General features: G+C 43.9%; 1 protein-coding gene across 2 annotated transcripts; it reads left to right on the top strand.

The window, feature by feature from the left end:
* The first annotated feature begins 8,103 nt into the window (after window positions 1-8,103).
* On the top strand, window positions 8,104-117,910 carry mfsd3 (major facilitator superfamily domain containing 3). Of its 2 annotated transcripts, none has more exons than XM_033017555.1 (6): window positions 8,104-8,219; window positions 12,852-13,575; window positions 55,565-55,712; window positions 75,165-75,268; window positions 90,999-91,108; window positions 115,488-116,862. In XM_033017555.1, exons 2-6 carry the CDS (start codon window positions 12,906-12,908, stop codon window positions 115,674-115,676), a joined length of 1,221 nt encoding a protein of 406 aa, XP_032873446.1. In that variant the 5' UTR covers window positions 8,104-8,219; window positions 12,852-12,905; the 3' UTR covers window positions 115,677-116,862. The 2 variants fall into 2 exon arrangements, with proteins under 2 accessions (XP_032873446.1, XP_032873447.1); XM_033017556.1 differs by lacking the exon at window positions 8,104-8,219 and adding an exon at window positions 8,238-8,640 and having other exon boundaries at window positions 115,488-117,910.
* Window positions 117,911-144,179: the final 26,269 nt, after the last annotated feature.

Consider the following 144,179-nt stretch of genomic DNA (forward strand, 5'->3'; position numbering starts at 1 on the left):
TGTCCTACGCTAGACCAAGAAGTATGCCCGATCGTGAGATTGAGTTTTACAGGTGTGGCAACAAGGGTCACATAGGGAAAGATGCATGTTGTCCAGCAAAAGGAAATGTGGAAATAAAGATAATTTTGCAAAGAAATGTAAAAGTAAGGCCAGGGACAAGACAAGTGATTACAACAAGAAAGGGAAGTCCAGTGAAAAGAAAGACAGACCTTGGCAGAAAAAGAAGGGTCATGTCCATCACATAGAAGGTGATTTCGGAAGTAATGAAGACAGTGATGAAGCTGGTGAGCATGCTGTTAAAAGGAATTATCAGTTCGCATTGAATGAGAGCCATCACGAGAAAGTTGCAGTGACCATCGGAGGTGTTACAGTGCCAGTGATTGTAGATTCTGGTAGCAACAGCAATGTAATTGACAGATCACTTTGGGAATGCTTGAAACAGCAGAAAATCAAGTGCATGTCAAGGATGTGTAGTAGGAAGTTGGAAATAGAGAAACTGAAGCAGAATTCGTGGTGATAGAGGAGAAGGGAGAACCTTTGCTGAGTAGAAATACAGCTCGAGAGCTCGGAGTGCTTCACATCAGAGTGCATGTTAATTCAGTGCAGTCGTATGATGACATGAGGCAGGCATTTCATTCAGTATTCCAAAGGATTGGAAAATTGAAAGGCCGGCAAGTGAAGTTAGCCATTGATAAAAATGTCAAACTGATAGCTCAACCGGTGCGGAGAACGCCATTTGGACTTCTTGGAAAAGTAGAAGCTAAAATCAAGGAGTTGATTGATCAGGACATTATTGAACCAGTTGAACGTTCGACACCATGGGTGAGTCTAGTTGTGATTGTGCCGAAACCCAAAGATGACATTAGGCTGTGCGTTGACATGAGGAGAGCCAATGAGGCAATAATCAGAGAAAGACACCTTCTCTGCTCACCACCTGCGTTGCAGCATGCTGCCTCTGGAACTCTGGAACTCTGGTCACCACCTCGGAAATGTCGTCTGGCCCGTCTGAATCAGTAGCTCTTGGTGGATTTTGGGCTACCTCGTTTTGTGTGTCCCTGGACATGTACTTTTTGACGCTCAATACACGTCTCTTGTAGATAACACCTTCTGGAGCCTTGACTGTCACCATGCTTCCACTCCTCGATACAACATTGTATGGTTGGCCATGGGAAGGAGTGTTTATCTTACCGCCATCATCTCGCCTCACTAGCACATCATCCCCAGGAATTATTTCAGAGTGCCTGGCTCCTCGTTTCAAGTCGGCATACCATTTTGCCGCCCCTTTCTTTTCGGCCTCACAGACTCTCAGCTCCTGGTCTTCCATGATCGCTCACACTTCTGGTATTTTAGTGCAAATTTTCTTTCCAAACAAAGCTTCTGTAAGTAAAATGTAAATGTCAAGAAGTACATGTCCAGGGACACACAAAACGAGGTAGCCCAAAATCCACCAAGAGCTACTGATGGGCCAGACGACATTTCCGAGATGACGACCAGTGGTTCAGAGGCAGCACGCTGCAACGCAGGTGGTGAGCAGAGAAGGTGACTGGGTGACAACACTTTGGCAGATTCAACAGGCTCTGATGCTTCTGTGCCAACTGGTAGACAAAAACAAGAAAGGGGAGCCCCCAAGCGATACGACGATTTTGTGTTATAGATTATGATACTGTTTAGTATGGTACTGTTTATTATGATACTGTCTATTATGATACCGTTTATTATAATACTGTTATTATGAGCAAGGAGTTTATTAAGGTTACAAGAGTGTAAAAAGTTGCATTTGTTTGGAAGTTGTAATGGATCTTTCGTGAGTTATTGGAACACAAATATGTTTTATAACCATATAACCATACAACAATTACAGCACGGAAACAGGCCATCTCGGCCCTACAAGTCCGTGCCGAACAACTTTTTTCCCTTAGTCCCACCTGCCTGCACTCATACCATAACCCTCCATTCCCTTCTCATCCATATGCCTATCCAATTTATTTTTAAATGACACCAATGAACCTGCCTCCACCACTTCCACTGGAAGCTCATTCCACACCGCTACCACTCTCTGAGTAAAGAGGTTCCCCCTCATGTTACCTCTAAACTTCTGTCCCTTAATTCTGAGGTCATGTCCTCTTGTTTGAATCTTCCCTATTCTCAAAGGGAAAAGCTGATCCACATCAATTCTGTCGATCCCTCTCATCATTTTAAAGACCTCTATCAAGTCCCCCCTTAACTTTCTGCGCTCCAGAGAATAAAGACCTAACTTATTCAACCTTTCTCTGTAACTTAGTTGTTGAAACCCAGGCAACATTCTAGTAAATCTCCTCTGTACTCTCTCTATTTTGTTGACATCCTTCCTATAATTGGGCGACCAAAATTGTACACCATACTCCAGATTTGGTCTCACCAATGCCTTGTACAATTTTAACATTACATCCCAGCTTCTATACTCAATGCTCTGATTTATAAAGGCTAGCATACCAAAAGCTTTCTTTACCACCCTATCTATATGAGATTCCACCTTCAAGGAACTATGCACGGTTATTCCCAGATCCCTCTGTTCAACTGTATTCTTCAATTCCCTACCATTTACCATGTACGTCCTATTTTGATTTGTCCTGCCAAGGTGTAGCACCTCACATTTATCAGCATTAAACTCCATCTGCCATCTTTCAGCCCATTCTTCCAAATGGCCTAAATCACTCTGTAGACTTTGGAAATCCTCTTCATTATCCACAACACCCCCTATCTTGGTATCATCTGCATACTTACTAATCCAATTTACCACACCTTCATCCAGATCATTGATGTACATGACAAACGACAAAGGACCCAACACCGATCCCTGAGGCACCCCACTAGTCACCTGCCTCCAACCCGACAAACAACCATCCACCATTACCCTCTGGCTTCTCCCATTCAGCCACTGTTGAATCCATCTTGCTACTCCTGCATTTATACCCAACAGTTGAACCTTCTTAACCAACCTTCCATGAGGAACCTTGTCAAAGGCCTTACTAAAGTCCATATAGACAACATCCACTGCTTTACCCTCGTCAATTTCCCTAGTAACCTCTTCAAAAAATTCAAGAAGATTAGTCAAACATGACCTTCCAGGCACAAATCCATGCTGACCATTCCTAATCAGACCCTGTTTATCCAGATGCTTATATATATTATCTCTAAGTATCTTTTCCATTAATTTGCCCACCACTGAAGTCAAACTAACAGGCCTATAATTGCTAGGTTTATTCTTAGAACCCTTTTTAAACAATGGAACAACATGCGCAGTACGCCAATCCTCGGGGACTATTCCCGTTTCTAATGACATTTGAAATATTTCTGTCATAGCCCCGGCTATTTCTACACTAACTTCCCTCAATGTCGTAGGGAATATCCTGTCAGGCCTTGGGACTTATCCACTTTTATATTTTTCAAAAGTGTCAGTACTTCTTTTACTTTGAAACTCATAGTATCCATAGCTACTCTATTAGTTTCCCTTACCTCACATAATTCAATATCCTTCTCCTTGGTGAATACCGAAGAAAATAAATTGTTCAATATCTCCCCCATCTCTTTTGGCTCTGCAGATAGCTATCCACTCTGTCTCTCCAATGGACCAATTTTATCCCTCGTTATCCTTTTGCTATTAATATAGCTGTAGAAACCCTTTGGATTTACTTTCACCTTACTTGCCAAAGCAACCTAATGTCTTCTTTTAGCTTTTCTAATTTATTTCTTAAGATTCTTTTTACATTCCTTATACTCCTCAAGCACCTCATTTATTTCATGCTGCCTATAATTATTGTAGATCTCCCTCTTTTTCCGAACAAATGTCCAATTTCCCTTGAAAACCAGGGCTCTTTCCAATTTTTACTGTTTCCTTTCAACCGAACAGGAACATAAAGATTCTGTACTCTTAAAATTTCCCCTTTAAATGTCCTCCATTTCTCTTCTACATCCTTCCCATAAAACAAAATGTCCCAGTTCACTCCTTTTAAATCATTTCGCATCTCATCAAAGTTAGCCTTTCTCCAATCAAAAATCTCAACCCTAGGTCCAGTTCTGACCCTCTCCATAATTATATTGAAACTAATGGTATTGTGATCACTGGATCCGAAGTGCTCCCCAACGCATACCTCCGCCACCTGTCCCGTCTCATTTCCTAACAGGAGGTCCAACACTGCCCCTCCTCTAGTAGGTACCTCTATGTATTGCTGCAAAAAACTATCCTGCACACATTTTACAAACTCCAAACCATCCAGCCCATTTACCGAATGTGTTTCCCAGTCTATGCGTGGAAAGTTGAAATCTCCCACAATCACTACTTCGTGCTTACTACTAATATCTGCTATCTCCTTACATATTTGCTCTTCCAATTCTCGATCCCCATTTGGCGGTCTATAATACACCCCTATAAGTGTTGCTATCCCTTTCCCACTTCTCAGTTCCACCCAAATAGCCTCCCTAGATGAGCCCTCCAATCTATCCTGCCAAAGCACTGCTGTAATATCTTCCCTGACTAGTAATGCAACACCTCCACCTCTTGCCCCTCCAATTCTATCACACCTGAAGCAACGAAATCCTGGAATATTTAGTTTCCAATCACAGCCCTCCTGCAACCATGTTTCACTGATCGCAACAACATCATACTTCCAGGTGTCTATCCAGACTCTAAGCTCATCCACCTTTCTTACAATGCTCCTAGCATTAAAATATGCACATTTAAGAAACCCCCCGCCTCTTATTCTCTGTTTATTTCCTTTTTTTTCTTTCTCCTCTTGTGCCCGAGTGCTTCCCTTTTCTGCTTCCTGCCTCCCATTCTGTCTACTAGCTTTCTCTATTTGAGTCCCTCGCCCCAACCATTCTAGTTTAAAGTCTCCCCAGTAGCCTTCGCAAATTTCCCCGCCAGGATATTGGTCCCCCTCGGGTTCAAGTGCAACCCATCCTTTCTGTACAGGTCCCACCTTCCCCAAAAGAAGTCCCAATGATCCAGAAACTTGAATCCCTGCCCTCTGCACCAGTCTTTCAGCCACGCATTTATCCTCCACCTCGCTCCATTCCTACTCTCACTGTCGCGTGGCACAGGCAGTAATCCTGAGATTGTTACCTTTTTGGTCCTTTTCCTTAACTCTCCTCCCAACTCCCTAAATCCTCCCTTCAGGACCTCTTCCCTTTTTTTACCTATGTCATTGGTACCTATATTTACCACGACCTCAGGCTCCTCTCCCTCTGATTTCAGGATATCTTGGACGCGTTGAGACACGTCCGAGACCTTGGCACCAGGGAGGCAAACCACCATCCTGGTCTCCCGACTGCGTCCACAGAATCGCCTATCCGACCCCCTAACAATAGAGTCCCCAATTACTATTGCCCCCTTCTTTTTGTCCCTACCTTCAGGAGTAACAGGGCCGGTCTCTGTGCTGGAGGCCCGTCCGCTCTCGCTACCCCCGGGCAGGCTGTCGCCCCCATCCGTACTCAAACAGGAGTACTTATTTGCAAGGTGTATCGACATTGGAGTACTCACTCGGCCCTGCCTCTGCCCCTTGCCCTTCCTTAGCGTGACCCACATGTCTCTCTCCCGTGGTTTTGGAGTGACCACCTCCCTATAACTCCCCTCTATGGCCTCCTCACTCTCCCTGACCAGACAGAGGTCATCGAGCTGCTGCTCCAGGATCCTAATACGGTCCCTTAGGAGCCCCATCTCGCTGCACCTGGTGCAGATGTGGATGTCTGGAGGGCCATCCGACACCATGACCTCCCACATCTGACATCCCGAACAGTACACTGCTCTGACTGTCATTCTCCCGCCTTACCCTGGATCCGATACAAGTATAATACAATAGAAACTGCTGGGAGAAATCAGCAGGTATCTGACTCACAACAGCTGCTCCCTCTTGACCTATAAACTGTACCTTTATTATATAAACAAAAAGCACTGTACCCTTGGCTCACTGTACCTTTACTAAAGCACTGTACCTTTAGTCCATTGTACCCTTGGCTCACTGTACCTTTACTAAAGCACTGTACCTTTAACCAGAAAGCAGAAATGCTAACCTGAGGTTGCACCCAATCAGCTGCTTCCGCTAGTCTGCTTCCACCAATCAGCGGCTTCCACCAGAACCCTCCCTATGAAGTGTGGAACGTTACAGATTTCTGTAAAAGCCCTGACCCTCCTCCACTCGCTCCAACGGTTCCCGGGCCTCTGTAAAAGCAATCCCCGCGCCCGATTTAAGTACTCACCGCCCTGACCCTCCTCCACTCGCTCCAACGGTTCCCAGGCCTCTGTAAAAGCAAGCCCCGCGCTCGATTTATATACTCACTGCCCTGACCCTCCTCAACTCGCCCCAACGGTTCCCGGGCCTCTGTAAAAACAAGCCCCGCGCTCGATTTATATACTCACCGCCCTGACCCTCCTCAACTCGCTCCAACGGTTCCCGGGCCTCTGTAAAAGCAAGCCCCGCGCTCGATTTATATACTCACCGCCCTGACCCTCCTCCACTCGCTCCAACGGTTCCCGGGCCTCTGTAAAAACAAGCCCCGCGCTCGATTTATATACTCACCGCCCTGACCCTCCTCCACTCGCTCCAACGATCCCGGGCCTCTGTAAGAGTTTTGTAAGAATTTAATTGGAAAGTATATTAGAAAGAACACATATTAATTTAAAGTTAAATTCAGGTAAAGGAGGGATTTCATGATGATGATATGCAAATACCATGACCTTGGTATCAGCTGACCAGTATAAACATGGAGATCAAGGAATGTAACCTATAAATATTGTGTCAGTATCATTATTATTCCACATCTGAGGCCAAGATGTGACAGAGGAGGCCCAAGACAGAAAGGTCAGATTCAGAATGGGAGGGGGAGTTGAAGTGCTGATCCACGGGGGGATCAGTTTGGTGAGTGCGAACTGAGCGGAGGTGTTGGGCGAAGCGATTGCCGAGCCTGTGCTTGGTCTCGCTGATGTACAGAAGTTGACAAATGGAACAGTGGATACAATATATGAGGTTGGAGGAGGTGCAAGTGAACCTCTGCCCCACCTGGAAAGACTGCTTGGGTCCTTGGATGGAGTTGAGGGGGGAGGTAAAGCGACAAGTGTAGCATTTCCTGCGGTTGCAAAGGAAAGTGCAAGGGCTGCAGTGCGAACTCCATCATCAAGTTCGCTGATGACACCACTGTTGTGGGACATATCACTGATGGGGATGAGTCCGAGTATAGAAGAGAGATCGAGCAACTGTCCATATGGTGCCAGCACAATAACCTGGCCCTCAAAACTAGCAAAACCAAGGAACTGATTGTGGACTTTGGAAGGAGTAGGATGGGGACCCACAGTCCCGTTTATATCAATGGTTGAAAGGGTCAAGAGCTTCAAATTCCTGGGCATGCACATCTCTGAAGATCTTTCCTGGTCCGAGAACACTAACGCAATTATCAAGAAAGCACATCAGCGCCTCTACTTCCTGAGAAGATTATGGAGAGTCGGTTTGTCAAGGAGGACTCTCTCTAACATCTACAGATGCACAGTAGAGAGCATGCTGACCGGTTGCATCGTGGCTTGGTTCGGCAACTTGAGCGCCCTGGAGAGGAAAAGATTACAAAAAGTAGTAAACACTGCCGAGTCCATCATCGGCTCTGACCTTCCTTCCATCGAGGGGATTTATCGCAGTCGCTGCCTCAAAAAGGCTGGCAGTATCATCAAAGACCCACACCATCCTGGCCACACACTCATCTCCCTGCTACCTTCAGGTAGAAGGTACAGGAGCCTGAAGATTGGAACGACCAGGTTCAGGAATAGCTACTTCCCCACAGCCATCAGGCTATTAAACCTGGCTCGGACAAACTCTGAACATTAATAACCCATTATCTGTCATTTTGCACTTTATCAGTTTATTTATTCATGTGTGTATATATTTATATAATGGTATATGGACACACTGATCTGTTTTGTAGTAAGCCTATTTTCAGTTCTGTGTGCTGAAGCAAAGCAAGAATTTCATTGTCCTATCAGGGACACATGACAATAAACTCATTTGAACTTGAAGTTGAAGTACCCGGGGAGGGGGTGGTTCGGGTGGGAACGGACGAATTGGCCAACATCCCCCCATGATGTTGTGCCAATAGTGACCTCAAGGGGGCTGAACTGGTAAATGGATGAAAACAATTCGCTTTCAAAGAGCAAAGGATCAAAGAGATCGGTGGCCAGGATGGGTTAAAAACTGCGACAGGTGTGAACCGAATAAAAACCACTTTCATGCTCGTAACTCTGATGTAAAAGTGTAAGGTGCATTCAGCCCACAGAAGCTTTCACTTTGCAGCCGACGGATGCCGGCCCTATTATGTTGTTACTCAAGGGCTGACTCATAAACGCACGTTGACTGTGAGGGAGGGGGTGAGGCGGTGGCGACCAAAGCTACTAGAGGAAGTATCCTTGGTGGCGACGGCTCCCATGCGGTTGGCTGCAGCCAGCACTTGCTACACGGACCCTCTCTACCTCCCTCCCTCATTCATTGTCCCGGGACGTTCCGCCGCTCGCGACTCCCAGGCCGCGTTCCAGCCACTTCCAGGAGCCGCCGGCTCCCTGCATCTTAGCTGCTCCAGCATGCTGCAATAAAAGCTGAATTCAGCCTGCTCCAGGCACCCGAATAAGTTAGTATAACCACATTGTCTCCGCGTTGCGGTCCCAGAAAACATTTTGTCAGGGCGAATTTGTCCTTTGCGGATGGACCACGTAATGAGCGTCTGCAAGGGTTCATTGGCGCTTCTTAAAAGGGCAATGGCCTAGGAATTCCTTACGCGCTTTAGAAATAGGTGCTATGCCACGTTAGTGCACGGTTCTCGGCTGCAGTATTCAGCAATGCCTGAAAGCGTCCACGTTTTGGACGGGGGAGAAAACGGGAACATCTGAGGGAGGAGACTCAAGTGGTCGTAGGCACTAATCTCACAGTTCTCAACCCAAAGGTCAATACTACACCTGCATTTTTGGAAAGGGCCTGCTACAAACGTCTTTTCCTCCCTGGTTCTGTTAAAAGGATTAAGATGGGAGAATGTTTAACATGCGATTAGTATCATAATAATATCAGCAACAAAGGGAAGGGAAGAGGTGACGAGGAGTAAACACTGAACAGGATGCACATAAGACAGGCCACAAGGCTCCCACGAATCATGATAGCTGTTAACCAACACTGAAGGAAGCTTTAACCCTCAACTTTAAATCCACGTCAATGCAAATGGACAGTATTGTTCTCAGGCTTTAGATAAGCAAATCTTTTTTTTTGTAAAAAAAAGACATAGTTTTGATGTGTTGAATGTGGCTGGTGGACTGAAAGTTGAAGACCAGAGAAACTATCCTTATTCTGTCCAAGGAGTGCAGAAAGGGGGAGTGAGAACAGAACTACCGGACACAGCGGATAAATGGATGAGGGACCAAGCTATAAAGAGGGAGGGGGAAACACATTTACTAAATAAATGGTTTTTGTACTTTTGACTTTCTCATTGCACATGCCCAATGGCCTCTGAGCATACGTGCTGGGGTGACCAGAGTTTTGGAGGGTCACTACTGGTAATTTAGTTTAAATGTTGGTTGGGAAAGATTTTGGTGTCTATTGTCTTTCGGAATCTATTAACATCTCATCCCTCCTTCTCTGCTCAATGCCTCTATATGGCATTACTCAACTGTTGCCATATTATTTACTTGCTATATTTTGCCATTCATAAATTCCAGCATGCCCTGTTCTTACAAACAGCATTATGCCAACAAGAACACCCCCCCTGTTTTTTTCTGAACTTTGCAGGAACCATTGTTCATCAAGTCAATGCAATCTCTTAGAGCAATCTTCATCAATCTAATTTATCCACATATTACTCTAACCTATTCTCTCACTCATGCCCATTAACCAATGCTCCTACCACCAATCTCCAAGCAGTTGTAATTTGCAACGCCAATTAAACTGCCAGCAAGTTCTTGGGATGAGGGAGAACATGGGAGAGCCTGAGGGAAACTGATGTAGTCGCAGGAGAATATGCACATATTGCGAGAGAGGTCAGCCTTGAATCTTAGTCGCTTGAGTTGTTATGGGCCTTGTCCCACTTAGGCGACTGCAGGAGACCATGCAGTTGCCATATGGTCGCCACATGTTCGCGGGTGGTTGCCGGGGAGTCGCCTTCATGGTCGTGAGGAGTTCACACATTCTGGGAACTAGTCGCGGCTTCATTATAGTCGCCGCGAATTTTTCAACATGTTGAAAAATTAGCGGCGACTAGAATGAAGCCGCTGTGGAGAGTAGCGAGAATGCTCGTGCCATAGGTGGGTCGCCAGGAGGTCGATGGTTCTCGTAGGTTGTAGCCGGTGCTGACCTGTGAATTTCATTGGCTCGTAGGGAAAGAAAAACGTAAGCAGTAGTTATCAGAACCAAGGATAACCGACCGGTAATGTTAATGTCCACCGAGTTTCACAGCCGTGTATCTCTGGCTTCTTAAAAGTCAGAAGGAGTCTGCACTCCTACTCCCTCCTTCTCCCCCTTCTGCCCCCTCCCCCCCCCCTCTTTTAAAGGACTTACCGTACACTGTGCTTTAGCAGTCTTAATTACAGCACCAACCTTCCTGTTCATCGCAGTGTGTGTCTGGATCACCTTGGCTTTGCACAATGGGAATTTCACTTGGCACTCCCCCGCTTGCCCTGTCCCCCGCCTGCATAACGAGCTGGTGAAGGAAGCGATGTGTGTGTGTTCCACTCTGACAGTCTCCATTCCAGTTGCCGGTTTTTCAGGCGACTGCCGGCAACTTGACAGCCGGCAGTCGCCTGAAAAATCGCCTAAGTGGGACAGGCCCATTAGGGTGTAGCATATTTGCTGCACCACCAAGTCTCTCTCTGTCAATGATCTTGACTTTGTGGAATTACATTACTCTCCCAAACATGTTATAAGGTCTTGCCCTAAACATCACTATTTCTCCGCAGGCTCTACCACATTCCAACTCTTAAATCCCCAAGTTTGGTCTCTTTTGCAAAATTTACTCCCTTTACTATTGCTGGGTGAATTTTCAGTTACATGATAATTGGAACACTAAATCCTTTTTCCTGCTTAAAATATTTCTCATCAATTAAATCATCATAAATACTGTGTTTAAGAAGGAACTGCAGATGCTGGAAAATCGAAGGTGAGACCAAGCGTAGGCGTGGCGCCCGAACACCTCCGCTCGGTCCGCATTAACCAACCTGACCTCTCGGTGGCTCAGCACTTCAACTCCCCCTCCCATTCCGTATCCGACCTCTCTGTCCTGGGTCTCCTTCATGGCCAGAACGAGCACCACTGGAAATTGGAGGAACAGCACCTCATATTCCGCTTGGGGAGTCTGCATCCTGGTGGCATGAACATTGAATTCTCCCAATTTTGTTAGCCCTTGCTGTTTCCTCCCCTTCCTATCTCTCCCTCAGCCCTCGGGCTCCTCCTCCTATTTTTTCTTCTCCCTGCCCCACCCCCCATCAGTCTGAAGAAGAGTTTCGGCCCGAAACGTTGCCTATTTCCTTCGCTCCATAGATGCTGCTGCACCCGCTGAGTTTCTCCAGCATTTTTGTGTACCATCAGAAATACTTTCTGAATAACCATAATAGGGAGGGAAAGCAGAAATAAATTAATTTGTCGGTGTATTTGCCTGATGGAATTGTTATTTAGAATGCCATATCTCTGATTTATAAATGTAACCTGTTTTAATGCAACTCAAAATGATAAATGGGCATGTGTTTGTACACTTAAAAGATTTGAATACATTTCACATTTTTATCTGGTAGCAAATCTAAATTGAAAGCTTTTCCAAATATTACATTTTACTCCAAGCATTTATGCTATTTTAATTGATACTTGGGAAAGAATAAAATGATGAACATTCAGTAATTTAATGACTTTTGTTTCAAAGTACTTCACAGCCAAATAATTAAGTTTGAACTGCAGTAACTCTTACACTCTTCTACAAGCAGAAATTGAGATAAAGGACCAGTTCACCTAGTTTGCTGTTGGCTAATTTAGATTACAATGTTAAAAGAGTGTTCATTTGGATTTTTGAATATTTGTTCAAAGGTACAAAAAATGTAATCTATGTGAATAGTGGCATTGACTGGAGTTGTAACGTAATTAAAGGGCCTGTCCCACCAGCATGCGATTGCATGCGTCTAGCGCGACCAAACAGAAGCGGAGTTCGCGCTAAGTTCATGGTAAGTACGTGCAAAGTTTGCGCGTGACGTAATTTACGTCAAACTCACCAATCAGCTGGGCAGGAGGCGGGCCGATTGAATTTGGACGTCGCACGGCATCGGGCGGTGACGTCATCACGCAACGGTACGCCGGGCGGTGACGTCACCGCGCAACGCCACGCACTAGGCGTACGCCGTCAAGACGCTGCGTACGACGTTGAGACGCTGCATACGCCCTCAATGCACCTGCGGGCCGACAGGCCGTTGGCACGCGAAGATTTCGGACAGTGCGGGATTTTCGGAGCCCCGCGCGATGTCGGGACCAGCCTCGCACAACTCCATACGCCTCCACCGATCGAAGTGGGACCGGCCCCGCGTGGCCGTACGCCTCAAGCGAGCACGTTTGGTCGTGCTGGACGCATGCAATCGCATGCTGGTGGGACAGGCCCTTAACTCTTTCACAACTCCAGGTTCAATGAAGTTGATCTTTTGGTGTTGATTAGATTAAGTGTCTGGTTTAGTAATCAAATTATACTCAATATTTTTTTGTTAACAACCATTGACTACTAAAATTGATGTTAAATTACATTTGTATGAAGATACTGATGGTTTACAGTATAATGTCTAAAATATTTGTGCAATTCTTAACGAATCGTATTTTTTGTTGTTGCAGATATTGAATTCATCACAAGAAAGATTAGTTTACCTTTGATGACATCCGTTTGAAATGGCGCCCTTCAAAATGAAACTATTTGGCTTACTGTACTTTGTACAGGGAATGCCCTATGGACTACAATCCAATTTGTTACCAATTTATCTGAGGACATTTGGACTTTCATTTACCAAAATCAGCTTGACCAAATTGTTATTTTTTCCCTGGTCACTTAAGATACTCTGGGCTCCATTTGTGGATCAATATGGAACTAAATGGAAATGGCTGCTGTGTAGCATGTTTGGATTATTTTTATGTTGTCTAGTAATGTCCAGACTGATTCCGGAAAGGGATTTCCCGGCAATGGCTTTCATTTTGTTGCTGATGAATTTCTTTGCTTCAATTCAAGACATTGCTGTGGATGGCATTGCAGTTCGTTTACTTAGAAGTGAGGACATTGGTTATGGCAATACCATCCAGGTTGTTGCCTATAAGATGGGCTCTCTTATTGCAGGAGCCGGGCTATTAACTGTGATGGACTATATTGGCTGGAATATGCTATTCATAATATTCTGTGTCGTCTATGCTGCTGCTATGTTTTTTTCGTATTTCATACCTGAAGAGGAAGATACCTCTGAAACAAAAAACAGTATTCCTGTGCTAAATCCCAGCAAAATATTAGGAGAGATCCTTAAAGTGCCTGGAACAGTTTGGAATCTGATTTACGTCATGATCTACAAATTGGGTAAGTGCATCCAGCATAATACTATAATATACGATAATGACGTTCAAATGACATTTGGACAGATACATGGACAGGAATGGTTTAGAGGGATATGGGCCGAACACGGACAGATGGGACTGGTGTAGAGTAGTCTCTACACTACAAAATGCTGGAGGAACTTAGCGGGCCAGGCAGCATCTCAGGATAGAAGGAATGGGTGATGTTTTGGATTGAGACCCTTCTTCAGACTGAGAGTTAGGGGAGAGGGAGACACAAAGATATGGAAATGTAGATGGGTCAGCTTGGTCGGCATGGGTAAGTTGGGCCGAAGGGCCTATTTGTTTCCATGCTGTATGACTCCAAGACTATAATTATCAATAAATAATGATTTTCCAATTCTTCTAAAATTCCTTGCCTAGAAATCCATCTTTACAGTTGTACAGTCATGTCAGCACACTGCTTTCAAAATTCACTGCAATGACTTCAAATAATTTTGAAATCAGGGAACAATGCACTGATGTAGCATTATTGTTTAAATTAAAACACAAAATGCTGGGATCACCCATCAGTTTGACAGCATCTGTGGAATATAGATAGAGTTCCACCAGGTATAGTTTATACCACTAGGGGCGCCGCACAATTGGCAGCCCCCCTAACAATGTCTGTTTTTTCGTCTTTTTTTAATTTTTAGTGTGTGTTAAAAGTTTATGTAAATGTTCTCCGGTTTGTTTTATGTGGGGGGAGGGGGAGGGGGTCGGGGGAATCTTTTTTTCAGTTTCTTATCTTGCCGGAGATGCGATTAATTTTCGTATCGCATTCGCCGGTCGCTCTGTGGCCTACCATCGATGGAGCAGGAGGCCTCCTCGGATTGACTTGAGCCGATTGAACATTGGAGCCGATCCCTTGCCTGAGATCGTTCCAACCGCAGCCTGCGGACTTTACCATCGTGAGCTCACAGTCTCGGGAGAGAGACTAGTCGGGAGCTCCAACGTCGCGGAAGGTTCGACCAACCCTGACGCGGGGTCCGATCACCGGCGCAGGGGAACTGACATCCCCCCAATGCAGGAGCTGATCGCCCCGATGCGGAGGGTCCAAACATCGCTGGCTACGGGAGTTAAGATCGTCCCGTCAACGGAAGGCTTGAGGCACCCGACCACGGGAGAGCAAAGAAGGGAAGAGATTTGAAATTTTTTTCACCTTCCATCACAATGAGGAATGTGGAGGAGTCACTGTGGTGGATGTTTATGTTTAAATGTGTTTTGTGTGTTCCGTTGCTTTTTATATGTATGACTGACTTGGCAAATGAAGTTCCTCGTATGTTGCAAAACATACTTGGCTAATAAAGTATTATTGTGATTGTGTGGTTGTGATTGTGAGTTTCAGATAGAAGATCCGTCATCATTTCTGATGTGGGTCCTTGAACCTGAAATGTTCTCTTGGATGCTGCCTGACCTGCTGATGATGGCCAGTATTTTACGTTTTAGTTTTAAAGTTCTAAGTAGTTGTAGTTTCAATTGCAATGCAGCTTATTTTACGCATACGATAAAAGATAATGTTTTGAGCTGCCAGTTTTGAATCCTAAAGTAGGTTTCCATCAAAAAAATAAATTAGATTTTTCTTACTGTAGGTGTTGATTGACGCTGCATATTTCCAGTATTTTCTTCTTTTAATAATGCTTATAATGTCAAAATGTGAAAAATGGTTGTAGAGAGGCAGTATTATTGAGCTCAATGTAGCACCTAATACAACTGAATACTTGTGTTGGTGATACTTTGAACACCGTGATGCCTATCGACTGTTTGATCAAAATTAAAAAAACATTTCTCACTGAAAGTTAGAATAAGATTTCTATAAACTTCAAAAGAAGAGACAAAGTGCTGGAGTAACTCATTGGATCGGGCAGCATCCCTGTAGAACATGGATAGGTGATGTTTCAGACTAGAAACATAATTTCTGCATTAAAATGGAGAAACAAGGAAACCATGCTGGTTTCGAAAAAAAAGGTATTATTCCAGCACTTTGTGTCTATTTCTGCATTAGCCTACTCAAGACTTGTAAGTATTTGGTTTGTTTCAATGTGATTTCATATTTTCTCATGATATAGAAGGAGGCCCATGGCCATTTGGCCCATGGTCTATCAGGTCTCTGTTGGCTTTCATCAGTCCCATTATTTCCCTGTAACATATCCTCTTTCACATCTCCATCAACTCCCTGTGGCTCCCCAATCCCCACGCACATTTAGACTAGGGGTACTTTAGAGTAGTCAGGTAATTTACCTAAACATCTTTGGGAAATGAGAGCATTCAGGAGAAACCCCACAGTCATAGGAAAAGCAATCAAATTCCATATTTGCAGCACCGGACATTAGGACTGAACCTTGATCTGCTCGATGATCAGCTATATATCTGTGCTGTCCTCGTTCTTCTAAATTCAAGTATAGGCCCATTTCCATGATTATTATTTCTGTAATCTAAATCTGTTTAATCTTTCCTTCTAGGACAACCAACCCATCTCTGGAATCAATTTGGCAAATCTTTCTGGCACTTCCTCTCCTTCAAGCATATCTTTCCTTAGGCGGAACATTAAGTCTTCAGCAGTTGTTGCCTCAACCTCACTAACAATCTATGATGCATCCTAGATGGAGTTTTTGTTTTAAATATATCTGATTTTCTAGTAACTAATTCCAATCAATTTTTAGTGTAGATATATTTGAAATAAAAACAGGTAAATATTATGATTTTAAAATGGAAAATTAATTAGACAAAATGCTGTTATTATCTCTACCTTTGAGGACAGTTCACCACTTATTATACATAGTCTTGTGTTTTTATGTGCATCTAGTAAATAAAAAATCTTAAACTGGCATACTTAATGTTTAACACAGGTCTACCTAAACATAATTCTAGACGAAGTGCAGAGAGATTAATGGATCAATATTTCTGCATTCTGAATATTCCCACTCTCAGATACATCCTCTGTCACAGTTCATTGCTCACTTATTCATGAATTGAGCAATACATGTCAGCATGTGCACAGAGATCTCATTGTGGCCTCTTTTGCTTTGTTGCCTTCGGCAGTTTATATTTCCTGCTATATCCTGCATAATGCATAATATCCTGTTTCCTGCTATATTCTGAAAGGATGGAATTTAAAATGTGACAAAGTACCAAACAGTGAATTCAGGCAGAACTGCAAAGGTCATGGGTGTTATTCTATGTGTAACACTTATGCAAAATGTGTAACTTTGTACAGAAGGAACTTGAAAGTAGATGTCATTATTGAATTTGAAATCTTCACTGAAAAAATACTTTTGCAAGCTAGATATTAATTTTATTTGCGATTCAACGTTAATATAATTGTGATTAACAATGGTAAGATATTTTACAGTTCAAGTGATAACTATATTTTAAGCGTATTTAAAAAAAATAATATCTGGGATTCCAATAACATTTCAAGCAGTAAAGCACATGAAGATGGCAAAGGGACTTGTATCAACCATATTTTAAACATAGAAACATAGAAAATAGGTACAGAATCAGCCCATTCGGCCCTTCGATCCAGCACCACTATTCAATATGATCATGGCTGATCATCCAAAATCAGTCCCCCGTTCCTGGTTTCTTCCCATATTCCTTGATTCCATTAGCCCTACGAGCTACGTATGCCTAACTCTCTCTTGAATACATATTTTATATGGACATGTTAGCAAAGACATGCAGATCAAAGGATTAGTCAAAGGGAGATGTTTTAAAAGACATCTTATCAAGGAAAGTGAGGAGACCTGATGAAGAGCAACGAGGCGCATGGCACTTGAAGGCATTGGCACTAAAGTGATGAAATTAGTGGGAGCGAAGGGCAGGTGGTAGTGGTGACCAGAAGTAAAATACCAAAGGAGTGCAAAGATCTAACAGGATTTCCAGGGCTCGAATAAATGGCAAAAATAAGGTTTGCAGGATAGAGAGATTTAACAACAATGTTAGAAGTTTGAAAAACAAAGTGGACAGGGAGCCAACATTGGCTTGGCGGTTGAATGGAACTGGTCTGAGATAATTTTCACAGCAATCAGCCAAATAAACTGCAAACTAAGTTTGTTAAAGGATAAACGGTGTGTTTAGAGTTTAGGGATACAGCGTGGAAACAGGCTCTCCCAGACCCACCGAGCCCACACCGACCACCCACACACCTGTTCCATGTCCTACACACTGGGGCTATTTACAAATTAACCTGCAAATGTACATGTCTTTAAAATGTGGGAGTAAACTGAAACACCTGGAGAAAACCTTGTGGTCATAGGGAGAATGTACAAACTCGACACAGACAGCACTTGTAATCAGGATGGAACCCGGGTCTCCGGCACGGTGAGGCAGTAACTATCCTGCTGCACTACTGTTCCGCCCCATTGCATTGTGGAGCAGGCTCCAATGGGAGAGCAGATTTATAGTTTTGTTTCCTGTGACTGTGTGTCTGCTCCTCCAATCAAGAGCTTTAAAATCTAAAAGGTCTAAGTGCAACAATTTTCTTTCCAAACTTCATTTTACCATTAAACAGAGACAAAATGCAGTGGGACGGGCAGCATCTCTGGATAGAAGGAATTGGTGACGTTTCGGGTCGGGTCGGGTACCGCAAGGCTCAGTTCTGGGACCCCAGCTATTTACGATATATATTAATGATTTGGACGAGGGAATTGAATGCAACATCTCCAAGTTTGCGGATGACACGAAGCTGGGGGGCAGTGTTAGCTGTGAGGAGGATGCTAGGAGGCTGCAAGGTGACTTGGATAGGCTGGGTGAGTGGGCAAATCCATGGCAGATGCAGTATAATGTGGATAAATGTGAGGTTATCCACTTTGGTGGCAAAAACAGGAAAGTAGATTATTATCTGAATGGTGGCCGATTAGGAAAGGGGGAGATGCAACGAGACCTGGGTGTCATGGTACACCAGTCATTAAAAGTAGGCATGCAGGTGCAGCAGGCAGTGAAGAAGGCGAATGGTATGTTAGCATTCATAGCAAAAGGATTTGAGTATAGGAGCAGGGAGGTTCTACTGCAGTTGTACAGGGTCTTGGTGAGACCACACCTGGAGTATTGCGTACAGTTTTAGTCTCCTAATCTGAGGAAAGACATTCTTGCCATAGAGGGAGTACAGAGAAGGTTCACCAGACTGATTCCTGGGATGTCAGGACTTTCATATGAAGAAAGACTGGATAGACTCGGTTTGTACTCGCTAGAATTTAGAAGATTGAGGGGGGATCTTATAGAAACTTACAAAATTCTTAAGGGGTTGGACAGGCTAGATGCAGGAGGATTGTTCCCAATGTTGGGGAAGTCCAGAACAAGGGGTCACAGTTTAAGGATAAAGGGGAAATCTTTTAGGACCGAGATGAGGAAAACTTTTTTCACACAGAGAGTGGTGAATCTCTGGAATTCTCTCCCGCAGAAGGTAGTTGAGGCCAGATCATTGGCTATATTTAAGAGGGAGTTAGATGTGGCCCTTGTGGCTAAAGGGATCAGGGGGTATGGAGAGAAGGCAGGTACAGGATACTGAGTTGGATGATCAGCCATGATCATATTGAATGGCGGTGCAGGCTCGAAGGGCTGAATGGCCTACTCCTGCACCTATTTTCTATGTTTCTATGTTTCTTCAGACTGAGAGTCAGGGGAGAGAGAGACACAGAGATAAGGAAGTGTAAGGCGTTTCATTTTGCCAGTAACTGGTTGGGATGCACCCTCTGGTGGATTACATGAGAAGCACATCAGATTCAGATTCAGATTCAAACTTTATTGTCATTGTGCAGTGTACAGTACAGGGACAACAAAATGCAGTTAACAGGTAGGTGAATTGTCGCTAGTTCGCGAATTCTGAGAAGCACATGTAGAAAGGTGAAATTTGGCATTAATAACAATGGTCACAGATGCTAATTCCATATTATTTCAGGTTTACAGTTCCCGTTTCAGTCATCATGGATGGATTTAAATCAAAAAGTCATCTGTTGTCTTGTGACTTATTAAGACTTACCATTGCCAACACCTGCTTGAGTCCAGGCTCTGTAACAACATCTTTATTATTCTGAGGATGTTAAATGATGTGAGTCTTAAACTGTCATGAATGTGCTATTCTCAAACCTGTCAGGTTGATGCACTCTAAAGAGGCGAGCAGCTGTCACAGTACACACTGAACTGGTCACCGATCCGAGAAAGTATGCAATTTCTTTCATTACTGATTCCTATGGCCCCTGGGAAAAAAGCATTTGTGATAAGCATTGTGCAGAAATCCAATGAATGTTTGCTTTCAAGGGCGTGCACTTGGAAAATGTTAAAGACCTTGAGTTCTAAACCATCTGTAAAACAAGCCTTGCATGCTAAATACACTAGGGAAAATTGAGCCTGGTGGCAGATCAGGGCCACATGGATCAGGTTGTTACACTAGCATTGATTGCAGTTGTCTGAGGGTTTAGATCTTGGGATCATAGTCATGTTGTGAGCAGATGTTGTTTTGGGTAGGGTGGGGGCAGGGAGATGGCTAGGGTGCTCAAGGGAGAATCACTTTGCAGGCCTTACTGAAATAGACCTACCTGAAGCAATTCCCTGTACTCAAACTCAATTGGCTGAAGCCTAACCAGGTAGGTCCACAATAAATTATTGAAAATGGCCCTGTTGTGTGTTGAAAAAGGCTTATTTCTCTCTGAGTCTCCTATGTTCAGCTCTGTGGTCATAGAGTAATACAGCATAGAAATGGGTTCTTCAGGCCACTTCATCCATGCTGACCAAGATGCCTCATCTAAGCTAGTCCTATTTGCACACACTTTGCTCTTATCCCACTAAACCTTATTCAAGTACCTGACCAAATGTATTTTACATTTTGTTATTGTACTTACCTCGATTACTTCCTCTGTCAGATCATTCCATGTACCCACAACCTTCTCCGTGAAAAAAGTTGCCTATTAAATCTTTCCCCTCTCACCTTTTAAACTTATGCCCTTGAGTTCTTGATTCTCCCATCCTGGGAAAGGGAAATGAGAGATATAGACAGCGATATAGTGATACAGAATAAATGAATGAAAGGTATGCAAAACAGTAACGATGATCAAAGAAACAGTTCATTGTTAGCTGTGGACTAGGTGAAAATGAGATATACAGACAATGAAACTCACCAGGACAACAGTGAAACTAGTACAATGATCTGGGTGGGGAAGGGACCTAGAGAGATGGGATGCAAGTTAGAGAAATCAATATTCATACCGCTGGGTTGTAAGCTGCCCAAGTGAAATATGAGGTGCTGTTCCTCCAATTTACATTTGACCTCTGACAATGGAGGAGGCCCAGGACAGAAAGGTCAGTATGGGAATGGGAAGGTGAGTTAACGTGTTCGGCAACTGGGAGATCATGTAGGACCAGGCGGATTGTGTGAAAGCGTTCAGCGTAATGATCACCCAGTCTACGTTTGGTCTTGTCAATGTATAAGAGTGCACCTCTCAAGACAAGTCAAGTCAAGTCAAGAGAGTTTATTGTCATGTGCCCCAGATAGGACAATGAAATTCTTGCTTGCTGCAGCACAACAGAATATTGTAAGCATAAATACAGAACAGATCAGTGTGCCTATATAGCATAGACCATATATACACACACAATAAATAAACAGATACAGTGCAATAGGCTGTTATAGTTCAGAGTTTCTTTGATGGCGAGTTTAATAGCCTGATGGCTGTGGGGAAGAACCTGTTCCTGAACCTGGATGTACCAGATTTCAGGTTCCTGTACCTTCTACCTGATGGCAGTGGAGAGATGACTGTGTGGCCAGGATGGTGTGGGTCCTTGATGATGTTGGCAGCCTTTTTGAGGCAGCGACTGCGATAGATCCCTTCGATGGTAGGCGGTCAGAGCCGATGATGGACTGGGCAGTGGTCATATCTTTCTGCAGTTTTTTCGCTCCAGGCCGCTCAAGTTGCCGAACCAAGCCACGAAGCCAAGCAACCAGTCAGTATGCTCTCTACTGTGCACCTGTAGAAGTTCGAAATAATCCTCTTTGACATACCGACTCTCCGTAATCTTCTCGGGAAGTAGAGCCGCTGATGTGCTTTCTTGATAATTGCATCAGTGTGCTGGGACCAGGAAAGATCTTAAGAAATATGCACGCACAGGAATTTGAAGTTCTTGACCCTTTCCACCATCGTTGATATAAACGGGATTGTGGGTCCCCATCCTACCCCTTCCAAAGTCCACAGTCGGTTCCTTGGTTTTGCTGGTGTTGAGAGCCAGGTTATTGTGCTGGCACCATTTGGGAAATTGGTCGATCTCACTTCTATACTCTGACTCGTCCCACAACAGTGGTGTCGTTGGCGAACTTGATGATGGAGTTTGTACTATGTTCGGCTACGCAGTCATGAGTATAGAGTGAGTACAGCAGGGGGCTGAGCACACAGCCTTGAGACCAGAGCTCCCATGCTGATTGTTATCGAGGATGACACATTTTCACCAATACGGACAGACTGGTCTGTGGATGAGGAAGTCGAGGATCCAATTGTGGAGGGATGCACAAAGACCCAGATCTGAGAGCTTGATAACCAGCTTGGAGGGGATGATGGTGTTAAACGGCGAGCTGTAGTCAATGAATAACAGCCTGACATATGAGTTTCTGTTGTTCACCTGGTCAACATTATTCAGCACCTCCTCGGCTGCAATATAGACTGTCCTCACGATATCTCCATTAACATTCTCTGGAACAACGGATACAGTAGATGAGGTTGAAGGAGGTGCAAGTGAACATCTGCCTGACCTGAAAGGACTGTCGGCTTTTGTAGTAAATGCCTACTATGTTCTGTGTGCTGAAGCAAAGCAAGAATGTCATTGTCCTATCAGGGACACATGACAATAAACTCACTTGACTTGACTTGACTTGACTTGGGTCCCTGGACAGAGTTGAGGGAGGAGGAAACTTATACATCAGCAAGACCAACCGTAGACTGGGTGATCGTTTTGCTGAACGTATGTTTATGACCCTGCCCTCATCATGCTTCTTAGTTTCTTCTCCATAGTCCCCAGATTTTTCTTTGCAGCCTTTCTTAAATAGAGGCACAACATTAGCCATCCTCCAGTTTTTTTGGCACCTGCACGTGTCTAACGATGAATAATGAATCTCAGCTGGGGCTCCTTAATTCTTCTTTACCTTCTCACCAGTGTCCTTGGATATGGTGAGAATAAGGAGTAAGCCATTTAGAACGGAGACGAGGAAACACTTTTTCTCACAGAGAGTGGTGAGTCTGTGGAATTCTCTGCCTCAGAGGGCGATGGAGGCAGGTTCTCTGGATGCTTTCAAGCAGGGGCGGAAAACCCGGGGGGGCCAGAGGGGACACGTCCCCCCCATGTTTTGAGAGGTGGGCGACATCCCCGCCAGGTTAACCTGCCTGGGCTTGCGGGAAATATGGCCAGCGCGGAGAAGCCGCGCTGGTATCCCGTCAGTCCAGACAGGGCTGTTGGTTAACCCGGTGAGACAGGCAGTTGAGCTGCATTTCGCGCTGGATTGAGCCTCCGAAGCCTCGCGCGCGTGTGTGAGTGTGCGCATGCGCGCGCGGCCGCCAAAAAATTGTGTCCCCCGTCCCCTCCATGTTTTGAAAGTGAGTTCCGTTCTTGCTTTCAAGAAAGAGCTAGATAGGGCTCTTAAAAATAGAGGAGTCAGGGGATATGGGGGGAAGGCAGGAACGGGGTACTGATTGGGGATGAACAGCCATGATCACATTGAATGGCGGTGCTGGCTCGAAGGGCCAAATGGCCTGCTCCTGCACCTATTGTCTATTGTCTATTGTCTATTGGTCTGGAAGACTTATCCCCCTTCATATGTCATTGGATATTCAGCACCTCCTCGACTGCAATATAGACTGTCCTCACGATATCTCCATTAACATCCTCAGGTTCCCTAGTCTTCATGTCTTTCTCTGCAGTGAATACAGAAGCAATATTCTGTTCATGCATGTATGACTACTTTGGTTTCTGAGGGGCCGTATTCGCTCTCTAGTTACGTGCCACTTCCAATCATAAGCTCTGGTGAACAATTAAATAGCTCATGGGAGTAGCAGATCCTGGACAATTCCTGCTCAGGCCAGCTTGTGAACGCTATTGACAAGACTGAAGCATTCACAATAGCATTCATAATCATGTACAGCTAGAATGATGTTAACTCCATTTAAGAAGCATCTGGATGAGAATTTGAATTGCGAAGGCACGGAAGGCTGTGCACCAGATGCTGGTAAATGGATTACATAGATACTTGATGGCTGACATAACTGATGGGTTGAAGGGCTTGCACTATAACGCTCTGACTCCAACAGTACGAGGAATATGTTGTATATCAACTTATTTCTGAAATGTGCACCATTATAAAAAACAGTTTTATTCAATCCAGGTTTTCCCAAGAAGAGACAGAAAGAACTACATCAAGTCAACTTTATTTGTCACATATACATACAAGATATACAGTGAAATGAAAGTGGCAATGCTTGCGGGATTGTGCAAAACAACAGAACAGAACAGCAAAGAACCAGTATTTACATTTAAAAAAAAGACGCAACAATATTTACACCCTGGTGAGATCAGAGTTTACAGTCCTGATGACCTGTGGGAAGAAACTCCGTCTCAGCCTCTCAGTTTTTGCTGCATGACAGCAGAGATGCTTGCCTGACTGCAGTAGTCATACATGCATGAATGTTGCTGGGGTGGTAGGGGCCCTTCATGATCCTGCAGGATCTGGATCTGCACCTCCTGGTGTATAGGTCCTGCAGGGGGGGGAGAGCCTAGTTCCCGTGGTGCGTTCTGCCGAACGCACTACTCTCTGCAGAGCCTTGTGCAGAGCTGTTGCCAAACCAGATAGAGATGTTTCCAGTCAGGATGCTTTCTACAGCACCAGAGTAGAAGGATTGAAGGATCCTCAGAGAGACTCTGAATTTCCTCATCTGCCTGAGGTGGTAAAGGAGTTGCATTGCCTTACTCACCAGTGTGGCAGTGTGTGTTGTCCATGTCAGATCCTCCGTGATGTGGACTCCCAGGTATTTAAAGCTGCTCACCCTATCCACAATAGTCCCATTAATCCCCAGTGGCGTGTACGTCCTTGGTTGCATACAACAAAGGCTAAGTGACCAGATAATATCCTGGTTATAATATTGAAAATCTATGCTGCAGAAGAAGCTGTGCCTCTAACCCGGTTGTTCTAGTACAATTACAGTACTGCCATCTGCCCAGCAATATAGAACATTGTTCAGATATGCCCTGTCTGTAAAAACTAGCAGACACAGGTTTAAGATAAGGGGCAGGAGTTCAGAGAGAAGAAGATTAGAGGGTGGTTAGAATTTGGATCACGCTGTCTGAGAGTTTGATGGAGGCAAATCCTTTCACAACATTTAAGAACATTTCGGCATCTCTGGAGAGAAGGAATGGGTGACGTTTCAGATCGAGACCCGAAAGATCACCCATTCATTCTCTCCAGAGATGCTGCCTGTCCCGCTGAGATACTCCTGCATTTTGTGTCTATCTTCGAGGTATAACCAGCATCTGCAATCCCTTCCTTCACATTTAAGAACATTTGCCATTCTCCGACGCAAGAATTGTCAAGACATGGAAGGTTATAGACCAACTGCTGGTAAATAGGATTGGTATTGATGGGTGCTTAATATATTAGATCAAAGGACCTGTTTTTGTGCTGTATGACTCTATCTCTATAATGTTCCTTTATTGTTTCACTTTTCCCTCTTGATTTGGATTTGCTTAAAAGTTGGTGCATTTCTAACATATCTGACGCAAGGTCATTAGGCTGAAACATTAAGTTTGTCCCTCTATAGGTGCCTGACCTGTGGTGTGTTTTTATTGCTTTCTTTTCATTTTCTACTATGCTGAAATTTTGGAACTAAAAATGATTTCATGGTCGGTGGGGGCGCTGCAAGCCAGCAGCCCTGCCAGCAGCATGTTAGTTTTTTCTACTTTAAATTTTTTTTTTAGTGTGTCCTAATGTTTGTTTTGGTGCCTCTCTGTGTGTCCTGCGTGGGGGGTGGTGTGGGGGGGTAAGGGGGAAACTGCTTCGGTCGCCTCCTCCACGAAGAGGCGCTCTTACCCATGTCTACTCCCCCGTGGCCAAACATCGAAGATCGGCGCGGCCTTTACCCGGAGGCGTGCCCGGGGCTTCAGCGGCGGGCGCAGCGCGGACTCTCGTCACGGAGCAGGCAAGCCCTAGCCGGGGCTCGCCGGAGGGGAGTGCTCCATTCGCTGGCCCACGGCAGCCTGAAGCCGCGGTCTGTGGAGCTCCAACTGGCGCGGTGTCCTGGGCCTGGGATCCCTCGTTGGGGACCCCGGAGGAGAAGAGCTCCGACCGCCAGCCTGCAGCCAACTTCTACCGTGGGCGTGGCAGGGACTTACCATCAGGAGTGGGTCCCTCACCGGGGACCACTGGAGAAGAGCTCTGACTGCCGACCCCCGCGGTCTCCAGTGGGGAAGCACCGATTCTGGACTTACCTGGACTTTACCTTGTCTACTCATCTGGACGCCCACAGCGGCGGCTGCGGAGGGTTGAGGTCCCGACCACGGGGGAAAATGGAGGAGGACTGGCCAAATGTTGTGCCTTCCACCTCAGTGATAATTGCTGTGGTGGATGTTTGTGTTACATTTATATTGTGATTTTGTGTGCTCTTTGTTCATTGTACCGCTGCTGGCAAATTTGTACAATACAAATAAAACTGATATTGATATTGATTGATATTGATATATAGGAATAATATTGCACTTGGGTTCAGCAGTGTATCATTACAAAACCTACAGATTTCTAACCCACGCAATTAATTTTCAGATCATTATTACGATTTCTGTAATTTGATGTGTCTTATTTTGGTTAAAAACAAGCCATATTTTCTGAAGCTGTTCATCTTCTTTGAGTTGTTTATTGCTTTATTGTAAGTTGGATTCAAGTTTATAATTCCTCACCATTCCCCTGAGGAGAATAACTCCATAGGCCGCGTTAATTTTTAAGATGGGAAGTTATTGTAAAGCCTAGCATACATCTGAATGAAAAGAACTGACTATATTTCAAGAGACAAGAGTGTTCAAAAGTCATATGTACAGACAACTTCTTGTGGGACCCTGCTGAGTATCTTATAAGCATTTTTACCCATCTAATTACAGTGATTACACTAGAAAACTAATTAACTTGCTGTGAATTATTTCAAGGATAGGCAAGTGGGCTGCAGAATGGTTAGTGGCGTTTAAGTAGATAGGTGTGAAATGTTGCATTTTGAAAAGTGAAACTTTCACAGTGAATGGCAGGGCCCTGGGGATTGTTGTAGCTCAGGGGGATCTGGTAGTGAAGATACATAATTCCCTTTAACTGGTGTCACAGGTAGACAGGGTGGTCAAAAAGGGTGGCCTTCATTGAGTATAGAAGTCGGGATGTTATGTTACAGTGTACAAGATGTTGGTGAGCCCGCATTTGGGAGTATTGTGTTCAGTTTTGAACATCCTGCTTTTGGAAGTTGGAAAGAGTGCAGAGAGGATTTACGTGGATGTTGCAAGGACTCGAGGGTCTGAGCTATTGGGGGAGGTTGGGCAGGCTCGGATTTTATTCCTTGCAGTGCAGATGACTGAGGGGGTGATCTTATAGAGGTGTATAAAATCATGTGGGGAATAGAAAAGTCTTTTACCCAAAGTCAGATAAACAAGAACCAGAGGAGATAGATTTAAGGTGAGAGGGGAAGTACTTAATAGGAAAGTGAGGGGCAACATTTTCACACAGAGGGCAGACGTCCCCCAGGAGGCCGCGGAGAAGCCAGGCGGCGAAGCCTGACTGGGCCAGTGGAGCCATGGCGGCCGACGGAGCCTCATGGTGACGGTGGAGCCTCGGCAGCAGCGGTGGAGCCTTGGAGGTCGGTGCAGTCTTGCGACGACAGTGGAGCCTCACGGCAGTGGAACCTCGAGGGGCGACCTGTGGTATGCGGTGCGGCAGTTGATGAGGGCACGGGGGAACCGCTGTGAGGGAGCGAGGTGTAAGAACAAAGGAGGACCCAGCGTAGGGGGACTGCGGTGGGAACGGGGGGGAGGGACAGGGGGTGTGGAGAACAATGGAGGAGCCGGTTGGGGTACTTTGTAACTTTGTCAGTGCCGTTTATGGGTTGACTATTTGTATACCTTGGGTATGCAAGCAAATAATTTCACTGTAGGTACACAAAATTGCTGGGGAAACTCAGCGGGTGCAGCAGCATCTATGGAGCGAAGGAAATAGGCGACGTTTCGGGCCGAAACCCTTCTTCAGACTGATGGGGGGTGGGGGGGGGGAAAAGAAAGAAGGAAAAGGGGAGGAGGAGGAGGAGCCCGAGGGCGGGCGGATGGGAGGGTGGGAGGAGACAGCTAGAGGGTTAAGGAAGGGGAGGAGACAGCAAGGGCTAGCCAAATTGGGAGAATTCAATGTTAATGCCATAAGGACGCAAGGTCCCCAGACGGAATATGAGGTGCTGTTCCTCCAATTTCCGCTGTTGCTCACTCTGGCAATGGAGGAGACCCAGGACAGAGAGGTCGGATTGGGAATGGGAGGGGGAGTTGGGAATGGGAGGGGGAGTTGAAGTGCTAAAGTAATAATTTCACTGTGCCTTGTCACATGTGACAATAAAGTATTCCATTTCATTCGTATACCCGTTGAGTTGGGAGAGGAAGTAGTTGAATCAAGTACTGTAACAAAATTCAAAACACATTTGGACAGGTACATGGATAGGGAAGATTTAGAGCAATATGGGCCAAACATGTTTAACTGGGACTAGCGTAGATGGGAAATCTTGTTTGGCATGGGCAAGGTGGGCAAAGAGCCTCTGTGCTCGATGACTGTATAAATCTAATGTGAAAGGCACAAAAGCTCTTATATCTAATGGTAACATTTTTATTCTAATATTAGTTTGAATAGTTTTTCATTCTTCTGCACCAGCATCTCTTGATGAGCTCTTAACATTCATAGATAAAAAAAAACAAGCATGGTTTCAGAGCTGTATCAGGATGGTCTTCTCTTAGGTGTTATTGATAACTCTGCTATACTTGCAGATAGCTGCAAATGATTTTAAATTGGATATCATGTGATTGTAAGAGATTGAGTTCCATAATTAGATTGTTCATCACTCTGTGAACACGCTTTGGACGTGTAAAAAAAATGTAACGGTTTTGGATGATCCTTTACAATCAGGAGAGTTGCACATCATACCCTGTATGTCTAACCATTCGGCATTCTCTTACGGATTACACTGTAATGGTGTCCGATGGCCCGCTGTTTGTATTCATTTCTTCCCAGAAACAGTGTAGGAAGGAACTGCAGATGCTGGTTTAAATCGAACCGCTTTTCAAACAAGACCTTTTAACAAGTCTGAAGAAGGGTCTCGACCCGAAACGTCAACCATTCCTTCTCTCCAGCTGCCTGTCCCGCTGAGTTACTCCAGCATTTTGTGTCTATCTTCCCAGGATCCTGTATGCATGGAGGCAAGTTTTACATTATAGTATCAAAAACACATCTCGACTGTTTTGAATAGTAACATAATTTATTTCTAATTCTTACCTATTTAATTGTGTAGTAGGTTCATTGCTTCTTCCATGCAATGTGCAGCTTTATATTTGTTACAGTTAGAAATATAGGTTGAATTTTTGGTGCATAAAGTTGTTAAGAACATAGAACATAAAAAAGTATAGCACAGGAACATGTTCTTCAGACCACAATGTCTGATCCAAACATAATGCCAAGATAAACTAATCTCATCTGCCTGCACATGATCCATGTATCTCCATATCCTGCATATCCCTGTGCCTATTTAAAAACCTCTTTAATGCCACTATCATATCTGCCTCCACCATCACCCTTGTCAACAACAAGGCTACAACAAATTTACCATATTAAGTACAGCCATCAGCTGTTATGATATGAAGGAATAGAAAATAAATATAACTGGAAAAACACAACAAAAACATCATGAATTACTCCAGTCAGGAGCCTTGATTTCAGCTGAAGATACAGGAACTAGATTAATCGGGACAAAAGGGTAAACTGTTGTAAGAACTCTCTGCTTATGATCCAGACTGAATCAATAGCTAGCTTCTAAAATCTATTGATATGGCACAGTTAAAATAATAGAACATGACAACTTCAATTAAAGGTCATTTAATTAACTCTTTACATGGTGTCAGATTATCGGGTCTACCCCGTGTCTGTTTACCGCGATTTATTTCATTTAACAGTTTTTATTTGCTTTTTTTTTTGTGACCTGCCATCTAACAGAATCCTTGAGAGAACAAGATTTTTTGCCCTGAGTGCAACTGGCCGATGAGCCTGTGGAACGATTCATCAGTGACCTGAGACACAACAGCTCTTGATGCAGATTTGGTGAGCTGACAAATGAGCTAGTTCGCGATAAAATTGTGGGAGGAATGAGCGACCGAAAGCTGCGAGCTGAACTGCTACGGAATGCAGAATTGACTTTAGAGCAGGCTATTCATGCTTGTCGGATGGCTGAGACTGTGGCACCACTGGCTGATTTTGATAGCGTGAATGCTAATCAGCAGTTAAATGTGAATTTGGATAGTTACTCTCCGCAAAGATGTCTCAATGTGTCCAGCAAAGTCCAGAACATGCCTAACACGAGGTGCACAAACGAACTATTTCCACCCCTGGGGGCGCCAATTTTGCGTGGCCCATGGGAAAGTATGTCATAATTGCAAAAAACTCAACCACTTTGCAAATTGTTGTCAATCTAGCAGGAGTACAGCTCCAAGGACGAAGCTGCACCTGATTCAACAAGACCCGTCGGATTCAGATTCCCATGAACAAGATGAATCTTCCCACGGGAACGACTCTGATAACACAGACACTGAGTCTACCGTACTCTCCCTAAACCTGCGTACCCCAGGCAAAGTTACTGATCCTGCTGTGACCATGATAATCAATAACAAACTGCTGATCGCCAAAGTTGATACCGACGCCCGCGTGAAAGTCATGTCACTCAAAGTGTTCAACAAGATAAGAACCACTGAGCTCATGAAAAAAGACTCCTCCACTTTCTTCACCCACTGGTCAAAGTCGATTTCAAATGTGCCACCAATGAACAGACCAAGGACTTGCTATTTTACATCGTTCAGTCAAGTTCTGAAACCCTGCTAGGCATCGATGCGTGCCATGACCTGGGTTTGGTCTATTTCGGGCGTGCTGTTCACAAACTGTTTGACAGAGGGACCAACCAGACAGATGCAATCTAACTACAAAGATTTGTTTGACAACCAACTCAGCAAACTACCTACAATATACAAGATCATTGTCGACCATACAGTCGCCCCAATCGTATGTGCCCCTCACCGCGTTCCGCATGGCATGCGTGAGCAAATACACGATTAACTAAAACGTATGGTCTCCATTGGAGTCCTCGCCGAAGTCAGCGAACCCTCTGATTGGGTTTCCACCATGGTTGTCACCACAAAGAAAGACAAGAAGGAGTTACACATCTGCATCAATCCTAAGGATTTGAATACAGCAATCAAACGGCAACACTACCCCATGAGGACCATCGAAGAAGTCGCAGCACAAATCGGTAACGCAACGGTCTTCTCAGTCTTGGATGCCAAAAACTAATTGTGGCAAATCCCGTTAGACCGTGCCTCATCGGCATTAACAACATTCGCCACCCCGTTCGGATGTTACCGATTCCTAAGAATGCCCTTTGGCATCAACTCTGCCAGCGAAGTTTTCCAGCGTGCAATGGAACAACTGTTTGCAGAATTCCCCTGTGCCATCATAGTTGACGACATCCTAGTTTATGGCCGCGATGCCACCGAGCACGATGCAAACCTACGTAAAGTACTGGACCGTGCCAGAGACATTAATTTAAAACTGAACCCACTGAAGTGCAAGTTCAGGGTTCCCGAGGTCACTTACGTAGGACATGTGTTCACTAACAATGGGCTGAAACCAGATCCGCTGAAGACTGCAGCAATCAACGAGCTGCCGGTACCAACTGACGTCACAAGCCTGCAACGATTTCTAGGCATGGTCAACTACCTGGGAATGTTTATCCCCAATTTCAGCGAATTGTCAGCACCCCTGCGTCAACTAACCCACAAGGACAACACCTGGTCCTGGTACCCAAACCACCAGCGAGCTTTCGAGACTTTAAAACTACAGCTCGCTAGTGCACACACTCTGTTCTACCTTAATCTCAACCTGCCAGTTACAATCACCTGCGACACATCCCAGTATGGACTAGGCGCTGCATGTTGCAGACCTCTTTTAACGGCGATGTCATGCCAGTATCCTACGCTTCAAGAACACTAACGGATACCGAACAGCGCTGTGCCCAGATAGAAAAAGAACTGCTTGCCGTGGTTTTTGCCTGTTCCAAACTTAAAGACTTCATTTTCGGAAAAACCTTCACGGTAGAAACTGATCACCAACCGTTGGCCACAATCCTGAGCGAGCCTATCCACGCTGCCCCGGCAAGACTTCAATGCTTGATGATGCAGCTACAACGGTTCGACTTCCGCATTGTCTACAAAAAAGGTAGACATGCACATCGCAGACACTCTATCTCAAGCACCACGTGCCACCAGCGAACAACATCCTTACGAACGTGAGGAATTCTCCGTTCTGAAGGTTTCCCTCATTCCAACTGACCGCCTGCATCGCCTCGCCAAACACACTGCCATGGATAAGACCTCCCAGCTGCTAACCTCGATCATTAAAGGCGGCTGGCCAAACAAATAATCCAATACCCCCGCTGAACTGAGACCCTACTTTCTGGTACGCGATGAACTTGTGCTACAGGACGGAGTGATCATAAAGGGTCACAAGACGGTCATCCCCCCTTCTTTGCATAATGAGTACTATGAGGAGATACACGGTGGCCACCCAGGCGTTGAGGCCACCGTACAACGAGCTAAAGAAATGATCTACTGGCCCGGAATGACCAAGTACATTCGGGGAAAAACAGAATCTTGTGCGATCTGTAACAGGCAAGCGCCACACCAGCAAAAACAACCGCTGCTGTCCCAACCTGCTCCCTCCCCACCATGGTCGTCTGTGGCTGCCGATATCCTCGACTGACACGGGAAGCACTATCTCGTGTTAGTGGACTCGTACTCGAGTTGGTTCGAAATTGATTTTCTACCAACCATCTCTTCAGAAATAGTTGTCCAGAAACTCCGGCAGCACTTCTCCGTACATGGCATTCCAGCCCATCTTCAGACTGACAACAGGACTCAATTCACCAGCCAGAAATTCAAAGACTTTGCCAAGCGCTGGAACTTTAAACATGTCACCAGCTGCCCAGAGTACCCACAGTCCAACGGACTTGCCGAACGCGCTGTTCGCAGCGCTAAACAACTTATGGAACGCTCCTTCCTAGCAAAATCTGACGTCTACCTAGACCTGTTGAACATGAGGAATATTGCCAGAGACAGTGCTTTAGGCTCTCCAGCCCAACGACTGATGTTCCGGCGAACAAGACCTCCTCTGCCTGTGACACAGAATCACTTAAAGCCTAAAGTTTTTTGCCCCACTGTAGTTCAAACGCGCGTACAATCCAATCGAGATGCGCAAAAACGTTCCAGCCGTTCCAGTGTCTGCAGCTGCTACCCCGCACCACTCCCTGCGTCAATCTGCACCCCCTTACCCCTTTGTAACCGGTTCCCCGGTACCCCCGCAACTGTCTTCCCCTACGGTGTCTCTCCAGAGCCCTATTGGCTCGCCCAAACGTGCCCTAAACTTTTCGGAGGAAAAGGTTGATGAGGCAGTTCCCTACCATACGAGGACCGGGCGGGTTAGTAAGCCGCCTGTTAGATACGGCGACTACATTTAACCTCATTATTATTAGATGTGGCATTTGCATTTAACAATTTATTTACTCATCGTAGCGATAATGCTGTATCTACTTTTCATTTATAGAAGAAGAGATGTAGATTGGCTATAGCATGTTAGCCAATTAGAATGCTTGGTAATTATAACCCCACCTAATTATAACATTCATAATGTAAGATCCTACCCACTGTCTATCAGTCAGAGTAGCAGTGTGAACATGTGATGACCTGCTGTGTAGTTGATGACCTGAACAATAAAGATGCTTGTGTTTCAACCCATGTGAGTTTGAGCTCTTTACCTTACATTGCCGGAGATGCGATTGATTTTTGGGTTGCATCTCTGGGATCTCTGCGGCCTACCATCGATGGAGTTGCAGGCCTCTATAGTGGCAGATTATTATATCGTTCAAGGAATTGCTCCCTCTAGCCAAAAGGAGAAAACATAAGGTGAGGAGAGTGTGTCGTTTTAAGCATGTGAGCTCTCCACGAGACATTCAAAGCCTCGCGAAAGATAAATCGTCATAACACAGTCTCTTGATTAATAGTTTCTTTATTGTCGAAGAAAAACAGTAAGATATTCATCCAACCTTCTTGATAAGTACATTTTAACCTTAGTCAAATTCCAGCGTCGCTTTGAAACGTTACAAAACTCCGTATGTCTCCGCATGGCTCCGCATGGTTGAAATATATTCCTTCTCACCATGCTACCTCCAAACTCAACTAAAAAACTAACAGCTTCTGCGCAAGAATCCCAGCAGCAAACACGCCTCCGACTACGTAATAAATCCCACCCACATAATTACAGGCAGACAAAATGTGAAGGCAAATGCCATAATATATGACACACAAAATGAAGCCAAATGGCCACTACATACCGACCCCTAATTGTTCTGATTATATAACGAGGCAATTACTAATAAACATCAAAAAAAGTAGCTATGACGCCTTAACATATATGAGAAACAAAAAATAGCATGCATTATATATCCACATTCAGACTTCTTCAGCGATTCTTCCATCTTCACCTTCGCCTTCTGGAAGCAAGCATCTCGATTATTGGTCTTATTAAAACATTGTTTTTAGTTTGAAGTCGTACCGTGTGCACCAAACACTTGAACTTGCCGAACGTTGGCGCATCTTCGAGGTGGAATTCGGAATTTTTATAGATGCTGCCCATCCGGGGGCTGCTCCCCACACCGTTGCATCAATTCTCCTCAACGTAGCAGGAACAGAGGCTGCCCTGCGGGCACAGGATTTCTACTACGCCCCAGAACATACCGATGTGGTAACACAGGTTGTGACCCCGGCAGAGTTCATCAGAGGTGGAATCCTGCCTCTTCCGAAAGTTCCAAGACCTGTGCCAACCGCACTAACGTTATCATGGAGCACCACAAGTTATTTTCCCGTAGCCAACAAGAGGGCGAATCCTACATTGGCGCCCTGAAGAGCATTGCTTGCGAGATGCCACTTCCAAGACCACGACGTACTTATCCGGGGCAGACTCGTATATGGCATCCTGAATGACAAGGTGAGAAATGAACTACTCCAGGATGAGGAGCTTACACTAGATATGGTTGAACGTGCTTGCCGGGTTGCAGCGTACACTGACACCCATACCAAAGCCCTGGGACTGGGACCCCACTCTGCCTACGATGTCCATGCCTTCTATAGGTCTCCGCGACAAATATTAACAACTGCTCGACAACCACCTGCAGCCCCAGGGAGGATAACCGACCCACTGGTCCATAACTGGTAATTGTGGCGGCTCACACCCGTAATTTTGTGAGCAATGCCTCACTTACGGCAAAACCTGCAACTACTGTAAAAATAAAAAAACACTTTCTGGTGCTGCCGCGCTCGTGGCAACAGGGCCCAGCCACAACAATTTTCCTATGCGCTCGAGCCCACACTTTCCCACGAGGCACTGACTGAAACAGCAGTTCTAGCAGAACCACGACCGCAGCACCTGCAAGAAGACAGCCAAAACATACATTCCTGTATATATATACATATATATACATATACAGGGCTCGAAATTCACGGTTGCCCGGGTGCCAATGACCACTCAAACTGCCGCCGGGCAACCTAAACGGCGAGGCAACTTGGTTTATACCGAAGATAGACACACAAAAACTGGAGTAACTCCGCGGGTCCGGCAGCATCTCTGGAGAAAAGGTACGTGACGTTTTGTGTCGGCGACGATTGTGGGAAAGATGCTAACTGTGGCGTGACGGAGGGTCGGAGATAAAGACGGGCAGCAGCGGCGACGGCGACGGCTCCATCTCCTCCTCCTCCCGCACCCCGCCCCGCCCGGCGTGTTAGCGGCAGCTGCTGCCACTCCGCAATGGCTCTTTCAAAACAGGCCCTTGGAGGAGGGAGGTGTCGGTCAGAGGCGGAAGTAGAGTAGGGATAGGGAGGGGTGTTTGGAGGAGGGAGACGAACCAAAACACTGTCGGCAGCCCTGCACCGCAGCCAGGATCGATCCCGGTCTCCGGCGCTGCAATCGCTGCAATCGCTGGACCATCCCCGTCCCCGCCCGAGAACCACCCCACGCCCGGGGATGGCCAGAGGCGTCGGGAGTCAGACGGGCGCGGTGCCCCCAGGCCCACAGCCAGCGCAAAACCCAGCTCAGCTCTGCCTGTCCCGCCAGGTTAACCAGCAGCCATGTCTGGATTGAGACGGGGCTGTAGGCGAGACAGGCAGTTGAGCGCTGGATTGAGTTGAAATTACCGTTCACAGATGCCTCCGAAGCCTCGCGCGTGTGTGTAAGAGTCTCCCCCTCCCCCTCTCCCTCCCCCTCCCCCTCCCCCTCCCCCTCCCCCTCCCCCCTCCCCCTCTCCCTCCCCCTCTCCCTCCCTCTCCCTCCCCCCCCCTCCCTCTCCCCCCCCCCCTCCCTCCCCCCCCACCCCCCTCTCCCTCTCCCCCCCTCTCCCTCTCCCCCCCCCCCTTTGGCCATCTCTTGTTAGTTAGTGTAATGTTTAACCTGTCAGATGGGTATAGTGAGTTTTGTCAGCTATTATCATAAAATGGCTTTAGAAAATTCCTTGCAGCATGTATATTTTGTTGTGGATCAATTATGTGGGAAGCGAGAGTGTTTCTGTACCAATAGAAATAACGACCCATGCTATTGCCATGTCATGATAATGTTCGGTCCTTCACAGAAAACATGCGTGTAGTGTGCATGGTTAAGCATATATGTTATCAAGGTCCAGGATTTATTGACACATGTTGATCATACGCTGAATAATCCAACCACATTTTTGCTTGGAAGTGGAAAGAAATAATAAAAATTGCATTAATTGCAATGTGTAAAAAGAGTTGAGATACCGTATTATAATTTTGCTGCATGTCATTGTGGTATATATCATGTCTTGATTGGTGAATATGTTAGTTTGTGACTTTATTTGAAGCAGAAATAATATGTGAATGCATAATTCGACTGGTGACTGCGCACTTCGTCCGAGCACGCGTCATGCAAGCCATCTTAAATGACCACCTATAATGTCATTTGGCAACCTAAAAAGCTGCCAAGGTTGCCCGGCTGGCAACAGGGAAAAAAAGTTAAGCGAGAGCCCTGATATATACATATCTATCTATATTACTAAAACTCTGTTCTTGACCGGTTTTGGCGATCTGTGCTGCGATTTCCGAGAGAATGCCGCCACCTACGGCCGTCATTTTTGGCCACCTCGCTCAGAGCCCCCCTCCGCCGTATGTGTGCCGAGGATTTTTCCCGTCGATTAAATATGACAGAGATATTAATGATTTTACAAAATTCCCCATTCTCTCTGCTGCCCCTGCTGGCAGCAGGGGGGAGGGACTATAAAACCAGGAAGTGGTGTGCCTCATTCAGTCTCTTCAAGATGGAGGAAGGCAGAGGGTCACGTTTCTCTGAGCTGTGAATAAAACTGAACAAATGTCCACACAACTATGAGTAAGTACCCTTAATGTGGTTTGAAAATGAAAATATGGTTAAAGTAAAAAAGCACTGCCTGCAAATGGTTGTTTGGGTTGAAATAAAAAGGCACTCTCTCTCCCCCCTCCTCTCCTCTCCCCCCCTCCTCTCTTCTCCCCCCCTCCTCTCTTCTCCCCCCCTCCTCTCTTCTCCCCCCCCTCCTCTCCCCCCTCTCCTCCCCCTCCCCTCACCTCACCCCCCTCTCAGCACACCCCCTCACTCCCCCTCTCCCTCCCTCCCTCTCTTCTCCCTCCCTCTCTTCTCCCCCTTTCCTCTTCCCCCCTCTCCTCTCCCCCCCTCTCTTCTCCCCCTCTCTTCTCCCCCCTCTCTGCTCCCCCCTCTCTCCTCTCCCCTCTCCTCTAACCCCCACTCTCCTCTCCCCCTATCCTCTCCCCCCTCCCCCCTCTCCCCTCTCCTCTCCCCCCTCTCCTCTCCCCCTCTCCTCTCTCCCCCCCTCTCCTCTCTCCCCCTCCTCTCCCCCCACTCCCACCATCTCTCCTCCCGCTCTCTCCCCCCCTCCCTCTCTCCCCTCCCTCTCCCCCCTCTCATCTCCCCCTCTCTCTCTCCCCTCTCTCTCCCCCCTCTCCTCCCCCCCATCTCTCCTCCCCCCTCTCCACTCCCTCTCTCTCCACTCCCTCTCCACCCCTCTCCTCTCCCCCCCCTCTCCTCTATCCCCCCTCTGCCTCTCTCCCCCTCGTCCTCTCTTCCCCCCTCTCCTCTCTTCCCCCTCTCCTTCTCCCCCCTCTCCTCTCTCCCCCTCTCCTCTCTCCCCCTCCCTCTCCTCTCCCCCCTCTCCCCCTCTCTCCCCTCTTTTTCTCCCCCTCCTCCACTCCATCCCCTCCTCCACCGTCCCCCTAAACCCCCCTCCCCTCCACACACCCCGACCCTCTTCCCTCCACCCTTCCCCCTCCTTCCCCCTCCCTGCTCCCCACCTCTCCCCCTCACCCCCCTCTCAGCACCCCCTCTCTCTCCCCCTCACTCTCACCCTCTCTCTCTCCTCCCCCCTCACCCACCCACCCTTCCTCTTCTCCTCCCCACCCTCCTCTCCCTCTTGCCCCTCTCTCTGTGTTTCTGTCTCTCTCTGTCTCTGCCCCTTCTCTCTCTGCCCTCACTCTCATCCCCCCCCCCCCCCCCCCCTCCTCTAGATGTGACTGCAAGTTGGGGGCTATGCGTCAGTAGATACGGTGGTTATGGGGTAAAAGGAGAAAATTAATAATATTTCCCCCCCCTCTCCTCTCTCCCCCCCCCTCCCCTCGCCTCTCTCCCCCTCCTCTCCTCTTTCCCTCTCCTCTCCCCCCCGTCCTCCCCCCCCCCTCGTCTCCCCCCCCTCCTCTCTCTCTCCCTCTCCTCTTTCCCCCCCTCCTCTCCCCCTCTCCTCTCTCCCCCCTCCTCTCTCTCCCTCTCCTCTTTCCCCCTCTCCTCTCCCCCCTCTCCTCTCCCCCCCTCCTCTCCCCCCCTCCCCCCCCTCTCTCTCTCTCTCTCTCTCTCTCTCCCCTCTTTTTCTCCCCCTCCTCCCCTCTATCCCCTCCCCCAACATCCCACCCCTAAACCCCCCTCCCCTCCACACACCCCATACCCCCTTCCCGCCACCCTCCCTGCTCCTCACCTCACCCCCCCCTCTCAGCACAACCTCTCTCCTCCCCCTCTCCCCCTCCCCCCTCTCTCCCCCTTTCCCCCCTCTCCCCCTTTCCCCCCTCTCCCCCCTCCCCCTCTCTCCCCCCTCCCCCCTCTCTACTCCCCCTCTCCCCTCCCCCTCCTCTCCCCCCACTCCCACCATCTCTCCTCCCGCTCTCTCCTCCCCCTCTCTCCCCCCCTCCCTCTCTCCCCTCCCTCTCCCCCCCCTCTCATCTCCCCCCTCTCTCCCCCCTCATCCTCCCCCCCATCTCTCCTCCCCCCCTCTCCTCCCCACTCCCTCTCCAACCCCTCTCCTCTCCCCCCCTCTCCTCTCCCCCTCTTCTCTCTTCACCCTCTCCTCTCTCCTCTCCCCCTCTCCTCTCTCCCCTCTCCTCTCTCCCCCTCGCCTCTCACCCTCTCTCTCCTCCCCCCCTCACCCACCCACCCTTCCTCTTCTCCTCCCCACCCTCCTCTCCCTCTTGCCCCTCTCTCTGTGTTTCTGTCTCTCTCTGTCTCTGCCCCTTCTCTCTCTGCCCTCACTCTCATCCCCCCCTCCCTCCTCTAGATGTGACTGCAAGTTGGGGGCTATGCGTCAGTAGATACGGTGGTTATGGGGTAAAAGGAGCAAATTAATAATATTAATATTATATCAAGGGGGGTAATTAGCGTGAGTGCGGGGGGGGGGGGAATAGTTATTGTGTGTGACGCTGCATGCCGCCTCCCCCCCCACAACCGCACGTTGGGGGATCAGACCCAACGGGTCTGCACTTGGTCTAGTATATTACTAAATCTCTGTTCTTGACCGGTTTTGGCCTTCTGTGCTGCGATTTCCGAGAGAACGCCGCAACCTACGGCCGTCATTTTTGGCCACCTCGCTCAGAGCCCCCCTCCGCCTCATGTATGCCGAGGATTTTTCCCGTCGATGAAAAATGACAGAGATATTAATGTTTTTACAAAATTCCCCATATTCTCTCTGCTGCCCCTGCTGGAGGGAGGGGGAGGGACTATAAAACCAGGAAGTGGTGTGCCTCAATCAGTCTCTGCAAGTGGTGTGCCTCAATCAGTCTCTGCAAGTGGTGTGCCTCAATCAGAGCTCTGAATAACACTGAACAAATGTCTCCACAGCTGTGAGTACCCATAATGTGGTTTGAAAATGAAAATATGGTTAGAGGAAAAAAGCACTGCCTGCAAATGGTTGTTTGGGTTGAAGTAAAAAGGCACCCTCTCTCTCTCCCCTCCTCACTCTCCCCAGCTCTCTCTCTCCCTATCCCTCTCTCTTTCTCTCTCTCTCTCTCTCCCCCCTGTCTCTCTCCCTTTCTCTCTCTCTCTCTCCCCTCCTCTCCCTCCCCCCCTCTCCCCATCACCCCCCCCCCTCTCCTCTCCCCCCCTCTCCTCTCCCCCCTCTCCTCTCCCCCCTCTCCTCTCCCCCCTCTCCCCTCCCCCCTTCCTCCTCTCCTCTCCCCACCTCTCCTCTCCCCCCCTCTCCTCTCCCCCCCTCTCCTCCCCCCCCTCCCCTCCCCCCCTCTCCTCTCCTCTCCCCTCTCCTCTCCCCTCTCCTCTCCCCTCCCTCTCCTCCCCCCTCTCCTCCACCCCCTCCCCCTCTCCTCTCCCCCCTCTCCTCTCCCCCCTCTACTCTCCCCCTCTCCTCTCCTCTCCCCCCCTCTCCCCCTCTCTCTCTCTCACCCCTCTTTTTCTCCCTCTCCTCCCCTCCATCCCCTCCCCCACCGTCCCTCCCCTAAACCCCCTCCCCTCCACACACCCCTACCCCCTTCCCTCCACACTACCTCCCCCTCCCTGCTCCCCACCTCTCCCCCTCCCCTCACCTCACCCCCCCTCTCAGCACACCCTCTCTCTCCCCCTCCTCCCCCTCCCCCTCCTCCCCCATCTCTCCTCCCCCCTCTCTCCTCCCCCCTCTTTCCTCCCCCCTCTTTCCTCCCCCTCTCTCCTCCCCCTCTCTCCTCCCCCTCTCTCCTCCCCCTCTCTCCTCCCCCTCTCTCCTCCCCCTCTCTCCTCCCCCTCTCTCCTCCCCCTCTCTCCTCGTTCTCTGTCCTTCGTTCTCCTCAACGAATCCTGCACGCAATGAGGGACCCTGTTAAAACTGAACTTGACAGAATGGAACACTGGGCGTGATAGCCCCTGTCAACGACCCCTCCTCCTGGGTCTCCACCATGGTCACAGCAGTCAAGAAGAACAAACACAAAATAAGGATTTGCATCAACCCTAAAGATTTAAACACTGCCATCAAATGACCACACCACCCAATGCTGACGTTGAAAGAGTTTGCAGCCAGTCTGGGTAAAGCCACTGTCTTCTCTGTCCTAGATGCAAAGAACTTATTTTGGCAAATACCGCTAGACCACAAATTCACGATGCCCTTCGGACATTACCGATTCTTACGAATGTCATTTGGCATCAATTCAGCCAGTGAAGTTTTCCAACGTACTAAGGAACAACTCTTAACTGGCTATCCATGCGGCATAATCGTGGACGACATCCTGATCATCGGGCTCAAACCTGAAGCAGGTCCTGGATCGTGCCAGAGAGGTAAAGCTCAAACTCAACCCTCTCAAGTGCAGGTTTCGAGTCGACGAAGTGACTTACGTGGGCCACGTGTTCACCAACAACGGACTCAGACCAGACCCATCTAAAACCATTACCATCAACGAAATTCCAGCACCTACAGACGTGACAGCTCTACAAGCATTTCTAGGCATGGTAAACTACCTGGGAAAATTCATCCCAAACTTCAGTGAGCTGTCAGCCCCACTGCGACAAATGACCCACAAGGATACACACGGGTCCTGGCACCAGCACCAGCAGAGGGCATTTGAAACCCTCAAACAACTAATGTCTTGTGCTCCAACCGTCACATACTTCGATGTCAAGTTACCCGTCACCCTCACCCGTGATGCCTCCCAGTATGGACTGGGTGCCGCTTGCCTAGAAGACGACGGGAAGTGTCCCAGACCAGTTGCCTATGCCTCTCGCATCATGACCGACACTGAACAGCGCCACGCTCAAATCGAGAAGAAGCTACTCGCGGTAACTTTCGCCTGCAAGAAATTCAAGGACTTTATCTTTGGCAACCTGATCACGGTTGAAACCGACCACCAGTACTGGTCAGTATCCTCAGTAAATCGATCCACGCGGCACCAGCGCTTTTACAACGCATGATGATGGAGCTACAGGGGTATGACATTAGACTAACCTACAAACGCGGTAAGGACATGCACTTAGCTGACACCCTCTTACGGGCACCTCGTCCAACCTGTGAAAAACACCTGCCTGATGGTGAGTGCGAGGGGTACACGGTTATGATGGTCTCTTGCCTTCCATCCGTGGGCTTAGATATCCCAGTGGCACAAACAGCTGCAGACGAAACGCTACATTTGCTTGCCGCTGTCATCGCCGCAGCTGGCCAGACAAACAGCACCACGTGCTGCTGGCTATCCACCCATTCTACCCTGTCTGCGACGAACTGGTCATTCAAGACGGCATTATAATGAAAGGACATAAGGCAGTCATCCCGATGTCTCTTCACAGCAAGTACTTCGATATTGTCCATGGGGGCCATTCTGCTGCAGAAATAACCCTCCAACATGCAAAAGGTATGCTTTTCTGGCCTGACATGGCTGACTACATTCTCGAGAAAGTTGCTGCCTGCCCGATTTGCAATAGCCTGTCCCCGCACCAACAGAAACAACCACTTCTCCCGCACCCCACACCGGACTTACCCTGGTCCACAGTAGCAGCCGACGTCTTTGAGTGACACGACAAACAATACCTGGTTCTAGTCGATTCCTACTCAGGATGGTTCAAAATCGACCTGTTCAGTAGCCCGACCTCAGCCATGGTCATTCAAAAACTCACTCGCCACTTTTCTGTCCACAGAGCACCCCTCAAGCTACTCTCAGACAATGGAACTCAATTCTCCAGTCAGCTTTTCAAGGATTTTGTGAAACGCTGGGACTTTCACCACACCTCCAGCAGCCCCGAGTACCCACAGTCCAACGGCCTGGCCCAGCGGGTAAGAAGCGCAAAACAACAAATGGAACGCTCACACAGGGCCGGCTCCGATGTCTATCTCGAGCTACTCAACCTACGAAACATCGTCCGCGACCCTCTGCTGGGATCTTCGGCCGAACGACTCGTGTCACGGCGAACCCGCTCCACCCTGCCTATGGCCAAGCAACTACTAGAACCACAAGTTTGTGCACCGTCGGTGATCCAATCCCAGCTCCAACTTGTTTGTTGCTGATCAACTTGGAAAGCGTGAACCTTTCTTATTGCAGAGGGAAGTCAGATGTTTTACCATTTGAGTTGCTTCCTGCTCAGTAAACATGGATTTTAAGCAATCATCCACATAGAAATTATTCTTCAAAGTGGTTATTACTTCCTCTGGAAAGTGAACTTTATTGTCCTCTGCGGTCTTCTTTAAAGCAAAGTTCGCACAACTTTGGTGATGACACTGCTCCAAAGTGATGTACCTTCATCCGGTATTCACCAAGATCTTGTTGTACATCCCCTTCAGGCCACCATAAGAATCGCAGGTAGTCAATGTGTTTTTCTGATACTTTGACTTGATGAAACATCAAGTTGCATGAGCTGGCCTTTAAGAGATCTGACACTGAGCTTTATTTGTGGATTTTCTCGTTCTCCTTCGTAGCTGTTGCATAGGGGCTGAATATTGTGAAGTGCGACAGGTGACTTGGATAGTCACTGAAAGATGTACTGGATTGCTCACCACTGCAATGGTGGGAGCCATTAATTACTTCCTAATGCCAATAATTTATTGAACTTATTTCTGATTGCAGGCTCTGTTTGAAGGTGCAGTATTGCTGTAGGGCATAATAAAATGCAGGGGATAGTAATGTTGTTAAGGGGCTGGCTGGAGTAAAACCATCCAGTGCACTGGTCCAGATGAATGAAAGCTGACTGCCTCCAGGGCACTGCGCATTGATCTACAAGATGCACTATCTGTGCTTGCAGTTTAACAGTATGGTGAGGGAGTTGAATTCCTTTTGATTCAATGGGATGCCCAACTATCAGTGTAACACACATCATGGCCAAACTCTATTGCTGTCTCATTCTGTTTTGTTATATCGATAAGAAAGATGAAGCTCTTGTGCAGAGAACCTTCATAGCCTCCTGCATGTATGCTCTCCACACACCCTTTGAGTTGTAAAAGCAGCCTTGATGGGTCAACAGTAGCTACAGCCTTCTATTTATTAGTGAGCAAAGGACAACACAATCATCTCACCATTCAATCACTTTTTAGAGTGAACTTTATAGTTATATTAAAGGAAGAAGTGGGACTATCAGCATTATAAAGATCTTAGCTTTTGTTAGTTTTGCGGTAATGTAAACCAATTGCATGAAAAACAAGTACAAAGTTGACTAATTTACTGTGACAGTTGCATGAAATATTTGTTGAACAAAGTACACTATCCAAGCAAGAACAGTGTTACCAGGCCAGGTTCGACTAAGTGGCTCGTCAGTCTGAATCAGTGCATTTTTCACGATTTCTCCTTCTTAACTGCCTTGAATCTCCTCACCCAAGCCTGAATTTGAAATGGTCCTTCATTGTTTTAAGTCAGTTTTGGCAAAATAATTTATTTGCTTTGATGCTACAGTTCTGCATGTCACTATATCTGCAGCCACCTTTTAATTTATCTATAATAAGCGAGTTTGGTACATGTATACAGACCTGCGCTTCATTTGTAGTCAGGATCGAAACCTGGTCTCCGGCGCAACAAGCGCTGTTGAAATAACATACCGCCGGGTTAACCGACAGCCCTGGCCTGATGGGGCACCGGCCCAGAGCAGTGGCGGCCCCAGGCTTACAGCCAGCGCGGACCGACAGTCCGGTGAACCCGGAGGGACAGGCAAAGTTGAGCTGGAGTTAGCGCTTCTTCTCCACGCTGGCTGTAAGCCTGGGGCCGCCACTGCTCCGGGCCGGTGTCCCATCTGTCCAGAGCTGCCGGTTAACCCGGATGGACAGGCAGAGTTGAGCTGGAGTTAGCGCTTTTTCTCCGTGCTGGCTGTAAGCCTGGGGCCGCCACTGCCCCGGGCTGGTGTCCCGTCAGTCTAGGGTCACCTCGGACATCTCCGGCCACACCCGGACAGGGATGGGACACTCGGGACAGGACGGGGACAGTCCAATAGCAATACAACAGCGCTTGCATTGCCGGAGACCCGGGTTCCATCCTGACTACGGATGAAACGCATACGTCTGTGCACAAGCAGCAGCACAGCTGCCGAGAATGTCTCTCCGCCGGTCCAGTCACTCACCTTGTCTCCCCCTCTCATCTGTCGCCTCTATCTCGCTGTTACACCCTGCTCTCCTACTACCTGGAACCCCCTCAGATTAAATATATTTTTACACATAAATGATGAATAAAGATAAGAATTTATACACAGTTGATATAGCCAGCGCTTTGTTCGCTTTTTCTTTATCGCGAATGATCTTTGACAAATCCCATGATTCCTTGCGTTTTTTGGAATACCGAAATCGCTTATCAAAAAGCTACAGACTGTTAGACTATATTGAGCTTTGAAATTCCTGCATGTTTGAATAATAATCTGTTCCTAATTTATTTTGTTTTTAGTTTGCATTCCAGCTCATATTGTGAAAATCCACAATATTATTCATACAAAATAATTATCTTTAAGGCTGACTACAAAAACTTTTGTGCTGTTGCTTACCTTCTGGGTTCATGAAAAAGTTACCTTTTCTTATGTAACATATTGCATTTTGACCAACTTTCTGTAGCTCAAAAATTCTCCACTGATTTGTTTCCTCTGACTATTTTCCATCTACCATGAATGCATGATTATTTTGTGACCAAGACATCTGCTTTTTTCCAAGACTAAAATGGGGTGGCACAGTGGGGCAACGATAGAGTTGCGAGTATATAGGATGATCGCTGGTCTGCGCGGTCCCGGTGGGCTGAAGTGCCTGTTTCCACGCTGTATCTCTAAACTACAAACTAAATTAAAATGTGATTTAAAGATTTCTTATCCTTTTTGTGGCAGATTATTATATCGGTCAAAGAATTTCTTCTTCTAGCCACAATGAGAAGACAAGGGGGTAAGGAGATAGCCTCGTTTCCGCATGGGAGCTCGCCACGAGACATTCAAAGCTGTCGAAAGATAAATCTTCAAAACACAGTCTCTTGATTGGGTGCAGCAGCATCTATGGAGCGAAGGAAATAGGCAACGTTTCGGGCCGAAACCCTTCTTCATAAGAAGGTCTGAAGAAGGGTTTCGGCCCGAAACGTTGCCTATTTCCTTCGCTCCATAGATGCTGCTGCACCTGCTGAGTTTCTCCAGCATTTTTGTGTACCTTCGATTTTCCAGCATCTGCAGTTCCTTCTTAAACACAGTCTCTTGATTAATAGTTTCTTTATTGTCGTAGTAAAACAGTAAGATATTCATCCCAACTTCTTCTTGTTAAGTACATTTTAATCTTACTCGTAGACAAATCTAGCATGTGGCTCCGAAACGTTAGAAAGCTCCGAATGGTCGAAAGCTATGCCATCCCACCATGTTTCTTCCGAACTAAAACTAAAAAACTACAAGCTTCTGCGCAAGAATCCCAGCAGCAAACACTGCCTCCCACTACGTAATAAATCCCACCCATATAATTACAGGCAGACAGGTTACAATTTAAAGGCAAATGCCATAGTTAAGCCAAATGGCCACTACATCCTTTTAAAAATTAAAAAGCCTGAAACTTAAATGTTTAAAATCAAATTCCTACAATTGTAAAGCCTATTTTTTGTAAAATCTTGGCATGGCTGGCATGTGTTTAATACTTCCATAATATATTTATTTCCTCATTTCAAACATCTCCTAAATGGTTACATATGAATCCTACATAGTCTTCAATTTAAAATGAATTCCAAATTACCTACATTATACCTAATACACTATCATCAACAAAATAATTATGAAAAGTTATATTTTAAAAATATCCAGAAATGGTATGATTACGTTACAAGAGTTGGTATGATCATCACAATGTTCTCAGTACATTATGTGTTTAAAATATATATATACTTGGAAATTCTATCACTGGGCAATCGATTCTGTAATGGTATAAAGAAATTGGGGACTCCGTTCGGAGGCAGAATAATGGCTTCAGCTATTAGGAGCAATGAAGGATTAACTCAAAAATGATCTACGAGAAACGGAGGCTCTTGCAATGAGCATTGAATTGATTTTTATTTTGCAGGATTTGACATGAAGTAGTGAATCCTATAACATGCAGTACTCAATTGCAAAACCTCTCACAGAGGCTCATGTCACTAGTTGCAATTCGTGTAAACTTCGAAAGTTGCTAAGAAACTGGAAGAAATCGGGGTGTGATATCTTTCGGATGAACCAGTCATGGAGGGAAATACTGCATGCAGTACCTCGAGGATCAATCCAGGGAGACATTTTAGGGTGAATGGGTACGACAGTTACAATGAAGAAACTACCCGAGTCCAATGGCTCAAACTCAAACGTGATACAGAGCAGTTAAGTTTCTAAATGAAGACATGGATAGGCAGTGTTTAGGGTCAGAACCCTTCTTCAGACTGATGATCAGTCTGTAGAAGGGTTCTGACCCGAAATATTGCCTATCCGTGTTCTGCTGGGTTGCTGCCTGACCTGCTGAGGTACTCCAGCACCCTGTATGTTCTTTTATGAACCAGCATCTGCGGTTCCTTGTGTCTATAGAATAGTACGGGTGTCAGAGATTATGGGGAGAAGGCAGGAGAAGACGGAGGTCCGTCTGGTCCAGAGGATGCCCCTCGCTCTCAGGATGAGGAGCTGCTGCACGGTAACGATGCTGGGGTGCCTGTTGCATCTGTGGGCGAGGACGGGATGAAGGCCAGCTGTTCCGCTGGGAGCGACAAAACACATTAAATGCATGTTGTTTCATACAACACTCGCGGTTTGCGATTAGGACATTCTGCTACTGATAGATCAAGACGTTTGGTGGTGGACACACTGCTAGACCAATGTGACATTCTGTGCCTGCAAGAAACTTGGCTGGCGAAACAAGATCTGGATAAGTTGAACACTCTACACATGAAATTCCATGGGGCTGGAGAGTCCACTACCGACCTCAGTATGAGGCTGGTTCGGGGTAGGATAGCTGGTGGTGTAGCTATACTGTGGAACATCAAATATGACTCACTGGTGAAGGTGGTGCGTCTAAATGTTGACTGGGCCATAGGGCTGGAGTGTAATTATAATGAAAATAAATTTACTGTCTTAAATGTTTATACACCGTATGAATCATATGAGCATGAGGACAAGTTTCTGAACAGGTTAGCTTTTATTCAGTCCTTTATAGAGGACAACAGCTCATCTTGTGTCTACGTCATGGGTGATTTTAATGCTGACATGTCAGATAGCAAATCTTTATTTGCAGCACACCTGCAGCAGTTTTGTAATGAGTCTAAATTAATTCTATCGAGTAAAGCTCTGTTGCCTGACACAAGTTTTACCTATGTTAGTGAAGCGTGGCACACAACATCTTGGTTAGACCATATTGTGACCACAGCTGATGCTCATGCCTCACTGGAAAAGGTGGAGATTTGTTATGAACTTGCCACCTCTGATCACATACCTATTGCTGCACGGTTAAATGTTGAGAATGTCCCCCTGCTGTCCAGTAATAATAATGCTGCTTCCTCAAGTAAACTGGACTGGTCAAAACTGAGCAGAGAGGTTATGGCTGGATACTCACTGCGAACGGACAGTTTTTAAAATAATATTGCATTGCCTCAAGAGGCCCTAATGTGCTCAGATATGAATTGTAAGGACGTGCAACATGCTGAAAAACTCTGTGCCATGTATGATGTTATTGTGAAATGTCTCAATGCTTCCAGTGATCCCTTTTGTAAAAGCAAATGTAAGGTACCCAACATCAGACCTGGGTGGAATGAGTTTGTGGCTGAGCAGTACGCTGAGGCAAGAGAGGCCTTTAGACTCTGGTCAGAGGCAGGTAGGCCTAGACAGGGGGTATTGCTAGATATGAAAAAACGCACAAATGCTAGAGTTAAGTATGCACTTCGTTTTATTAAGAAAAATGAAAACACAATGAGAGCAGACTCGCTTGCCAGGAGGCTACAGAATAACAACCTTACTAACTTCTGGAAAGTGGTCAAAGTAATGAATAACAGTAAAACACCCCTACCGTCTGACATTGAAGGTGTTAGTAGCCCAGAAAAAATAGCTGAGAGTTGGCGTGAGCACTACCGTAACCTTTTTAACTGTGTTAAAAGTAACCCAGTTAGAATCAATCATGAACTTATTGATCTCTCTGTAGATATGGTAGTTAGGACAGCAGATGTCTATGATGCCATTAACATGTTGGATAACAACAAAGCCTGCGGTATGGACTGCATTACTGCAGAACATCTAAAATATGCCAGCTATAAGCTCTGCCCTTTGCTTTCCATGTGCTTTAATGGTTGTCTGGTTCATGGTGTCCTGCCAAATGCTATTATGTCTGTAATGTTAGTGCCTGTGCTTAAAGACAAGGCTGGTAAGCTCAACAGTATTGACAATTATCGACCTATTGCGTTAGCCAGTATCTTGTCTAAAGTACAGGAGAGAATACTGTTAACAAAGCTAGAAATGTATGTCCTTACTACTGACAATCAGTTTGGGTTCAAAAGAAAACATGGAACTGACCTGTGTATCTATGCTCTTAAAGAGATTGTGTTCAGGTACACAAGCCTGAATTCATCTGTATTCCTATGTTTTATTGATGCGTCCAAGGCATTTGATAGAATTAATCATGAACAATTGTTTGTAAAATTGCTAGATAGAGGTGCCCCTAAATTTTTAGTGAGAATCTTAGTGTTTTGGTATGCCCATCAAACGTTTCAGGTTAAATGGGACAATGTTGTATCTGCTCCATTCTGTGTTAGTAACGGAGTGCGGCAAGGAGGAATTTTGTCTCCTATTTTATTTAATGTTTATATGGATGAATTGTCAAATCAGTTAAATAGGTTAAAAACTGGCTGTCTTGTGGGCAACACTATTGTTAATCATCTGATGTATGCAGATGACCTGGTCCTGCTCTGTCCATATAGTGCTGGGCTGCAGCAGATGCTGAAGGTGTGCTCTCAGTATGGCCTTGATTATGACATAAAGTATAACGCTAAGAAAAGCCGCATAATGATAGTTAGAAGCGCTGAGGACAGGAAATCAACTTTTCCGACCTTTTATTTGTCAGACAGTCCTCTTGCTGTGTGTGAGGAAATTAAATACCTAGGTCATGTCATATCCGATGACTGGACGGATGACAAAGACCTCTACCGACAGCGCTGTAAAATTTATCTTCAAGCTAACATGCTTATAAGGAAGTTTTCTATGTGCTCTGACTCTGTGAAGTGTTCCCTGTTCAGAACCTACATCACACCGTTATATACTGCTCAATTGTGGTCTAATTATAAGAAAAAGAGTATGCAGAGGCTCAAGGTTGCATACAATGATGCAATGAGGTTGCTACTTCGTGTCCCTAGGTGGCATAGTGCCAGTCAATTGTTTGTGTCCACTAGAGTGCCAACCTGTGAGGCACTCTTAAGACAGCTGATGTTTAGTTTTATGTGTCGCCTGGACAAGTCAGAGAACCACATAATTGAAGCCCTAGTCAGCCCTCTGAAAAGCTGCTATAGATTCACTTCTAGGCTAAGACGGCATTGGTGCAATAGCTTGTATATCTTATAGGCTAATATGCAATTTTTAATGTATTTTTGTATCTCCTTATACTGTTTGATGTGTTATATGGACCTGTGTCTGAAATAAAGCTTTAATAATATCCGTGTTCTGCTGGGTTGCTGCCTGACCTGCTGAAGTACTCCAGCACCCTGTATGTTCTTTTATGAACCAGCATCTGCGGTTCCTTGTGTCTATAGAATAGTACGGGTGTCAGAGATTATGGGGAGAAGGCAGGAGAATGGGGTTAGGAGGGAGAGATAGATCAGCCATGATTGAATGGTGGAGTAGACTTGTGGGCCGAATGGCCTAATTCTGCTCCTATCACTTATGACATGACCTTATGACCTAAGACAGTTACTGTTAAGGCACACAGTCATGGATTAACAAGAGGAAATAGATAGATTCTGCGAATGGGGAGAACATTGTCAGTTAAAATATAATACAAAGGTATAATTATTCCCCAAGCTAAGGATGAATGCCCATTGCCTGCTGTTCTACAATCACCTGGAGGGCAAGAAGATACCTTGATGTTAGACTTTTATTGCTATCTTTCTAAATCCTCAACTAACAACCTACAGGTTAGTGTGAGTAGTTCATGCCATTTTCAAAAATATTTGTTCAGTTACTTCGACTGCTTCTACCCGAAATACATGTAATCTTTCTCAATTTTGTTTGTCCCCCAGCCAAGATCATTTACCGGTAGCTCTTTTATAGCTTCTCAATTTCTCCATGTCATCTCCAAGCTGTTCTGCTCCAGTAAGAGAGCTTCATACTCTTCCAATTCCATTCAGACTAAACTCCCAATCATCCAGCTTCAAGGCAAAGGGTGCTGGAAAATCCATGACTAATGTGGCCTCTTCAAAATGCCCTTCTGAAAATTCTAGGTTGATGTGATAACAGTTTTAATTTAGTTTTAGTTTGGAGATACAGTGCGGAAACAGGCCCTTCGGCCTGCAGACCAGCGATCACCCTGTACACCAGCACTATCCTACACACTAGGGACAATTTACAATTTTTACAAAGCCAATTAGCCTATATATCTTATGTCTTTGGAGTGTGGGAGGAAACTGGAGCACCCGGAGAAAACCCATGCTGGTCACGGGGAGAACGTACAAACTCTGTGCAGACAGCACCCATAGTCAGGATCGAACCCTGGTCTCTGGCGCTGTAAGGCAGTGACACTACCGCTGTCCCCTTGTTCAAATGTGGTAAGAAATTCTCACTCCAGCTAGTGATATTACAAAACATCGCAAAATGTGCATAAGCTGTTGTGACTGAAGGGCCGTCTCTCCTCCAATCCTCAAAGCCCTTACATTTATTTGTAAGCCTTGATGCTGTGAGCACCAAATTAAAGCTAAGCCTGGATATTCAGTGTTTGCAGCCAGCCAGACAAATTTATATTTGCCTACTGGCACATCATCCACCTGGGGAGACTGATTCGCATTGATAGCGTGGTGGAAATAGTGACAGTGATTTGCTTCGTAATGTTAAGATGCTGTGGATCCTGGGGCTCTGTGTTAACTCAAGGATGTTAAGACTAGGACTGAACACGGTGCAAAATATACCGACAATTAACTGACTTCTCACACTTACCAGTGGGGTTGTGTTTTAGAAAAACATTTCCTTCTATTGCACCAGACACATTTTTTTTAAGGGTTGCAAATACATTATTAGAAGGTTAAATCCAGTAATGCCAGGAAAGATTAAATAAAGCACAACAGGATGTTGTCAAATTCACAATCCTGAAATTCACTGAAGATCCACTAGATGAAGCTATGATGACACCGAAAAATAATCTGCCTTGGAATTAATAAAATAAAATCGAGAAATAATTTAAAGAAGTGTGACAAGCTAATCTGCGTCTGAGAATATTGTGCAACAGTAAAATACACAGAAACTGATCTTAGTCGAATGAAGTAATTTTCCATCATTAGACCATTATAAGAGTAAAGTAACAGAAGGAGATTACTGTGTCTAGGGATTACTTTCTCTTTATGTCCATCGCACATTTAATACACTGTATCATAGTTCAATGTTTTGAATTCCAACCACAGCTTCAGTGCACCAACAATCAGAATTTAGCAGTAATCCAAAAATCCACAATTACAACTACAGCAGATGGATCGCCAAAAATAGTTGCCCCCCCCCCCGCTCGTAGGTAATCTGGCTGGATTACTACATTTACAAAATTGCCTACATTTAAGAAGTGGGTTTTTACTTTATCTTCAATATAGAGCTGTGATCTATCTATCAAATAATCTTGTGCAATATGTTTACATTCACAATTATTGTTTGTGCCTTATAGATATGGTTGTGAAATTATAGTTAAAAAAAATGTCAATGACCAGCAGCTGATTCTGTTGAATGTATCAGAAAACACTGCAATGATTTTAGTGTAGCTACCATTTAACAGTACAGGTATTACACATTTGACATTTCAGTTTGGACCTTGTGGTGGTTTTGTAACTGGTGAAGCTACAGATCCTGAAAGAAACTGAGAATTCTCAATAATGAAGTAGAGTAGTAGCGTCATACAGCATGGCAACTCTGGCCCAACTCGTCCATGTTGAACAAGATACCCATCTAAGATAATTCCATTTACCTGCATTTGGACCATATCCCTCTAAACCTTGCGTATTCATGTACCAGCACAAGTGTATTTTAAGTGTTCTTATAACACCTGCCACAGCTACTCCATCTGGCAGCTCACTCCATGTACCCACCAGCCTCTGTGTGAAATAGTTGCAACTCTGGTTGCTATTAAATCTTTCCCCGTTTACCTTAATTTATACTCTAGTTCTTGATTCCCAATACTCTGGGAAAAAGACTCTAAGCACGAACCCTATCTATTCCCCTTATGATTCTGTACAGCTTTATAAGGTCGAAATGAAATATTTCCTATCCATGTTTCAAGAGCACTTTGTGTTCTACATAAGATGTTAGTATCTGCAGTTCCTTCTGTCTATATCTCTGCACTCATTCCAGTTTAGTGGCAACTTTTATATAGCAGGGTGACCAAAACTGAACACAGTACTCCAAGTGTGGCCTCAACAATGTTTGGTACAACTGTGGTACACAATTTCCTGATGAATGCCAGTGCCAAAAGTCTTCTTCACCACCCTATCTACCAAGATCTTATAGCGGAGCTATAAGATCTTTGCTATCTACTGCAATGCCACTTTCGGGGATCTGTGTTCCTGTTCTCATTGATCCCTCTCCTCTACTACACTGCCCAGGGCCTTATCATTCACATGACGGTGTTGCCCTGGTTTGGCCTACAAAAATGCAGCATTCCACACGTGCCTGAATTAAACCCTATTAGCCATTCCTTGGCCTACATGCCCAGCTGACCAAGATCCAACTGTAATTCTTGATATCCCCGTTAAACTCTATTTGTCAAGCAATTCATTCAACCAATCTTTAATCAATCAATTCTAATTCATTCAATCAATCTTTAACTCATTGTAGCATCACAATATCATCATCACAACATGCCCTTCCATCTCTTTTGTGTCATCAGCAAACTCAGTTATCTTGCATTTTGCCCTCCCCTGCCCTCCTTCCTGGAGCGTAATATAGTCAATAAACCAACTAAATTGTTCTTGTTTATTTGATAGATATTTGCATTCTCTATTTAGCAATAGGCGAATTGTCAATGATGGTGGTTATGATTATAATTTAAATTGTGAAAATATATATTATTAAACATAATAGTTTCATTTTATACTCCTTTACTGTTAGTCAGCCTGGTATATGTTCTATTGTCATCTCATTCCGTAAAAGAAAATCACATTGAAATTGAAATTGTCACATTCAGGTAGAGCTCTTTATTTGAATTATAAAGAACCGTATTTGGGGTACCTAATGCAGACACTGGGTTCCCAAAACATGACTGTGTTTCATTTCTCTGTAATGTGATCTGTCATCCTTACATGCATAATATTCACACAAAAAATATCACCGAGAAAAGAAACTGGGCACCAGTTCTGCAGGTAGACACAAAATGCTGGAATAACTCAGCGGGACAGGCAGCATCTCTGGAGAGAAGGAATGGGCGACATTTCGTGTCGAGACCCTTCTTCAGACTGAGGACCCATTCTGCAGGGACAGCATTTCCATTGCTCAGTTGTCTTTAAACATCTGTTTTTCTTTTCTGTGTGCAGCCAATTATTTTAAGTCTGAGACAAATTTGCAGTGTTATTGAATGAAGTCCAGGCTGCACTTACAGTTGATGAGATAAAGAGTGAGACAATAATCAATGAAAGGTTAACATACTTGAGCATGTAAAGTAGATACAGATCAACTAGTACATGCTGTTACTTTACAGTTTAGAGTATGAAAACAGGTTCATATTGAATTGAATTGAAATGAATTAAAACAAAACAAAGCAAAACAGGTCCTTTGGCCCACCGAGTCCATGTCGGCCATCGATCACCCGTACACACTTGTTCATTGTTATTTAATTTTCACATTCTCTCTTTACACACAAGGGGCAATTAGCAGAGGGGGATTAAAAAACCCACACATATTTGATATGTGGGAGGAAACTGGAGCACCCAAGGGAACCCCACATTGTCACAGGGGGAACATGCAAACTCTGCACAGACAGGGGTCAGGATCGAACCTGGGTCTCTGGCACTATAAGGCAGCAGGTCTACCAGCTGTGCCACTTTTGTTATCAACCCAACAGAGATAAAGGGTGACACAAAAATTTAATTTGGACATATGTGTTCACAATCTAAAAAACTGTAATGAAATTTAAGTTTCTGGATATATTCATTGTTTCTGGACATCGAATCTCAGCCACAACAGATTTACATTTATTGTTGTGAAATACTCTTTTATTATATTGGCTTATGTGTCAATTTTGTTTTGATTGCAGGAGAACAGGGTGCCGTGAGCATGTTTCCAATGTTTTTGCTGGAGCATGGTTTCTCCCCGGCGGAGCTGGGCTTCTGGAATGGCATAGTTGCGATAGGATTTTCTATTTTTGGATCATGCTTTGGCGGCATTCTAATGCCTAAATATAAGTGAGTTCAAAGATTGAATTATCTTATTCATGAATAGACGTAAGAAATAATAGATACATATTTACACCTTATTAAAGGCTTAGTATGTTTTTTTGTATAATTTGCAAATTTTTAGAAGTGCAATAAAATTGGTGTAAGATTGTTATAACCATAGATTCATAGAAAGATACAGCACAGGCACACTTTGTCTGTCTGGACCATTAAGCACCCATCTTCACACTAATCTTACGCTAATCCATTCTATGCTTCCTCCATTCTCATCAACTCCCTCACCCACCACTCTCACACCCTTCCAAATTCTTCCATTCATCTACACACTAAGAGAAACTAGCTGTGGCCAATTAACCCAGCAGCCCATATGCTTTTGGGGACGTGGGAGGAAACCCAAGAGCCACAGGGGGAGTGTGAGAGGCCAAATAGTGAAAGGACGGGATGGAGTGAAGGTGCTGAGGTTGTTTCCACTAGTGGGAGAATCTAGGACCAGATGCCATACCCTCAGAAAAAAAAGGACGTACCTTTAGAAAGAAGATGAAGAATTTCTTTAATCGGATGGTAGTGAATCTGTGGAATTCATTGCAACAGACAGCTGCGGAGGCCAAGTCAATGGATATTTTTAAGATGGCGATTGAATGATTCTTGATTAGTAAGGTTGTTAGGGGTTGTGGGGAGAAGGCAAGAAAATGGGGTTGAGAGGGAAAGATAGATCAGCCATGAATGAATGACGGGGTAGACTTGATGGGCTGAATGGCCTAATTCTGCTCCGAGAACTTATGAAACTACATACAGACAGCACAAATGGGTAGGATTGAACTTGAGTCACGGCAACTGTGAGTCAGCATCTCTGCTAATTGCCTCAACACCACCTTGAGTAATTATTTTATAGAGCATAATATCTCCTAAATATAAAAAATATATAGATATCTCTTGAGAGTCGTCACCTCAGTGAGATGAATTGCTGATCAATTTAAAGGGATGGTGGCCAGTTATAGTAGTTTGCATAGTGTGGCTGTGTGACTAGCCTTGGGATCAGTCCAACTTGTTCTTTGTAATGTCTATGTAGTTTAAAATGATTCATTTTTCTTGTAAGTACATGTGATAATGCAGATATGATGGGGCAGAGTCAAAAAGACAGAAGAGATTACATATGTTTGAATTGGGTTTGATGCATGGTCATTCACAATGGGGCATAGTATTGCGTTTTGTATTGTTGACATGTGTATGTTAGCCTGAATGTCAATCTACCATAAAATGTAATGCATTTTAAACATATTTATCCAATATATTACCAATGACAGTGAAGATTCATGTATATAACCTCAACAAAATAATCCCATGATTTTTCCAACGAGTTATAAACCTTCTAATATTTCGGTACTTTAAATCTGTGGACATCCTATAAATGAACAACAAAAATTAAGTGCCCCTCCTGTGTTAATATGATGGCGTTTATGCCATTTTTACATCTTTCATCCCTTCCGACAACAATATTAAATCCCTTATATGAATAAGAAATATGATATGGGAAGTTATAGGTGTGCAGAATAACCTTTCTTGCCTTTATCTGCTTCTAAATCATTGCATTCCCGTGAGAAGAATGTTCGATGACAGTCCGCACTGCAATGAGCCAATTTGTTGGATTGCCTTTCTTTTCTGACCCATGAGCAGCTACAGTAGCTCTTTCACAATTTATACCATTGCATCAAGAAAAATGTAAAAATTACTGAGAGACATAAACGGAACTTGGGGGCAAAATATGTTATTTCAGCTTGGCATTGAAGTTGGAAGGAAGGACAAACTTGGCAAGCGGCACTTCCCTCTAAACCCATGGGACTTGTCAAGTAACATTGAGTGTCAAACCTATGATGGGAGTGCTGTAAAAGTGGGTCAGATTGCAGAAAATGTGTCCTTTTAAGATCAATATATTGTATGGCACTTCTCATGTGCCTTTTATTAGCTATCATCTCATTTGAAGACCTGCAAAATGCAGTATCTTTCTTATATAATTCATGTTATTGTTTATACATTTTTCTAGCTGCAGAATATAATTGATAAAATCTAAATACAGTATTTTCCAGCAACATTAGATTCAGGGCGACACTTGTCACGTTGAACTTAAAGCCTTTGGTTGCATTATAATATCAGATAAAAAATACTTCCTCATATTCAGTCGTTACAAAAAAATATAAATCAAAAATGATTTTAAAATTTTTTATATGGTTGTACAATATTTTGTTCCCATAGTTTTTTTGAGGTGAGAGGGAAAGATATAATAGGATTGTAAGGGCCAACTTTTTCACACAGATGGTGATGGGTATATGGATAGCATTATTGCTTTATGTAAACTTAAGCTGTTTAATATACAATAGACAATAGACAATAGGTGCAGGAGTAAGCCTGTCGGCCCTTCAAGCCAGCACCACCATTCAATGTGATCATGGCTGATCATCCCCAATCAGTACCCCGTTCCTGCCTTCTCCCCATAATCCCCTGACTCTGCTATTTTTAAGCCCTATCTAGCTCTCTCTTGAAAGCATCCAGAGAACCTGCCTCCACCGCCCTCTGAGGCAGAGAATTCCACAGACTCACCACTCTGTTTCCTCGTCTCCGTTCTAAATGGCTTACTTCTTATTCTTAAACTGTGGCCCCTGGTTCTGGACTCCCCCAACATTGGGAACATGTTTCCAGCGTGTCCAAACCCTTAACAATCTTATGTGTTCAAGAAGGAACTGCAGATGCTGGAAAATCGAAGGTACACAAAAAAGCTGGAGAAACTCAGCGGGTGCAGCAGCATCTATGGAGCCTGAAGAAGAAGGGTTTCGGCCCGAAACATTGCCTATTTCCTTCGCTCCATAGATGCTGCTGCACCTGCTGAGTTTCACCAGCTTTTTTGTGTACCTTAAAAATCTTATATGTTTCAATGAGATTGCCTCTCATCCGTCTAAACTCCAGAGTGTACAAGCCCAGCTGCTCCATTCTCTCAGCATATGACAGTCCCGCCATCCCGGGAATTAATCTTGTAAACCTACGCTGCACTCCCTTAATAGCAAGAATGTCCTTCCTCAAATTACGGGACCAAAACTGCACACAATACTCCAGGTGTGGTCTCACTAGGGCTCTGTACAACTGCAGAAGGACCTCTTTGCTCCTATATTCGATTCCTCTTGTTATAAAGGCCAACATGCCATTCGCTTTCTTCACTGCCTGCTGTACTTGCATGCTCACTTTCATAGCCTGATGTACAAGGACCCCCAGATCCCGTTGTACTTCCCCTTTTCCCAACTTGATGCCATTTAGATAGTAATCTGCCTTCCTGTTTTGCTACTAAAGTGGATAACCTCACATTTATCCGCATTAAACTTCAACTGCCATGCATCTGCCAACTCCCCCAACCTGTCCAAGTCACCCTGCATTCTCATAGCATCCTCCTCACTGTTCACACTTCCACCCAGCTTTGTGTCATCTGCAAATTTGCTTATGTTACTTTGAATCCCTTCATCCAAATCATTGATGTATATTGTAAATAGCTGCGGTCCCAGCACTGAGCCTTGCGGTACCCCACTAGTCACTGCCTGCCATTCTGAAAGGGACCCGTTAATCCCTACTCTTTGTTTCCTGTCTGCCAACCACTTCGCTATCCATGTCAGCACTCTACCCCCAATACCATGTGCCCTAATTTTGCCCACTAATCTCCTATGTGGGACCTTTTCAAATGCTTTCTGAAAGTCCAGGTACACGACATCCTCTGGCTCTCCCTTGTCCATTTACCTAGTTACATCTTCAAAAAATTCCAGAAGATTAGTCAAGCATGATTTCCCCTTCATAAATCCATGCTGACTCGGACCGATCCTGTTACTGCTAACCAAATGTTCGGCTATCTCACCTTTTATAATTGACTCCAGCATCTTCCCCTCCACCGATGTCAGGCTAACTGGTCTATAATTCCCTGTTTTTTCTCTCCCGCCTTTCTTAAAAAGTGGGATAACATTAGCTACCCTCCAATCCACAGGAACTGATCCTGAATCTATAGAACATTGGAAAATTATCACCAATGCATCCACGATTTCTAGAGCCACTTCCTTAAGTACCCTGGGATGCAGACCATCAGGCCCTGGGGATTTATCAGCCTTCAGTCCCATCATTCTACCCAACACCCTTCCCCAACATCGGGAGCAATCTTCCTGCATCTAGCCTGTCCAACCCCTTAAGAATTTTATAAGTTTCTATAAGATCCCCTCTCAATCTCCTAAATTCTAGAGAGTATAAACCAAGTCTATCCAGTCTTTCTTCATAAGACAGTCCTGACATCCCAGGAATCAGTCTGGTGAACCTTCTCTGCACTCCCTCTATGGCAATAATGTCCTTCCTCAGATTTGGAGACCAAAACTGTACGCAATACTCCAGGTGTGGTCTCACCAAGACCCTGTACAACTGCAGTAGAACCTCCCTGCTCCTATACTCAAATCCTTTTGCTATGAAAGCTAACATACCATTCGCTTTCTTCACTGCCTGCTGCACCTGCATGCCTACTTTCAATGACTGGTGTACCATGACACCCAGGTCTCGCTGCATCTCCTCTTTTCCTAGTCGGCCACCATTTAGATAATAGTCTGCTTTCCTGTTTTTGCCACCAAAATGGATAACCTCACATTTATCCACATTATACTGCATCTGCCAAACATTTGCCCACTCACCCAGCCTATCCAAGTCACCTTGCAGTCTCCTAGCATCCTCCTCACAGCTAACACTGCCCCCCAGCTTAGTGTCATTTGCAAACTTGGAGATATTGCCTTCAATTCCCTCATCCAGATCATTAATATATATTGTAAATAGCTGGGGTCCCAGCACTGAGCCTTGCGGTACCCCACTAGTCACTGCCTGCCATTGTGAAAAGGACCCGTTTACTCCTACTCTTTGCTTCCTGTTTGCAAGCCAGTTCTCTATCCACATCAATACTGAACCCCCAATGCCGTGTGCTTTTAAGTTTGTATACTAATCTCTTATGTGGGACCTTGTCGAAAGCCTTCTGAAAGTCCAGATACACCACATCCACTGGTTCTCCCCTATCCACGCTACTAGTTACATCCTCGAAAAATTCTATAAGATTCGTCAGACATGATTTACCTTTTGTAAATCCATGCTGACTTTGTCCAATGATTTCACCACTTTCCAAATGTGCTGCTATCCCATCTTTAATAACTGACTCTAGCAGTTTCCCCACTACCGATGTTAGACTAACTGGTCTGTAATTCCCCGTTTTCTCTCTCCCTCCCTTCTTTAAAAGTGGGGTTACGTTTGCTACCCGCCAATCCTCAGGAACTACTCCAGAATCTAAAGAGTTTTGAAAGATTATTACTAATGCATCCACTATTTCTGGAGCTACTTCCTTAAGTACTCTGGGATGCAGCCTATCTGGCCCTGGGGATTTATCGGCCTTTAATCCATTCAATTTACCCAACACCACTTCCCGGCTAACCTGGATTTCACTCAATTCCTCCAACTCCTTTGACCCGCGGTCCCCTGCTATTTCCGGCAGATTATTTATGTCTTCCTTAGTGAAGACGGAACCAAAGTAGTTATTCAATTGGTCCGCCATATCCTTGTTCCCCATGATCAACTCACCTGTTTCTGACTGCAAGGGACCTACATTTGTTTTAACTAATCTCTTTCTTTTCACATATCTATAAAAACTTTTGCAGTCAGTTTTTATGTTCCCTGCCAGTTTTCTTTCATAATCTATTTTCCCTTTCCTAATTAAGCCCTTTGTCCTCCTCTGCTGGTCTCTGAATTTCTCCCAGTCCTCCGGGATGCTGCTTTTTCTGGCTAATTTGTATGCATCATCCTTCGCTTTGATACTATCCCTGATTTCCCTTGTTATCCACGGATGTACTACCTTCCCTGATTTATTCTTTTGCCACACTGGGATGAACAATTTTTGTAGTTCATCCATGCAGTCTTTAAATGTCTTCCATTACATATCCACCGTCAACCCTTTTAGAATTAATTGCCAGTCAATCTTGGCCAATTCACGTCTCATACCCTCAAAGTTACCTTTCTTTAAGTTCAGAACCATTGTTTCTGAATTAACAATGTCACTCTCCATCCTAATGAAGAACTCAACCATATTATGGTCACTCTTGCCCAAGGGGGCACGTACAACAAGACTGCTAACTAACCCTTCCTCATTACTCAATACCCAGTCTAAAATAGCCTGCTCTCTCGTTGGTTCCTCTACATGTTGATTTAGATAACTATCCCGCATACATTCCAAGAAATCCTCTTCCTCAGCACCCCTGCCAATTTGATTCACCCAATCTATATGTAGATTGAAGTCACCCATTATAACTGTTTTGCCTTTGTCGCACGCATTTCTAATTTCCTGTTTGATACCATCTCCAACTTCACTACTACTGTTAGGTGGCCTGTACACAACACCCACCAGCGTTTTCTGCCCCTTAGTGTTTCGCAGCTCTACCCATACCGATTCCACATCCTCCAAACTAATGTCCTTCCTTTCCATTGCGTTAATCTCCTCTCTAATCAGCAACGCTACCCCACCTCCTTTTCCTTTCTGTCTATCCCTCCTGAATATTGAATATCCCTGGATGTTCAGCTCCCAGCCTTGGTCACCCTGGAGCCATGTCTCCGTGATCCGAACTATATCATAGTCATTAATAGCTATCTGCACATTCAACTCATCCACCTTATTACGAATGCTCCTTGCATTGAGACACAAAGCCTTCAGGCTTGTTTTTACAACACTCTTACCCCTTATACAATTATGTTGAAAAGTGGCCCATTAAATATAGCCAATGAACTGGCCTCAACTACCTTCTGCTCCAACTCTTAAAGTTCACAAAGCACTGAAGCCCAGAGAGTGGAAGGGGCTATTTGCAACATTTGAGGTGCCTAAAAGTTTACAGCAACTTGCAACACCACATAAAGAATGTCCTTCCCAATGTGGACAGAATTCTGAGCTACAGTTTGAACTGCAGACACATTGCCTGCAAAATTTCTCTCCTCACCCTCAGCAAGCACTTTTCGGAACAACACTTGTGGGACCTTTTCTTCAACATTTTGTAAATCCCTGAAATGAGTCTCTCCAGCAGAAACTCCTTGCCTTTTTGAACTGAGGGTCACAGTTTAAGGATAAAGGGGGAATCTTTTAGGACCGAGATGAGAAAAAAAAATTTCACACAGAGAGTGGTGAATCTCTGGAATTCTCTGCCACAGAAGGTAGTTGAGGCCAGTTCATTGGCTATATTTAAGAGGGAGTTAGATGTGGCCCTTGTGGCTAAAGGGATCAGGGGGTATGGAGAGAAGGCAGGTACGGGATACTGAGTTGGATGATCAGCCATGATCATATTGAATGGCGGTGCTGGCTCGGGGCCGAATGGCCTACTCCTGCACCTATTTTCTATGTTTCTATGTACCCAACTCCATTGTTGCTTCGTTTGTTGCACAATCTTTAGCTACGGTCATTATGTCCTAACTTTATTAATGATTGACTGCACTATAGACTCATAGGCCTGGTGCCTGGTGACATGTAGCAGTCCACTGAAGTGGGCAAGAACAGATTAGAAACATGATGATTCCTGTGTATGCTATTATGCCTGGATTCTCATTTCCCTAGAGATTAAGATTGTGTTAACTCTCAACTTCCTACACAACCTATCCATCACTGCATCAGAGAGATCCGACAAGAAGTATAATCGCGAATAAACTGAAACTGCCAAGATTTGTGGCTCCCATTCAATTTAGGCAGCATTTTTTTAAATAAGCTGGACCTTATTAAAGAACAGGAGAAAATCCTTCTGCATGCTCTTGCATGTGCAGGCGATTGTGGATCACGAGAAGGATTTCCTCAAACTGAATGTAACGTTTAGAAAGTGCATATGACTTTTTCGCTCTGGAAGACTCTGAACTACCAGGACGTTCAGTGCCCAGTGCTGCCGAAGGGATGATCCTGGTGGCAGGACTGCATTCTATTGGAGCTTGCCTGCTTACACCATTGTGCTTTCAAATCACACAAGCTGAACACAGATAGCCAGCCAAACACCAAGACTCTAGTGGAAAATGTTATTGCCTCCTGAAGGTGAGATTTTGTTAGTTGCATCAGCCCAGGGGTATCTTGCAGTGCATACGTTGCAGACGCAGAGACTTCATCATCATGTTTCAAATTGTGCAATCTAGTAATCTTTAGACAGCAGCCATTGCTAGAGAAAGATCATGTAGAGGTCCCTGAGCCAGAGGTACATGCGAGGAAAGAGCAAGAGCAAAAGCAAGGCTGTTAGGGCATGGCCTGACTAATTGTGCACAACCTCCCCTCCCAGCTGACCCAAGAAAGTAGGAATTGGCCATATGGTATATAAGGGACTACTTAATAGACAATTTTCAAAATGAGCCTGCATTATAAATTTCCCCAATGCAAAAAAAAATCCTCTCCATACTGTAATACTTAATACCAGTGTAATAGGCCAGTAATTAGTTTGGAGAGTCCAGTTGACACTCAGATTCCTTCACACCCTATTATGCTGGCCTGGATAACCTGAATATAAGTCATGAACAAATGAATCCCAGATCCAATTATTTTACTGGCTCACTACAACGGCTCGACATTTTATGAGTAGTATCGCTCTATGTGGAAAAGCTCTTTTGTCTGAAAATCTGCACTCAGCAGTAGAAACAGTAGTTTTAGTTTAGAGATACAGCATGGAAGCAGGCCTTTAGGCCCACCGAGGCCATGCTGACCATCGATCACCTGTTCACACTAGTTCTATATTATCCCACTTGCTTATCCTCTCCCTACATGATAGGGGCAATTTGCAGAGGCACCAAACTGCATGTCTTTGGGATGTGGGACGAAACTGGAGCACCCGGAGGAAACCCACTTGGTCACAGGGAACATGCAAACTCCACAAAGACAGCATCCAATGTCCAAATTGAACCAACAACACTGGTGCTTTGTGCCAGCAACTCTCCCAGCTATGACATTGTGCCACAGTTTTTGGATAACCTTTACATAGCTTGTGAAATCATGACATTTATTTTTATATTGTGTGATGATTCTCACTCTTACTTTTACAGGTCATATTTGACATTCTGAGTATTTCCAGATTTTTTGGATTTTATTTTAAACATCTTGCGTAAATGATTATATAGATCCCGGTGAGACCACAATTGGATTGTTACAAGTTGCTGAGATTTTTAGATATTAAGGGAATTAAGAGATATGGGTTTGTGTTGGTAAGTGGTGCCATGGCAATTTACTTTGGGACTTGCCAAAATACCCAGAACTTGAAAATGAATTTAAAATTCTTTATTTGAAAAGTAAAGAAAACAAATCCTACAGGAGTAGAAAGAAATGTTAGAAACATAGAAAATATGTGCAGGAGGAGGCCATTTGGCCCTTCGAGCCATTCATTGGGATCATGGTGATCATCCACAAACAGTAACCCGTGCCTGTCTTCTCCCCATATCCCTTGATTCCGTTAGCCCCTAAAATCTATATCTAAAGGGCCTGTCCCACTTACGCGACCTTGGCTCGCAAATTACGCGTGGTCGCTTGAGGCGTACGGGCACCGACATCAAGCGGGGCTCCGAAATTGCAGTGGCCGAAATCTTCGCGCGCCAATGGCCTGTCAGCACACAGGCGCATTGCAGTCGTACGCAGCGTCTTGACGTCGTACGCCTAGTGCGTGGCGTTGCGTAATGACGTCACCGCCCGGCGTGCCGTTGCGTGATGACGTCACCGCCCGACGCTGTGCGACGCCCAAATTCAGTCAGCCCGCCTCCTGCCCAGCTGATTGGGAAACATGACGTAAAAGACGTCACGCGCATACTTAGCGCGTACATAGCGCGAACTTAGCGTGAACTCCGCTTCCGGTTGGTCGCGCCAAGCGCACGCAATCGCTTGCAAGTGGGACAGGCCCTTAACTCTCTTTTAAATTCATCCAGTGAATTGGCCTCTACTGCCTTTTGTGGCAGAGAATTCCACAAATTCACAACTCTCTGGGTGAAAAAGTTTTTTCTCATCTCAGTTTTAAATGGCCTCGGCTTTATTCTTAGACTGTGGCCTCTGGTTCTGGACTCCCCCAACATTGGGAGAATGTTTCCTGCACCTAGCTTGTCCAGTCCTTTTATAATCTTATATGTTTCCATAAGATATCCTCTCATCCTTCTAAATTCCAGTGAATACAAGCCCAGCCTTTCCAATCTTTCCTCATATGATAGTCCCGCCATCCTGGGCATTAACCTCGTGAACCTACGCTGCACTGCCTCAATAGGAAAGATGTCCTTCCTCAAATTAGGAGACCAAAACAGCACACATTACTCCAGATGCAGTCTCACCAGGACCCTGTGCAACTGCAGAAGGACCTCTTTACTCTGAGTGAAATCCTCTCGTTATGAAGGCCAACATGCCATTTGCTGGCTTCACTGCCTGCTGTACCTGCATGTTCACTTTTAGTGACTGGTGTACAAGGACACCCAGGTCTCGTTGCACTTCCCTTTTTACTAATCTGACACCACTGTATTGGAGCCTACCAGGGAGAAGGCAATTCTGGATTTAGTGTTATGTAATGAACTGGATTTGATAAAGGACCTAACCAGTGACCATAACATGGTCAGGTTTATCTACAATTGGAGAGGGAGAAGGGTAGATCGGGGGTCTCAGTGCTGCAGTTGAATAAAGGGGACTATGTGGCCATGAGGGTGGAGCTGGCCAAAGTTAACTGGAAAGATACACTAGCAGGGATGACAGTGGAACAAAAATGGCCGGTGTTTCTAGGAATAATACAGAAGGTGCAGGATCAGTTCATTCCTAGGAGAAAGAGAGATTCCAAGGGGAGAAAGGGACGACTGTGGTTGACAAGGAACGTTAGGGACAGTATAAAAATTAAAGCGAAGAAGTACAACGTAGCAAAGATGAGCGGGAAGCAAGAGGATTGTGTAATGTGTAAAGAACAACAGAAGATAACCAAAAAGACAATACGGGGAGAAAAGATGAGGTACGAAGGTAAGCTAGCCAAGAATGTAAAGCAGGATAGTAAAAGCTTCTTTAGGTATATGAAGAGGAAAAAATTAGTTAAGACCAAAGTTGGACCCTTGAAGACCAAAAAAGGTGAATTCATTATGGGGAACAAGGAAATGGCAGATGAGTTGAACAGGTATTTTGGATCTGTCTTCGCTAAGGAGGACACAAACAATCCTCCGGATATAGTAGTGGCCAGAGGATCTGGGGTGACAGAGGAACTGAAGGAAATCCACATTAGGCAGGAAATGGTGTTGGATAGACTGATGGGACTGAAGGCTGATAAATCCCCAGGGCCTGATGATCTGCATCCCAGGGTACTTAAGGAAGTGGCTCTAGAAATCATGGATGCATTGGTGATAATTTTCCAATGTTCTATTGACTCAGGATCAGTTCCTGTGGATTGGAGGGTAGCTAATGTTATCCCACTTTTTAAGAAAGGCGGGAGAGAGAAAACAGAATTATAGACCAGTTAGCTGGGGAAGATGCTGGAGTCAATTATAAAAGATGAGGTAGCCGAACATTTGGTTAGCAGTAACAAGATCGGTCCGAGTCAGCATGGATTTACGAAGGGGAAATCATGCTTGACTAATCTTCTGGAATTTTTTGAAGATGTTGCTGGGGAAATGACAAGGGAGAGCCAGTGGATGTAGTGTACCTGGACTTTGATAAGGTCCCACATAGGAGATTAGTGGGCAAAATTAGGGCACATGGTATTGGGGGTAGGGTGCTGACATGGATAGAGAAGTGGTTGGCAGACAGGAAACAAAGAGTAGGGATTAACGGGTCCCTTTCAGAATGACAGGCAGTGACGAGTGGGGTACCGCAAGGCTCGGTGCTGGGAAAGCAGCTATTTAAGGTTCAAAGGTTCAAAGGTTATTTATTGGTCACATACACCTAGGTGTAGTGAAATGCTTCTTGCCAATGCAGCACATAAAGAAAGAATACAGACATAACATTAATAAGAGGTTTAAACATAAAGAACATCCCCCCACAATGGCTCCCACCATGAGGGAAGGCACAAAGTCCAGTCCCCAACCCCAGTTCACCCATAGTCGGGCCAATTGAGGCCTCCACAGTTGCCTCTACGGAGGCCCGATGTTCCTGGCCGTTCTCGCCGGGTGATGTTGCTCCGGCGTCGGGAGAATCCTCGCAGCGGCTTGGGACACCTGGAACGGCCGCTTCCGTACTGGAGGCCGCGGCTTCCAAAGCCAACAAGGCCGCGCCGGATGGAGCTCCACTACTGGCGATCTCGTCGCGAGATCCCAGGCTCCCGGTGTACAGTTCGGCGCCGCCGCCCGCAGCTGGCCGCTCCTCAGACCCGCAGCTCCGCGATGTTGTCCCGGCGGTCTTCAGCTCACCGGAGCTCCAGCGCGGCGACCCAGGCAAGGCATCGCCCGCTCCGCGATAGCGCTCCAGCGCTGTGCCGCTGCCGAAGCCGGGGTTCTGGGCGGTCCCCGACAGGAAACACAGCTCCAGGCCCGCTGGTAGGCCGCGAGGACGGGTCGAAACTGCAGCCCGGAGAAAAGCTGCCTCTCCGACCAGGTAGGGACCCTGAAAGGTAGTTTCCCCCTCCCCCCCCCCCACCCCCCACATAAAAAAGCCTATGTGGATTGGAGGGTAGCTAATGTTATCTGACTTTTTAAGAACAAAAACACTTTAACTAACTAAAAATAAAAAAAAGATGAAAAGACAGACAGCTTCTGGCTGGGCAGCCGCGCACAGGTCAGCGCCCCCTGTTGTATATTTACAATATACATCAATGATTTGGATGAAGGGATTCAAAGTAACATTAGCAAATTTGCAGATGACACAAAGCTGGGTGGCAGTGTGAACTGTGAGGAGGATGCTCTGAGAGTGCAGGGTGACTTGGACAGGTTAGGGGAGTGGGCAGATGCATGGCAGATGAAGTTTAATGCGGATAAATGTGAGGTTATCCACTTTGGTAGCAAAAACAGGAAGGCAGATTACCATCTAAATGGCATCAAGTTGGGAAAAGGGGAAGTACAACGGGATCTGGGGGTCCTTGTACATCAGTCTATGAAAGTAAGCATGCAGGTACAGCAGGCAGTGAAGAAAGCAAATGGCATGTTGGCCTTTATAACAAGAGGAATCGAATATAGGAGCAAAGAGGTCCTTCTGCAGTTGTACAGAGCCCCAGTGAGACCACACCTGGAGTATTGTGTACAGTTTTGGTTCCCTAATTTGAGGAAGGATATTCTTGCTGTTGAGGGAGTGCAGCGTAGGTTTACAAGGTTAATTCCCAGGATGGCGGGACTGTCATATGCTGAGAGAATGGAGCGGCTGGGCTTGTAAACTCTGGATTTTAGAAGGGTGAGAGGGCGTCTTATTGAAACATATAAGATTATTAAGGGCTTGGACACACTAGGGGCAGGACACATGTTCCCGATGTTGGGGGAGTCCAGAACCTGAGGCCACAGTTTAAGAATAAGGGGTAAGCCATTTAGAACGGAGATTTGGAAACACTTTTTCACACAGAGAGTTGTGGAATTCTCTGCCTCAGAGGACAGTGGAGGCGGGTTCTCTGGATGCTTTCAAGAGAGAGCTAGATAGAGCTCTTAGAAATAGTGGAGTCAGCGGATATGGGGAGAAGGCAGGAGCGGGGTACTGATTGTGGATGATCAGCCATGATCACATTGAATGGCGGTGCTGGCTAGAAGGGCCGAATAGCTACTCCTGCACCTATTGTCTATTGCCTATTGTCTATTGTCACATTTGTCTTCACTAATCTTTTTCTCTTAACATACCTAAAGAAGCTTTTACTATCCTTCTTTATATTCTTGGCCAGCTTACCCTCGTAGTTCATATTCCATCACTAACTTCCCTTGTCAGCCACGGTTGCCTCTTACTCCCCTTAGAATCTTTCTTCCTCTTTGGAATGAAATGTTCCTGCATCTTCTGGATTATACCCAGAAATTCCTGCCATTGCTGTTCCATCATCATTCCTGCTAGGATCCTTTTCCAGTCGACCATGGCTATTTCCTCTCTCATGCCTTCATAGTCCCCTTTGTTCACCTGCAACACTGCCACTTCTGATTTAACCTTCTCTCTCTCAAATTGCAGATTGAAATGTGTCATATTATGATCACTACCTCCTAGCGGTTCCTTCACCTTGAGTTCCCTTTATTAAATCTGGCTCATTAGACAACACTAAATCCAGAATTGCCTTCTCTCTGGTAGGCTCCAGTACAAGCTGCTCCAAGAATCCATCTCGGAGGCACTCTACAAACTCCCTTTCTTGGGGTCCAGAACCAAATTGATTTTCCCAGTCTACCTGCATATTGAAATCTTCCATAACCACAGTGGCATTACCGTTATTACATGCCAACTTTAACTCCTGCTGCAACTTGCACCCTCTTTTCCACGCTACTGTTTGGGGGTCTGTAGATAGCTCCCATTAGTGTCTTCTTTTTTTTTTCACTTAAATTTTTATTGATTTTTAAGAGATATTTTCAAAACAGTGCAACACCATCACCATAAATAAAACAAAGTAAGAAAAACAGCAATCAAAATGAAAAAAATAAGTAGATGGGGGGAAAAAAAAAAAAAAGTAAATAAATTAAAAAAATTGGAATAAGACCGTGTGGTTTACTTACCATATAACCATATAACCATATAACAATTACAGCACGGAAACAGGCCATCTCGACCCTTCTAGTCCGTGCCGAACACATAATCTCCCCTAGTCCCATATACCTGCGCTCAGACCATAACCCTCCATTCCTTTCCCATCCATATAACTATCCAATTTATTTTTAAATGATAAAAACGAACCTGCCTCCACCACCTTCACTGGAAGCTCATTCCACACAGCTACCACTCTCTGAGTAAGGAAGTTCCCCCTCATGTTACCCCTAAACTTCAGTCCCTTAATTCTCAAGTCATGTCCCCTTGTTTGAATCTTCCCTACTCTCAGTGGGAAAAGCTTTTCCATGTCAACTCTGTCTATCCCTATCATCATTTTAAAAACCTCTATCAAGTCCCCCCTTAACCTTCTGCGCTCCAAAGAATAAAGCCAAATTAAAAAAAGAAAAACCATTACATTGATTAGTTATCTGGAGATAATTCAACATTCATACAAACATACCATCTAGTTCTATATAACGCAATCTTCCCATATCTAGCTCGGCATTTATCTAATTGGTGTCATGGCTCAAATAAACGGCCCATTTTTCCCAGATCTTCTCAAATGAATTCTCCTTGACCCTCAAGGAATATGTCAATTTCTCCATATTAAAGATGTCTCGCACAATTTCTAACCACTGTTCCTGTTTTGGACTTTTTTCATTAAGCCACTGCCTGGTAATAGCCTTCTTACTTGCTGCAAGCAAAACTTTAATCAAATATGTATCTTCTATTTTTACACTATCTTTAATACGCCCCAGATACATCACAGGGCAAGTATTTGGGATTTTATAACCCAAGATATTATTTACAGCTGCATTAACATTTTCCCAGTATGGCCTTATCTTTACACAGTTCCAGAAAATATGCGAGTGATCTGCCTCCGTACTCCCACACAGCCTCCAACAGTGTTGTTGGACAGCAAGTTGTCTGCTATTTATTTTGGGTGTTATAAAGAAACGAGATAGATTCTTCCAGTAAAATTCTCTCCATACTAGTGAGCTTGTGGATGAACATTGTGTTTCACACATTTGATACCATTCTTCTTCTGTTATTTGAATCTTTAATTCTGCTTCCCATTTTGTTTTTATGTAGAGCGTTGATTCTCCCCCGCTTTCCACCAGAGCTTGGTAGAAAGCAGAGATGACCCGAGACCCCTTCTGTTTGTATGCATCCACAATCACCTTGATCACATTATTTGAAGTTTCATCTAGTTCTGGCCTTATCTCTTTTATAAAGTAGTCTCTTAATTGCAAGTATCTAAAAAAATCTTTGTTTTCGAGACCATACTTTGACTTTAAATCTTGGAAGCTCATAAACTCGCCATTTTCTGAAACTGTATACATTGCCGTTATGCCTTTTTGTGCCCATTCTTTGAATTTTGAATCATACACCCCTGGCTTAAACTTTGAGTCATATGCGAACCACTTCAATGCGTGAACCCCTCTTTTTAATTTGTATTTTTCCACTATAACATTCCATATTTCTAACGTAAATGCTACTATTGGATCCATAGCATGTCTCAAAGCCCCTCTCAGATTTTTGTCTCCCACCAAAATCTGGGTCTGGTAACCCTGTATCTCCCTTTCCATTTCTTTCCATCGAGATTCATAATCATGTCTACACCAACAAGCCAGAGGTCTGAGTTGAGCTGCATAAAAGTATTTCTTCAGATTTGTTAAAGCTATTCCACCCTTGCTTTTCGGCAGTTGAAGTGTTGTTAGTTTTATTCTTGGTATTTTGCTATTCCAAATGAATCTAGAGATCATTTTATCCCAGGCTATGAATTTATCCCGGGGGACATTAATTGGGAGAGATTGGAATAAATATAGTAGTTTAGGTAGGATATTCATTTTTACCATTTGCATTCTGGCACTGAAGTCTGGAGGAAGGGTCGACCACCTCTCAACATCCTTTTTGATGTTTTCTTCAATTTTGTTATAATTAGCTTCAAACAAGTTGGAAAGTGTTTTGGTTATAGTTACACCAAGATACTGCATCGTTTTAGAATTCCATTTCAGATTATATGCATCTCTGATTTGTTGGGATGGAGAATAATTGAATGAAAGAATTTGTGTTTTTGTTATATTCAATTTATACCCTGAGTAGTATCCATATGTTTCAAATAGGTTCATTAGATCTGGGAGACCTATATCTGGTCGTTCAAGAAAAATAATGATATCATCAGCGAAAAGACCAATTATATGTTCTTTCCCCCCTATTTGGACCCCCTGCAGGTCTTCTCTCTGCCTTATTGCTTGTGCTAAGGGTTCGATATACAAAACGAGAGTAGGAGAAAGACAGCATCCTTGCCTTGTGCCCCTCTCTAACTGGATCCTTTTTGATATGTTTTCTATATGTTACATTAGTGTCTTCTTACCTTTCCAATTCCTCAATTCTATCCACAACGACTCTACATCGTCAGTCCCTATGTCACCCCTCGCAAGGGACTGAATTTCATCCCTCACCAACAGAGCTACCCCACCTTCTCTGCCCACCTGCCTGTCCTTTCTTTAGGACATACAACCCTGAATATTCAGTTCCCAGTCTCGATCCTCCTGCAGCCGCGTCTCTGTAATCCCCACTATGTCATATCTACCAATCTCTAACTGAGCCTCAAGCTCATCCACTTTACTTATACTTCGTGCATTCATATATAACACTTTTAATCCATTACTCACCTCACCTTTCACATTGATTCCTATTTCACTTGGCCATACTCTCCTATCCCTTCGTGAGCTGTCTGCCCTGTTAATTCTGGTGTCTTTCTTAACTTTTCCTGTACTCTCTTTCCTTTTAACTCCATCCTTGTATTTCTAATGTGTCTCCTCCCCCTACTATTTAATTTAAACCCACCCGCGTAGCAGTGGCAAACCTGCCTACCAGAATGCTGGACCCCGCCTTTTAACCCGTCCCTTTTGAACAATTCACCCTTACCCCAAAACAGATCCCAGTGGTCTAAGAATCGAAATCCTTGCCCCCTGCACCTGCTTCTAGTCTTTCAATGCTTTCTAGAAATATGTTGTAGTTATATTTTTGACCCATTTCCTTATTAGTAATTTCATCATGCATTCTTCAGAAAATGTTGGGTTATGGTTTCTTATGCTACTTAGTTGAAGTCTAGTCTGCTCACCTTGGATCAATTGTTTGAATAGATAAAGTTTCTTGTTTTTTCAAAAATTTCATTAAGCTTCATGCTTCTAAAAGCAAATTTGGACAAGGATCCAGCACAATTTGATTTGGTTCAACAATTGACTACTGATCTCCCATTTTTGCAGAATTCCTCTTGTGTAACCAAATAGTTTAGTTCATTACTTTGTACCTTCGAAGCATGGGCTGATCTTTGCATTCTGCTGAAGGCTTGTATGTTTCCCACGGTGCTTTTCTTGTTTAGAGCTAGCAGACAATATCTAGTGCAATGCTTCTGAAGAGCAAGTATAATTTTTTTTAAATTATTAACACAACTACTGGCTATTAACTGCTAGTCACTCATGCTCTTAATCTTGTTGAAAGACAGATTACCAAGAAACATATTTCTGAGGGTGTATGATAGTTTAAACTCTTTCAGAGTGTCAATTAACTGGAGTAATCCTGGATCGGCTGTGTTTCACCTTGATTTGTGGTTATTTTCCAAAGTTGAATACTAATACATTTTCTCTCTGTAAAATACTCAAACTTATCAATAGGAAGTTATGGTGGCAAAATCATTTAAAACAAAAAGTATTTAATTTTTACTGAAGGACACATATTACCTGTACTTCCAACTCCTAAATTGCTTTTACAGTTTCATTAACGTTAAACACAACATGGAATGACTCTTGCTTATTGGGTTGTTAGTGCGAATCTTGATTGTTGTGGTGCTGTGCATAGGAAGCCAGTATAATCAACATTGCTTTACTTTTGTATTCATTGGACTACCCCAATTTCAAAATAATTGCAGACAAATTAAAGTTTCCAGCTTGCTACAATAAATTCCAAGATGAATTCCAATTATTTTTGATGAATAATTTTTTTTTTCTCAATATCACTTGCACATTTTTAACTTTAGCAGCACAGTGGGCAGCTGGTGGGGCTGCTGCCTCACAATGCCAGAGACCTGGCTTCGATCCTGGCCTCAGGCGCTGTATGTGTGGAGTTTGCATGTTCTCGCTGTGATTGCACGGGTTTTCTCCGGGTGCTTAGGTTTCCTCCCACATCTCAGACATGTGGGTTGGTAGGTTAATTGGCCTCTGTAAGTTGTCTCTAGTGGTGGATGGGAAAAATGGAATGACATAGTAGTATGAAAGAGTGTTTCATGACCGGCATGGACCCAGTGGACTGAAGGGCCTATTTCCATGCTGTATCTCCAAAGTATACTAAACTAAATTAAACTAATGTGAATAAAAGAACACAACAGCTGCTATTGTTATTTATCTGTAATTTTTTTAATATGTATATATTTTTACCTTTTCTTATATATTTAAAATTGCTCTTGTGAATCGCACCGTGGGATTGACTTTTAAATTTCGTAGTACCATGTGCAATAACAATAAAGAGATTCATTCATTCATTCAACAATGATGAAACACATTAAATATATGAATAACATCATATTTGGTAATGGTAGGTTCTATTTGTCATTCCATTTCTAAGCATGTACAGACCTCATTCTATATCAACTTCAGAACATTTCAGAACACTTCAGAACATACCAATATGTCCTATTAAATTAATTTTTTATCCTTCAAAAAGTTAAAAGAAAATATGTTTATTGGAACAAACTTTCTTTTTGGTTACAGTGTGTTTTCACTTATAATTATCCTGTTTTTGCTGCGCCTTGGAAATTTGAGTTTACAGACATTACTACTGCTTCTGTTTTACTATGAATCCTTCATCCTGAAAGGTATGTTGACTAAACTTAATATTTAATATTAAATGGATGTATTCAATTTAACATGTTTGTAGTAATAGCTTAAATGCTCATATATTTAATTTTATAGGATAATGTAAATTCTGTAACTAATTAATGGAAAGGATACTTAGAGATAATATATATAAGCATCTGGATAAACAGGGTCTGATTAGGAACAGTCAACACAGATTTGTGCCTGGAAGGTCATGTTTGACTAATCTTCTTGAATTTTTTGAAGAGGTTACTCGGGAAATTGATGAGGGTAAAGCAGTGGATGTTGTCTATATGGACTTCAGTAAGGCCTTTGACAAGGTTCCTCATGGAAGGTTGGTTAAGAAGGTTCTATTGTTGGGTATTATTGGTGGAGTAGCAAGATGGATTCAACAGTGGCTGAATGGGAGATGCCAGAGGGTAATGGTGGATGGCTGTTTGTCAGGTTGGTGGCCGGTGACTAGTGGGGTGCCACAGGGATCTGTGTTGGGTCCACTGTTGTTTGTCATGTACATCAATGATCTGGATGATGGTGTGGTAAATTGGATTAGTAAGTATGCAGATGATACTAAGATAGGTGGTGTTGTGGATAATGAAGTAGATTTTCAAAGTCTACAGAGAGATTTAGGCCATTTGGAAGAGTGGGTTGAAAGATGGCAGATGGAGTTTAATGCTGATAAGTGTGAGGTGCTACATCTTGGCAGGACAAATCAAAATAGGATGTACATGGTAAATGGTAGTGAATTGAGGAATACAGTTGAACAGAGTGATCTAGGAATAACTGTGCACAGTTCCCTGAAGGTGGAATCTCATGTAGATAGGGTGGTAAAGGAAGCTTTGGTGTGCTGGCCTTTATAAATCAGAGCATTGAGTATAGAAGTTGGGATGTAATGTTGAAATTGTACAAGGCATTGGTGTGGCCAATTCTGGAGTATGGTGTACAATTTTGGTCGCCTAATTATAGGAAGGATGTCAACAAAATAGAGCGAGTACAGAGGAGATTTACTAGAATGTTGCCTGGGTTTCAGCAACTAAGTTACAGAGAAAGGTTGAACAAGTTAGGTCTTTATTCTTTGGAGCGCAGAAGGTTAAGGGGGGACATGATAGAGGTCTATAAAATGATGAGAGGGATAGACAGAGTTGACGTGGATAAGCTTTTATCGTGGACAGAAGTGGACAGACGTGGACAGAAGTTTAGGGGTAACATGAGGGGGAACTTCTTTACCCAGAGAGTGGTAGCTGTGCGGAATGAGCTTCCAGTGGAAGTGGTGGAGGCAGATTCGATTTTATCATTTAAAAATAAATTGGATAGGCATATGGACGGGAAAGGAATGGAGGGTTATGGTCTGAGTGCAGGTAGATGGGACTAGGGGAGAATAAGTGTTCGGCACGGACTAGAAGGGCCGAGTTGGCCTGTTTCCGTGCTGTAATTGTTATATGGTTATATGGTTATAATTCTTTAAATCAACCTTTTTCAACAATAAAATATGGGGTCAGGTATCATGAATAGTTCAAATAGATTTATAATTAGTTTGAAATTAGTGAAGTATTTCACAGTAATTTTATTTCTGTAGGGCTTTGTCAGAACAGATTTTAAAGCACCTGACAGACACAAATAATTACGTAGCCATTTGGATCAAACAACACTTTAAATAATATTTTTTCGGTCAATTTTGCACGGTACCATTTGAGTGATAAAATAAAATAATTACAGAGATCAGTTTTAATCTCCGAAAGAACATCATAGCGTGCATTTCATATAGAGTTGGTGTTTAACAAGTTTCTGCTCCTGAAGTAAAGCTGAGAATACCAATCAGTTGTTTTCCTGTGAAGGCCCTATAATGTCTCTCTGCGGTAATGTGTTTGGAGAGTAAATCTGACAAAGTAAGTAACTTTTTGGCCCATCTATGTTATTGCCACACTCTTGGACAGTAATTCCACATTAAATTTAAAGTGCATTAGTAAAGATAAAATGCATGATTTTGGTGCTGCTGTCCAAATGGATGATCTGCCAATCAACCACCAATCAGTTGTATCCACCAATCACTCGCCAGGCATTGTCCTGCCCCCACCTCTCTTCCAGTTTTCACAACCACTCCACCCCAACAACACAAACAACCTGAAGATGGGTCCCGAACCGAATCATAAACTCCATATTCTTCAGAGATGCTGCCTGACCTGCTGAGTTATAGAGTCATACAGTGTGGAAAGAGGCCCTTCGGCCCAACTTGCCCACATCAACCACCATGCCCCATCTAAACTAGTCCCACCTGTCTGTGCTTGGTCTATATCCTTCTTAATCTATCCTATCTGCAAAAAAGTTGCCTCTCAGGTTCCTATTAAATCTTCACCCCACACCTTAAACCTATGTCCTCTGATTCTTGATTCCCTTACTCGGGGTAAAAGACTCTGTGCATTTACCCTATCTATTCCTCTCATGATCTTATCCACATTTCTAATCCACCCTCATCCTCCTGCACTCCAAGGAATAAATGCCCCGACCCGCTTCATTGGTATTAAGTATATAGAGCATTAAGTGTACACCGGTCACTGAAAGTTGGCGTGCAGGTACAGCAGGCAGTGAAGAAAGCTAATGGAATGTTGGCCTTATAACAAGAGGATTTCAGTATATGAGTAAAGAGGTTCTTCTACAGTTGTATGGGCTCTGGTGAGACCACATCTGGAGTATTGTGTACAGTTTTGGTCTCCTAACTTGAGGAAGGACATCCTTGTGATTGAGGCAGTGCAGCGTAGGTTCACGAGATTGATCCCTGGGATGGCGGGACTGTCATATGAGGAAAGACTGAAAAGACTAGGCTTGTATTCACTGGAGTTTAGAAGGATGAGGGGGAATCTTTTAGAAACATATAAGATTATAAAAGGACTGGACAAGCTAGATGCAGGAAAAATGTTCCCAATGTTGGGCGAGTCTAGAACCAGGGGCCACAGTCTTAGAATAAAGGGGAGGTCATTTAAGACTGGGGTGATTCCCAGAGAGTTGTGAATTTATGGAATTCCCTGCCACAGAGGGCAGTGGAGGCCAAGTCACTGAATGGATTTAAGAGAGAGTTAGATAGAGCTCTTGGGGCTAGTGGAGTCAAGGGATATGGGGAGAAGGCAGGCACGGGTTATTGTTAGGGGACAATCAGCCATGATCACAATGAATGGCGGTGCTGGCTCGAAGTACCAGTAACTTCGTCTGCCCCGACTCATGGGGCTTGAATCGGCCCATTCGCAGGGCCTTTCCGCGGGATCTTCCATCGCCTGGCGGGGGGCTTCAACATCGTGAACCTCGATCGCCTCGATGCAGCAGACCGCGGGAGAAGAAGCAAAGAAGGGATAAGACTTTTTGTCTTCCATCACAATGAGTTGCCTGGAGGAGATTCACTGTGATGGATGTTTGTGTTACATTGTGTTTAATTGTGTGTTTTGTTGCTTTCTTCCAATACCTTGTCCACATGTAATGATGACTCATAAATCTCATCCAGGACACCTGCAATTTCCTCTCTAGCTTCCCACAGTGTCCTCGGCTTTTTCTGATCAGGACCGGGAGATTTGTCCACCTTCATAGGACCTTTAGCACCTCCTCGACTGTAATATTGACTGCCCTCAAGACTTCCATTGTCTGCCCCAAAGTCCCTGGTCCTCATATCTTTCTCCCAGGTAAAAACAGAGGAGAAATAATCATTGAGGATCCTGCCCATCTCCTGTGGCTCCACACAGCATTGATTCTTGAGGGGTTATATTCTCTCTCTGGTTACCCTTTTTACCCTTCACGTACTTATCTTTAATATTATCTGTCAGAGCTATCTCCTGACCCCTTTTTGCTCTCTGTATTTCCATTTTTAACATGCTCCTCAGTTCCCGAAACTTCTTCAGGGATGTACTTGATCCCAGCTGCCTATACTTGCCTCATTCTGGACTTTTCTGTTCCTGCAAATCAACTGCTCCAATCAACTTGAAGATAGACAAGAAAAGCTGGAGTAACTCAGCAGAACAGGCAGCATCGCTGGAGAGAAGGAATGGATGACGTTTCGGGTCGAGACCTTTCATCAGACTCATTCTCGACCCGAAACGTTACCCAATCCTTCTCTCCATAGATGCTGCCTGTCCCGTAGAGTTACTCCAGCTTTTTGCGTCTATCTTCTGTTTAAATCTGCATCTGCAGTTCCTTCTTACACCAATCAACTTGTAGTTGGCCTTGCCTCAATTTAGGATTTTAAATCATGGCTCTGTCCTGTCTCTATCCATAACGATCTTACACCAAATAGAACAGTCGTTGCTGGTCCCAAAATGCTCATTCGCGAACACTTCATCCACTTGCCCATCACAATTTCTTAAGACTAAATCAAGCATTGCCCTCTCCCATTTCGGGACCTGTACATATTGACTGAGAATATTTTCCTGAACACATTTGACAAATTCTGCTCCATCTAAACCTTTTGCACTATGACAGTCTCAGTCAATATTGGGAAAGTTAAAATCCCTTTCTATGACAACCTTATTAATCCTGCAGCTGCCTACAATCTCCTGGCATATTTATTCTTCTAATTCCCGTTGATTATTCGGGGGCCTGTAGTACACCCCCAACAGGATGTTCATCTTTTTCTTATTTCTCCTCTCTACCCATAAAGCCTTACTGGATGAACCCATCAGTAATGGTATCTCTGACAACTGCCTATGACATTATGACTGTGAAGCACTGTAACAGTGCTGGAAATGCTCAGCTGATCAGGCAGAGAATGAGGGAGAGAAAGGGAGGGGGAGGTTGCAGGCTAGCTGGATGGCAGAAGACAAAGAGTGGCAATAAAGAGGGCTTTTTCTGGTTGGCTGTCAGTGACTAGCAGAGTTTAGTTTACTTTCCAGATACAGTGTGGAAACAGGCCCTTCAGCCCACCGAGTCTGCACTGACCAGCAATTCTTGCACATTAACACGATCTACACGCACTAGGGACAATTTACACATACACCATGCCAATTAACTTGCAAACCTGTACGTCTTTGGAGTGTGGGAGGAAACCAAAGATCTCGGAGAAAACCCATGCGGTCACAGGGAGAACGTACAAACTCCGTACAGACAGCACCCATAGTCGGAATCGAACCCAGGTGTCCGGTGCGGCAAGTGTTGTCAGGCAGCAACTCTACCGCTGCGCCACCGTGCCACAGGGGTCGGGGCTGTTACTCTTCACGTTGTATATTAATGATTTGGACGAGGGGATTGAAGGCTCTGTGGCCAAGTTTGTAGATGATACGAAAATAGGTGGAAGGGCAGGTAGAGAAAGCAGGGACTCTGCAGAAGGACGGACACGTTGGGATAGTGGACAGTGAAGTGGCAGATGGAATATAGTGTAGCAAAGTGTGAAGTCATGCATTTTGGTTGTAGGAATGGATAGAGGCGTAGACTATTTTCTAAATGGGGAGAGAATCCAGAAATCAGAGGTGCAAAGGGACTTGGGAGTGCTGGTGCAGGATTCCCAAAAAGGTTAATCTGCAAGTCGAATCGGTAGTAAAGTAAGCAAACCCAATGCTCAGCATATTTAATTTATTTTCATAAATGCTCATTTATTTCAAGAGGGCTTGTATGCAAAAACAGGGATGTAATGCTGAGGCTCTAAGGCTGCATTTGAAATATTATGAGCAATTTTGGGCACCATATGCGAGGAAGGATGTGCTGACACTGGAAGGTCCAGAAGAGGTTTCCAAGAATGATCCAAGGAATGAGTAGGTTAACCTATGAGTGTTTGCCGGCACTGGGCCTGTATTCGCTGGAGTTTAGAAGAATGAGGGGGAGACCTCATTGAAACATACAGAATAGTGAATGGCTTGGATAGAGTGGATGTGGAGAGGATGTTTCCTCTAGTAGGGGAGTCTAGGACTAGAGGTTATTCCCTCCGAATTCAAGGATGTTATTTTAGGAAGGAGATAAGGAGAAATCTCTTTAGACAGAGGGTGGTGAATCTGTAGAATTCTTTGCCACAAAAGGCTGTTGAGACCAAGTTAGTGGATATTTTTAAGGTAGAGATAGATACATTTCTGATTAGTACAGGTTTCAGAGGTTATGGAAAGAAGGCAGGAGAATGGAGTTAGGTGAGGATAGATCAGCCATGATTGAATGGTGGAGTAAAGTTGATAGGCTGAATGGCCTAATTCTATTATCATCTATAACCTTATGGGAGAGAGAAGGGCGGAAAGAGGGGGGCGAGAGAGAAGGGGGGGGGGGGGAAGAGAGATGGGGTGGGGGGTGAGGGGTGAGAGGTGAGAGAGATAGAGAGAGAGAGAGAGAGAGAGAGAAATCTGAAAATACTTTCTCCTTATTATGTTTTTGCCTCATGTTAAATAAAGTTTGTTTATCTCTTAGCAAACCTCAGGTAAGCTAGCGATAACATGGAATCTATGTGATATAAGCAGAAATAAAGTTACGTTGCAACATTTTTCATCGACAAAAGTCCATTGGAATTGTTATTCTTTCATAAATGCACAGTATGAACCAGGGTACAAACAATGACTTTACAGAAAATGATGACATGTTCTTGTATTGAACTGATGGTGGTGGGATTATTGATAAAAAGATAACATGTTTTTTTGCATTGACCTCTTTTATTGCAGTTCTTATTCCTGAGATATTCTTCTGTTGCTTCTGTCATTTGCTGTTGAAAAATTCATTAATCTGTTTGTTTTTTTTTCTACAAATGATATGGCTAAAGAAGGACTTTGAAACATGAATGTCAAAAAAGTGGTTAAAGTGTGCCTTGGGAGAAGGATTTAATGTAAGAATATCACGAAGCTGCTTTTATTTGCAGACAGCCCCAACAGGTCATACAGCACATCAAAGTTGATGCCAAGGATGATAAACAAGATCAGAAAACTGTTTGATCTTGCATGTCATTGACTACCTGTAAATGTGCTATTTATTGCAGAAGCTTTGTTAAAAGAAATCCAACACCCTTTAAGCAACTGTCAAAGTTTTGACGATCTTTTATTCAAATTCTTTGTACTATGTGGAAAGTCAGCAGGTGTTTTAGATTATTGAATTGCTCAAGGAAATGTGACTGTGGCTAATCTTTATATTTTTCCATTCAATTCTTGACTGGCCTCTTGTGAAGTTTCAAAAATGCAAGCATTGCAATATTCTTTTTCTAAACACCAGATACTTCTCCGTATACTTGTGTGTTATGATGTATCAACAAGGAATTGCAAAGCAAAATTCTACCAAAGCCCTCAATTCCCTTGCCCAGAGTTTCTTGCCGAGAGTAGGCGAACTAAGGATCAGAGGACGTAGGTCATAAGCTCATAAGGTTATAAGTAATCTCCCCTCCCCAATCCCCCAAAGGGATGGTAGAGGGGGGCGGGGGGGCGGTATAGAGGGGTAGAAAGGAAGGGGGGAGGGGGGCAGAGAGGGAGGGGGTAGAGAGGGAGGGGAGGGGAGTAGAGAGAGAGGGTAGAGGGGAGGGGGCTAGAGAGGGAGAGGGCAGAGAGGGAGGGGGTAGAGAGAGGGAGGGAGGGGGGTAGAGGGAGAGGGAGAGGTTTAGAGAGGGGGTGAGGGAGGGTAGAGGGAGAGGGCAACGGGAGAGGGAGGGGGTAGAGAGGGTGGGAGTGAGGGTAGATAGGGAGGAGGCATCTCCCTCCTCCACCCCTCCCCATCTCCCTCTACCACCCCACCCCCGACCCCATCTCCCTCCTCCTCATTTCCCTAATCCTCCTCCCCTCACTCCCATTCCCTGCCCCTACACCGACCCAGGTCGTAGAGCAGCGCCAGGGCCTGGAACTCGGCCTGGTTCTTGGATTCGGCTCGGCCCGGCCCGGCCCTGGCTGTAGACTCCAGCCATCAGCTTGGCCACGGCCTGGACTGCAGTGCAGGCCCCGAATTCATCTCCGGGCTCGTCCCTAACCCCAGACCCAGGCTTGTCCTTGGTTCCAGTTGCGGCTTCTATCCCGGCCCCGGTCATGGCCCCATGCCAAGCCCTGGAGTCGGCCCTTACTCCAGCTCCAGCACCAGGCTCAGCTCCAACCCAGGCCCAGTCCCCAGGCTTGGCCCAGGCACCACCCTCCCCACCAGGTACCGGGCGACAGTTGGGGGTCGGGTGTCGGGCGCCAGTAGCCGCCGCCACTCCTCGTTCATCGCGAGCGCTGGTGTGCCCCTCCCTCCCGGAGTGTCCCGTCCTGCCTTGCGAGTGCATTGTGACGTCACTCGGGTTTTTTTCCCCGAAATGGGTGAGTTTTTGCGGCTGTTTTTAAAATTTGAAGGATTAATAACTTCGGAAATATAGTTGGGAATGCAACGGGAAGATGTTTATTGCCACAACGGGTAAAATGTGAGTAGGATATGTGAAAATGGGAACGCTGTGGCCTAACGTTTGGAAGAAGATAGGAAAAGCAGATTGATACATCGTGGGCACATCGTTGGCACAAACAAGATGAAGACTTTTAGTTATATGGAGATAGGAGCAGCATTAGGCCATTCGGCCCATCAAGTCTGCTTCGCCATTCAATTCACCACCCTCTGACTAGCAGGTGAAGGTGAAGGAGAAAAGATTTAATAGGAATCTGAAGGTTAACATTTTCACACAAAGGGTGGTGGGTGTATGGAACAAGCTGCCAGAGGAGATAGTTGAGGCAGGGATTATCTCAACATTTAAGAAACAGTTAGACAAGTACATGGATAGGACAGGTTTAGAGGAATACTAAACTAAGTGGGATCCGTTGGGTCCCAGCTTCACACGGGAGGGCCGGTCCCCCAATGCTCGCTCGCTCACTCACTCACTCACTCACTCACTCACTCACTCACTCACTCACTCACTCACTCACTCACTCACTCACTCACTCACTCACTCACTCTCACACTTGATCACACATGCACACACACACAAACAGATACTCACACACACAGACACTCACACACACATGCACAAACACATACACACAAACACACACACACACACACACGCTCACACACACACGCTCACTGACTCACACACCAAATATATGGCAGTAAACTTTCTTGAATACTCACACGGCAAGATGAGACTTTTAATTATATAGATGGACCAAACGCAGGCAGGTGGAACTAGTATAGCTGGGACATGTTGGCCGTTGTGGGCCAGTTGGGCCTGTTTCCACACTGTCTCACTCTATGACGCCAATAAAACCCTCATTTCCCAGCATCCTCAATGTTCTGCATCTGATATTGAAATACTTTTGAATATTTAACTTGACCATTTGATGCTAAGGAGCTGAGATCTCTGTCTGAAGAAGGGTCTCGAACCAAAACGTCACCCATTCCTTCTCTCCAGAGATGCTGCCTGTCCCGCCGAGTTACTCCAGCATTTTGTATCTACCTTCATTCTAATTTTAAATATTAAATTGGGTTAAATAAAATGTTAAATTGGGATTGGTTTGCATCCCTTGTACTCTACATCTATCCTTTATATTACAGATGGAAGAAGCTTTCAGTGATGGAAAACAATCACCCCAACATTAACACATTAGCTCTCTCTATCCCCTTACCTACTCTGATGAATTCTGATGTGGGGCTTAACCAAGTTTCTTTTTCCAGCTGCATTGCCTTGTCATCCCTCTTTGCCCGTCCTTTTTGCTGGCTGTACGCTTCCTTGCTCAGATTGTTTGTGATCTCCAGCCAGTTGATTGTTTTCATGATATTTTTGAGTGTTAAGGATACAGAATCGAAGAGTTTAGATACTAATTAGTCATGATGGCGTGAATGGTGAACTGAGATTAGTGGCTAAATGGCTCACTCATGTCCCAATATTCCCCCTTTCCAGTTCTATATTTAGTTTTTCTTCTTGGTCTGGTTTGGAGAGTGGGCAGTGAAGTGGCAGATGGAATACAGTGTAGCTAAGTGTGGAGTCATGCATTTTGGTAGGAGGAATAAAGGCATAGACTATTTTCTTAATCAGAAATCGGAGGTGCAAAGGAACTTGGGAGTGCTAGTGCATGATTCCCAAAAAGTTAATTTGCAAGTTGAATCGGTAGTAAGGAAGGCAAACGCAATGCTAACATTTATTTCAAGAGGACTCAAATACAAAAACAGGGGTGTAATGCTGCGGCTTTATAAGGCGCTGGTCAGGCTGCATTTGGAGTATTGTGAGTAGTTTTGGGACCCATATCTGGGGAAGGATATGCTGGCTCTGGAGAGGGTCCAGAAAAGGTTTATGAGAATGATCCCAGGAATGAGTGGGTTAACATATGATGAGCGTTTGACAGCACTGGGCCTCTACTCCCTGGAGTTTAGAAGGATGAAGTGGAACCTCATTGAAACTTACCGAATAGTGAAAGGTCTGTGTTGAATGGATGTGGAGAGGATGTTTCCACTAGTGGGAGAGTCTAGGACCAGAGGTCATAGCCTCAGAATTAAAGGACATTCCTTTATGAAGGAGATGAGGAAGAATGTATTTAGTCAAAGAGTGGCAAATCTGTGGAATTAATTGCTACAGAAGGCTGTGGAAGCCAATGGATATTTTTAAGGCAGGGATAGATAGATTCTTGATTAGAACTGGTGTCTGGGGTTATGGGGAGAAGTCAGGAGAATGGGGTTAGGTGGGAGAGATAGATCAGTCATGATTGAATGGTGGAGTAGACTTGATGGGCTGAATAGGCTATTTCTGCTCCTATCACTTATGAACTTATGAAACTAAACCCAATCCTCAGGACCGATTTACACATAAACCTTTTTGGATCTATTACTATCCCTAATTTATTTTGTTAGCCATGGTTGGGTCACTCTTCCTGTTTTATTTTCATGCCAGACACAGGAGTGGTTATTCATCCATGCATTCCTTGGAATGTTTGCACCCATCAACCTCCACAGGGTAAAATTCCCCAATCTCTTTTAGCTCTTTGATCATACTTCTCTTCCTTTATTTAGATTCAGGACCCCCGTCTCAGAATCACCACTTCAATTAATTATATTATAATATCGATTGCTTCTCCTCAAGAGGCCTTAACAATAAGAATGCTAATTAATCCATACGCAATCCCAGTTTAGGACAGCTGTGTCTTTAATTGGTTAGTTGATACCTTGGTTCAGAAATGATTATTGATGCATTTTCAAGAGAAAAGGCCAGATGTGCAATGTTTCAGACCCCACCATTAGGCTCCATTTGTTTGTGCACGTCGGGTTGATTGCATTAGTTGAAACAGGGTGGACCAGGTGAAGGCCCTGAATACTGATGTTGCTCTCATTGATCTGTCATCATCTGTCATTGATCTGTTGCTGAAAGTATCCAGAATCTTGAAGTGCCAAACCACCATGCGTGCCCTCTCATCCATCCTCAGCAACCATAGATTTAGGGTCTCGCTTGGGAACCAGACCAGCTCTGTCAGGACCCTGAATGATGGCGTCCCCCAGGGCTCTGTCCTAGCTCCCCCACTCTTCAACATTTATGTGAGTGACATGCCAACTACCTCGTCCAGGAAGTTTGCATATGCAGATGACCTTGCCTTGCCCACCAGGGAGCTGCCCTTGAGGATATCAGCAGAGTGCTAACCCAGGACTTGAAGGGGATGGAGGAGTACTTCACCTTCTGGCGACTTCACCCTAACCTATGTAAGACAACTGTCACTGCCTTTTACCTCGCCAATGCAAAGCTCCGAGTGTCCTTTTGTGGTAAGCCGGTGAAGAATGAAGAATTCCCCAAGTACCTTGGAGTCACCCCGGATCGCACCATCACCTATTGTGAACACCTGAAGAGGGTGGCAGATAAACTGAAAGAAAGGGTCAACATCATCAGGAAACTTGCAGGCAACAGCTGGGGATCTAATGCACACACCCTACGTACCGCAAGCTTAGTCCATGTCTACTCAACAGCCGACTTTTGCTCAACAGCTTGGACTAATAGCTGCCACACCAAACGAGTTGCCACTGTCCTTAACTCTGCAATGTGGGTCATCACAGGGACGCTTAAAGGGCCTGTCCCACTTGGCGATTTTTTCGGCGACTGCCGGCATCATTGACTGACGTATCAGGTCACCGAAAAATTTGCGGCGTGATGCGGCGTGACGTTGCGTGATGACGTAGTGACGCGCGCTGTTTTTCAAGTGTCGCAACATTTTTTTTGTCGCCGCTGGATTTTGAAATGTTCAAAATCTTTTGGCAATCCTGATATGATGCCGGCAGTCGCCGAAAAAATCGCCAATTGGGACAAGTCCTTAAGTCAACAGCTTTGCAGTGGCTCCCTGTCCTCTATCATATCCCCTCCCAGCATACGCAGAATGGAGAGGATGATGAAAGATTGGGTGCACCATCGAGGCTAACCCTGACCTTCCCATCTATGCTGACTTGAACAATCTGCCCAACATGTGCCTGAAGTCCCACAAACACTTCTGGTCTTCAGTTTAATCCCTGGGAGACTTTGACTCCAAGACTGAGTGGCGCAGATCCTAGAAAGATGCCAACACCAGCAACGGAGAGGTCATCACAGACCCCACAGTGAAACCACCGGGATGTGACCTCCATCGCAAGCAATGGCTAACACTGAACAGAATCCGCACCCTCCATGCAAGAACAGCCCATCACCTGCATTAGTGGGGGATGACAGACAGCCCTGCTTGCGACTGCAGACATCTAGACCAGACCATCCCACACATTGTGAATGACTGCCCACTAAGGCTTTCCCCTGGTGGGATCAAAGCCATCCACCCAGTAACTGATGCTGTCTTGGCCTGGATGTCTACCCTTGACCTACAATAAGCTGTGCACGCCATACGCAAGAAGAAGATTTGGCTCCATTTCAAAAACAATTTGGTTCAGAAACAAAACTCCTTGAATACACAAGAGGAGTCATTAAGCACTACTCAAAAGTGATCAAAAGGCAAAGATCTGGTATTTTGTTAGTTTATTTTGGAATTTCATGCCTTAAAGCTTCCATATTTTAAATCACTTGATTTTGAATGTGTTGATTTTACTTCTCAAATTTTGAAATTAGCTATTTTAATTGCCTAATCTTTCCAAATTGTCCATTTTAAGGTTATGGAAAAAATGCCTTCTGGATTTCTCAGACAGTGAAATGTCATCAGCCTCAACTAACTTTATTCTCTGGAGTCTAATGGTGGGGTCCGAAACATTGCCCATCTGGCCGTTTCTCTTGAAAATGCCTCAACAGTGAGTGACAACACAAGAGGCATTGCCAGCCGACTCACATTGTCCACAAAAGCTAGCAGGTGCTACTGGCTTGGAATATCTGGCCACTTTCCTGTCTCATAACCTTCCTGAACAAAGACCAAATGTAACGTTCCTCCTTTTATACCAACTAATGTTAAGTGGTGCTCCTGGACTATACACTATTGTCACATATCACCTTTATAATAGGAATACTTAATCTCCAAACCATTTGAAGAAATAGTACAGGTTTGGGACTGGTTAAAAGAATGGTTCACACCCTGACTCTGTATGGTGGATTAAAATATCAGTTACAGTTGGAAATGGAATACAAATCTCAGTAAATCCTGCTGTACGATGAAGTCTTCCAGTCTTTGTGTGTGATAATAGATATATTTTCAAAAAAAACCCTTCAGATCATTGTGATGCCACTTATGTTGTGTTGATCCAGAAAATTAGGTCAACGCATTATGTTTAGATGTACATACATGTCTTCACTTCCTGTCTCTAAATGTACAAGCACCAAGCCTGTGCCAATTGATTTGGACTCATAATTTAAACAGGCTTTAGCCTAGAAATCAGATTTTTTTAAATTTCGAAAATATATTTAATTTTTCATCAAACATATACACAAGAAATACAATACGGTTTGATTGGCCAGTGTGCAGCAATCCAAACTTTTTACATGGCAGGTGGAAGATGAACATCCCAAGACCAACATGAAGAGTCCACCAGTAGAAACAAGGAACTGCAGTTGCTGGTTTATAAAAAAAACACACAAACTGCTGGAGTAACTCAGCGAATCAGGCAGCATCCCTGGAGAACATGTATAGATGACATTTTGGGTTGGGTCCCTTCTTCGGATCAATGTGTCCACCATTTTGATAACGATGTAATGATCAGCAAACAATGATCAAGACAGAGAATAAACTGTGTAAGCAAACGGGGACCTAAGGCCCATTTTAGGGCTGCTTGTGCTATATTTGTGTGTTCTGAGGCAGCTTATGTTGCCAACTCTCAGGAAAACCAACATTGCTAGCATCCTAAACAATAGCCTGTAGGGATTTAACAAATTATAATGTAATGCATATTATTCACTCTTGCGTCCTGTGCACTGTCTGCCTCCTGTCTGTGGCCCAAGGGCAGCACAGTGGCATAGCTGGTAGAGCTGCAGCCTCACAGCGCCAGACACCTGGGTTTAATTCTGACCATGGGTGCTGACTGCGTGGAGTTTGCACATTCTCACGGCTTCCGCAGCGGCGACTTCTCCCGCCCGAGTTGCGGGGTTGAAGAGCAGCTGGAGCGGGGCCTTACATCACCGCCCCGCGCGGCTTGGAATAACACCAAGACCCGGTGCGCGACCTTGCATCACCCGGCGTGGCTTTAATGGCCGCGGTACAATCACCATCGCCAGCCGGGGGCTTTGACTTTGACTCTGACATCGGGGGGGGGGGGGAGGGGGGGGAAGGGGGGGGAGTGCAGTGGCGAGATAAGTTTTTTTGCCTTCCATCACAGCGCTGTGGGATGTATGTGTAAATTGTGTTGTGTCTCGGGTCTTTTTCGTTTTGTAATGTATGGCTGCAGAAACGACATTTCGTTTGGACCTCAACGGGGTCCAAATGACAAATAAATTGTATTGTATTGTATTGTATTGTATAAGCACAATCCCCCGGTTAGTGCAGATGAGATATTTCCTCTTGCTTCCATACCCATCAGTTCAATGATTTCTTAAATGCAAAATGATTCTCCAATAAAATTAATTTAAATTGATGCTTTTAGTGTCAAATCTGTTCATACCAACAGGTTGATTAAAATTTCATACATCTTGATGTATTGATTAATGAAAAGTGTTTAACCATTCCCGTGTTTACCTTTCTGTACTGGGCCTCCTCCATTGCCAGAATGAGGCCATGCACAAACTAGAGGAACAGCACCTCATATTCCGCTTGGGAGTAATATATTATCTTGCTGGGAATAAAATAATTTCAATATGTCACATTTTATTGGGTTTGCAGGTTTGTGTTGCCATTATGAGCGACTCCGTAGTCAACCACGACTAAACTATTCCCTCTAAAATAGCTTATATCTCAGTTTATCAATTGGTCATTTCATTTTTTTTTATCGTAGGCAAACGATTAACACTCAGTTGTTGTTCAGAAGATTTAGGCAGTTATGCAACCACAATCGATATATTTGTGGCATTTTCTCTCAAAAGTTTCATTTTAAATTATGTGAGGGAGATGCAGCTGCTGCACATTCAAGTTTTCATGAAAGATAATCTCTTCTCAAAATAGAATTATATTTTTCAGACCTTTATTACAGTTGGAATTTAATTGGAAACATTCCTGAATTGCTTCCCAGTTTTGAAATGAAATGGGTGCTTTCTTTTTTTCTTGCTTTTCAGCATCAACAACAAAATTCCAGATTCACATATTTTTTAACTACTGCTCGAAACCGAACCAGGTGTTTGCTTTGAGGCAATATCCTTGACTATATGTTTTTTAATATGACACAGTAAAAGAGATTTCTTATCATGCTTATTCCCTTTGCTATGTTGCAACACATTAATAGAGTGTCAGAAAGTTTCAATTTCAATTTATTTTGTATTTATCCTAGGTGCAGCTGTGCTAAGTATTATTTTGCAGCATTTTCTCGGAGGATTGATAACAACATTGACATTTAGTATCATGATGCTGTGCACTCAGAAAGCTGACAAAAGAATACAGGTAAAATATGTGCATTTTTGTGTCAATCATTATTTCACAAGCTCGAATAATAATTCCATGTCAATTTGGTTTTGCAACATCTGAGTTTCTCTTTATCATGCCACATACTCCGTGAAACATACTGTGTAGATTAATTTTTTTGGTACCATTTTTTTTCTGCCATAAATGTACAAAGCAATTTGTCCAGGTCTAAGATCAGGTTATTAAATGTACTCAAACTGACCAACTTAGCAAAGGCTTAAATCCTTGAATGTGAATTTCAAGTAATTTAAAAATCAACTAACTAACAATTTTGTTTAGAGAAAAGCTTCAAAAGTGCTTTAATATTGGAGTTTTAGCCATTTTATTTTAGCAATTTTAGCCCATGTTAGATTGTAGAAGTTCCCATCCTGTATATCAGTGTTAAATGCAATCACTTCCTTACAACTCCTCCACCACCATTTAAAAAAAAATCCTTTCTTTGTTTATTGCCATTTTTACTTTTTGAATTTCACCATATTTTGAAATTTTAGGGATGTATTTCTGTGCCATATGTACTTTCTGTGTTTACTCATACAGTTAATGATATTACAGAACATTAAGACATAAATGCTTTCTAAGGCATTTGTGAATCTATTAGTGTAGCAAACAAAGTTTCGTTATATAAGCAAATCAGCTTTTTAATGGGGAGAAAGTGATCCTTGATAAAGCTCAGATGAATCAATTGCTTTAATATATTGATTGATAATAGGACTCAATGATTGTCTATGATAATGCGCTTTTACATTATTTCCTGTGACTATGAGAACTATTCTCTTTCAATAATATTTACTGGTAATAGAGCTCAATGATTGTCTGTGAAGATGTAGTTTTAGCATATTTCTAGTGACTGGGTGAACTATTCTTTCATTTAAATGTCAAGGCTCAAGGTACAAATCTATGATGAGCAAGTATGATTTGTTTGTATGCGAACCTACATTACTTAGAGATTACCGCTTGTTAAAAAAACAAAGCTGCTGGAAGAACACAGCAGGTCAGGCAGTGTCTGTGGAGAGAAATGGTCAGTTGACGTTTCGGACCGAGACTATTTATCTAGACTGGATAGAAGGTATTGACCCAAAACGTTAAATGTTCTTCTCCCTCCAAGGTGGCTGCCTGACCTGCTGAATTCCTCCAGCAGTTCTCCTTCTTTTTGCTACAGATTCTTGGTTCTTGGTTTCTTGGTCCTCCAAAATATTCCAAATGGAATTTATTCCAAATGGATTCCAGCAAAGCAGCCTCTTGTGTCGCCACATTTAAAGTTTGCATCCTTATTTTCAAATCCCACAATGCTTACACCCTTTCATGACTTTGCAACTAAACACAGTTCTCCACTTCTCCAGGACCTCAGAAATAAAAAAAATAGAAATGCTGGAAATATCCAGCAGGTCAGGCAGCATCTATGGAAAGAGAAACAGGTTAACATTTCAGGTTCTAGAGCCTTCAATAGACCTCTAGGACCACCTCTTAGCTTCATTTCCCGCCTCCTAAACATTCTCCAATCTCTTAATCTGTGGAAGGGTTCCAAGCCAAAACATCACCTTTTCCTTTTCTTCAGAGATGCTTCCTGACCCAGCCTTTTGTGCCTGTCTTCGGCACTAAGCAGCATCTGCAGTGGCTTCCTACACAGTTTGTTTGCTCCACTGCAAAAGCTCCTCAGGGTATTCCAGGAAGTCCTCCTCTTCTCTCCGAAGGGAGTTTTGAAACACCCTCGCTCACTGCTTCCCCTCTGTGATTTCTACTGCTCTCTGGCTGTATTTTAACCCAGACACGCTACCACAGTTACGTGTTGAGCAGTCTGAGGAAGCGTTTGGACCAGAAACCTCACCCATTCCTTTTCTCCAGAGATGCTGCCTAACCCGCTTAATTACTGCAGAATTTTGTGTCTAACTCCAATCTCTTTGCCCTATTGTTAGCACCATTTCATTTGTTTTCCAGAGATTAACTTTGTGGAGTTGTCTCTCCAGACCTCTACAATTCTTGTTCATTCTTTCAAAAAAGTTGTCTTAAATTAGGTTGCTCTTCGATGCTGTAATGATTTTATTACTGACCATCTCATACTCAAACCCAATGTTAATTTCACATAGTTAAAGAGTCATACAACATGGAAACAGGCTCTTTGACCCAACTTCTCCTTACTGACCATGATGCCCAATCTACACGTCCCATCTGTCCGCATTTGGCCTATATCCCTCTAAACCTTTCTTATCCATCTACCTGCCAAAATGTGTTTTAAATGGTGTTATTGTACCTGGTTGAACTACCTCTTCTGGCAACTTGTTCCATTCACCAACCACCCTATGTGTGAAAATGTTAGTCCTTCGGTTCATATTGTTTTTCGCCTTTCAAATCTGATTACATCTACATCTATGTGGCTTTATTTAGAAAGGATAAAAGTGAGAACCAGGAAACCATAGGATAAATCACTTGACTTCACTTTTGTTGCTATAAAGAATCTTAAGAGAGACATTGTAAGCAAAGGATTCCAAATCTGTCTTCTGGAACAAAAAGGTCTAATCTCAACAGTTTAGTTGACTTTTGTTGGAAAATTGGTTAACAAAAAACGATGTTAAGTAAACCTAGTCAAGAATAACTAGGTAAGTTAAAGCTGATGAATAGATTTTGAATTACAGCCATAACCTGTGGTAATTGAGTAAACAACTGTTGAATAATTTATGTGGGAGACATCTATAGACAGAGCCATTCAGGATTAGATGTTTGTATCAATTATTTGGAATTGAATTCTGAGGATTATAGATAGGAAAGCAACATCATTAACTGAAAGGTTGGGTTAATTTTCTTCTGGATCAGATAATCACAGATGGGTATTTTCGTAAATTAGGGTACCAACATGTGACACGGGTGGCCAAATTTGAAAGTTATTAAATTATAACGAAATACCAAAGCATTAAAAATGGGCATACCTATGATCCTTTTGAGTTAATTTGTGATCAATATCGACCAACATTGGACCAAAATTTAGTACAGGTGCACAACCTTTTATCCGGAGTTCCGGAAACCGAAAAGCTCCGAAAACCTGACATTTTTTCCAGGATGACGTCTGCACACCAAAGCTCGCGTTTGGCGCCAAACTTGACCCGAAACGACCCACGGTCACCCCAGGTCTGTACTACTGTAGCGGCTGCCTCCTCCCCGGAGACCGGGGAGACACTTAAACATCTGTAAATCATTGCTTAAATGATAGTCAGTTAGTTTGGAGGGCTTTTATGTGAAGGGGGAAACTTTAATTCTTAGTCCCCTATCTGGTCGGAGAGGCGGGGAGCGGGCAATGCCTTACCGGGTCGCCGTGCAGTAAGCTCCGGAGCGCTGTGGCCGCCGACTCCCAACATCGTGGAGCTGGGGCTGCGGGCATCCGGCCGCGGGCGGCGCCGGTTGTAGCTCCGACCCCGGCAACTCTACCCTTGGCTGCGCGGCGTTCCAAATCCAGCGCGGCCCGCGGCCGGACGCCCGCAGCCCCAGCTCCGCGATGTGTGTCAGCGGCCACAGCGCTCCGGAGCTTACCGCACAGCAACCCGGTAAGGCATTGCCCGCTCCCCGCTGGTACCCCAGCGCTGCGACGCCGCCGACTCCCAACATAGCGGAGCTGGGGCTGCGGGCGTCCGCCCGCGGGCCGCGCTGGATTTGGAGCGCCGCGCAGCCAGGGGTAGAGTTGCCGGGGTCGGAGCTCCAACCGGCGCCGCCCGCGGCCGGACGCCCGCAGCCCCCAGCTCCGCGATGTTGGGTGTCGGCGGCCACAGCGCTCCGGAGCTTACTGCACGGTGACCCGGTAAGGCATTGCCCGCTCCCCGCCTCTCCGACCAGGTAGGGGACTAAGAATTAAAGTTTCCCCCTTCACCCCCCCCACCACATAAAATCCCTCCAAACTAACTGACTAACATTTAAGCAATGATTTACAATGATTCCCCGGTCTCCAGGGAGGAGGCAGCCGCTCCAGACTTTTCAAGCCGCCCGCGCTACCTACCTAATCTACGCTAAAAATCTTCCATTCGGAAATCCGAGAAGTGTCTGGTCCCAAGGCTTTCGGATAAGAGGTTGTGCACCTGTACTTTCAAAATCTGGAAAAAAACGAGGATAACATTTATGTATGGATTTTTTAAAAAATTTACAAAAATTAGAACAAATTTAGAAGCCTTTTATCGATTTCCATGTTAATTTACTAGAAATTTGCCCAGAACCAAATGCATCTGTGTAGACAGCAACATACTTTCAACGATACATGGCATTATCTAGAACATGATCACTTTCGATTCCCTTCGCTACAGCGCACACAGTTTACAACAACATAGCAACAAGTAATGAAAGTTTAACGGAATTTAAATATTTCTATGGTAAACTAGAAGCAACATTTACGGGAAAAGAACGAAAAAGAGCAAAAATATTTTTACTAACCAATGATTCCAAGCAAAAGAAAGTGAACACAGCATTCTTCAGAGCTCAGAGTGCCCTCACTGTGACCACATGGATAGTCTCTTATAGATCAGTCTGAAGAAGGGTTTTGGCCCAAAACGTTGCCTATTTCCTTCGCTCCATAGATGCTGCCTCACCCGCTGAGTTTCTCCAGCACTTTTGTCTACCTAGTCTCTTATACTGATTTCTAAGCTCCCTTGCAAAATGTTGCCACGTAACCCACCACAAGGCCCATAGTTCCGGTCAGGGTCATTACAATCATGTTGTTTGAATCTTTTTAAAAATCACGACGAGTGCAAAAAAAAACCCTTATAGTATTGACGAGGTCAGAAAATAGACAACAGAATTAGAGATCGATAAAATGGGTGAGCAAACTAGATTTTTATTTCATGATTTTAAGTTCGTCATTATTAAGTATTTCAATGGAAAGCTTAAACGCAAAATATAAACAATGAAAAAGAAACAATAAATATAAAAACGGTTACACTGCTTTTAAATCACACATTTCACACGTGACCAAATGGACACTGCTACTCATGTTTTGCTGCAAAACCTTTAGACATCAGAAAACTATCAAATCAGGTGATAAATGATGAAAATCATAAACATAGAATTTGGCTTATATAGAGTTATTTAATTGCAAAATTAATGTGATCTTTCTGGTATAAATTAGCTGAAGGATTTGGTGAAATCCTGCTTGAAAAATGTCACAAAAAAAAAGCTACAAAAACACAGGGACATACTTCATCTCATTATTTTGGCTATACACCATGATCTCTACTACTTAAAATACAGGCTATGAAACAGGATTATTACTTAAAAAAAGGAAAATAACCTGGAAGTTTGTAGACCTTCAGTTTCAATACTGAGTGCTGTAATTACAGAAACACCCATATACAATAGTGACATCAACGAGGTGGATGGGCACATAGATATGAAGGAAATGGAGTGACATGGATCATGTGCAGACAGATGAAGTTAATTTATCTAGGCATCATGTTCAGCACGGATGTTGTGGGCCAAAGGACCTGTTCCTGTGCTGTACTTTTCTATGTTCTATGTTCGTAGGAACATTTCAGCATTGGTGAGAAGATAAAGACTTTCATCAGAAAAACAGAGGGCATTTCAAGTGGCATGCAACTTTGCTACGAGTCAAACACACTGAAATTACAGACCAGACTGCTGAATCACTCTGCATTAAAATGTAGCCCATTGAACTGACGTATTTCATCTTCAGGAAATAATCATATAAAGTTAGCTTCGATTTTATTCCAATTCAAATGTTTTCCGTGCACATAATGAAATGCTTGCAATAAAAAGGTACCCTCATAATCACTGAAAGTTTAATATCACCTGTCCGGTGATGTTGAGGGGAAAAGTGGAATGGTGTGAGGTATACATGGCAAAATATTAGAATGGATGGCTGCATGCCTCTTGTAATATGTGGGTATGGATGGAACGTTATTTCCTTATCAATATAACAACAAAAATGCTGTAAACTCAGCAGGTAGGGCACCATCTTTGTAGGAAGAAATATCTTTGTAGTTCACATTTCAGCTTGATGATATTTCATCAGAAACATGAACAGGCAGAAGTCATATGTTGTTGACGAATCGTTTCATGGCAGCAGTTCATCCACTCTCTTTACTTGTGTGGGTGAATCACTCAGCAAAAATCTCTTTGTGGAAGATATCATGATCTTCGTCGCTGATGCCCAGGACAAAGCCCTCCACATAGAAATCCCTTCACATAATGGGAACCAGAACAAGTTAAATGCTGAATGACTGACAGCTTGCTCAGCCAAGCTACATCTTTGAAAAGTGCAACAACCATAAAATTAGTTATTTCAATAAAAATAAAGCGGTAAACATCTACTAAATATATTTTAAATTGTTTTGCTTATTCAAAAGCCATATGTGGAATCCATTGCCACAGATGGCTAGGGAGACCAAGACATTGGATATTGTTAAACCGGGGTTTGATGAGATTCTTGATTAGAAAGGGTTTTAAAAGGTTATGGGGTGAGAGCAGGAAAATGGGGTTGAGTGGGAAAAATAGATCAGCCACGATCGAATGGCAGAGGAAACTCGATAGACCTAACGGTCTTATTATTTAAAAGAATTAAAAGTCCCCAATATTATAAACCCTGTCTTCTCATAGACTTTCATCTCATTGAAATAAAAGATGTTGATCTTACACCTTATCAAATCTGCAAACATAGTTCTTGAAATAGTAGTTAGCACTCCACTGCTTCATTCCAGAAGGATTTAAATGCCAGGGGATAATTGGAAAATCATCAACAGATACCTATCAGAAAGTTTGGAACATTCAAGTTTGCATAGCAGCCCCAAATTTGTACTTATTTATTTGGTAGAAATGCTGGGGGGTTTTAAGTATCCTGGGAGCCCAGTAGAAGTGTTGTCGACATAATAGATCAATGAAAAATAATGGTCACAATTTTTGCAGGGCTAGAAACGGCGTATTAATTTATCAGAATGTTCCGGAGCGAGACTCAAACAATTTCCCACCACATTTCAAGTGAGTCATGTCTTTCTGATTGCCCTGTGTTAACAGGATGTGTCCACCTAACGTCTCAGGCTTTCTTGAGAATATTCGGCCTTTAGGCTTTTAAAGGACAAAAAATGAATGGTGGTGGAGGCTTCCTTATACTCCTTTGGCACCTTCTAAAAAAAACAAGGGTAAAACTATTGAACTGAGGGATTGTTCATTTTCTATGTGGCAGTAAAGCAAAAAAAGTTTGCACTTTTTTTTCCTTCAGCAAGATTGGCTATTGGAAATCATGCAAGTTATTTGTACCGCAGTGTGAGGTATTGTCTCTAGCCATGAGCAAGGCTAGATAAACAAAGCCCGTCATCACACACAGCACTGGTAGAACTAATTGGTGGGGAACTGGCTTGCGAGAAAGGTTTCTTTGCTGCTATCTCCTGAGTATTAGCATTCGGCATTGGACTATTATTACAATGAACAAAAAAAGATCACTGCTGGTTTCAAGTTTTAATTAATATTACACACTTTTTTCCCCCAATCCTCCTCTTTGCCTTTTCTCCCTGGTCCCATTTTATTTATCTTTTTCAACCTGTTAAAATCAGAGAACAAAAAACAATGGCTGCAAACCTCAGTCAATTTTCATTCTTTTTCTTGACCCATACAGAACTGCTATTTAGTTGGTCTTTAGAAATATGACCTCTAAGCATTTGACGAAATATTGCTAGAAGCTAATCAAAAAGTATTCCTCATCATATCTGATTGTGTGGTGCCGTGTGTCCAGGGAAATAAATTTAACGGCACATGTTCACACTATAATTCAAATTCAGTTCACAGTGTCACAGCTCTGGGTAAAAATACAAAATCTAAACTCAAGCTTTTGTAGATTGCTGAAGCCTTCAAGTCAAAGCATTAATGAATGTATTAGTAAGGAGATTTGAATGAGAAGAGTGCCCTTCACTGGAGAGGCAATAAGAATGCTATACCGATTACTGTGTGATGACCAGGAGCTATCTGGATGCACTGCTGACTCTCTTGCTATGAGAGACAGTCAACTTAAACGGGGTACAGTCATCTCAAGTAAGCAGCGATCAAATTATAATGCCACCAAAGTTAAATTATGCAAATATATTTCTTGGAGTGCCAAGAAATTTGTCAGATTTGCCACTGTAGGCTGCAGGGAATATGGCCACCATTTGTAAATTTGACCAAGATGCACACACTGCCAGAAATAGCACCACATTGCACCGTAGGTTCCTATAGAAAAGCCCCTCAACTTCTATAGCAGTGAAAAAGGTTGAAGGCACAAAGTTTTCTATAGGAGAATGCTAAATACATTGGACACTGTCAACATAATTTATTATTTAAGATTAAAATTTCCTCCAAATTGCAAAGGGAAGAAACTAATTTTAACTCATATAGCTGAATTTTGTTTCTTCCATGTTTCTTTTGTCTTTCTTTAAGTATTTCCTTAAAAATGGATAGCTGACCAAGATTTGGTTATGTTATGTAGTTTCATGTCAAATTATATTGACTGTGCTCCTTCTTGTAAGGACTAATCTTGATTCCCACAATAAACCATATAACCATATAACCATATAACAATTACAGCACGGAAACAGGCCATCTCGGCCCTACAAGTCCGTGCCGAACAATTATTTTCCCTTAGTCCCACCTGCCTGCACTCATACCATAACCCTCCATTCCCTTCTCATCCATATGCCTATCCAATTTATTTTTAAATGATACCAACGAACCTGCCTCCACCACTTCCACTGGAAGCTCATTCCACACCGCTACCACTCTCTGAGTAAAGAAGTTCCCCCTCATGTTACCCCTAAACTTCTGTCCCTTAATTCTGAAGTCATGTCCTCTTGTTTGAATCTTCCCTATTCTCAAAGGGAAAAGCTTGTCCACATCAACTCTGTCTATCCCTCTCATCATTTTAAAGACCTCTATCAAGTCCCCCCTTAACCTTCTGCGCTCCAGAGAATAAAGACCTAACTTATTCAACCTTTCTCTGTAACTTAATTGTTGAAACCCAGGCAACATTCTAGTAAATCTCCTCTGTACTCTCTCTATTTTGTTGACATCCTTCCTATAATTGGGCGACCAAAATTGTACACCATACTCCAGATTTGGTCTCACCAATGCCTTGTACAATTTTAACATTACATCCCAGCTTCTATACTCAATGCTATTTAGTCTTTAGAAATATGACCTGTAAGCATTTGAGGAAATATTGCTAGAAGCTAATCAAAAAGTATTCCTCATCATACCTGAGAATAAAGATTCCAGGAAAAGTCTTAGATAGGGGATGGCCATTCTAGAACTCGTGAAAGGGGAAATAACACGAGTCTCATGAAAGGAAAGTGCCCAAATTTCTCCTTTGCCTCAAACCTCCTCATCTCAAACACCATCTCTTCTTTAAGATGTTCCCTAAATTGAAAATCTTTATCCAGGCTTCAGGTCATATCTCTCAGTTTGATTTAGTCCCACACATTGTTAAATAGCTGCAATTGGCTGAATATGTTACCAGATTAGAGATGATGCATAAAGGCAAATTTTGTAAGTTATATCCTGTGTTCATGTCTGTTAGTGAGACTCAGGGACTAAATTGAGCATTAAAATATGAGTAATAAATGTTGTTCCTTTCTCTTCAAACATTTGATCTTTATAAATGATTACAAGTTGATGTAGTAGACCATGAGTTAAATAATTAGTTTATTTCAAATTATAGCTCACTTGAAAGATAGAACTAATTATCTTATCTAATTAACTAAAGAACTAATAGACATGGGGAGGGGAATGGGGAGTGCAGGGGAGAGATAAGTCTTTGCCTTCCATCACAGCGAGGAGGAGATGCGCTGTGATGGATGTTTGTGAAAATTGTGTTGTGTCTTGGTTCTTTCTTGTGTGTATGACTGCAGAAACAACATTTTGTTTGAACCTCAATGAGGTTCAAATGACAAATAAATTGTATTGTATTGTATTGTATTGAAAAGGTTTACATAAGTGACTTTGTAATTTTGCCAAACCAAAATATCTGCTTGGGAAATTAAAACATTATCTTAAGAACATTGACCGCAGTTAGTTTTAAAAATGTCTGAGTATAATAGATTTCTCAAGAGACCACAAAGCTGAGAAGAGGAGCGGTGAAAGATTTAATAAACAGCCATTAAGGTAAGGGCTTGTTAGTTTCAAAATAAAAGGAAGTCAGGCTTAGCAGAGTGGCCATTTTGAATCGGCCCTAGTGAGAGTAGTGGTGTGTGATTTTCAAATGCACAGTTTGATGAATAAGTGTATAGGTAAGAACAGATAAGATCTTTGACTTTTCTGTGTAATCAGGATGGCAGTTGGGGCAATGGTATTCTTGCAGGATGTGGGAGAGCAGAGAAACTTCCCTCTGGCTTCACCTGTGGGGAGTGTGCCTCGCTGCAGTTCTTCACTGACCATATCAAAGAACTGGAGCTGGAGTTGCACACGCAGAATCATCTGGGATGCTGAGAGCATCGTAGATAGAACCTTTAGTGAGGTGGTCACACCTACGAGAGAAACACTTGGAGAGACACCTACGTCAGACTCCTATACATAGACACAGCTCTGCCTTGAACACAGTAATATCATCCAAGCTTATCACCAAACTAGCGGGACGGTGTCAGCACTCATCTTTGCAACTGGACCCTCGGCTTCCTGACCAACAGACCCCAATAAGTGAGGATAGGGGACATAACTCAAATTTCACTGTACCTTAATTGGTACATGTGGCAATTAAATTAAACCTTGAATATCATCCTCTGTGATAATTCTCAACACTGGTGTTCCGCAAGGATGTGTTCTCAGCCCCCTTGTTTACTCACACCAGCAGTTCCATTTAAACCCCTACAGTAGGCCATACTTGGAGTATTGTGTATCATTTTATTTAGCCTGCTATAGGAACACTGTTGTTAAGCTGGAAGAGTGCACAGAAGAATTATGGGACTGTCCCACTTAGGTGATTTTTCCTTTTCACGCATTGTTTTTCGATGAATGAAGTGTATTGTTCTCTCATTCTGGCTCTGGTACCAGTTTATTTTCCTGGAAGTGTGAGCAGATGGGTTGCAATTGACAGGTTGGGTGGATGTAGTGTCAAAAGCTAGAGGCGAAAAGGAGATAAATGTGTGTTCTCCCCATTGTCGAGACCAGGCATAGACTATGCAACCATTTCATCAAAGAATATGAACTCTGCTTGAGCTCCTTGTTGCTAATTATTTTAACTTACCTTCCAATTCCCATACTGGCATTTCTGTCAATAGACAATAGGTGCAGGAGTAGGCCAATCGGCCCTTCGAGCCAGCACCGCCATTCAATGTGATGATGACTGATCATCCCCAATCAGTACCCCATTCCTGTCCATTCACCTCGACTGCCAGAGTGTGGCCACAAGATGCGGAACAACAACACCTCATATTCCCTTTACAACCCAATGGTATGAACACTGAATTCAATTTCAATTAATACCCCCCTCCTCCTTTCTGCCCCTCTCTTCCCCACCCACCCCAGAGTGCACACATTTCTCAAACCATCTCCCATCACCCCTGCCACCCTGCCCTTCTTCCATATGCTGATCGACCACCCTCCCATCCCCAGTCCCCATTTTCCCTCTCAGTCCCCTCTTTCCCGTTCTCTCTGACACCTTCCACCCATATTCTTCCCTCCAGCTTTACTTTTCACTCCTCATCTTCTTTCTTTATCTGACAACCTTTTGTCTCCTGTTCACCTTTCGCTTTTGTCACTAGCACCATCCACTTGTCAATCCCCTCCTTCCCCCTCATCTGTATCCACCTATCTCTTGCATGGCTTTGCCCCATCATTCTTATTTATTGAATACAGAGCAATTCTTCCATTACACATTCATGCCACTATAAAACTTTAATATTATAAATATATACATTCGGATAAAATAGTAATGAAAACCACCAAATTCCTCTTATTGATTAATGCCTCTGGTAAATTACCAGTTTAAAACAGCAAACAGAAGTTCTATCTGTTCTACTACCATCTTTGTAATAAGGTTTCAATTAACTAAGGCTAAAAGCAGCAGATCTATATAGTACAAAATGAGCACAGATCCATATCTTTTACATACAGGAAGGATGAAAGCATATAATTTCCAGCCACTCCATTGTAACAAGAAAGATGTGGCTTTGGAGACAGTGCAGAAGAGATTTACCAGAATGCTGACTTGGTTAGAGGGTATTAACTATAAAGAGAGGTTGAACACGTTTGGATTGGTTTCTCTAGAACATCGGAGATTAACAGGAGACTAGTAAAAGTGGGTACAATTATGAGAGCATAGATGGACAGTCAGAACCCTTTTGTGGAAATGTCAAAGACTGTTAGAGGGGAACAAGGGGACTTGCAGGGCAAGTTTTTCTTTACACTGATTACAGACATTCATAACCATATTATTTTCTAATGACTATGAACCCCGACTATTTTGAGATTGCAATCATTGTTCATGGAAATGTTCGCATGTTGGGGGAAAGTAAAATTGACAAAACATTGAACATGGAATAGTACAGCATAGGAACAGGCCCTTCAGCCCACAATGTCCAAGCTGAACATGATGCTAAACTAATCTTATTTGCCTACACATGATCTGTATCCCTCCATTCCCCGCATATCCACATGCCTATCTAAAAGCCTCTTAAACACCACTACTTATCTATTTCCACCACCATCCCTAGCAACGTGTTCCAGATACCCATTAACCTGTCTGTAAAAAAGACTTACCCCACTCATCTCCCTTAAACGTTTACTCTGACTTAAAGCTATGCCTTCTAGTTTCTGACATTTCAACCCTGGAAGAAAGGTTCTAACTGTGTCTCACAATTTTATATGCACCATAGAAACATAGAAAATAGGTGCAGGAGTAGGCCATTCGGCCCTTCGAGCCTGCACCGCTATTCAATATGATCATGGCTGATCATCCAACTCAGTATCCTGTACCTGCCTTCTCTCCATACCCCCTGATCCCTTTAGCCACAAGGGCCACATCTAACTCCCTCTTAAATATAGCCAATGAACTGGCCTCAGCTACCTTCTGTGGCAGAGAATTCCAGAGATTCACCACTCTCTGTGTGAAAAATGTTTTCCTCATCTCGGTCTTAAAAGATTTCCCCCTTATCCTTAAACTGTGACCCCTTGTTCTGGACTTCCCCAACATCGGGAACAATCTTCCTGCATCTAGCCTGTCCAACCCCTTAAGAATTTTATAAGTTTCTATAAGATCCCCCCTCAATCTTCTAAATTCTAGCGAGTACAAACTGAGTCTATCCAGTCTTTCTTCATATGAAAGTTCTGACATCCCAGGAATCAGTCTGGTGAACCTTCTCTGTACTCCCTCTATGGCAAGAATGTCCACCAGGACTCCCCTCAACCACTCCGGTTCCAGAGAAAACAATCCAAGTTTATCCAACCTCTTAGAGCTAATATGGAGAGTTATTGCTATGATTTAGATGTCTATAAATGCTAGTCATGACATGACAATGTTTTTGTGTTTGAGTACAGAATCATTATTTCTCATTACCACATGTTCCTGTGGAGACGACAAGAGCTACAGAATAGCAATACAGTTACTGGGAGTAATCTGGTCAATAGATCAATATGATATCATTATGTTACATGTAATCTGATCTGACAGATTAATTTAGTTAAAATGAGTCTTGGGTATTTTGATTCTTTAAAATATGGCTTTAATTTTACCTAGTTGAGTTGTAACCTGTACAGCAACACACTTCATTTTACCATGACAAATAATGATTGTGGCAGAATTATTGCATGTTAATGGAAATCATTTTTAGCTCACCACTTCTGCAGTTGGGGCTAATAGGATTTAATAATGAAAGTTTCATGAAGACATTGCTCTGTAGATGCTGCAGGTAAAAAGTATTTATGTATTACTGTAAACTAAATATATGAATGATATCCAGTGATCACACACTAATTTTGTAGAATCCTATAATTGCAACAAAACTAACATTGCATATGAAAAAAGGTAGTAACACACTTCAAACCATTCAAAGCCAAATATAGCAAATGTTACTTCTTTGGATTATTGAATTGAATTGAATTCTTTATTTGTCATTCAGACCTTTCGGTCTGAACGAAATGTTGTTGCGTGATTGCTTAAGATTTGTTGTATTACAACTTGCCAGTCTGCAAGGTCAATTTTTAAATGCAAAGGGGTTCAGGATGGTAACGGGTTGTAGAACTGGTTTTCTCAGATTTTAGCACAAATTCATCTGCTATTTATGATTAACGTTTATGGTTCCAGTCGCAGGCTCTGAAAAGTTTTGGACACACTTTAATATTAAAAGGCAACAATGGTATATTCTCCTTCTCAAACAAATGTCAAAAATGAATTAATTTCATAGATGAATTTGTTATCAACTATAGTGCTGGAGAATAGAAATATTATTCCCCTGGCACTTCAAAAAGCCATTGTTTGGTCTGTCAGACATGTTATTATGGAAGACCAAATGCTCAGTTTTTTTACTCATTTCATTGAAGTGCCATTACATGGTGCATGTTTGAGGAAAATGTCATGGGTTTTTTCTAAGCTCTGAATAACTTGAAAGAATCTGGTAGATTCTATTCTTGGTATTTAATGTGTAGAGATGAAAATTAGATCAAGAAATTAAACCTAATCTTTCAGTTTGTGTTATTGAGCTATTGATATAGAAACCAAAGGGTTTTTATGACAGATTTTTTTTGGTATAACAGAAGCAGATAACATCTTGTTGCCATTAAAAGTGACAAAAGGAATCTTCGAACTTTCATTCTGTTCTGCTACGGTCAGTTTCATATCTAACATTAAGCAGTGATTTGTCACACTGACATTTTCATTTAAAAACCTACATTCATTAATGTAACTAAAAATATTAATTAGACTTGTAGCTTGTCTCTATATTATATAAGAATCCTGATACCTTAATAGACTATAGCTAATGTTGCAGGACCAAGCTTTGAAACTGATGGGAATTTTGCCTTTGTGTAAATCAGGTGTAAATTGTGTGAATGGAAAGTACAACTACTGTTGCAATAAATTAATGCTAATCGGATTATTTGGTTTACGTACTTCTCCCTAAAAATAAAGTGACATTTCTATTAACCACAGTTAATTCATTGAGGAAATGGCTTTCCTTTTAAAGGTGTTAAGGGAATTATACAATTCCTTGTGATTAGTAGCAGAAACAAGTGTGTGAGAGGGAGATGGGATCTCATGCAGTAAAAGTTCTCAAATAAAAAGAACTGTGTGATAGGCAGGCTACTAAAATGTTGAGGTTATGAATCTGATATTTGGCAAGACTACTGGTGAATCTGATTAAACAGCATAATAGTTGTTAAAAACAATCTGTATGTAAGTATTTTTTTAAACAAATTTGGGAATTCCAAACTTAAACTTGAAAGCTATACTAATAAAGGTTTTTCTCCTGTTCCTTTGTAATTCTTATCTGTCTCTTTGTAAATGTAAGTCAATAATTGCTGGTAAATGAGATGAAAGTTATTACTGACTTTAATTATTTTTTTTCTTTTAATATAGTAAAACAATCTAGTTAATTCTGGTGGTTCATTAGCAAAGGCTAAATTGTATTTTGTAATTGAGAATTGAAAATTGTAATTTGTATTGAGAATAAATACACATTTTCTGGAGAAGATTCATGGTTCTAAGAATGGAAAGCACAGCTGGCGTGGTTAGTCACTTGCTTTACTGAGAAAAAATCTCGTAACTTCATCTTGTAGCTTGCTTCTGGCAAGTTGTCAACAGTTGCCAGCTATGAAATTTGTAAAGATGCCGCAGATAAAAGTTGTCAGGTTTTAATAAAAAAATCTGCAGTTGTATATCACCTTTCATGTTCTCAGTTTGACCAAAGCAGTTTGCAGCCAATTAATAATTTTAAATGTGCTGCTATGTAAAATTAGCTGCCAATCTGTATGTGGTAAGATCCTACAACTTGGTAATGTTAGAGAACTGGAATCAACTGGAAGTGCTGACAAATTTAACAGATCATCTGATGCCACTCACACTGTAGCATTCAATAGTGCACTGAAGTGTCATCTTAGCTTACGTTCCTGAACTGGGGCCTGAAATCATGGTCAATTATACAAAACTGCAAATGCTGCAACTATAGCAAGTTATACGGTGGTACACAAAATACTTCACAAGAATAAAGATGTCAATGGTTCTCCTCCAACAGATTGCCAAATGATTCAGAGCCGTTGTAGAAACGTGTATGTCTTGTTGCACCATGAGAAAATTTAGGGAGAAATGCACTAATGATACAGGACAATTAGAATTGCTTATTTCTTGAGAAAATACATAGAACATTTAGATATTGTGGAGGCATTCGTGGTGATCTTTCAAGAATCCCTAGAATCAGGAGTGGTCCCAGAGGACTGGAAAATTGCAAATGCTACTCCGCTGTTCAAGAAGGGAGCAAAGCAAAAGAGGAGAAATTATAGACCAGTTAGCCTGACCAGTGGTTGATAAGATTATAATTATTAAGGATGAGGTTTCCAAGTACTTAGAAGCACATGATAAAATAGGCAGGTCAGCTGCATGGTTTTGTGAAGGAGAGATCTTGCCTGACAAATGTTGGAATTCTTTGAGCAAGTAAATAGCAGGCTCGACAAGGACTGCTCTCACCCCAACCATGGACTGTTTACTCTCCTACCATCCGGGAGGCGCTACAGGTCTCTCCGTTGCCGAACCAGCAGGTCCAGGAACAGCTTCTTCCCGGCGGCTGTCACGCTACTCAACAACGTACCTCGGTGACTGCCAATCACCCCCCCACCCCCCGGACACTTATTATCACTTATTATTATTTATTCAAATCATTTGCTATGTCGCTCTTCCAGGGAGATGCTAAATGCATTTCGTTGTCTCTGTACTGTACACTGACAATGACAATTAAAATTGAATCTGAATCTGAATCTGAATCTGAGCAGGCTCGACAAAAGAGAGTTTGGTGTTCATACTACCAAAATGCATGACTCCACACTTTATTATGCTGTATTCCATTAGTCAAAGTCAAAGTAGCCTTTATTGTCATTCAGACCTTGCGGTCTGACAGAAATGTTGCTGCCTTGCAGTCCTACATATAGTAAAAATGACAAAAACATACAATAAACACAAATTAACATCCACCACAGTGAGTTCACCAGGCACCTCCTCACTGTGATGGAAGGCAAAAGTCTTGAATCTTTGTCTCTTCCCTTCTTATTCTCCCTCTGCGCGGAGGCGATCCAGGCTTCGGATGTTGTGACCACACCGGGCGATGGTAAGTAATGTCAGTCCCGCGGCTGAATCCGAGCTCCGCGAATGGGCCGGTTCAACTCCTTGGCCCGGGGTGGTCGAAGCTGCCGAAGCTGCGGCCCTCCAGTCCAGTGGACACAGCTGTTGTTGCGGGAGCTCCGGAGGACAGGTCACCAACCTGTGACCTGCGAGCTCCCGACGATGTCGTCCACTGGGCCCGCGGCCGATCCTCCGAGGTCGGGTCGCCGCTGCCGCCGGAACACTGCCCCAGCTCCGAGGTCGGGTCGCCGCTGCCGAGCCACTTCTTTTCCCACTCTCCCAATCTGCAGAGTCCCTGCTTACTCCATACTACCTGTCCCCCCCACCTATCTTCGTATCATCTACAAACTTGGCCACAGTCTTCAATTCCCTCATCCAAAACATTTATATGTACCGTGAAGAGTAGTAGCCCCAGCACCGACCCCTGCGGAACACCGCTAGCCACTGGCAGTCAACCAAACAAAGCCCCTTTTATTGCCTTCTTCCATCCAGCCAACCTGATATCCATGTTAGTATCATCCCTTCGATACCATGGGCTCTCATCATCCTTAGAAGCCTCACGTGTGACACCTTATCAAGGGCCTTCTGAAAATCCAGGTAAACCACATCCACTGACTCTCCTTTGTGTATCCTGCTATTTAGTTCCTCAAAGAATTCCAACAGACTCCAAGTTCAAGTTCAAGTTCAAGTTCAAGTGAGTTTATTGTCATGTGTCCCTGTATAAGACAATGCAATTCTTGCTTTGCTTCAGCATACAGAACATAGTAGGCATTTACTACAATACAGATAAGTGTGTCCATATACCATGATATAAATATTTACACACATGAATAAATAAACTGATCAAGTGCAAATAACAGAAAATGGTTATTAATAATCAGAGTTTTGTCCGAGCCAGGTTTAATAGCCTGATGGCTGTGGGGAAGTAGCTATTCCTGAACCTGGTTGTTGCAGTCTTCAGGCTCCTGTACCTTCTACCTGAAGGTAGCAGGGAGATAAGTGTGTGGCCAGGATTGTGTGGGTCTTTGATGATACTGCCAGCCTTTTTGAGGCAGCGACTGCGATAAATCCCCTCGATGGAAGGAAGGTCAGAGCCGATGATGGACTGGGCAGTGTTTACTACTTTTTGTAGTCTTTTCCTCTCCAGGGCGCTCAAGTTGCCGAACCAAGCCACGATGCAACCGGTCAGCATGCTCTCTACTGTGCACCTGTAGAAGTTAGAGAGTCTTCCTTGACAAACCGACTCTCCGTAATCTTCTCAGGAAGTAGAGGTGCTGATGAGCTTTCTTACAATACAATACAATACAATTTTATTTGTCATTTGAACCTCATGAAATGTTGTTTCTGCAGTCATACACACAATAAAAAGACCCAAGACACAACACAATTTACACAGACATCCTTCACAGCGCATCCCCTCCTCGCTGTGATGGAAGGCTAAAACTTATCTCTCCCCTGCACTCCCCAATTCCCCTCCCCGATGTCAGAGTCAAAGCCCCCGGCGTTGTCGCCGTTGCGTAAGCCCCTAAAAGCGGTCTCCCAGCAGGGACCCGCGGGCTCCCGGTATTACTGTCCACCAGACCTGCGGTACGCCTCCGAATCTCCGGGGGTCCGGTCGCAGCCGAGCGCCACAACAGCTCCACCCGCTCCGAACTAGGCCAGCTCTACGATGGTGAGTAGGTCCGCAGCTCCGTGACTGGAGCCCCAGGTCGTTCCTGCTGGAGGCCGCTCCACGTTGCAGCCCCAACAACAACGGAGACCCGACAAGGAAAAGGTCGGGTTCTCTGTGCAGGGGAAAGATTTTAAAAGTTTCCCCGCCCCCCACACCCCCCACACACACATTCCCCTTGAAACAAGACAAAAAATAATAAAAAGACAGACGGACTGCAGAGGCCGCTGCGACGTGATTGCATTAGTGTTCTCGGACCAGGAAAGATCTTCAGAGATGTGCACGCCCAGGAATTTGAAGCTCTTGACCCTTTCAACCATCGACCCGTTGATATAAATGGGGCTGTGGGTCCCCCTCCTACTCCTTCCAAAGTCCACAATCAGTTCCTTGGTTTTGCTGGTGTTGAGGGCCAGGTTATTGCGCTGGCACCATATGGACAGTTGCTCGATCTCTCTTCTATACTCTGACTCATCCCCATCAGTGATATGCCTCACAACAGTGGTGTCATCAGCAAACTTGATGATGGAGTTCGCACTGTGATTGGCTACGCAGTCATGGGTATAGAGTGAATACAGCAGGGGGCTGAGCACGCAGCCTTGAGGAGCTCCCGTGCTGATTGTTATCGAGGCTGACACATTTCCACCAATAGGAACAGACTGTGGTCTGTGAATGAGGAAGTCGAGGATCCAATTGCAGAGAGATGCGCAGAGACCCAGTTCTGCGAGTTTGGTAACCAGCTTGGAGGGGATGATTGTGTTAAATGCCGAGCTGTAATCGATGAATAACAGCCTGACATATGAGTTTTTGTCAGGCAGGATCTCCCTTTCACAAAACCATGTTGACTTTGGCGTATTTACTGTCTGCTCCTAAGTACTCAACTTGGAGGTGCAGAGAGACTTGGGATTGCTGGTGCAGGATTCCCAAAAGGTTAATTTGCAAGTTGAATTGGGAGTAAGGAAGCAAGATGCAATGTTAGCATTTATATCGAGAGGACTCGAATATAAAGGTCGGGATGTAAAGCTGAAAAATACCAATGTAATGCTGAGGCTTGAGAATGCACTGGTCAGACCGCATTGGGAGGATTGCCTAGCAGTTTTGGGCCCCATATCTGATGTGCGGGATGTGTTGGCATTGGAGAGGGTCCAGAGGAGGTTAATACAAATGATCCTGGGGATGAATGGGTTTACGTATGATGAGCGTTTGACTGTATTGGGCCTGTACTTGCTGGAGTTTAGAATAGAGTGGGGACCTCATTGAAATGTACCGAATAGTGAAAGGCCTGGATAGAGTGGATGTGGAGAGGATGTTTCCTCGAATGGGAGAGTCTAAGAAAGAGGGCACAGGTTCAGAATAAAAAGATGTTCCTTTAGGAAGGAGATGAGGAGGAATTTATTTAGTCAGAGGGTGGTAAATCTGTGGAATTCATTGCTAGAGATGGCTATGGAAGCCAAGTCATTGGTTATTTTTAAAGCGAAGATTGATAGAATCTTGATTGATAAAGGTGTCAAAGTTTACGGGGAGAATGCAGGAGAATTGGGTTGAGAGGGAAAGATAGATCAGCCATGATTGAACGGTGGAGGAGATGCTTTGAGCCAAATGGCCTAATTCTGCTCCTATGACTATGAACATGAAAATGATGATCCACAGGCTTTGACTGTAGTATCAAAAGAGTTTTGAGCTACTGTCAAAGGAAAATATCAACTTTTGATCGGGCCTCAAAGCAAAGAAATACACAAAATAATCTTAATGTTAAATCTTGTAACTCTTTTGATCATGGAATTTAAAAAGAATACCTCTATGTTGAGGTAACTCAAAGTGAGTCCAGGATTGCAACTGAGACCTCTCTATTACATTAAAATGTACTGTATACAAGGCATTGCATCTAACAATGGAAGGATTAAAAAATAAATGTAAAAATCCCTAATAGAAGAAAAATTCCATGTTACAACAAAAGGCTATTTAATACTACCTTACTGCTCTTAACAGTGTACAGCTTATGTGATTATTGCAGTTTTGAAACTGTTTAAATGATTTACATTGTATATTACTTTCTATCGGTCCAGTTACGGTTGTCATGCAGGAAAAACAAGTTTAGTTTAGTTTAAAGATTCATTGTGGAAACAGGCCCTTCAACTCACCGAGTCCATGCTGACCAGCGATCACCCCTACACTAGTTCTCTGTAATCCCGGTTTCGCAGCCTGGGGAAATTTACAGAGACCAATTTACTTACAAACCTGCACATCTATGGAATGTAGGAGGAAACTGGAGCACGTGGAGAAATCCCACAAGGTCACAGGATGAACATATAAACTCTGTACAGATAGCTCAGAGGCGCAGCGGTAGAGTTGCTGCCTTACAGCACCAGAGACCCAGGTTTGTTCCTGACTAAATCGTGACAAGGGTGCTACTTGTACAGAGTTTGTATGTTATCCTTGTGGTCACGTGGGATTTCTGTGGGTGTTCAAGTTTCCTCCAATATTCCAAAGACGTGAATGTTTGTAAGTTAATAGGCTTCTGTAAATTGTCCCTAGTGTGTAGGATAGAACTAGAGTCTAGCTGATGTTGGTCGACATGGACTCAGTGGGCCGAAGAGCTTCTTTTCAAGCTGCATCTCTAAAATAAAATAAACTAATCACTTCTAGTCAGGATTGAACCCGGTCTCTGGAGCTATTAGGTAGAAACTCTACCAGTGCACCACAATGCCCCCCCTAAAGACCACCAACTATCTGTGGATATGAGCAAGATGATTGCACATGTTGTTGATGTTCTAGCAAAAATATCTATAGAAACATTTTTAGGAGATCCAAGACTAACTTTGAGAGTTTGAGTTTAGTGGCAATTATATTATGAGACATAACCACTAGGGTGGTGATAACTATATACAGTCTGTATTTACTTCAAAGGTGAACAAATATCATTCACTGATCTGTTCAGAAAGCTTAGCTTCCTATTAATTAATTAATTAGTTTCTCATATTTCCACCACAGTATCATTAAAAAAATAAGTATATTACAAGATATCTCATTTCAGTTCCAGATACATAAACACCATTGTAAACCTATCATTTATTTGTGGTATAGAAGTTTGAAAACCTCCAGATTCAGAGATAGTTTCTTCCGGGCAATTATCGGGTAACTGAACCATCCTATCATCAACTACAGAGTGTTCCGGACCTACCACCTACCTCATTGGAGACCTTTGGGCTATTTTTAATCGGACTTTACTGGACTTTATCTTGCACTTACAGTTATACCTTTTCTCCTGGATCTGTACACTGTGGACAGCTTGATAATAATCGTGTATAATCCTTTCGCTGGCTGGATAGTGCGCAGCAAAAAAGTTTTTCACTGTACCTTGGTACACACGACAATAATAAACTAAACTAAATAAACATTACTGTTAACCGAGTCAGATTTTAGATAACGAACCGCTGAAGGTGCTATTCACTTTAATGTTAGATTGCCCATTAGGCTTTATGGAATCTTTTGATCACAATTGATTTACTGACATGTTCCATGATTTTCATCATCTTTTTAATTGTTGTATTGTGAAAATATCCACCATTGATAGATATACAAGCTGACATGAAGCTATGTTGAGACAAAAACCCTCAAGTCCTCTGGCACAAAATGGTGTGGGAGAGGGAGGGTAGACCCCAACTCTATCAGAATTCCGCCTACATCATTTCTCTTTGGGAGCAAACATCGATCCCAAGGAAAAATCATCAAAGGTGCCCTTTTAAAAACTTTTAAAAGACTACAAAGTTCCTCACAACTTCCTTTGAAACTCAGCTGAGCCCAAGGGAACTTGGCAGCTAGGAAAAAATACTTTAAAGTTATTTTAATTAAAGACCTGTTGTAGGCAGATTGTAGGCACCATTAATTGTTGCCAGGTGGGATATTTACAACAGGGAGACTCCTTCACATTTTGTGCTTTTTCAGCTATATTCAAATTTATGTTATTTATTTATTTGTAGGTAATGTTGAAGACCTGAGCAAGGCCACCATTTTATAGCCTATCCCTAATTGCCTGTCAGATGTGAAGTGCTACAGTGAAAGTGAAAAGTCACATTCACTGGATTATTGGTTCAGTAGATTGCAGATTGAGATGGTGATTTCAGTTTTAAAATCCTCCTTAACATCTTGGCACCACTTATATCAAGAACACTTTATAATCCTCAGTGTTCAGTGTTGCAAATAGTTGGGAATCCATTGGACATCCTGGTTCTGATCATTACTGCCTTGCAACTATCCCACCAATATGCGGTGTGTGTCCACATTCCTTTCCACTTGTTTTCTCAGAAATTCCCATAAGTGGTAGAACCACCTTAGGATCTGCCAAGTATATTCCTGTGGAAACAACGAACTGCAGATGCAGAAGGGTCACGACTCGAAATGTTACCTATCCATGTTCTCCACAGATGCTGCCAGACTCGCTGAGCTACTCCAGCACCCTCTTTTCCATGTTCGAAAGAAACTTGGATTGTTTCAAAACTTCAGGTTGCGTTGAAGCCAATTGCAGCTCACTTGTGGTAATAAAATGATGCAAAATGCCTATTAGGTTTGTTAAAAATGCAGATACTGGATGCCGTACCTCAGGAAAGTGTCCAAGTATCAGTCATCTCCGTTTACATTATCAATGATCCTTCATCAATCCTTCATCTGTTAATGCTTTCTACTAAAATCACCTGCGGCTTGAAATTGGGTATAATTTGTGTCCTTAAGTGTATTTGTGTAGTCCAGGCAAGATAAGTTGCCCCTGGCAACTTTCCCATGATATTTAAGGAACTGACGTAACATGGGCAGAATCTTGGGAGAAACCTCTCTTAGTTACTTGATCATCACACTTTTACTTTTGGTATTTTATCACTGCACATTTTTTGTCAGATATTTATCATTGAACTTTTGTTGTCATGCTTTTGTTACTGCACATTCGCTATTATATATTCACCATTGGATTTTTGCTGTTGTACATTTATTGCTTCACTTATCCTCTTGTATATTTAGCATTGACCCTTTGCTGTTGTACATTTTTCATCACACTTTTGCTGTCGTACTTTTATGAGTGCACAGGAATTTATTTTCTGGGCGTGATGCCACAGGTCAGAAAATAGACTGGCCCTTGAGCATACCTGTTAAACAGTGATACTGATCACTGAGAATTAGTGACAGTGACAGTCTTGTGCCGATTTCTTACACTTTGGTTTCTGATTCGGCTTCAATCAACAAATGGTAGGAATGATATCAAAAAAAATTATAACAGGAAATAGGTGACAAACCAAGTTGGAAATCAGAACAAAGAATTAAGATAGTTATTTCAGGGATTGCAAAATTATTGCTCATGCTTGTATCAGACAATGCAGATAGTTTTTGTAGCAGATGATGAATTGTTAATCTTTGTCACTTATTCTCTTTTACAGGCAACCCATTACACATTTCTGGCAAGTGCTGAGGTGTTGGGGAAAGTCCTCTTTAGCACCATAGCTGGTATACTTGTGGACAGGATTGGTTTTCCTTCTAGTTTTTGTGTTTTTCTGTTGCTTTCAGGTTTATCCTTGCTTCATGTTCTGAATCCACCTGAGATACTATCCAAGCAACATAAACAATAATGTGTGATTGTTTTACAATAGCATAGAAACTGGAGTGTCACATCATTGGTCCCCCAGAGCAAATTTAACTTGGTCTGTGGGAAACACATCAATTGTGAAATCAGTGGGGAAAATTCAAACCACCTGGCTACAGTGAGAACAAAGTTGGGGGCAGATAACATTGGTGTGCAAAATTCCCACTCACTTCCAATTTTTCCGTAATCTTAACCAGGTCATTTTTATTGAGGTGCCACCTGACTGTCACATGGGCCTCATTCATGGATGTAAAGAAGGCACTGTGGTGCACTCAGTGATATTTAAGACAAAGACATGCACTAAACCAAGTCAGAAACTTTTCTGAACAGATCTGGTTTACTGAGAGTCTGCTGGGGGCCAGCAGGAAAGCTTCAACTTCTAATTCCCAGTCACAGCTCCATCTCTGTCCCGATCATTCCACACACTTAGTGCAAGTGGGGTAATACAGTTCAGTGTCCAATTGGTGACATCAGGCAAATCTGTAAACCTGTCCCCTACCTCACGTCACCACATAGCTCATCCAATAAAACCTTCCAGTAAACATCTCCGGCAGATGTTCACTTTCAGGAAGATTTTATAATCAGGTTTGTACTTGATCCACAGGAGGACTTTAACCCACAGTGTACTAACCTCCAGATCACTTAAAAAGAGAAAAGAAGCCTTCATTACATAAAAGAAAACATCTCCCACAATTGAGAAAAAGTCTCACAGTTTATAGATTCAAAAATAAAAATAGATAAGCTTAAAAAGCTATCTATTAATCAATGTTAACTTTCAATTAATATAAACTTTAATTTGCACCAATTGTGGTATTGCACTCATCAATCTTCACTTGGTTATGTTGTACAGAACATGTCAAAACATTTCTTTACCTGGTAAAAACGTACAGTTGCTCGGTATTATCCAAAAGTAAAATATTCCAAGATTTATTTTATGTAATGAGGCAAATGTGTCTTTGTCCTTTTTAAGTGATCTTCAGGGAAACAGGTATGTCATCAGTACTCTGTGGGTTAAAGTGCCTCTATAGGTCTGGTTAAATCAAGAAACAAACCTAGTTGTAGAATCTTCCTAGAATTTAACATATGCTCATTACCATTGCCTGAAGAAGGGTCTCGACCTGAAACGTTACCCATTCCTTCTCTCCAGAGATGCTGCCTGTCCCGCTGAGTTAAGGGCCTGTCCCACTTGGGCGTCATTTGCGCGTCACGCAGGTGGCGAGTGAGGATTATGAGAATCCCAAAATCCTGGGGCGCCGCGCGCTACCACGCGTCACTGTCTACGCCAACATGACTCACCACGTGCCATGCGCGCGTAATGCATGCCATGTGCGCGTCGTGCATCGTGACCAGTAAATGGCGCGCAAATAATGCCCAAATTGACTCCAGCTTTGTGTCTATCATCATTTAGTATAAAGTGTCCGGTAGCATGTGCTTACCACCAAGAACCTGCTGTCCAGGATTCAAGCCAATCGAGAAAATATTAACACATGCAAGATGTTTAAAGATATATTAAAACATTTTGGTGACTGAAAGTTGTTGGCTTCTTGACCTCTTTATGGTCAATCTAAACTTGAATTTAACTACTAATGAAGATAAGATTTCAGCATATAATTTTGTTTTAAGAATGCCAGTTTCTTTCACCTGTTCTTTCACTAAATGGCTGAAACTCAAGTTTTTGGTAAATGACATTTTAATTGATAAACTATGTTACATTATACCCTGTATACCACAGTGGGTGGTGATGCAGGGTGGAAGGTGAGGGGGATTGATATGAGGTAAATGGTGAAATGTGCTGGTGTACAAAGTAAAGAAGATAAATAAAGTTGACTTGTATTCTGACTGAAATATGTTTTCATGTTAAACTTAGAGTTAATTAGCATTATATTAAGTTATTATTTCTGTACAGCTGAAACTAGCCAAATAATTGCTGCTAGGCACTGTTGTGATTTGTCTGTTGACTGATTTTATGTAATCTGAGGGTATACAGATTGCGATTTAAAAAAAAATCACACGTGTTTGTGTTACACTGAAATTTTAGCACGCGAATCATTAATTTGCATTTGTTATCTATGCAAAAGATAATTTTCAGTGCTTCATTTCACATATCGTAAGTTGGTAACTACGTTATCTTCCTGCATCTGTATTTCCCCGCTGAGTTTTGCAATTTTTCTTCTAAACAAGATTTTATCAATTTATGTGATTAAAAAATATTCTTCCTTATTGTGGAAGCAAGTTGTGCAACTCTTAATTTCCCCAATGTCCTCTGTTTGGTCTCTGGATATCAATGTACTCTAATCTGTACTATCAAAAAATGTCCTTGTAATCAACCTCAGATTATTTCTCAATAAATCTGCAGGAATAATAAAACCGATTGTTAATGAGTTGATATTGTTAGATGTCAAGCATTTGGAATTCACTGACAGCTACTGCAGCTATCAGGAAGCCTGGATGGAAATGAAAGGACCACTCCTATATAAAGCCGAAACTCTATTGAAGACTTTGGATTGAATCAATGCCAGAAAGTGATTTCAGGCAGAAATATAATCGCTAAGGTTCAGATAACATTATCAACTGATGTATTGCAACTGATGGTGCACGCAACATAAACAATTAGAACATTGATTTATTACTCAGTTAATTACATGGTTAATTTTTGTATCGCAAGATTAATCGAATTATGGTTTCTCGTTTAAAGGAACAAGATATCTTATTCAAGCTGATCTGTTTTAACACAAATTTAATTCTTTCATCACTGTCTACAATTCATTCACCTGAGTTTTAGATCCCTGTATATCTGCAAAGTCATCCAGTCTACCACTGGATGTACTATATAAATTGCTGCCTCTATAATTTTCACTGGATTCTCTTTAATTTAGTTTAGTTTAGAGATGTAGTGTGGAATCAGGTCCTTCGGGCCACCGAGTCCGTGCCAGCCAATGATCACTCCTACACTAGTTCTATGTTATCCCAGTTTTGCATACGACACACTAGGGACAATTTACAGAAGCCAATTACACTACAACCCTTAATGTCTTTGGAATGTGCGAGGAGACTGGAGCAACCGGAGAAAATGTGGGTGAGACTGGAGCACCCGGAAAAACCCATGAGATCACAGGAAGAACATAAAAACTTGTTTTTACGAATGAAGTTGGAACATAAGAAAAGTTGGGATTGACTTTACAGAGTCTCTACTGCTGCCTTAAAGGTCGTGTTTAGTTTTTTAGTTTAGAGATACAGCGCGGAAACAGGCCCTTCGACCCACCGGGTCCAGGCCGACCAGTGATCCCCGCATATTAACACTATCCTACACACACTAGGGACAATTACCAAGCCAATTAACCTACAAACCTGTACGTCTTTGGAGTGTGGGAGGAAACAGAAGATCTCGGAGAAAACCCACGCAGGTCACGGGGAGAACACCCGTAGTCGGTACCAAACCCGGGTCTCCGGTGCTGCATTCACTGTAACTCTACCGCTGCGCCACCATGCCGCAACCTTTAAATGCCTCCTGACGTCTTTTGCCTGTCCACATATTTCTAAATCTCAAAATATTTTGCAATGTATATATTTGTTCTTTATTTATTAAAGTGTGGAAAACGGGATGGGGTGGGAACGCGAATTTTGAAATTTCAATTTTGACAATCTCAGCAGGAACAGTTTAACGGAAGCAGAAGCAGGATTTATATGTATTCTAATTCTCCAATAGTCAACATGTGCACGGTTCTATACCCTGTGCCTCTCTCCTCCTCTTTAGACTCTAATGCACACGAGCCACACCTAGAGCTGATGCTTGATGGCACCTACTTGAGTTACAGTTCATCTTTCCTAAGCACAGAAATTATTCCACATTTTCAGCAGGTGAAAAGAAAGAGGTGGGCGGTGACCTTGCAAAAATCAGAAAAGTGGCAGTACTGGGATACGCAGTTTTGCCATGCAGGATGTGTAAAAGCGAGGAAAGTAGAATATGTAAAGAAACTCCACCATATCACAAGCATTGCCAATCACTCAGAAAGACCTCTCCCCTGCCCACGATGACCAGCATGTTTCACTCCAGGGAAGGGGGAGTTGATTGCTGTGTTTGGCCTCTATTGGCACAAGCTCACTTACAGCAATCCGCTCCTGCAGCGAACACTTGTTATGAGTGTCTTCTCAAATGTCCACATCGTGCAGCTGGAATGGCCAAATAGCAAGTGTACATGCAAGGTGTGAGTTGGAAGTCTGGGCTGCAATAGTCGTGCTTGTAAAAGAGAAGAAATAGAAGTTGGAATGAGGAATTATGCAAATGTGTGAAGATGCGTGCAGGGAATTTGAGGAGGGGAGAATGAGATACATGCAGGGAGTAATATTCATAATTTGACACCTCTTTTCCGGCCATTAATTGTCTTGGGAAATGTAGCCTTAATCTGTAAATAGTATCAATGATTCCTTCTCTCTGGCTGATAGAAGTGTTGCCTGGGGGGAACTCTCCAAGTGACCTCCTCTCTCTCCACTCACCTTGCTTTTCCACACATCACATTCCACTCTAACTTTCCCATCTAGATAAGTGCATTCTTCAAATACCACAAGAGACTCAAAGGACAGCACAGTGGTGCAGTGGTAGAGCTGCTATCTCACAGCGCCAGAGACCTGGGTTCGATCTGGATCATGGGTGCTGCCTGTGTGGAGTTTGCATGTTCTCCCTACGTCTGTGTGGGTTGCCTCCCACTTTCCAAAGACATTGCTGGCTGTAGGTTAATTGGCTTCTGTAAATTGCCGCTAGTGTGTAGGGTGCAAAAGTGGGATTACATGGAACTATTGTGCGAGTGATCAATTTAGTTTAGTTTAGTTTAGAGATACATTGACGGTGTGGACGTAATGTACCAAAGGGCCAGTGTAGGAGAAAAATGGAAAAGGCCACGCGGAGTGGTACCCGGACGTGGCGCTGACGGACGAGAAGCCGAAGCAAAAAAGTCGAAGCCAAAGAACCGAATGGAAACGAGGCCGAAACGGCAAAAAAATGAACGAGTACGAAGATGAAACGCCAACTAACCGAAAGGATGGGACGCCTAAATGCAAACTAACCGAAAGGGAGTGATGTCTAAAAGCCAACAAACCGAAAAGCTGCGTCGACTAAAAGCAAACTTACTGAATGGCCGCTCTGTCGAAATGCCACCTACCCAAAAGGCGGCGTCGCCTACAGGCCAGCGAACCGACTGCCGCTCAACAGAAAAGTCCAATAACGGACATGACATTGCCGGGGGGGGGGGACACTTGTCAGAGCTTGGTCCAGAGCACCGCGTCCATCACGTCACTGTGGAGGGATGAACATTGTCCCACACCTCCGCTCCACCCGACCCACAGCCCGCGGAGGGTGGCCGTGGGAGAGTGGGGGCTGTCCCGAGGGATGCACACCTTCGGCCGCTTACAACTTGGCGCTTGGGTTCAGATTGCCCAGTCACCTATGGCTTATGTGGAAAAATGACCCCTACCCTCCCGTCTCCCCCTTCTCTCTCCCCTCTTCTCTCCCCTTCTCTCTCTCCCCATTCCCTCTCTCCCCCTCCTCCTCTTTCTCCCTCTCTCACCCTTCTCTCTCCCCCCTTCATTCTCCCCCTATTCTCTCTCTCCCCCCTATCTCCCTTATCTCTCTGCCCCTTCTTTCTCTCCCCTCCTCTCTTTCTCTCCCCTCCTCTCTCTCCACACTTATCTCTCCCTTCTATCTCTCCCTTCTCTCTCCCCTACTATTTCACTTTCCCTTCTCTCTCTCTCCCATTCTCTCTTTCTCTCCCCTTTTCTCCCCCCCCCTTCTCTCTCTCCCCCACTTATGCAGAGCGGCTATAGAAGTTGAGAAAACTGGCAGCGGTCCGTGTGAAAATACAGCACCTACCAACAATGAAGGCATAGTGAAACCAGCTGCCGCAAGCCCTTCCCACGGGACGGGGTTTTAACTCGACATTAAAACTCAAAACATAGCTACATTGATTTAAAAACAAAAATGTTACATGTATAAATAGTTCTTACATTCTGGAGTAACTCATCTGAACAGGTAGCATCTCTGGAGAGAAGGAATGGGTGACGTTTTGTGTCGAGACCATTCTGCAGACCTGAAGACTGAGTCTGAAGGGTCTCGACCCGAAACGCCACCCATTCCTTCTCACCAGAGATGTTGCCTGTTCAGCTGAGTTACTCCAGCATTTTGTGTCTATCTTTGGTGTGACAGTTGTCTCATTTCATCGGCTTCGTGTATTGCGCACCTTGAAGAAACGCTTTACATGCCGCTTGCATTTATTCAACCAAGTGCGCTCAAATTGAAATCCCACATCTTTGCGAGGGAGGGATGGATGTGACCACCGGCTAAAGTAAAGGCAGTTAGGACAGAGAAATAATCCCACCACTTAATTAACCATGTTCCTAAATGTAAGAACTATTTATACATGTAACATTTTTGTTTTTAAATCAATGTAGCTCTGTTTTGATTTTTAATGCCGAGTTAAAACCTCGTCCCGTGGGAAGGGCTTGCGGCAGCTGGTTTCACTGTGCCTTTCATTGTTGGTAGGTGCTGTATTTTCACACGGACCGCTGCCAGTTTTCTCAACTTCTATAGCCGCTCTGCATAAGTGGGGGAGAGAGAGAGGGAGAGAGGGGAGAGGGGAGAGAGGGGAGAGAGGGGAGAGAGGGGAGAGAGGGGAGGGGGAGAGAGAGAGAGAGGGGAGATGGGGAGTGGGGGGAGAGAGAGGAGAGAGAGAGAGAGAGAGAGGGGTGAGAGAGGAGAGAGAGGGGAGAGAGAAGAGGGAAAAGAGAAGGGGAGAGAGAGGAGGGGAAGAGAGAGAAGGGGGGGGAGAGAGAAGGGGGGAGAGAGAGAGAAGGGGTGGAGAGAGAGAGAAGGGAAGAGGGGAGAGAGAAGGGGAGACGGGAGCGTGGGGGTCACTTTCCTACACAAGCCATTGGTGACTGGGCAATCTGAACCCAAGCACCAAGTTGTAAGCGGCCAAAGGTGCGCATCCCTCGGGACAGCCCCCACTCTCCCATGGCCATCCTCTGCGGGCTGTGGGTCGGGTGGAGCGGAAGTGTGGGACAATGTTCATCCCTCCACAATGATGTGATGGACGCAGGGGTCTGGACCAATCGCTGAAAAGTCCCGCACCCAGGCAACGTCATGTCCGTTATTGGACTTTTCTGTTGAGTGGCAGTCGGTTCGTTGGCTTGTAGGCGACGCCGCCTTTCGGGTAGGTGGCATTTCGACAGAGCGGCCATTCGGTAAGTTTGCTTTTAGGCGACGCAGCTTTTTGATTAGTTGGCTTTTAGGCGCCCCGCCCTTTCGGTTAGTTTGCATTTAGGCGTCCCATCCTATCGGTTAGTTGGCATTTCGTCTTCGTACTCATTTGGTTTTTTGGCGTTTCGGCTTCGTTTCTTTGGCTTCGACTTCTTTGCTTCGGCCTCTCGTCCTTCGGCGCCGCGTCCGCACACGACACGGAGTTGGTGTTTGAAGTAACGGGCAATTTATTAAACTGGTGAGCACCAGGTGGCCAGCTCAAGGTGACCTGTCAAGTGTAACTTTGGTACATTTTTTATATTCTCATGAGTATGTTTTGCACAGACTTGATTAACAATAAGACGAGGTCTTAATTACAGAGTGGACACAGAAAGACTCACCTAGGTATCAAACGGAATGTGATGATTATCCACAATCTAAATTCATTAACAGTAGATCAACATGTGTTACAATGATGGGTGTATGCATAATCAAAGAACTTGGTCTGCGGTTTCCTGTCGCCACATTAGCACAATGCACACCCCTATTTACTGATTATTAGCCCTCACTATTATTTACCTTACAGCAGCCTGCTTCCATGCTGTAGCTCGAAACCAAACTAAACTAAACTATTGTATTTCCTTCATTGGCCAAATAACAGGCTGCAACATCTTGGAAGAGAACTTGGGTGGCTAATGTGAGGTTCATTCTGTTATTATTCTGTTATCGGGAGGTTTCTCTGCTGGCTACAGCTGGGGTTCACCATGTTTCCAACAGAACTCAGCTATATTTCAGTGATGGTGGAGACTGATCTTGTGATCCACTAATGAAGCCAATGAACACAATGATCCAGACAGCCTACAAGCCTTAATCATTTTGAGGCATTGCTTGAAATTGCATGTAAAGTTACGGACACAATTCCTGCGCACCTGCTTTTGGATGCATTAACATTTTAGCCTAAAGGCTTTTTTTTTGGGGAGTGCTGAAGTAAAAAAAAATGTACTCCCTTGTCTTTTGCCATCAAATAGAGTTAATATGATGAACTCTGAGTTGCCAATGCTCAATTCCTGATCTTGAATTATGATTTTCACATCATAGTTTCAAGTAACAGCCAAGTAACATTGCTGGATTCATGTTACATTTATGCATAAAGTGCACTGTAATTAGGGAATGAAACTCTGATCTGTCAGTATATTTAAATCTGGCAGGTATTGGATGAACACCTGTCTAAGATAGTCTTACACCACTTTGTTTGTTGGCAACCACGTAATTGCGAAACAAGCTTTAAACATTAGGAAAATATCCACACAAGTGAGACATAAGCTAGTTCAGGCTGATTAATATCTTTTTTCCCTCCACCCACCTTGCTTCTACATCCTTTAATATACCTGCCAAATAAAAAAAAACTATCATTCTCAATTTCAAAATTTCCATTTGATCCAGCCTCTACAGTTTTTTTATGGTTCAGGGTGTTCCATTTCCACCACATATCAAGTGAAGAAGTGTTTCCTGTCTTCAGTTTGAAAGGTTGGACTCCAATTAGCAGGTTATCGTTTATTTCTAGACCAGGTCCCCCATTCCCTATTCCTCTTTCCTGCTCCCCCACCATCATCAGAAGAAATAGTCTCTTTCCATTCCAGCAGCAATTCTGTAAATCATATTTGACGCCACGATTCAATTACTTCTTGTACTGCCGTGCTTAAGAGAATACAAGCCAGCTCTCTTAATTAACACTGTAAGGACTGGTCATATTCCGAACAATCTGTACCATACCTTCTCCAAAACTAACGTACCCATTCTTTAGTGGGGTGCCCAGAAATTAATACTGTTCTGTCTAATGAGAGTTGGATATAACTGTTACGTTTTCAAGACTAAAGATGAATAAAAAGTGCTTTACAATATTTGGTACGGAACATCATCCCTAAATCTCTCCATTCCTCCAAAGTTCCAACCTGCTCACCATGTAGAATATAATCTGATCAAACTTTCATAGAACTAAATTGGATGATCCCAATCCAATTGGATTGGATGATGAAACCCCAATTGCTGTTGGTTTGGGCATTTAATGATTCAATGCCCTCTACCATATTTCCTCAAGTGCATCATTCAGTAAATAAACTAAATTAGTTTCGTTAAAAAACATGGGTATACCGCTCTGTATTCCTTCATCTAACTCATAAATGAGCTGAAATGCTTCCCCGGGTCAATTCTCATTGGAGAGGGAACATCACTGGTCAATTAAGTCTATCAGCATATTTAGTTTTTTGGCATCTGAGAAGTTTCAACATATCCATGAAGATTCTCCTAGTATTCTACAGAAGCACAGTGAAGAGTATTTTCTTTGGATGCATCACAGCCTGGTATGGTAATTACTGTAGGAAGAAACTGCAGATGCTGATTTAAACCGAAGATAGACACAAAAAGCTGGAGTAACTCAGCAGGACAGGCAACATCTCTGGAGAGAAGAAATGGGTGATGTTTCGGGTCGACACCCTTCTTCAGACTGAAACTCACGGGGAAGTGAAACGAGAGATATAGGTTGATGTAGAGATAATGAACAATGAATGAAAAATATTGAAAAATGTAACAATGATAAAGGAAACAGGCCATTGTTAGTCTGTTGGGTGAAAATGAGAAGCTGGTGCGACTTGGGTGGGGGAGGGATAGAGAGGGAATGCTGGGGTTACTTGAAGTTAGAGAAATCAATATTCATACCACTGGGCTTTAAGCTGCCCAAGCAAAAAATGAGATGCTGTTCCTCCAATTTGCAATTAGCCTCACTCTGACAATAGAGGAGACCTAGGATTGATTGGTTCGGCTTGGTTCGGCAATTTGAGCGCCCTGGAGAGGAAAAGACTACAAAAAGTAGTAAACACTGCCCAGTCCATCACCGGCTCTGACCTTCCTTCCATCGAGGGGATTTATTGCAGTCGCTGCCTCAAAAAGGCTGGCAGTATCATCAAAGACCCACACCATCCTGGCCACACACTCATCTCCCTGCTACCTTCAGGTAGAAGGTACAGGAGCCTGAAGACTGCAACAACCAGGTTCAGGAATAGCTACTTCCCCACAGCCATCAGGCTATTAAACCTGGCTCGGACAAAACTCTGATTATTAATAACCACTTTCTGCTATTTGCACTTTATCAGTTTATTTATTCATGTGTGTATATATTTATATACAATTATACAATTCAATTTATTGTCATTTGGACCCCTTGAGGTCCAAACGAAATGCCGTTTCTGCAGCCATACATTACAAACAAATAGACCCAAGACACAACATAATTTACATAAACATCCATCACATTGCTGTGATGGAAGGCCAAAAAAACTTCTCTCTCCACTGCACTCTCCCCCCCGATGTCAGAGTCAAAGTCAAAGTCAAAGCCCCCGGCGGGCGATGGCGAATTGTCCCGTGGCCATTAAGCCACGCCGGGTGATGCAAGGTCGCGCACCGGGTCTTGGTGTTAGAGCCCCCGGCGCGCGCTCGCAGAGACCCGCCGCCATTCCAAGCCGCGCGGGGCGGTGGTGTAAGGCCCCGCTCCAGGAGCTCTTCAACCCCGCAACTCGGGCGAGAGAAGTCGCCGTTGCGGAAGCCCCGAAAAGCGGTCTCCCTCCAGGGACCCGCGGGCTCCTGGTGTTACCGTCCGCCAAACCCGCAGTTGCAGCCACCGAATCTCCGGGGGTCGGGCCGCAGCAGCGTCCACCACAGCTCCACCCGCTCTGGACTCGGCCAGCTCCGCGACGGTGAGGTGAATAGTCGGTACCAGAGCCCCCGGTCTTCCTGTTGGAGGCCGCTCCTCGTTGCAGCCCCAACGACAACGGAGACCCGACAAAGAAAAGGTCGGGTCTCCCGTGCAGGGAGAGATTTAAAAGTTACCCCCAACCCCCCCACACCACCCCCACCCCCCCACACACATACCCCAACAAAAATAACAAAAACTACATAAAAACATAGACATAAAATAATAAAAACGCAGACGGGCTGCAGAGGCCGCTGCTGGCGAGAGCCGCGCCGCCTACCATGTCCTATATCATGGTATATGGACACATTTATCTGTTTTGTAGTAAATGCCTACTATTTTCTGTGTGCTTAAGCAAAGCAAGAATTTCATTGTCCTATACAGGGACACATGACAATAAACTCACTTGAACTTGAACTTGAACTTGAAAGGTTAGTGTGGAAATGGGAAGGAGAATTAAAGTGTGAAAACACAGGTAGTTGCAAAGCAGCTGGGTAATAGAAAACAGAGACATAGAAAATAGGTGCAGGAGTAGGCCATTCGGCCCCGAGCCTGCACCGCCATTCAATATGATCATGGCTGATCATCCAACTCAATATCCTGTACCTGCCTTCTCTCAATACCCCCGATCCCTTTAGCCACATCTAACTCCCTCTTAAATATAGCCAATGAACTGGCCTCAACTACTTTCTGTAGCTGAGAATTCCACAGATTCACCACTCTCTGTGTGAAAAATGTTTTTCTCATCTCGGTCGTAAAAGATTTCCCCCTTATCCTTAAACTGTGACCCCTTGTTCTGGACTTCTCCAACATCGGGAACAATCTTCCTGCATCTAGCCTGTCCAACCCCTTAAGAATTTTGTAAGTTTCTATAAGATCCCCCCTCAATCTTCTAAATTCTAGCGAGTACAAGCCGAGTCTATCCAGTCTTTCTTCATATGAAAGTCCTGCCATCCCAGGAATCAGTCTGGTGACATGATAGCACATGCAAGCACTGGTTAGAAAATGAAAATTACCTATTCAGTCACACTAATTTATGTCAATTTTTATCTTCCACAAAAACAAAGAGTCATCACAGTTACCATGAATAATAAAAAATAGCATTAGAAAAAATGTAAGGACCGAAAGTCATCAGAATGAATATCGAATATCATGAGTTTTAGGAAGTGCCTTTGCAGATTATGGCTGTATTGGTTGTCTACTTCCAAAGAATGCAATAATTGTTGCCACAGGTTACAAAGTACCAGACGTTAAGCAGGCAAATGTTATATTCACGTTTAATGCAAGAGGTATTGCAGATAGCGAAGGTGGTTGTGGAAAAAGTGCAGCAGGATCTGGATCGATTGGCCACGTGGGCTGAGAAATTGTTGATGTAATTTAATACAAAGAAATGTGAGGTGTTGCATTTTAGGATGTCTAACATGGGCGGGCCCTACACAGTGAATGTTAGGGCTCTGGGGAGCATTGGAGAGCAGAGGGATATAGGAGTGCAGCTGCATTGTTCCTTGAAGGTCGAGTCGCAGGTACATAGGGTGGTCAAAAAGACTTTTGGCACTTTGGCCGTCATCAGTCAAAGTATTGAGTATAGAAGTTGGGAGGTTATGTTACAGCTGTATAAGACGTTGGTGAACCCACATTTGGAGTATTGTGTCAGTTCTGGGCACCATGTTATGAAAGATGTTGTCAAGCTGGAAAGGGTACAGAGAAGATTTATGAAGATGTTGCCAGGACTAGAGGGCCTGAGCCATAGGGAGAGGTTGAGTAGGCTGGGACTCTCCCTTGGAACGCAGGGTGAAGAGGGGTGGTCTCGCCAATGTGTAAGTCCACATCTTGAACCATGGATACAGTAGATGAGGTTGGATGAGGTGCAAGTGAACCTCTGCCTAGCCTGAAAGGACTGTCGGGGTCCCTGGACAGAGTCGAATGGGGGAAAAAACCCCAACTCCTAGTTACCAACCAACGTCAGTCCAGAGAGGTTCATAGTTACTGAAGTTAGCGCTGTGTAGTGTTCAACAGCCTAATGATTGCTCGGAGGCAGCTCTGGTGGCCATAGTCTTCGGTGTCCTGTATCCTCTTCCCAATGGTAGGAGCAAAATAAGAACTTGGCCGAGATGGTGTGGGTCTTTGATGCTGGTTGACTTTAAGGTGGAGTCTCTTGTTGACCTTTTTTACGGTGGGGAGATCAGTACATATGGTGGACCGAGCAATGTATACCATTTTCTGTAATCTCCTTTGTTTGGGGCAGCACAGTGGCGCAGCTGAAGAGTTTCTGCTTTACAGTGTCAGGGACACGGGTTCGATCCTGACCACGGGTGCTGTCTGTGTGAAGTTTGTACTTTCTCCCTGCGACTGCGTGGGTTTTCTCCGGCTGCTCTGGTTTCCTCCCTATTTCCTATGAAATACAAGTTTATAGGTTAATAGGTTTCGGAAAAATTGTAAATTGGCCTCAAGTGTGTAGGATAGTGCTAGTGCACGGGGTGATCATTGGTCAGCGTGGACTCAGTGGGACAATAGGCCTATTTCTGCGCAGTATCTGTAAAGTCTAAAGTTCTTGAATGTTCAAGTACATGCCCTCCACAATGTTTGGGACAAAAACCCCATCATTTATTTATTTGCCTCTGTACTCCACAATTTGAGATTTGTAATAGGAAAAAAAATCATATGCGGATAAAGTGCACATTGTCTGATTTTAATAAAGGCCATTTTTGTACATTTTGGTTTCACAATGTAGAAATTACAGCAGTGTTTATACATAGTCCCCTATTTCAGGGCACCATAATTTTTGGGACACAGCAATGTAAATGAAAGTAGTCATGTTTAGTATTTTGTTGCATATCCTTTGCATGCAATGACTGCTTGAAGTCTGCGATTCATGGACATCACCAGTTGCTGGGTGTCTTCTCTGGTGATGCTTTGCCAGGCCTGTATTGCAGAAATCTTTAGCTTATGCTTGTTTTTGAGGGCTAGTCCCCTTCAGTTTTCTCTTCAGCATATAAATGGCATGCTTAATTGGGTTCAGATCGGGTGCTTGGCTTGGCCAATCAAGAATTTTCCATTTTTTAGCTTTGACAAACTTCTTTGTTGCTTTAGCAGTATGTTTGGGATCATTGTCTTGCTGTAGAATGAACTGCTGGCCAGTGAGTTTTGATTTATTTGAGCTTGAGCAGATAGGATGTGTCTGTACACTTCAGAATTCTTTATGCTACAACCATCAGCAGTTGTATCATCAATGACGATATGTGAGCTTCAGCTGCCATACATGCCCAGGCCATAACACCCCCACCACTGTGTTTCACAGATGAGGTGGTATGCTTTGGATCTTGGGCAGTTCCTTCTCTCCTCCATACTTTGCTCTTGCCATCACTCTGATGCAAGTTCATCTTCGTCTCATCTGTCCACAAGACCTTTTTCCAGAACTGTGGTTGCTCTTTTAAGTACTTCTTGGCAAACTGTACCCTGGCCATTCTATTTTTTGCAGTTAACCAGTGGTTTGCATCTCGCAGTGTAGCCTCTGTATTTCTGTTCATGAAGTCTTCTGTGGACAGTGGTCATTGACAAATCCACACCTGACTCCTGAAGAGTGTTTCTGATCTGTCGGACAGATGTTTGGGGATTTTTCTTTATTAGAACGAGAATTCTTCTGTCATCAGCTGTGGAGGTCTTCTTTGGCCTGCCAGTTCCTTTGCAAGTAAGCTAACGTGCTCTCTTTCTTCTTAATGATATTCCAAACAGTTGATTTTGGTAAGCCTGAGGTTTGGCTGATGTCTCTAACAGTTTTATTCTTGTTTCTCAGTCTCATAATGTGTTCTTTGACTTCCTTTGGCACAACTTTGGGCCTCATGTTGATAAAACAGCAATAAAAGTTTCCAAAGGTGATGGAAAGACTGGAGGAAAGACCATGTGCTGAGAGCTCTCTTATAAGTGCATTAAGAAGGCATTTAAACACAGCTGAGCAATTACAAACACCAATGAAGCCATGTGTCCCATACAATACATTATGATGCCCTGAAATTGGGGGACTATGTATAATGCTGTCATTTCTACACGGTGAAACCAAAATGTATAAAAATGGCCTTTGTTTAAATCTGACAATGTGCTCTTCATCCAAATGTGATTTTATTTCAATTTCAAATCTTAAATTGTGGAGTACAGAAGCAAATAAATAAATGATGGGTCTTTGTCACTGCGCCGTAGCTGCACCAGGTCATTATGCAACCAGTCAGTCTATTCTGTAACCTACAACCATATGTACACATCATGTACATACCAATGCTCTATGCCTTCAAGAGGATACGAGGCCCTCTGCTTTGTCAATGAACAGTGACTCAGTAAATTCTCCTCCACCAATACATTCATTCAAGTGGCAGAGCTCATTCCACTCAATTTGTTCAGATTAATAGTGCAGCTATGAGTACTCAAATAGCTGTACATCTGTGCCTTTTTGTCGGAAGCCTGGAAAGCTTTTGCTTTTCTGTCCTGCTCCGGCATTCCCTCTTCCCTACATTTCCCCGAAATATATCAATTTGTGGTACATCGTTGATTGTTTTGGTACTGTTTCCTACACTTGTTTAGAAATCAAAAATGTCCCCTCTACCAGTGTTGACAGAACCCTTCTCCACGTTTCAATTTCCTGCACTTCAGCTCTCATCCCTTACACTGACCCCTTATATCCCTTGCTGTGGACAGAGCAAGGATAAAGTTCCCCACATCCTTTTAAAGACCTGTCCCACAGAAATGTTCATTCCAAGAGCTCTCCCGAGTTTGCCCTGATTCGAACTCGGAAATTTACAGTAATGGCCGCTCGTCGGCACTCGGGGCTCTCGTGGACACGTTGAAAAATCTTCACGAGTCTTCCTGAGTTTACCTGCCATTAACGAGTCTTCCCGAGTACCTGCCGTTAGCGTTACGAGCCGCTAAGAGACGTCCTCGAGCTCCGACGTACCCGCTACGTTCATTCTCCATGCTTACCACGAGTTTGATTTTTTTTTTAAACTCGGGAGAGCTCTTGGAATGAACTCGTACCATGGGACAGGGTTACTTTCCATCCAATCAGTCCCTTCATTCAACAAGATTCCATCATCAGGCACATCGTGTCCTCCCCTTTCAGCATTCGAAAGCCACGCAATTCCCTATTCACCACGAGTATCCATCAACCATTCTGCTTTTCATGGCAACAGCTGAACCTCTATCTCTCCCCACAAACCAAAGGCCAAAACAGCTCTTCACAAAAGGCAGTAATTCACTAGCACTTTCACACTCTCTGCAACTTGAAACTAAAGGCCCTGTCCCACTTGCGTGTCCTTGGCACGCACATTACGTGACCTCGTCATCGCGTTGAGGTGCACGGGCATCGTGTGGCCGCACGGGTCGGTCCCACTGAGAAGTGCGGATGGGTATGGAGTTGTGCGCGGTATTGCGCGGTGCGCCGAAATTTTGTAGCGAACGAAATCTTTGTGTGCCAACGGCCTGTCGCATAACTGACGGCCAAAGTGGGACAGGCCCAAGACCCTGGCGCGATGCAACGTCTCACCTCCAACAGCAGCAGAAGCAGGCAAACGATCACCGAGCTCGGCCTGGGGCTCACGGCTGTTGCGGTCTGGACCCGCCCCCACTTCTACTCCCAGAGCGGGGCCAAGAAAATTGAAGAGAGACACAAAATGCAGGAGTAATTCAGCAGGACCGTCAGCATCTCTGGAGAGAAGGAATGGATGACGTCTTGGGTCAAGACCCTTCTTTCAGACTGAAGAAGAGTCTCGACACGAAACGTCACCTATTGCTTCTCTCCAGAGATGCTGCCGGTCCCGCTGAGTTACTCCGGCATTTTGTGTCCATCTTCAAATGACGTCACACACTCCAGACGGCTGTGCGGGCGCATTAAGTCGCGCGCGACCTTCGCGGGTCCGTCGCGCCTCAACGCGACCATGAGGTCACGTAATTAGTGTGCCAAGGACACGTAAGTGGGACAGGGGCTTAACGTGTTTTCTTTCGTTCTCAGTTCTGACAAAAGGTATTCGACCTTAAATATTACCTCTGTTTCTCTTTCCATGGATGCTGTCTGACCAGCTGAATGTACTGAAAAAAGGGCTGAGGGAGAAGATTGGGATAGGACTGAAAGAAAGACTCCTCCAATGTTTTCTGTTTCTATTTCAGATTTCCAGTATCTGCACTTTCATCTCTAACAATGGTTAGGGGTCCTGAGGTAACTTTCTCTCAATACACTCAGATTAAGGCATGCTATGACAAGACTCGTCATTTCGTCATGGTTTGAAAAAGTGGCATTGAAAAGAAATGCATGCCTTTGTAATCTTTTATAAAACATTTTTTTTTTTTACTTTAAATTTTTATTGGAAGCAATTGTACAAAAAAAAAGAATGACTTAACAGTTCTACAACTCTAGCACAGTTTCAATTTTAACATTTTACAAATAGAATATTAAATTTAAATAAGAAAAAAGAGAGAAGAAAGGAAAGAGAAAGATGAAAAGTAGGTGAAAGAAGAGATATATCCATCGACCCACCCATGCGCCCGCTCACCCAGCTTTACAATCAGTTTTGAGTTTGTGTTCAACCATTGTATTGTTGAAGAAATTCAATAAAAGGAGACGGTAATCTTTATTAAAAATAAAAATCTACGAAGCTTCAGAGATAGTTTTAACAAATTAGTATTATTCAAAACATATTAATAGTAAGATTAAACGAGAACTTACCAGTTTGAAGTTTGATCTGTATTTTATGAGGAGTTACGATGAGGGATTACGTGAAGAACCCCGCCAGGACGCATGCGTGTCATTCTTCAAAGCAGCGGTGTGAAATCACAGATAACTGTAATGACTAAACATAGTAAGATTAGAGAAGAGATACCAGTTAAGTATATAATCAGGGTGGGAGCGGAGGGCTCGTAATCCCTCATCGTAACTCCTCATAAAATACAGATCAAACTTCAAACTGGTAAGTTCTCGTTTAATCTTACTATTTTACTTCGGAGTCACGTGAGTAACTACGTGAAGATTTTAAAGCTCTGTGATTTCATGCCGTGGAAACGAGTCCATGCATCACGTCTGCCTTGACTGTGGGAGGAATTGTGTTAACATAATTTTGACATGAATTCGACATTGAAATCATAAAAATTTTTAACACAAATTTATAACCCCTTTTTATGGGTTTAAATTCATTTACAGAACTTAAATTGTTTCTGCAAACGTTCCAGGTTTCATTACTGGTTTATTATAAAATAATTGGAATGTTTTCCCCTCCAGACCATCCTGCTGCCTTGAGGATTTGGTCCATTGGTACATCCAACTGTATCGCTGCCAATGTAGCTGCAGCCCTGGTGGAAAGAGATTTAAAACAAATTAGTATCCACCCCAGCCTGTGTTAGCACCTGTTTCAGCCATCTTGAGATGGTCTGGACCGTCACTCTTGGTGTGGTTGCTAGTGGCTGACCAAAATGTGCCTTTTCATTGCCTCTTAGGATATTCTTTTTCTCCATGTATAACGACAGATGTCTTATTATACACAGACGGTCATCTGTTGGGTATGACCTAATTGTATATTGAGGCATGCTGATCCCTTTTCTGTTCTGCTTACTATCTCATAAATATGAAACGAAATATTTTCTGTTGAGGAAGTCATGTTGTCCAGTCTAGTTTTTGCAGTGACTGTATCCTCTGTGCCGTGACCAATACCATTAGCATGACTGTTTTAATGTCAGTCTGTGTAGGGACAGAACTGTTGCTGGAGACCAATTCCTGAGCATATTCAGGATTATTCTCACATCCCATATTTGGGAGTATCTGGTTCCCCTCATAGGTTTTGTACCAGTGGGTCAGGGCCGGTGCTAGGAATTGCGGGGCCCAATTAGAAAACTGATGGCGGGGCCCCTACTCTAGAAAAGTAAAAATTTATGTATGTTTATATTTCGTGTAGTTTCGGGAATTTTAAGGCAAGCTGGTTGGTGATTGGATGCAACCCCCTTAGAGACAGCGTTTGATTGGCCGCCAAATAAATTTGTCAAATCTGTAACAAAAATCGCTGGTCGGTGCGAACTCAGTGGACTATCTGGTTGTATCTCCAAACTAATCTGGTTGTATCTCCAAACTAATCTGGTTGTATCTCCAAACTAATCTGGTTGTATCTCCAAACTGATCTGGTTGTATCAACCAGACTATCTGGTGGTATCTCCAAACTAAACAGTATAACATGCAGGTACATTCATTTAAAATTAAATTCAGTGATTATTTCACATGATTTCTCACTGTGTAAAGCTCAATATCTGACCAATTTCTGTTTAACACGTTTGGTCTGCCGTGAGCATTTTTCGTTGCATCTCGTTGCATCTCCCCTTTTCCTAATCGGCCACAATTCAGATAATAGTCTACTTTCCTGTTTTTGCCACCAAAGTGGATAACCGCACATTTATCCACATTATACTGCATCTCCCATGCATTTGCCCACTCACCCAGCCTATCCAAGTCACCTTGCAGCCTCCTAGTTTAGAGGGGTTTAAACGGTTTAGAGATGTTTAGAGGGCTTCAGATGGGTTCAGGTGTGTTTACAATTGTTTAGAGGGAAATAGGGGGGCTAGAGGGGGTTTAGACGTGTTCAGAGGGTCCCAGAGGGGGTTAGAGACGTTATAAGCCCCCCGTGAGAAATTGTAATTCTCTGAAATTGAAGATAGACATAAAGCTGGAGTAACTCAGGAGGACAGGCAGCGCATCGACTCTGGAGAGAAGACCCTTCTTCAGACCGAACTGAACTCGCGTCGATGAGAGTACATGTGATTGTCTGAAGAAGGGTCTCGACCAGAAACACAACCCTCTCCCCAGAGCCGCTGCCCGTCCCGCTGAGCCACCTTCAACTTCAGAGCCAAACAAAAAACACAGAGTGCTGGAGGAACTCAGCGGGCCAGGCGGCTGCCTCACCCGCAGGGTTTCTCCAGCATTTTTGTCTACTGCAAAACGTCAATGATTCCGGGAATGCTGAGGGGACAGGGTGATAGAGAGGGTGTGGGAGAGCTAGAGAGAGACAATATGGGGAGCGGGAGAGAGAGCGCGAGAGAAAGAGGGAGGGAGGGAGGGAGTGAGCAAAAGACAGAGAGACACACAACCAAAGATCCGCTATAAGATCTTTGGACACAACGTGGGTCAGTAGGTGAATGACTAACCTGCACACCAGGAAGAAGCCCCTTCTCGCGGTCCGGGGCCCTCACTCATGATGGTGAATTAAATGAAATTCTCAACGTGTCATCGATCTACATTCCTCAGTAAATGTAATTGTGTTTTAAACAAGTATTAATGACGCCGCGTGAATTTTATTCAAAGGAACACGGCGTCATTAATACTTGTTCAAAACACTATAACATTTACTGAGGAATGCGGATAGATGCAGATTCATGACATTGCATAACAAGGTATTAAGTACTTACCGTTAAGAAGTGCTAACAGCACTAGGTAACAAATCGTTTGTGTATGATGGCCATGCAGCGGTTGTTATACATGTTCGTTTAAAAAAAATCCGGATGGCGAATTTAAAAAAATCTTTATTTAACAAAGAGAATTCGTATTTCCGTACGAAATACTGAACATTAGTGCGGGGCCCCGCTTAGGCGCGGGGCCCAATTGGGAGCAATCGGTCAAATCGGCTTAACGCCGGCCCTGCAGTGGGTGAGTCCCAACAGTGTAAAGCTCTGTCCCCTGCCATAGGTAAGTCGATAGGGCACTTCTGGCACAGTTGATGGCACTGTAACTGAGCCCCTCATCATAGTGGAGGCCTGCCAGATATTCCAGAACAGACGGGATGTTCATGTCTTTGATACCATGTTTGATACCACTGGGAACCATGGTTGTGTAGGCCAATCGGGTACTACCAATACCAGATGCAGAGTCTTGTTGTATTTCCTTAATACCCGACTGATGAGGCAGGAAAGGAGGGAATGCGTAATAAACAATCCCCCCCCCCCCCCCTGTGATATCAGCAGTACTATTTTATTCAACATCCATTTGGTGTTTTCATTAAATTTGCATGACCTGGTGTCTGCCACTGAATTTAGTCTTCCTGGTAGGTAAGTGGCTGATATCCAAATATCTCTCTGGATACACCATTGCCAATTTGTATAGCCAGATTGTCACATGATGTCGATTTGTTTCCACCCTGTGGTTGATGTATGCTACCACGGTGGTATGGTATTGGTGGCTCCGCACCCAAGTGCACTGGCATCAGTTTGTAGTACCATGGAAGGGTTACTGACAATGATTGGATTGGAACAAGGCCAGATGTTATCTATCCACCATTTTAGTTCCATTTTAGCTTGATTGGTAGTTTCACAGATCTGTCAAAGTGACCTGCATAATTTAGAGTGCTTGTATTTTGCTCTCTGTATGTTTTGGTAATGTAGAGGTCCAAATTGTGTGGCTGGAAAGGCAGCCATCATTATGCAAATTACTTTAGCTACCAATCTGATGGATGGTTTGCTGATGTCAGTGAGGTTATTGCAAGCCTCTATTAAATCTCTAGCCTTTCCCTTAGGCAGAGTCACCGACATGTGAACTGAGTCAATGGTGAAACCCCAGGTAGTCCATAGTAGTGGAAAGCGTTAGTTTAGATTTAACTGGATGAAAAATGAATCCCAGTTTTCCAAATAACTTTTGTGTGTGGCTGTTACAGGTTGTTTGGCCAATTCCAAAGTTTTGCCCATAATGAGTATGTCATCTAAATATGCCATGACCATGTGTGTACGTTTCCGTATAAACGCTAGGGCTGGTTTCAAATTTTTTGTGAACAGCCTGGGCTGATGATAACCCATTTGGCAGTGCTTTATACTGTCAGAGTTGTACCATCCAGTTGAATTTTAAGTAACATCTGTGGTCACCTCGTATAGGCACTGAATAGTAAGCATCTTTTAAATCGATGCTGGCCATTGAAGTAACCTTTGGAAATTAATTGTTAAGCAGTAACAAAGGTATCTATTTTGTCAGATCTATGATGATGCGATGACCATCATCTTTTTTGTTTTTGATAAATATATTGGACACGAATTCTAATGGTTCGTGTTGAGTTTTCTCAATTACACCTTTTATGTGAAGCCGCTTCAGTTCAGCTTGCGCTTTTGATTTTCCTTTATCAGAAGGCACGAACATTCAGTTCAGTATATGTTGAACTGGAGGGCTGTACTTGTGTATAAACTCTGTTGTATATCCCTGGATACTGCTTAAGATGTAAGTATCGGTTGTTATCATGCTCCATGCATTCAGAAAAGAGTGTAATCTCCACCCAATCTCCGTGCCCACTGTATATTGTAGGGAACCAGACCCACCTACCTCCATAGTTACCAGTGGCAGGTTTACTTTTTGTAGGTTCTTCGCTGCTGTTGTAGCGCTGGGGTCTGGATTTTCGGTTTGGTTGGCATTGGAGGTCCCCGCATCTTCCAAGAAGGCCGGTCTGGGCCATGGCCTAAAAAGACTCATGTTTTGGGTACCGGTCCTTTGAGCTTTCACAAGTTCTGCTGGTGGGTGCGTGGGGGTGCTGTCGTTGGCCGTAGTGGGTTCCAGTAGGTTCTCTTGTTCCTGCACCCCCTGCACACTTGTCTTTTCTTCTGCGGACCCCTCTTCCAGGTCAGCCCAGAACTGACCCGCAGTGCCCCTCTCTGATGAGGTAGAAGCACTGTGCAGCCCTTCAAGAGGTACTGCTGTGGGTTTATCATAGGGCCCACAGTAACCCGACTCCATCTCCCGGAGTCTGTCACGTTGGAGCAAAGCTCCATACACCGCTTCTTCCGGCTCCAGCGCTCTCGGGTGCTGGCCGCCCGCGGTTGTTCAAAGTCGGACTCCTCTGAGTCCACGACCTTGTTTGTTTTGTGTCTAGCCTTTCCGCCCGGCCGCGTGGATCTGGCCGGTGCGGAGGCGACATCGGGCACAGCTGATCCCACTATCGGTGATCCGAGTGCCGCTGGCTGCTGCTGGCTGTCCGCTGCTCCACGGTCCTCCTTCTCCAGCTTTGTCCTTACTGTCCTTCCGTGGAGTGGATATGGCCGGTGTGGAGGACATCTGGCACAGCTGATCCCATCTAGCCCACCAGCTTTGTCGCAGCCCGTTGGTTTCTGCACCTGCAATCAGCATGGTAAATACAAAAAAGACCGCAGCTCTTACCTGCAGGTCCAGGTTAAAATTGTTGCTACGGGTGAACGTCGTTCCACCCCGTCTGCTGCCGTTATTGACTTGTTAAAAGTCAACGGCCCCATTTGAATGGTCTCCCGCCCGGCCGTGGTGTTCTGGCCGGCGCGGGACCAAAAGTCGACACAGCTCTTCCCATTACGGGAGATTAACGTGCCTTTGGCTGCTGCTGCCGGCTGCCCGCGACTCCGCGGTCCTCCCCAGCCAGCTTCACTAGCAGCATTTGTGGACACCACTTTGTCCAGCTTCCCCTCCTGTGAAAAAACCCAGCGCGGGGAAACATTAGTTTTTTGCTTCCCTCTCCCGCCCGGCCGGGCCCGGTGCGGGAGCGAGTCGGGAGCGAAAGTCGGGCACAGCTGTTCCCATTACGGGAGATTTGGCTGCTGCTGCCGGTTGCCCGCGACTCCGCGGTTCTCCCCCGCCAGCTTTCCCGCAGCCTTCATGGATCCGGTCCATGTTTCCACCTAAAAGGTGAGTGGAAGGAACGCAGAGTCTTCTTACCTGCTGTTCCCGACTTTCAAATTCTGGAACGCAGAGTCTCCTTACCTGCTGTTCCTGGTTTTCAAATTTTGCCGCTAGGGGAACGTCGTTCCCCCTTGCTGTGACTTGTTGCAATGCGTGTAGCGATATGGCACGCATGCGTCCTGGTGGGGTTCTTCACGTAGTCACTCACGTGACTCCGAAGTAAAATGTCCAATAAATCTTAGTTTGATAACTAGTTAGACAGACAACCATATCTGCAGAACTTGATGCCAAATCAGATTGTCATGGACATTTAAAATGGCAAACTTTGTTCTTGATTTTGAATACCTGACTAAAATTGAGATCTGCAAGTGATTCATAGCTAACAGTCTCTGTAGCAGAAAAGAAAAATCTATTAGTCCTGAATATGTGAATCTAATTTATGAATCATTTAACATAACATATTGTATTAGACACTTCGTATATGATCTGCAGAGAATTGTGTAAGCTTAATTAAATTACATAATGTAAATCAGTTGTTAATATTTCAGTGAAAATCTTGTACGAGACTTGTAATAAGGGATGTTATTTAAATTCTTATTTGGTTTAAAACAATTTTGATACAAAACTTCCACAGCTAATAAATTTATCAAACCGGTTGTACCATTTGATTTGGTTTTCTGTGCAGGGAATATCAAACAGCAAATGCTACCAGAAAGTGAAAGCAAAATCCTACAGAGCTGGAAATCTGAAATGAAACACAGAAAAATGGACCCGGAACATCCTCCTTTACCTCTTCCTTCTATTCAGGGCCTAATTATTATTCCCATGTGCAGTAGGTTCCACGTGCTACTTCAATTTAGGATATTGTGTACACCACTCTACAATGGAAAACTGACTGGAGATTATGTGAGTACTTTGCAGAACATGGATAGGACAGGTTTAGAGGGATATGGACCAAGCACAGGCAGGTGGGACTAGTGTAGCTGGGACATGTTGGCTGGTGTGGGCAAGTTGGGCTGAAGGGCCTGTTGCCACACTGTTTCACCCTATGACTCAATATAACCCATCCATTCAGTCCAATTAATATAGACCGGAACTCTATGCATTCAGTACTTTATTACACACCCACTCATATATTCTATACAATTTAGAAGTAAATCTCAAAGAATAGCACCTCCCCTTCTGACTAGGCACATTACAGCCTTTGGAATTTGAAATTGCATTTCATAATTTCAAATAATCAATATTCTTTTTTAAATTTCAGATTTCCTGGATTTCTTCCAATTCCTTCTGGTAAATGTATATCCACCTCCACTCATCGAAGGGTCCCGAACCAAAATGTTGCCTATTTATGTCCTCCAGAGATGCTGCCTGACATGCTAAGATACTCCAGCAATATTTTCTACTCGGTTTTTTGTTACATTTCTCTACTACACCTCCTGTTATTTAATCTTTTGTACCTCCCACAATTATGAAGAATAGCCTTCACCCTCTCCTCTCCTTGTCACTTCTCCACCCTCTTTCTCTGAAACGGTTTAATTATTTCCATTTCCCATAAACGATCATGCTGTGGCGCCACACGGTGGTTAGGCCACCTGTATTAGAACCCTTGGCAGTCGGGGGTAGGGTCACGTTACTGGGTAATGGCGGGAAGCAGTTGTCATGAGGTTTATGGCTGTGCCCTAGTATAAGTATGGAGACCTGGGTCAGCCCTCCCCATTTGTCTATCTGTTGATTTCTTTACCCGAGCAATAAAGTTCTCTTTGTTTTCACCACACGTGGCTCATTTATTCGCCCGCCATAATATAGTAGATCTAGTACTCTTGATCTAATGCATTTTTTTCTTAATTACAGATGTTGCTTGATTTGCTGGGTATTTTCAATATTTTAGAGTCTAGAACTGTGCAGCATGGAAACAGGCCCTTCAGCCCAACTTGTCCGACTGAGTTGCTTATTGGGCCAGTCCTATTTGTCAATTTTCCTTTTTTGGTTTTGTTAGAATGCTTGTTCTTAAGGTCATAAGGTCATGTAATAGGAGCAGAATTAGGCAATTTGGTCCATCAAGTCTACTCCGCTATTCAATCATGGCTGATCTATCTCTCTCTCCTAACCCCATTCTCCGGTAAGGAAGCGGCCATTCCAGGTGGCCCAGCCGCTGAGAGGACTCTCCTGACGCCGGGGCAACAGCACCCGGCCAGAACGGCCAGGAACATCGGGCCTCCGTAGAGGCAATAGCGGAGGCCTCAATAGGCCTGACTGGGAGAACTGGGGATGGGGACTGGACATTGTGCCTTCCCCCACAGTGGTAACCATTGTGGGGGGATGATTTTTTGTGTGTAAGTGAATATTTTAGTTTGTGTCCAAGATGGCTGTCGGAAGGGAGAGTGGACGCTGGCACGGTTTAGCTGCCGCTGCTCTCTCTTCACATTGTGTTTTTGATTTTTTGTCTTTGGATCGAATTCTGTCTTTAATTTGTGTATTGGTGATGTCCATTATTTATTTTACTCCGATTATATGTTTTTTTACTCTTGTTAATTTTTGTAAGGTGTCCTTGAGACTTTGAAAGGCGCCCGCAAATAAAATTATTATTATTATTATTATTATTATTATTCTCCCTTGTTCTCCGCATAACTCTTGACACCCGTACAAATCAAGAATCTATCCATCTCTGCCTTAAAAATATCCATTGACTTGACCTCCACAGCCTTCTGTGGCAAAGCATTCCACAGATTCACCACCCTCTGACCAAAGAAATTCCTTCGCATTTCCTTCCTAAAGGAACATCCTTTGATTCTGAGGCTACGAGTACAGGTTTGTTGAAAGCATGAACACCGTATGATCAGGTTAAACATTTTGTTCATTTCCCATATTAATGTTATACATAACGTAAGCTATGGCAGTCTATTAGATTGAACCATATGCAGTGTTATTTAGTAACAGCCTTATGTATTGAAAATGAATAGGAGTAATAAAATCCAAGGCTTTGCCAACAACAATTATCCAGTAGAAGTTGCTGCTATGAATGATAAATCAATTTTGCAGCTTGCATCACGTTAATTATTTGATGCATGCAACAACTTTTTTTGCCAATGTAAATATAGTCTTAAAGTGATCAGATGCAAGAATAGAAACAAATCAAGCCAACTCATTAATTCATATTTAAGACCATAAAACAGAGGAGTGGATTAGTCCATTCTGCCAATAGAGTTAACTCCATCATTCAACCTTGGCTGACCTATTTTTCCCTCTCAATCCCATCTCCTGCCTTCTTCCTGTAACCTTTGACATCCTTAATAATCAAGAACCTATCAATCTCTGGCAACAAATTCCACAGATTGCCACCTTCTGGCTGAAGAAATTCCTCCTCAGGTCCATTCTAAAGTTAGATCCTTTTATTCTGAGGCAGTGCCCTCTGGTTCTCAACTCTCCCATTACTGGAAACATCCTTTCAATGTCTACTCTATCTAGGCCTTTCATGATCCAATCGGGTTCAATGGCATCCTCCCCATCCACCCCTCATCCATTCAACCACTATCTTTAATGGTGCAGCATTTTTATGATTTGTCATTTCTATTATCCCAAACCAAATTAAAGAGTCATAGAAAATTGCAGCACATAAATAGGCCCTTTGGCCCATCAATTTCCTGCTGACTTAACCAGACAAAAACTAATCTCAATTTTATTCACCTTTCATTCTCATCAACTACTCACCATTCCACTACTCATCTACAGTGCATTCAGAAAGTATTCAGCCCCCTTCACATTTTCCACATTTTGTTACGTTACAGCCTTATTCTAAAAGAAATGAAATTCTTTTCTTTGATCTTCAATCTACACACAATACCCCATAATAGAAAAAGCAAAAACAGGTGTTTAGAAATTTTTGCAAAGTAATTAAAAATAAATAACTGAAATATTACATTTACATAAGTATTCAAACCCTTTACTCAGTACTTTGTTGAGGCACCTTTGACAGTGATTACAGCCTCAAGTCTTCATGGGTATCACGCTACAAGCTTGGCACACCTGTATTTGAGTAATATCTCCCATTCTTCTCTGCAGATCCTCTCAAGCTCTGTCAGGTTGGATGGGGATCGTCGATGCATAGCTATTTTCAGGTCCATCCAGAGATACTCGATTGGGTCAAGTCCGGGCTCTGGCTGGGCCACTCAAGGACATTCACAGACTTGTCACGAAGCCACTCCTGCATTGTCTTGGCTGTGTGCTTAGGGTCGTTGTCCTGTTGGAAGGTGAACCTCCGCCCCGGTCTGAGGTCCTGAACGCTCTGGAGCAAGTTTTCATCGTGGATCTGTCTGTACTTTGCTCCGTTCATCTTTCCCATGATCCTGACTAGTCTCCCAGTTCCTGCCGCTGAAAAACATCCCCACAGCATGATGCTGCCACCATCATGCTTCACCGTAGGTATGGTATTGGCCAGGTGATGAGCCAGGTTAGGCACATCCAAGCGGGTTGTCGTGTGCCTTTTACTGAGGAGTGGCTTCTGTCTGGTCACTCTACCATAATGGCCTGATTGGTGGAGTGCTGCAGATATAGTTGGCCTTCTGGAAGTTTCTCCCATCCCCACAGAGGAACTCTGGAGCTCTGTCAGAGTGACCATTGGGTTCTTGGTCATCTCCCTGACCAAGGCCCTTTTCCCCCGATTGCTCAGTTTGGCCGGGTGGCCATCTTTATGAAGAGTCCTGGTGGTTTCAAAGTTCTTCCATTTAAGAATGACGGAGGCCACTGTGCTCTTCGGGACCTGCAATGCTGCAGGAATTGTTTTATACCCTTCCCCAGATCTGTGTCTAGACACAATCATGTCTCGGAGGTCTATGGACAATTCCTTTGTCTTCAATGCCTGTTTTTTGCTCTGACATGCATTTTC

This window comes from Amblyraja radiata, chromosome 3 (assembly GCF_010909765.2).
Source record: "Amblyraja radiata isolate CabotCenter1 chromosome 3, sAmbRad1.1.pri, whole genome shotgun sequence".
Lineage (NCBI taxonomy): Eukaryota > Metazoa > Chordata > Chondrichthyes > Rajiformes > Rajidae > Amblyraja > Amblyraja radiata.

What these genes read in the sequence shown, in the direction of transcription:
- mfsd3 (XM_033017555.1), top strand. Translation starts at nt 12,906, where the DNA reads ATGGCGCCCTTCAAAATGAAACTATTTGGCTTACTGTACTTTGTACAG. An exon ending in TGAATCCTTCATCCTGAAAG is followed by an intron (nt 75,269 to 90,998) that starts GTATGTTGACTA and finishes TATTTATCCTAG; the next exon opens with GTGCAGCTGTGCTAAGTATT. An exon ending in AAGCTGACAAAAGAATACAG is followed by an intron (nt 91,109 to 115,487) that starts GTAAAATATGTG and finishes TCTCTTTTACAG; the next exon opens with GCAACCCATTACACATTTCT.